Consider the following 125756-nt stretch of genomic DNA (forward strand, 5'->3'; position numbering starts at 1 on the left):
AGACTTTGAACAGTGCCTCTCCATCGCAGTAATGGCGATGTTCTGAGTAAAGTCCCACACCTCTCTCTCTCCTACGTCATCCCTGCGTCGGCTGATCTGTGCTTTCTGCCTCTGAGCTTCCTGTTCTCCTACTCTCAATGCACGCTGGATCCTGGGAGAAGGAGGGTCAGGAATGCTTTCTGAAGACACAGAGTCTGTCAGCTGTCTCTCCCCTGGTGCTGCTGCTTCTTCCTCCTGCTGCTCTCACAATATTTCCCAGCTTCTCCCCTCTGCAGCCTCTGAACTATGACCTTCTGCAAACCACTGTTGTAAATCTATACTGTCCTCCTCGGGAAGGTTCAGGAGGAGGGAAGGGGGTCTCCAGCATTCCTCTTGGGTCCAGTCCCGGACACCACCTGGAGCCTGTTGGAGAAAAGGTGGGATAGAAATGCCATTAGTAAAAGAGGGAACCCAGTTGAGAACCCAACCGCTGCATTTGAGTCCAGTTTCTGAGGCGTCGTCCAGGGCAGTTCCACCCAGAGGGCATTGCAACCTTCCCGTCGGATCCAGAGCAGGAAGTCCCATGGCCACATCCTGTCTGTGCCAAAGGGACGGTGGCTGGAGCTAGACATGAGCCCTGCTGCTCACCAAGCCACCCAAGCAGATATGGCTGGGTTGGGGTGAAGCTCTGGACTATGAAGTGGGGTTGGGAGGGACCCCCACTATTGCTCTGGCTCCAAATTACACGTCATACAAATGACTCACTTGTCATTCACAGTTATGACTTCATACACCTTGCATTAGTACCCACAGAACTTGGCAGAGGACCAAGGGGCTCCTTCCGATCTCTTGGAGACTTCTGGAGAGCCCAGATGGATGAGCAATTCTCAGCTGGCCCTGAAACAGGAAGAGGCCACGCCCTGGAAACTGGGAGCAGTGGGGGATTGTGTGAAAACTCCATGCAGAAGATCCTGGATGAGGAGGACACCCTTTGCTCAGCTGTGCAGAGCCAGCAGCTCAGGCAGTTCTGCTACCAGGAGGCCAAAGGACCCCGAGAGGTTTGCAGCCAATTCTACCACCTTGACCATCAGTGGCTGAAGCCAGAAAGGCACACAAAAGCTGAGATGCTGGACCTGGTGATCTTGGAGCAGTTCCTGGCTGTCCTTCCAGAAGAGATGGAGATCTGGGTGAGGGAATGCGGAGCGGAGACCACTTCCCAGGCGGTGGCCCTGGCCGAAGGTTTCCTCCTGAGTCAGGCAGAGGAGAGGAAGCAGGCAGAGCAGCAGGTGAGAGAGACTTTCCTCTGGATATTCCCAAGGGGCTCCAAAGAGGAAGGAGAATATTCCCAAATCATTTCCTAATGGCCCATCCTTTTTTGGAAAGCATCTAGGAACAGATATTATTATTATTTATGACACCCATGTGGCTGGGTGCCTTCCAGCACATATAAAAGCATAAGAAGACATCAGATGTCTTTTAAAAGTTATGCATTTTCTTATCTCCTTCTCACCTGATGGGAGGGCATTCCCCAGGGTGGGTGCCACTGTGGAGAAGGTCTTCTGCCTGGTTCCCTGTAACTTCACTTACCACAGTGAGGGAATCAGCAGAAGACCCTCCGAACTGGACCTCAGTTCATGGAGACGCTCCTTTGGGTATAGTGGGCCTTTGAGGCCGTTTAGGGCTTTAAGGTTCAGCACCAACACTTTGAATTGTGCTGGGAAACGTTCTGGGAGCCAGTGAAGATCCTTGAGGACCAATGTTTCATGGTCCTGGCAGCCAACCCCAGACACCAGTCTAGCAGAAGCAGGAAGCAGCTTTCACCTCTGTCCCCCGAAAGCGCTTGCCTCTGCCATTCCTTTTCTAACCCTTCTCCCCATTCTCTGTTTTGAATCCTTGTTGCTCTTTCAGAGGAAGGATCTTTTGGCAGAAATGGGTCTTGATTCTTCTGAGGCAGAGAAGACTCCGCTGGACGCCAGAGTGAGGCCTCTGGGTAAGGAGGAAAGAGTGTTTTCTCCCCCGTTTTGTCACATTCTCTTGGTTTTGAAACTAATCTCTGAGTTCTTTGCATCTTTTGGGGGAAGACACCTGGAGCCCAGAGCTCGGGGGGGGGGGAGATGTATTTTTGCACAACTATTATATGAAATGGGTTGTTGTTGTTGTTTAGTCGTTTAGTCGTGTCCGACTCTTCGTGACCCCATGGACCAGAGAACACTAGTGACCTCTGTCCTCCACTGCCTCCTGCAGTTTGGTCAAACTCATGCTGGTAACCTCGAAAACACTATCCAACCATCTCGTCCTCTGTCGTCCCCTTCTCCTTGTACCCTCCATCTTTCCCAACATCAGTGTCTTCTCCAGGGAGTCTTCTCTTCTCATGAGGTGGCCAAAGTACTGGAGCCTCAGCTTCAGGATCTGTCCTTCCAGTGAGCACTCAGGGCTGATTTCCTTAAGAATGGATGCGTTTGATCTTCTTGCAGTCCATGGGACTCTCAAGAGTCTTCTCCAGCACCAGAATTCAAAAGCATCAATTCTTCGGCGATCAGCCTTCTTTATGGTCCAGCTCTCACTTCCATACATCACTACTGGGAAAACCATGGCTTTAACTATACGGACCTTTGTTGTCAAGGTGACGTCTCTACTTCTCAAGATGCTATCTAGGCCTGTCATTGCCCTTCTCCCAAGAAGCAGGCGTCTTTTAATTTCGTGGCTGCTGTCACCATCTGCAGTGATCATGGAGCCCAAGAAAGTAAAATCTCTCACTGCCTCCATTTCTTCCCCTTCTATTTGCCAGGAGGTGATGGGACCAGTGGCCATGATCTTCGTTTTTTTGATGTTGAGCCTCAGACCATATTTTGCGCTCTCCTCTTTCACCCTCATTAAAAGGTTCTTTAATTCCTCCTCACTTTCTGCCATCAAGGTTGTGTCATCTGCATATCTGAGGTTGTTGATATTTCTTCTGGCAATCTTAATTCCAGCTTGGGATTCATCCAGCCCAGCCTTTCGCATGATGTATTCTGCATATAAATTAAATAAGCAGGGAGATAAAATACAGCCTTGCCGTACTCCTTTCCCAATTTTGAACCAAATGAAATGGGTACAAATGTCCAAATGTACTCAGCAGGGGAGACGTTTACGATAGTAATTTGATTAGTTTAAAATTACAGTTCATTAATGGCCTCATTATAACAATGCGAAATTACAATACAATTAGTAATACCAATCTTTAAGATATCAAATTATATAATATAGGTGCCCTCCCCCGCATGCTAAAACTGATGGTTTGATGATTTTCTTGATTTCTGCATTCCAAAATCTTATTATTTTCAATTACGCTCTGTAATGGTTCTAGGGGTTGCTCGTGCGTAAGTCGTCGCCACACCTGGCTAGGTTACCTGGGTGAACCTTTTCTTTTCTTTCTTTCTTTCTTTTTTTTTTTTTGCTTTCAACTCTTTATTGGCATTTCAGCAATTCAAAATCTCAAGCTTTGAACAATGGTTTAGAGGCAGTTCTTGCTTCAACCCATTCGCCCTCTGCTTTGCTATAAAATGCAGATCAAGCTCAACAGGTAGAAACCCCAAAGCCGGGTGGGTGGGAGAGAGAATCGCGCTATGTATAGCTTCATACCTTTGCAGAAAGATGGAAATTGCAAACACAGTATTTTACGGATGCAAATGAAACCCACCTTCTCCAACAATAATGAATGAGGATAGGAAGAAAGAGTAAAGAAACAGCCTTGCCATGTAAAACTCTAAACGAAGGAAGGATTCTGTTTTGCGGCACAGTCCTGAGGAGCGGGGCAAGGGGGAGCCTCCCACCACAAGCCTCAAACACCCTGACAGCACCTCAGCAGATGGCGTAACGGACCAGGCGCAAGCCACGGATCTCTCACAGTCTCTGGCAATGTCGCAAAATGGTCAGGATGCTGTGGAAACGCTTGTCTGCCTTGAGCTGTGTAAATTCTTCCACATCGGCCTCCACGATGAAGAAGTGGCCTTTTGTATTCTTTGTTTCCTCTTCCTTGAATCTGAAGAAGAGGTTCCTCACAGCGCCGGACATTGTCTTAGGGGACTGGTGCATGATCTTGTACTTGCTAACCACAGCCTTGTTGATTTCCTGAAGGACTGCATTGACTTGGTTGTACGTCAGGCGGCCTCGCATGTACGCAGGAATGCTTTCAAACTCCTCTTCCGTTAACAAGGCTGCTTGTTTGATGCATCTGGGCTCTTTCACTGGCTTCTTCCCACCGGCAACCTCAGCATCTTTGCACTGTGCTTCATCCTTCACCGTGATGCCCTGGGTGCTGCTTGGGATTCCTCTGGGCAGGTGAATAGGCATGTTTTCCTCAAGATGCTGAGCTTCATTGTAGTACCTCTCAATCGTTTCCTGGAGCTCCTTGAGTTGACTCTGCTGGTTCTCCTGATGGTTGACTTCTGTCTCCAGTTTATTGAGGATGTTGTTTAAAAGCGATACCTCATGAATTATCTTGCTAAGCACTGTCTTCAAAGATGGTTCCTGGTCTATTTTTCTCAGCTGAAGTGACTTTTTGATATTTGAAATCTTTGTGTTCATGTGAGAACATAAGTCGTTAAAATCTGAAGTCAAATTATATTTTTCGTCACTGAGCTCCAGAGGTGCCCCCTCCTTGCCCTCCATATCCAGGCCCGCAGCAGAGGTGAAGACCCTCCTTCCCGCAGCGCCGCTAGAGGCTCTCTCTGGGTGAACCTTTTCTGTCTGGACAGCCCTTCACTTCGTGGCTGTCTCAGTCGCTGGCAGAATCCGTCAGTGGGCGTTTCTTGAACTTCTTCCAGCAAAGAAGTTCTTTGACGCCTAGTCTCCTCCTACTCTCCCTGCGCGGAAGTCTTCTGCGCAGGGAGGGTGTGGGCAGCGGAGGACCCGTGCTCTCCCCGCTGGTCTCCGGCGAGGAGTCATGGAGCCTCCTCTCCGATTCCCCCATCTGCCCCCCTTCTCCACTGGTGCTATGCTGATTTCCTTCCCCAGCAGATGGGCTGCCTCTCTCCCTACTGGGACCCTCTCCGGCATCCCTCTGGAGCCTTCCCTCCGCCTCTGGCTCCGATGGCAGTTCCCTGACACCCTCCTGTCAAGATAAGAATCCTTTATACAAATAATATATAAAACTACAAGTGAGGCACTCCAGCGATATCCTTACTCTTCCCATGTGTGGCAATCTTCCTGTTCGTGATGTTTTTTTCCTGTCCTTGGAAAATATTTTATCTTTTCCTGGTTGTTGCTGTTCTCCACCATTCCTTGGGCGGAGCTAATATCCCCTTGTGGTTTCAGAAATTCTCCATTGCTCTGTCCTGTGCTTCGTTGTTTGGCAACTTTAACAGCAGCTGCAAAAATCACACTGTCCCAATAAATAATTAGTTTTCGCCATTTTTATTCTCTGCCTGGGAAAGAGAGGGATCGGTCAAACTGCAATTGACTCAGTAATTAGCCTTATCAGCTCCTACACAACTTTCAGATTCCTTACATCCCTCTGTCTGGCCTAAGATAAATGTGCATTTATCCAATTAGATTAAATTCCAAGTCCTTTTAGCATTAATCAGTTCAGTCTGTATATAATAAAGGACGGGGAAGAGTCAGCTCTAATTTTCCATCGTAAATATTTTGCAAAATAGAGCTTCCCTCCCTTTTTCCTTTTTGTTTTTACACACACAGTTCCATTTGATGTTATATTCCATATCTGCAATCCAGTTTCATCCCTGCTCACCTGTACATATATATTTTGAACTAGTATTCAATCGCAGGCTGCCAATTCATTAGTGTAGAGAATAAAGCTTTATATAAAGAATCTGTAGGCTCCCCTCCCCCACACCGTCTTTTGCACCAAATGAAGTCTTCTGTCAGATTCAAATCTTAAAGACCTTGCAGCTGGTTCAGTTCCGCAGTTTATGATCTCATCTCTTCCAGCAACGCCTGTACATTAGTCCAAATTGAGCTCTAATTGACAGGAGAACCTCTGCTTCTTAATGGCAGCGAAGGTGGGTTTTCGGCAGGCGAAGGGCTTTTGCACTCAGCGCCTCCCTGCCTCCCGCAATCCATGCCGGAGCCGGAACCTGGTACCAAGATGAACTGGGAGTGAAGCCCATTCCCCCCTGTCCCTGGGGGCAACTTGCAAGGAGAATTACCCTCAATCATCCTTGTTTTTCCTTTGCCAACGATCCTCCATTAAAGCAGAGCGGAACCGGAAGCTAGCAGGGGAGACTTGGACGAAGCCCCATCTGCACTTAGAGATGCACTGTTTCACCTCTGAGAGAAGCAGGCGCTCACGGTTTCCACTTACCTTTGTCTCTCCCAGCTGACGGAATGATGCCACCAAGACCTGCTCCTTCATCTTTTCATGGTGGTGGAGGGGCTGCAGCAGCTGTGGACCCAGATCAGGTAGGGAGAAGGAGCCTTGTGGGGAAGGAGCGCTGGGATGCAGACTGGCTGGACACAGTTGGATGCAGAGGAATGGTGGGAGGAGCCAGAGAAGAGGGAGCCGACTGGGAGGAGGAGGAGGAAGAGGAGGTGTCTGAAGCTGGAGAGGGAAGAGGGCTCAGGGAGCAGAGGGAGTCTGTGGCAGAGAGCAGCCCAGACTCCGAGGCAGAAGCTGCAGCAGGAGAGAGGGATGAGGAAGGCAGAGAGGGGTCTGGCCGCTGTAGAAAACAACAGAGACAAGTGAATGTTCTCTAAGAGGACAGCCTTTTTCCTTTTCTGTTAGGGTCCAGTGTGCTTTGAAGATGTGGCTGTCCATTTCACAGATGACGAGTGGGCGTTGCTGGATCCTGACCAGAGAGCTCTCCATAAGGAAGTCATGGAGGAGAATCGTGGGATCTTGGACTCTCTCGGTAAGGCTCCCTATTGGATCATCCTATCTGTTTTGTAATTCAAGACATCTCTCTATGTGACGAACCTCTGATATTTTGATGGGGCTCAACAGCGCCACCCACAGCACCTGGGATGTTAACACTCCCACAGCAAACCTTGCAGGGATGGCTATTGATTGTTTTCCCTGTGAATATTCTTCCTCCAGTTCTGTCATTTAAAACCATGATCAGGCTGTCTGAACTGCCCAGGCCTTCTTAAATGTAGGATTCAGAGTGATTTTTGACCAAAGAGTTGCTTGACAGATTCCACGACTGAACCTAACAAACTCCATCCCAAAACAGAGCCAGGCTTTTTGAATCTCAGGCAGTGAACCCTGTAGTAACAATAATGATAATTTTATTATTTTTACCCAACATCAAACATTAAAAACTTCCCAATACAGAGGTGCCTTCAGAAGTCCTCTAAAAGTTGCATCGTTATTTCCTTGACATCTGATGGGAGGGCGTTCCACAGGGTGACTTCCCCTATCGAGAAGGCCCCCCGCCTCGTCCTCTGTAACTTCTCACAAAAATGTAACATTTAAGTAAGGAAACTTTAATAATAATAATAATATTAATGCTGATATGACAAGTTTCTGCTGCATTCTGTGATGTCAAGAATTTATGAAAATTGGTTTAAGGTGATGCACATCATCATTAAATTATTAGCCACTAAAGAAATTGGCCATGTTTTAGATAATAATGAAAGCACATTTTATTTATGAAGATAGTACAGATGCATATTTAAATCTGAACAAAATGACGTTACCAGGTTAAGATGTACTTTTAAAAACTTGAGAGAGAAAACATCTAGTATTCAACTTGATTTGTATATAAAACTATACATAACAAAAGGAATAGTATAACATCTACATCCCTTCAGTTCTTTCTCTGTCACAAGCATTAATTAGCATTGTTTCATAATTTGGGGCTGCACTTCTTCCCGAGACTCTAATCCGTTTGCCTCTTAGTTTCAGGTGGTGATGAATTGGAAATGAAGAACAAGGGAGACCACAACGAAATCCACACAGTGGAGGAGCCATATCAGGATTCAGACTGTGGAGAGGGCTTCAGTCAGAGCTCCCATTCCACTTCCCATCAAAGAAATCCCCTTGAGAAGAAACCCTATCAGTGCTTGGAATGTGGAAAAAGCTTCACTTGGAAACAGAGTTTCGCTACCCATCAAAGAATTCATACAAAAGAGAAACCCTATCACTGCTTGGAGTGTGGAAAGAGCTTCAGTCAAAGCCACAACCTCACTTCCCATCGTAGAATTCATACAGGGGAGAAACCATATCACTGCGTGGAATGTGGAAAGAGCTTCAGTCAGAGGGCCAAGCTCACTTCCCATCGTAGAATTCATACAGGGGAGAAACCATATCACTGCGTGGAATGTGGAAAGAGCTTCACTTGGAAAAAGTGTTTCACTTCCCATCAAAGAATTCATACAGGGGAAAACCCCTATCAGTGCCTGGAATGTGGAAAGAGCTTCACCAGGAAAGAAAGTCTCACTGTCCATCAAAGAATTCATACAGGGGAGAAACCGTATCAGTGCTTGGAATGTGGAAAGAGCTTCACCTGGAAAATAAGTTTCACTTCCCATCAAAGAATTCATACAGGGGAAAACCCCTATCGGTGCCTGGAATGTGGAAAGAGCTTCGTTAACAGCGCCACACTCACTTACCATCAAAGAATTCATACAGGGGAGAAACCGTTTAAGTGCTTGGAATGTGGAAAGAGCTTCACCTGGAAAATAAGTTTGACTTCCCATCAAAGAATTCATACAGGGGAAAACCCCTATCGGTGCCTGGAATGTGGAAAGAGCTTCATTAACAGCGCCACACTCACTTACCATCAAAGAATTCATACAGGGGAAAACCGCTATCAGTGCTTGGAATGTGGAAAGAGCTTCAATCAGAGTGCCCATCTCGCTTCTCATCGTAGACTTCATACAGGGGAGAAACCATATCAGTGTGCGGAATGTGGAAAGAGCTTCATTAGAAAGCACAGTTTCACTTCCCATCAAAGAATTCATACAGGGGAGAAACCATATCAGTGCATGGAATGTGGAAAGAGCTTCAGTCAGAGGGCCAAGCTCACTTCCCATCAAAGGATTCATACAGGGGAGAAACCATATCAGTGTGCAGAATGTGGAAAGAGCTTCAAACAGAGTGCCCATCTCACTTCTCATCATAGACTTCATACAGGGGAGAAACCCTATCAGTGTGCGGAATGTGGAAAGAGCATCATTCCAAAGCACAGTTTCACTTCTCATCGTAGACTTCATACAGGGAAGAAAGCCTATCAGTGCATGGAGTGTGGAAAGAGCTTCATGAGAAAGAACAGTTTCATTTCTCATCAAAGAATTCATACAGGGGAGAAACCCTATCAGTGCTTGGAATGTGGAAAGAGCTTCAATCAGAGGGCCCATCTCACTTCTCATTGTAGACTTCATACAGGGGAGAAACCATATCAGTGTGCGGAATGTGGAAAGAGCTTCACCAGGAAAGAGAGTCTCACTGTCCATCAAAGAATTCATACAGGGGAGAAACCCTATCAGTGCTTGGAGTGTGGAAAGAGCTTCACCTGGAAAGAAAGTCTCATTGCCCATCAAAGAATTCATACAGGGGAGAAACCATATCAGTGCTTGGAATGTCGAAAGAGCTTCACCAGGAAAGTGTTACGATAATGAAGCAATGCTGCTGCAAAGTCCTAGCTTGAAAAGTAAACATGATGGGAATGTTGGGACTGCTGTGGGAACAGAGGGACTGTCATTTCACAGTGCGCAGCACCAGAATTACTTCAGAGTGTATTATGAGCTGTACAGGATGTACAGGAAGTTTTTGTTACAACACTGCTGGAGTTTGAAGAGAGCAGTCATGTTTTTTGTAACGCTCCAAAGACAGAAATAAAAGCATGTAAATACGTTTCTGTCTATCTCTTTCCCCTGCCTGGGGGAGGCAGGAAAGAGGGGTGTGTTCTTCTCATGTTTGAGAAGAATCGCCGATCGAGACCTTGCCTGCGCTTGCTGGGGAATGCAGCCAGGGAGGTCAACAGGGAATCAAGCCGGGTGCCTGGGACTGCTGCCAGCTTCTCATGAGAAGGGCTTGAATTTCCCAACAGAAAGAAAGTCTCACTTCCCATCAGAGAAATCTTACAGGGGAGAAGCCCTATCAGTGCCAAGAGTGTGATCGGAGGGATTTATGAAAGTCTGGTCTCATTTTTCAAGTTCTCTAAAAAAATACAGTTGGAGCTCTTAAAAGGACTTAGAACTGGCTGAAAAAGCTAAAATCAAGACAGACTTCGACAAGTTCGTTTCTCTTTGAAGGAAAAGGAGAATGTTAGCCGCTTTGAGACTCCTTAAAGGGAGTGAAAGGCCGGATATCAAATCCAAACTACTCCTCTTCTTCTTCTTGCAGGACCCCCTTTTCCTTCCTCTTTGCTCAGAGAGTCGGAAACAACTCTCTCTCAAGAGACCCTGGAGCCAAACGCTTGCAGAGTTTTCCTCTAGCTTCTGAAGCAAAGGGTGTACAGAAATCTGTTCCCCACGGAGGGAGAAGCTCGCCAGGCCCCCAAGGTCCCTGGATGAAGCAGCTCTGTGCCCTCACCACGCCCGGGGTGTTGGAAAAACGCCTGGGAAGGCCGCCACCTTCCCAAGACACCGAGACATCTCTCCGGTGGTCACCCTCTGGCTGTAAATCTTCCTCAGTCCCGAGAGACTGGTAATAAGCAACCCCTTCCTCCTGAGAGGAGCACACTCGTCTTCTGGCATCTCATTGCAGAAGAAAGAGACAATCAGTAGCTATAAACTACTTTATTCATTGTCTATACACAGAGAATCCACCAGCATGTCTGCTCTCTCTGAGCAGCAGAACAGAAGAGCGCACTTCACACAGAAGCGAAAGTAACTTTTCACAGTACTGAGACTGTGCTGAGACTTCCTGTCTCACACTCTCAGACACTCACATGATGTAAACAACCATTGAGCTGCTCTCTGAGCAGCTGGTGAGATAAAAATCCGCAGGGAAAGAGGACCAGCAAAAGGGTTAAGTGGCACCGAGCTGGCTTCCTAGAGAGGAATAAAGGGAGGAGGCTCCCCAGAGCACAAGCTCCGCCCCCATCTGGGCTTTTGTCTCTCTGCTCCGCAAGTGCTGCCTGGGGGCGCCTTCTGGGATCCGGTGAGTGGCCTTGGGGAGATGGGGGGTCCCAGGGCTGCAGGGGAGGGTCCCCCCCAAGAAGACCCCTCTGGGGCCCTGGCTCCTGAGAGAGAGAGAGAGATAGAAGGGAGCAGGGCGAGCTCCGCTTTGCAAGGGCTCAGGAGAACAGCCACGAGGGCCAGGGAGTCATGATGAGGGACCCCCAAAGTCATCTAGCCCACTCCCAGCCAGCCAGGAATCTTCTGCCCAGCCTGGGGCTTGAACCCAGGGCCCTGAGATCAAAGAGACTCGTGCTCTACCCACTGAGCTCTCCTGCCTTGTTCGGGTTCATTTCTGGAAGAGTCTGACAGAGAGAATGTGAGCTTGGTTTGTTCCACCTTACAAGGGTTAAAAGGAACTGAGCTACATTCCTAGAGAGGACAGGGAATAAGGGGGGGGGACGAGGTCCTCCCAAGCAAATGCCCCTTCCTCCTTCCCAGGATCCTCCCTGCAAGAGGGGTAGGGGGCTTTCATTTCCTCTGCAGGAGCTGCCTCAGTTTCCCTTCTGGCATCTGGTGAGTTTCCTCTCTTTTCTGCCCTAGGGTGCATTGGGGAGAAGTGGGGTGGGGGTGTCCCAGGGCTAAGAGGGAGGCTGCAAGTAACAAGAGGTCTGAAAGTCTTCCTTCGCATTCAAGAGACCGCTTGCTACAGTCACAGAAAATTGCTGATGTGTTAACCAAACTAAACCTGATGGATGCTAACCCTGTAGACACACCGATGACAACAGGTTATCAGGTAGATGATACTGAAGAAGCATTTTCTGACACTACACTGTACAGAAGTGTGCTAGGCAAACTAAACCTCATTGCTAGATGTTCAAGACCTGACACTGCAGTAAGCACAAATTTGCTAAGCAGACACATCAACAATCCTACTGTTAAGGACTGGAAAGCTCTGAAACGCATAGCACACTATTTGAATGGCACTATGCACTACAGACTGAGATTTAACAATCAAAAGTCAGGCGGTCTTGAGATATTTGCTGAAGCAAAACAGCAAGCTGGCTGGCAATCGCTTCCCAACTTGAACCCAAAGAATGTAGAATCATGAAGGCATACACAGCCTCTGGAAAGGTGATTCCACGCTGTTGCAACTCATGCCTTAGATTCTGCATTTCCATGAGGTGAGCACGTACATCTGCTCCATCAGCAAGTGCCATATCATGCAACTTGGCATAAAAGAACAAAGAAACGCCCACCTCTCTTCTTAAATGTGACTGTTGGAGACTGTCCCACATCTCTCTGGCTGAGGCCTTGTCACACAAAAGACACAACTCTTCAGGGGACACAATAAGCATCAGAGTTCCCCTTGCTTTGGAATCCTTAGCCTCCCATTCTCCGGTTACTGGAGCTGGGGGGGGGGGGCGTCTCATATCACATGAAACAGACCCGCTTTTCTTAGCAAAGCTTCTGCATACTGCACCCAGTCCTAATAATTCCCTTTTGAGAGCTTTGGAATTCCCATCGCAAATTGAAGAGCCTCTGTCACTCTTGCACTGGCCATCTGTATTCCAAAAGCACACTGCATGAGCCTTTTGCTTTCTGAGCTTCTGCTGCAGCCGATCAGAGCTTTTGGCTAAAAGTTCAAAGTCCACCCTTATTGCCATTAATTAGGGACTGGCAGGCTTCCTGGGGCTGGAGCACACACCTCTCATCAATCTTCTTGACACGCAGAGAAGATAACCTGCATTCTGTTCTTCTGCCGTTCTTCTAGGCCCAAAGCCAAAAATGTCGGGGAGACTTCCGGGTTAGCGCCATCGGCTAATGGCGGATTCCCTCCGAGCTCCGGAGGGAATCAGCTCCGCAGGATTGGGTCTTGACCGCTGCGGCGACGCGGGGATCCTCAAAAATCACAGGTGGTGAAGCCTGTGAACCTGGTGACTCGGCAGGCACCATTTGCGCCCCCCCGACCTGTGAAGGAGCCTTTTTAAAGGCTTCGGAGCGGGGGACGGAGTGAGCGGTGCGGTGCTGAGAGTCGACTGCTTCTCCTGTGGAGTGCAGCCGCATTGCCATGGTCGGAGAGCGCTGACTTCTTTTTGTGAACAATTGGACTTTAAAGCAACAACCCGTGAGTAGTACGGAAATCGGAAAGATTTTTTTTTTTTTAATTAGGCACGATCGGGGAAGGCGCAAACAGGAAGTCCGTCTCCCCGTCTTGTAAATAATTTAAAGCAAGGACCTGCTAACTAAGGTCGAGAGAACCCTTTCTTTTTTACTTGGTAAAAGACATTAATTTCACGATTTGGCAATATAAGTAATCTTACTGGAGGATAAAGAGCTAATCTTGGGAGCTGAAGTGCCACCCCCCCGGACCCGGGAGTGCTCCGTGAGAGAGCCTGCTGATGAGGTATTGAAGAGTTTGACAGCTGTCAAATTTAGCTGTCAAGACGGGAAAAGAGAACTTTGTTTCTGTTGTTTCTGCTGGCTATATTTGTTACAATTTGGTTACAATTTGTTGAAAACAAGGAAGAACTGTTACAAACTAACTTGATTTTTGGATTTGAATTGGAAGGAATATTAAGTTACCAAAATCCCTCTAGAGGGGGATTTGGGACATTACAAGAATGGCTGGAGGAGGGAAGATTCAGGCTGGGTTGGACAAAGTTTTTGTTCTCTTGGGAAAGTTACAAGGCCAAATTGATGTTTTGGCTACAAATGTTGCAACTCTGAACTTAACAGTAAATAACATCACTGAATTTGATAAGGATTTGACTCAGGAAGCCCACGCAGCTGGACAAAAAGAGAAACTTGAGAGCTTTGAGAGTATGGAGAAGGAGATATGTGTTGTTCCTGAGGAAAAGGAAGGAGGAGCTGTAACTTTGCAGATGATAAAGGTGAGCCAGAGGCCTGACATGATGGCTACAAAGGAAAATAAGAACTTGATGTCGAAAATCTGGCTTGAATTGGAGATTGAAGAATGGAGAGATCTCCTCATGTTGAGATCTGAAGACCCAAGGATTACAAATTTGCTTAAGGTGGAAGTTGGAGCTTTGGGGACATTTGGACTTGAAAGGAATAAGAAACATGATTCGGGCTCCACTTTTAAGTATGGAGGTCTGGCTGAAAGAAACATGGATTCCGTTGGGCCAGAGCTTCTCCGAGATCTGGTGTTTAATATTAAGGACTATAAAAAAAACCGGCAGAGAGGAATTGAGAGAGAATTAAGAGCCTCGGACGTGAGATCTCCAGGCTGATAGTAGACTAAGACTGATGGACATTTGTTGGGGATTGAAACCGGGAAGGGGGGGGTGGAGTTTGGGAATCCAAAGGGTGTATAATTACAATCTGTTTTATTTTTATTTTATTTTGTTATTTGTATGAAAATTGGGGAATTCGTGGAAGGGAAATTGGGTCGACGTTAGAAAAATGTTTTAAGAACGAGTATTGATGCATAAGTATTGTGTTTAAGTTTGGATAAGGCAAAATTGCTTTTTTAAAATGAACTAAATAGAAAAAGGTTAAAATTAGGGATAAGAACTTGCTGAACTAACATTTTGAATTGGAATATAAGAAGGGGAGGTGTGGGGAAGTCAGGGAAATATGTTATAGAAAAATAAGGATTGTGAACTTTATGTGTTTTTAAACCTTTTTGTTTTTCCTTTTTTGATTCTTTTTTAATGTATTAAAGTTGAAAATTTCAATAAATATCTTTTTTTTAAAAAAGCCAAAAATGTCGGAACCTGTGTTCGGCCAAGGTGATAAAGCTCATCCTCCTCCGGCCGAGTCCTCCGGAATCGCCTCCGACGTGATTGATGACCTGAGCCTCTGATAAGGCTCCAGGCACATCCCCCATTCAGCAGAGAACCAAAGCAGCACGCAGAAGTGATGAGATTTATCATAGCTACACCGCTATGCTTCAGTTCTTACTACGCAGACAGAAAAAAACATCCTCTCTCTGTGAAAGCAGAGAGCAACTGAACAACAAAGGAACAAGAAACCAGTACGTCACACTTTGGGGAAGGGTCACTGAGTCAGGAAGAAAAGGGCCTGCAAAGGAACCCTGATGGGATTGAGGAATCAGCCACATTCCTTAGCCCAGGTGGCAGCCAGATGGAAACATCTGGAGGCAGAAATAAAAACTTGGCCTCTGTGATAAACAAAGTCCTTCCATCTCGCAGTGCGCAGTTTGTGTTATGTACTGAAGTTCTCACCCTGGGCCAGCAGGGGGATACTGTAGATAGTTTTCACTCAGGTCCACATATGCAAATAAGGGATTGAAAGTGATGTTCAGTGATTGGATAGTTACAGAAAGTGGTTACCGTTGCATTGTAGTGGAGCTCTATATAAGCAGGCTGGCTGAACCCTTCAGCTCAGTTCTGTTCTGGCCTGTGAATAAACAAGAGCTGTTTGACGAATTACTGTGTCGTCTGATGTGTTCACCCACAACTTAACAGACCCATGGAACTCCCTCCCACAGGAGGAAGAGATGGCTTGAGAAGAGGATGAGGCCCATTCAGGGAGGAGCAGAGGGCTAGCGATGGCTCCAGGCCCCCCAGTTGGAGGCAGCCATGCTTCTGAAGGGGGAGAGAGTTGCCCTCAGAACAAAGACAGAAGTCTGCCTTAAGAATATGGGAATATAGTGCTTGAACTCCGAGTCTGGGCTGTGATTCAGACTCATCCATGCTGGCCCAGGTGAAATATACTCAGAGTCACAAAGTGATTTCATGCTCTTTATTCAGCTCATAGTGGTGAGGAGGAATGAATGAATGTCCCCTCAAAGTATCTGCTTTATATATATTATTTACACAATGGGCTGCACATGATTGGCTAATTCCAGAATTCTACTGTAAGCCAATCAGGTTGTGCATTCACTTCTATCTGGAGCATGATTGGGTAGTTCCTGCCAACCAATCATACTGCTGCATTGTTCTAGGACCAATCAGACTGCTGCATTCTGAATCCTATTGTTCTAGGACCAATCAGACTGCTGCCTTTTGGATCCTATTCCCCAGGCAAGCCCCTGGGGAAACCATAACTGAGTTTGTGACCTCTCTCCGCCAAGCCGCCCGGTTCTGCAACTTCTCAGAGCTGGAGAACATGCTTCGGGACCGCCTCGTCGGTGGCCTGAAGGATGAGAAGCTGCAACGACGCCTCTACGCTAAGAAGAACCTAACGTTCCAGGTCGCTCTGGAGGAGGCCCTGGCAACGGAAGCTGCCGAGAGGTCAACCAAGAGGCACGGCCGAGCCAGCCGTCCCAACTGAGGGTCCACCACGAAGACCTCACCAACGACTCAGGATCCAACAGGGAGGAGGTGCACTGAGTACAGCAGCGCACTCAAGCAGCCCACATACCACAGCTGCCTCGGCGAGAAGCAGGGAACTGCGCAAGCTGTGGAGAAAGTCACGAGAGGAGGACCTGCCGTTTCCACAACGCAGAGTGCAGGCAGTGCAGAAAATCGGGACACATCGCCCGGGTGTGTCGGGCTCAGCCCACCGGACGCCAGGCATCAGATGACCAATCCAAGAGCCCCAGGTTCCGGGGCCCAACGCACCAAGGCAACTCGACGGAGCTCACGGACTTCCAGGTATACCAGTTGCCCCACCCCAACGTAGAGAAAATTTATGTAGAGGTACAGATAGAGGGGGCCCCATGCCGCATGGAGCTTGACACGGGTTCAACTCTATCCATAATCTCGGCAAGGACCTTAAGGAAACTGTGTCCTACTGGGGGTCCCAAACTCAGGCCGGCTCCATTCACCCTCCGGGACTTCCAGAAACGTAAGGTCCCCACAATGGGTATGGGGACCTTCAGGGTGCAATACCGAGGGCGGACGCGGCAACTGGACTTGCTTGTGGTCAAGGGCCCCTACATTAGTTTACTGGGATTGCCATGGTTTGGACCACTGGGGCTAGCCGTCACCGGGGTGAACCACACTAACTTACAAGTGGACGTGGATGCCATATGCAAGGAATTTCCGGGGGTTTTCGATGGGAAATTGGGACAGTATACGGGCCCCCCCATTGCTCTACAGCTTGACCTCGCAGTACGACCGGTCAGGCTGTAGGCCCGCCGGGTCCCGTTCGCCCTGAAACCACGTATAGACGAGGAATTGGACCGGCTCGTGGAGCAAGGAGTGCTGGAACCGGTGCCTAATGCCCCCTGGGAAACCCCAATCGTCACACCCATCAAGCCTAATGGTTCGGTCCGCATCTGCGCAGACTACAAATGTACCATAAACAAGGCCCTCACGGCCCATGCATACCCAGTGCCAGTGGTCAGCCATGTCCTTGCCAACCTGGCTGGGTCGAAAATTTGTGGCAAGCTGGACTTGGCCCAAGCATATCAACAGCTGCCAGCAGATGAGGCCACAGCAGAGGCACAGACGATTGTGACGCACAGAGGAGCATTCAGGGTAAAGCGGCTGCAATTCGGTGTCAGCGTGGCACCAGGCATATTCCAGAATCTAATGGACTCTCTACTTAAAGGGATTCCTGGCGTCACCCCCTTCTTCGATGATGTGTTGATTGCCGGGCCCACACCAGAGGAGTTTGAGGACCGCCTCCGCACCGTTCTGCACCGTTTCCAGACGGCGGGTCTCAAGGTGAAGCGGGAAAAATGTCTACTAGGAGTGCCTCAGGTGGACTTTCTGGGATTTATGGTGGACGCAGAACGGGTCCACCCGACTGGGGACAAGGTACGGGCCATTTGTGATGCCCCAGCGCCCAAGAACAAGACTGAACTTCAGGCCTTCTTGGGACTATTGAACTTTTACCATTCCTTCCTTCCCCACAAGGCGGCGGTAGCGGAGCCCCTACACAGACTCCTGGACAAGTGGGCCCCTTGGGTGTGGGGCCAGCGCCAGGAGGCCGCATTCCAGGCAGTCAAGGACTTGCTTGTCTCAAACTCGGTCTTGGCACACTTCGACGAGAGGCTGCCGGTGGTGCTAGCATGCGATGCCTCGCCCTATGGAATTGGCGCTGTCCTGGGACACCAACTCCCGGATGGAAGAGAGGTACCGGTAGCATACTTTTCCCAGACACTCAACGCAACCAAGCGGAACTACTCGCAAATCGACAAGGAGGGTCTGGCAATCGTGGAGTAAAAAAATTCCATGATTTCTTGTACGGGCGGCCCTTCACCGTGGTGACTGACCACAAGCCGTTGCTTGGCTTGTTTGCCCCCGAAAAGCAGACCCCCCAAGTGCTGTCTCCTCGCGTCCTCAGGTGGTCAATTTTCCTTGCCAGCTACCAGTATGCACTGATTCACCGCCCTGGGAAGGCGATGGGCCATGCGGACGCCCTCAGCAGACTACCACTACCAGAAACAGGCCCCGACCCAGCACCTGCACAAGAGGTTATGAGCCTGGAGCTGTGTCCCAACCGCCCCATTCACAAGAAGTTGCACACCATTTGAAGAAAGATAGGGTCATCTCCCGGGTCCTGGACTGGGTGTGGAGGGGATGGCCCAGCAGCAGCCCCGGGCCAGAATTCGCCGGCTACACAACCCGCAAACATGAACTGTCGGCCCACAAGGGGTGCCTGTTATGGGGAAGCAGGGTCGTTGTTCCCCAGCCCCTCCGCAAAAGGGTCCTCACAGCCCTACACGAGACACACCCAGGGGTAGTAAGAATGAAGGCCCTTGCCAGGAGTTATGTGTGGTGGCCTGGCCGGGGATCGACGGAGAGATAGAGGCCTGGGTCAAACACTGCCAGACCTGCCAAGAATCCTGCCCAGATCCCCCAAGGGCCCCAGTCCAGTCCTGGGAGTCCGCCCGAGTACCATGGTCACGCCTGCATGTGGACTTCGCTGGCCCCTTTCAGGGGAAAACATTCTTCATAGTGGTGGACTCCTACACCAAATGGCTGGAAGTCGCACTGGTACCGTCCACTTCTACGTCCGCAGCCATCCGGGTACTACGCAGGCTGTTTGCAACCCATGGGCTCCCTGACACTCTCGTCTCAGACAATGGGACTGCATTCACGTCAGGAGAATTCCAAACCTTCACAGCGCAGAACGCCATCCGCCACATCCGTTCGGCGCCATTCCACCCTGCCACCAATGGCCAAGCAGAACGCATGGTGCGGACCACCAAGGACACCCTTCGCCGCATGACGCAAGGGGATTGGGAGTACCGCCTTGCCACATTCCTTCTAGCACAGCACAGCACCCCCAGCTCAACGACTGGCCGGAGCCCCGCTGAACTACTAATGGGTCGGCGCCTTGCAATCAGATTGGACCGCATTCACCCCGATAGAGCTCAGGATGAGGTAGTGGTGGGGGAAGGCAGGAACCCCCGGACCTTCGAGGCCCAGGACCCAGTGTACACAAAGAATTTTGGGGCAGGCCCTGCATGGGTACGCGCCACAGTCACCAGGGTCACTGGCCCTGTGTCGTACGAGGTGCTAACAGATGGGGGGCAATGCTGGCGCCGCCACTGCGACCAGATACGGCGACGATTCCCTGGAAAAAACCAGGAGGAGGAGGACAGATCAGAGGAGTCCCAAGGGAACAGTGGGGCAGTGAGGCCCATAGAGCAGCAGGGGCCAGCAGGAGAGGCAGAATCAGTAAATACAGAGAGGACCCGTGAAGCCGAAAGGACACCGGAACCAGAACCACGACTGAGTGAGCCGGTTGCGCCAGACCAAACAGCCCCATCACAGCCAGCATCCTTGGAACACGAGCCAGAACCTGAACCCCGGACCAGGGAACACCCCAGGCCGCAACGCACACGTAGGCCGCCGGCGTACCTTGAGGACTATGAATGCGACCTCCCGGGCAGGACTGGAACTTAGAGGGGAGGGGTGTTATGTACTGAGTTGAATAGGCTCCAAACTGCAGCAGTCTGATTGGTCCTAGAACAATAGGATTCAGAATGCAGCAGTCTGATTGGTCCTAGAACAATGCAGCAGTATGATTGGTTGGCAGGAACCACCCAATCATGCTCCAGATAGAAGTGAATCCACAACCTGATTGGCTTACAGTAGAATTCTGGAATTAGCCAATCATGTGCAGCCCATTGTGTAAATAATGTATATAAAGCAGATACTTTGAGGGGACTTTCATTCATTCCTCCTCACCACTATGAGCTGAATAAAGAGCATGAAATCACTTTGCGACTCTGAGTATATTTCCGACAGCCAATCAACTGACAGCATTCTGACCCTGCACTTGCATAGAAAGAATTGCAGGCTGATTGCATCAGCCAGTTGCATCAGCTAGCAGACTCAAGCCTGCAGACTTACTATCTCACACAGCATTCTGGGATCCCAACACTCCCCACCCGGCAACAACAGCACAGAGGGACAGAAGAAGGCATCCTTCCATGTGGCAAACGGGAATGTTTGTGCACAGGATTAGAAGAATGATTTGAAGAACAGCAGTTTCTTAATGCCCCTCATTAAAATACACAACGAACAATTCCATTAACACATCAAAATATGCATCCATAAAATGTGCAGGAAAAAAATCCAGTGAATACAGAACATCAATTAAGAGGCAGAAAACAACAAAGTGTAACAGTTCACCTTTTTCTTTTAGGGTCCAGTGTGCTTTGAAGATGTAGCTGTCCATTTCACAGACGTGGAATGGGCATTGCTGGATCCTGACCAGAGAGCCCTCCATAAGGAAGTCATGGAGGAGAATTGGGGGATCTCGGACGCTCTCAGTAAGGCTTAATATTATGCCTACCCCCCTCCAAGATGGCCCCCTTTTGCTCTTGAAGGGCTGGTCTGTCTGCAGCCCCCACCGCCTCCCATCAGGGCCCCTTCATGGGGGCAGAAGCAGAGGAAAGGCCTCAGGAAAGCAGCCATGGCTCTGGCCAGATGCACAGGAGGAGGAGGGGCGCTGACCGCTCTCCTTCCCCCTCAGACTCCATCCATCAGCAGCCCTCATCCCCTAATAGGGGCAGGGCCACCAGAGGTGCAAGGTGCTGAGCAGGGGGGAAGATCCTCCAGGGCAGATAAGACCCCCCCCCCAATATTTATTTCAGGCTCCTCTAAACTGCCCAGGCCTTCTTAAATGTATCTTCAAAGTGATTCAGGAAGTTGAAGTGGCTTCTGTCATCATCAGGGGAGAAACCCTATCAGTGCTTGAAATGTGGAAAGAGGTTCATTGAGAAGGCCAAACCCACAATCAATGAAAGAGTTCCCAGTGGGGGGCAATGATTTCAGTGCCAAGAGTGTGGAAAGAGCTTCAGTCACAGGGCCTGTCTTGCTTCCCATAAACAAGCAGGACACACACGCCTGTTTGTTGGCATCAGGCTGCAAGAAGCTCAGGGCGGCACCCGGACAACGTCCTTGCCGTGCGTCTTGATCTATCAGAAAAGAACATGGAGAAGTGGCAGGTTTGGGCAGCTAGGAGAATATCCTACACCCAAAGACACCCCATGTGGTTTAGCGGACGGACTAAGAGCCCTGGAGTGGGGAGACCTGGGCCCATTTGACCCCATGGCTAGGAGCTTTGGAGGGAGGTGGGGAAGATGGGGAGTGAGAGGAGCTGGTTCTGGGTGGAAAGATCCACTCTGAGGAAAAGATCACCAGCTAGAGAAAGGAGTCTCTGAGCCTAGTGGGAAGGACAGTGTGTGGAGTCCTGGGAGAGTAAATCAGGCCAGGAATGAACTGGGAGGCTGAGCCAGGAGAAGGAGGAGCTGGAAAGAGACCGGCTGCTGAGCTCTCATCCCAGTCAGGAGGGGAGAGATCCTTCTAGAAAGAGAAGACTCCCAAACCAGAGATCCCTTGGGTCTTTGGCTTGGAGTACCTCGGGAGTAGGGTAACTGGCAGAAAGTGCCACCTTGTTAAGAGCCAAAGTCTTAAGTGTGAAACAACTGAGAAAACCTTGAAGGGAAATAACATTGTAAACTGAGGTATCCTAAGTTTTATCCACTTGTGTCATAAACTTCCTTGTTAAATAAAATCGTTAATGTTTATTTGAAGAAATCCTGCCTGACACTCCCAATTAGTAAATTTTACCTCACGCAAATCCCCCACAAGATAATCTGAGGTAATTGGAGGGAATTTGTGGAAATTGTGTTTTGTGAGGTGGGTGCACTATATTTAAGAGAGAGAACGGGCCCAAGGCTGCCGGGGGGGGGGGGGAAGAGCCCTTGCGTCATCGCATATTAATTGGGGGCAGAGGTGGGATAGGAAGTTAAAACCCACACAGAAACGTACCCAGAGACACAGAACAACCAGTTTAATAAAGGAGTGAAGTTATTTGATTAAGAAGAGAAAAAAATCCTGTCAGAAAATGACCAGCAAGCGCCAAGCCAAGGAGACTCAGGATGACCCAGCTGCTGCGCCTGAGGAGAATCCTAATATATTGCGTTAGAGATGATGAGGCTAAGATTGGAATTGTCTAAGGTGGAAGCAGAGAAAGAAAGAGAAGAGGCCAGAATGGCAGCTGCCCTTCATCTAGCAGAGAGAGAGAGAGAGAGAGAGAGAGAGAGAGAGGGAGGGAGAGAGAGATGAGCCCAAGAAGAAAGAGACAGGCAGGCCAAGATGGCCCATGAGAAAGAGATGTTTCCTTTAAAAATGGAGGAGATTAAGGCGAGGGCAGAACTGCCGCAAGCAATGTTGGGGGTGGAGATTTTACCTCAGCAAATGTAAAGTATGTTGTAAGGGACTCAGGAGCAGAAGCACAGGGGAGAGAGGAAATGGAGAGCGAAGGGGAAGAATCTGAGGGGAGCGTAGGGGAGTATGACAGTGACCCGAGAGATTCCATGAGCTTCTCCAGCGAATCAGAAGATTCCCAGAAGGGGGCGCCGATGGTCAGGGCAAGGGGGGTCCCAGGGGGGACGCACCAGAAGCAGGGGGCCAGCGGGGACTCCCAAGGGAGCAGCGGAGGATCAGGACCAGCTCCCCCACCAGAGCGCAGTGGGGGGGAAGAGTCACATGAGTCAGGACCAGCCTTTCCTCCAGCGGGGAGAGAAGATGAGTCAGGGCTGACCACGCCCCCATCGGAAAGTGGGGAAACGGAGGGGAGGTCAGTTCCAGCTAGCCTCCCCGAAGGGGGGAGCAGTGACAGCAGCAGTGCAAAGGTCAGGAGGAAGGTTGCAGGCTGGGCGCGCACGCCAAGTTCAAATGTACAGGCACGCAGGACAACAGGAAACCCGGATTGGGAACCAGGTCCTAAAGCCCGCCGGAGGGAGGGGGAAGATTCAGGGGACTCAGCGTCAGAAGAGTCTAGGAAGGGCGAGACCCCGACGGACAGGCGGAACCAGAGGAGGAAAGAGCAGAGGAAGAGGTGGAGCAAGGCTAGAGTCTTAAACTGGTGTCTGGGGGGAGGAGATTCAGACGGAGCTTCAGCAGTCTAGAGTTTGAGACGTAGGGCTGCACGCTGCGGCTGTGGAAGTGAAACTGAACTTCAATAAAGACTTTTATACTTAACAACGAAGCGGCGTTGGTCCTTTGTGAGCTGGGACCTCGGGCAGCTCTGACATATGTACAGTGGTACCTCGGGTAACAGACGCTTCAGGTTACAGACTCCGCTAACCCAGAAATAGTACCTCGGGTTAAGAACTTTGCTTCAGGATGAGAACAGAAATCATGTTCCGGCGGCACATGAACAGTTTCAGGAGGCCCCAGAACAGTTTCAGGTTATAAATGGACCTCCAGAGCGAATTAAGTACTTAACCCGAGGTACCACTGTAAAAGGTGATGGTGTGCAGGCCTAATGGTCAAAGCTTCAAAATGCCAGTTTTCAAAATGAGGCAAGTCAAATATTTCGGTCCCGTCCCAAGGGGTGGAAATCTACAACCTGATTGGAGCAAGGCAAAGGTCCTTCAAGAGGGGCCTGGACCCTCCACAGAAAGAGAAAGAAGAGCTTTTCTGGGGGGACAGGGATATTGTCCTCCATTTATTCCTCCTTTTAGCCCCCATGCTGCTCCTTGACATGACTGGGAGAAGAAAGACCAGCCAGACAAGAGCATTTGGAGGGACCAGTGCCAGGCAGCGTTGGGACATTTAAAAACAGCCCTAGATCCGGGGTCAGCAAGCTTTTCCAGCCGGGGGCCAGGTCACCGTCCCTCAGACCTTGTGGGGGCCGGACTATATTTTTTTGGGGAAATGAATGAATTCCTATGCCCCACAAATAACCCAGAGATGCATTTTAAGTAAAAGGACACATTCTACTCATGTAAAAACACGCTGATCCCATTTATGAAATTGAGGTTTTGCTGAAATATAGACACAAAACAACATATGCTAAAACATAAGAAGTGTTGTGGTCAGATCACTTCCTGGTGCAACTAGACTAGAGGGCATTGCGTAGAAGCCCCCAAAGATGCGCCTGAATTTTGGGGTGTTTGGCACCTGCAAACCTATAACAATGTCACCAGAGGGGGAATAAAAGGCTTCCTAGGAAAACCCCCTTGGCTGCTCCTGTGTTGCTTCCAAGGCGACTTCGCTAACAGAGAAGAACATAGGATCTTGATGGCTGAAATACAGACACAAAGCAGCAGATGGGACAACACAGAATGGCCCCCCCAGCCATGTCTGGCAATGTCTCCCCCCTCCAGCCCCCCCGGGACCCCCTCTTGCTGGGACAGGGCTCTCTGCCCCGCAGGCCCCCCAGAGGCCCCCAAGAGAGACTCGCCCCCCCCCCGGAGAAGAGACACCCCGGGTCCCCCATCTGGCCCCCCCAAAGACCCCCCTCTCCCCCGCCCAGACGCCCCTTCGCAGCCCCAGGCAGAGAGACGGGCTCCTCCTCCCGGACACGGGTTCCCCCTTCACACGCACACGCGCCCAGTCCCGGGTTCTGGGTCCGGCTTCCTCCCTGCCCCCCCCCGAAGGGGAAGCTCTGCGCCTGCGCGACGCCCCGGGCTCCTCCGCAGGGAGAGAGAAGGGTTAAGGGGAGCCGAGCTGGCTTCCTAGAGAGGACAGGAAAGGAAGGCGGGCCGCTCCTCCTCCTCCTCCTCCCCTCTGACGTCCCTTCCGGGCAGAGCGGCCTCGCCTTCGCCTGCCGGGCTCTGGTGGGTCTCCTCTCGGGGGAAGCCTGGGGAACTCCCTGCCCCGGGAGGCGGGAAGGGGAGGGAAGAGAGGCTGGGGGTCCGGGAGGGAGCAGAGGGACCTCAGGCCCTGGCCAGGGAGGTGGGACTGGAAGACAGTGAGGAGGGAGAAGGACATTAGGAGGGACATAATTATGAGGGAGAAGGATATTAAGAGGGACATAATTATGAGGGAGAAGGACATTAAGAGGGACATAATTATGAGGGAGAAGGACATTAGGGGGGACATTATTATGAGGGAGAAGTGTATTAAGAGGGACATTATTATGAGGGAGAAGTGTATTAAGAGGGACATAATTATGAGGGAGAAGTATATTAAGAGGGACATTATTATGAGGGAGAAGTATATTAAGAGGGACATTATTATGAGGGAGAAGTATATTAAGAGGGACATTATTATGAGGGAGAAGTATATTAGGAGGGAAAGACCATGAAGGAGAAGTACAGTAATAACCCGGGAGGCGGGAAGAGAGGCTGGGGGTCCGGGAGGGAGCCAGAGGGACCTCAGGCCTTGGCCAGGGAGGTGGGCTGGAAGACAGTTAGGAGGGAGAAGGACATTAGGAGGGACATAATTGTGAGGGAGAAGGATATTAAGAGGGACATTATTATGAGGGAGAAGTATATTAAAAGGGACATGAGGGAGAAGTATATGAAGAGGGACATAATTATGAGGGAGAAGTATATTAAGAGGGACATAATTGTGAGGGAGAAGGATATTAAGAGGGACATGAGGGAGAAGTATATTAAGAGGGACATTATTATGAGGGAGAAGTATATTAAGAGGGACATAATTGTGAGGGAGACGTATATTAGGAGGGACATGAGGGAGAAGGACATTAGGAGGGACATGAGAGAGAATTATATTAAGAGGGACATAATTGTGAGGGAGAAGTATATTAAGAGGGACATGAGGGAGAAGTATATTAAGAGGGACATAATTATGAGGGAGAAGTGTATTAAGAGGGACATTATTATGAGGGAGAAGTATATTAAGAGGGACATAATTGTGAGGGAGAAGTATATTAAGAGGGACATAATTATGAGGGAGAAGTATATTAGGAGGGACATTATTATGAGGGAGAAGTACATTAGGAGGGACATAATTATGAAGGAAAAGTATATTAAGAGGGACATTATTATGAGGGAGAAGTATATTAAGAGGGAAATACCATGTAGCTTCCCTTCTCTCTCTATTACTAAATCTCCTTATGTCGGCCATTTTCCCTCCCTAATTCTTTATTTGATGGAAAGTCCAGTTTCTGAGGCGTCTTCCAGGGCAGTTCCACCCAGAGGGCCTTGCCACCGTCCCCTCGGATCCAGAGCAGGAAGTCCCCAAGGGATGGTGGCTGGAGCTAGACATGAGCCCTGCTGCTCCCCAAGCAGATATGGCTGGCTTGGGGCGAAGCTCTGGACTATGAAGTGGGGTTGGGAGGGACCCCCACTATTGCCCTGGCTCCAAATTACACTTCATACAAATGACTCACTTGTCATTCACAGTTATGACTTCTCCCTCCCCCTTTTCCCCCCATACAGCTTGGAGTCTGAGCTGTGGTGCAATCCAGCCCTGGTTCCTAGCAAGACTCAGCCACGCTTCCTCAGGAAACATTCTTCTCCTCTTCATCTTACAATAGAATAGTGTGTTTGATTCAGACGATTTTCTGCACCTCGCATTAGTACCCACAGAACTTGGCAGAGGACCAAGCGGCTCCTTCCAATCTCTTGGAGACTTCCGAAGAGCCCAGATGGAGGAGCAAGACTCAGCTGGCCCTGAAGCAGGAAGAGGTCATGCCAAGGAAACGGGGAGCAGTGGGGGATTCTGGGAAAACTCTGTGAAGAAGGAACTGGGTGAGGAGGACACCCTCTGCTCAGAGGTGCAGAGCCAGCAGTTGAGGCAGTTCTGCTGCCAGGAGGCCAAAGGACCCCGAGAGGTTTGCAGCCAACTCTACCACCTTGACCATCAGTGGCTGAAGCCAGAAAGGCACACGAAAGCTGAGATGTTGGACCTGGTGATCTTGGAGCAGTTCCTGGCTGTCCTTCCTCTGGAGATGGAGAACTGGGTGAGGGAATGCGGAGCGGAGACCACTTCCCAGGCGGTGGCCCTGGCCGAAGGTTTCCTCCTGAGTCAGGCAGAGGAGAGGAAGCAGGCAGAGCAGCAGGTGAGAGAGACTTTCCTCTGGATACTCCCAAGGGGCTCCAAAGAGGAAGGAGAGTATTCCCAAATCATTTCCTAATGGCCCATCCTTTTTTGGAAAGCATCTAGGAACAGATATTATTATTATTTATGACACCCATGTGGCTGGGTGCCTTCAAGCACATATAAAAGCATAAGAAGGCATCAGATGTCTTCTAAAAGTTATGCAGTTTTTTATCTCCTTCTCACCTGATGGGAGGGCATTCCCCAGGGTGGGTGCCACTGTGGAGAAGGTCTTCTGCCTGGTTCCCTGTAACTTCACTTACCACAGTGAGGGAATCAGCAGAAGACCCTCGGAACTGGACCTCAGTTCATGGGTATAGTGGACCTTTGAGGCCAACACTTTGAATTGTGCTGGGAAACGTTCTGGGAGCCAGTGAAGATCCTTGAGGACCAATGTTTCATGGTCCTGGCAGCCAACCCCAGACACCAGTCTAGCAGAAGCAGGAAGCAGCTTTCACCTCTGTCCCCCGAAAGCGCTTGCCTCTGCCATTCCTTCTCTAACCCTTCTCTCCATTCTCTGTTTTGAATCCTTGTTGCTCTTTCAGAGGAAGGATCTTTTGGCAGAAATGGGTCTTGATTCTTCTGAGGCAGAGAAGACTCCGCTGGACGCCAGAGTGAGGCCTCTGGGTAAGGAGGAAGGAGTGTTTTCTCCCCCGTTTTGTCACATTCTCTTGGTTTTGAAACTAATCTCTGAGTTCTTTGCATCTTTTGGGGGAAGACACCTGGAGCCCAGAGCTCGGGGTGGGGGGAGATGTATTTTTGCACAACTATTATATGAAATGGGTACAAATGTCCACATGTACTCAGCAGGGGAGACATTTACGATACTAATTTGATTAGTTTACAATCACAGTCCAATAATAGCCTACTTATAACAATGTGAAATTACAATACAATTACTAATACCAATCTTATACAAAATTATATAATATAGGCGGCCCCCTCATGCTAAAACCGATGGTTTGATGATTTTCTTGATTTCTCCATTCCAAAATCTTATTAATTTCAATTACACTCCTGTCAAGATAACAATCCTTTATACAACAACTGCAGTATTAATGACTTCCATTCGTATGGAAACATCAAATAATATATAAAACTACAAGTGAGGCACTCCAGTGATATCCTTACTCTTCCTGTGTGTGGCAATCTTTCTGTTCGTGATATTTCTTCCTGTCCTTGTAAAATGTTCTGTCTATCTTTTCCTGGTTGTTGCTGTTCTCCACCATTCCTTGGGCGGAGCAAATATCCCCTTGTGGTTTCAGAAATTCTCCATCACTCTGTCCTGTCCTTCGTTGTTTGGCAACTTTAACAGCAGCTGCAAAAATCACAGTCCAAATAAATAACCTCTTTTTGCCATTTTTCTTCTCCGCCTGGGAAAGAGAGGGATCTGTCAGAACTGCAAATGACTCAGTAATGAACCTTATCAGCTCCCTCACAACTTTCAGATTCCTTACATCCCTCTGTCTGGCCTAAGATAAATGCGCATTTATCCAATTAGATTAAATTCCAAGTCCCTTTAGCATTATTCAGTTCAGTCTGTATATAATAAAGGATGGGGAAGAGTCAGCTCTAATTTTCCATCATAAACATTTTGCAAAATAGAGCTTCCCTCCCTTTTTCCTTTTTGTTTTTACACACACAGTTCCATTTGATGTTATATTCCATATAGGCAATCCAGTTTCATCCCTGCTCACCTGTACATATATATTTTGAACTATTATTCAGTGGCGGACTGCCAATTCATTAGTGTAGAGAAGAAAACTTGATATAAAGAAGCCATAGGCTCCCCTCCCCCCACTCACTGTCTTTGGCAGCAAATGAAGTTTATTCTCAAATTCAAACCTTAAAGATCTTGCAGCTGGTTCAGTTCCGCAGTTTATGAGCTCATCTCTTCCAGCAACGCCTGTACATTAGTCCAAATTGAGCTCTGATTGACAGGAGAACCTCTGCTTCTTAATGGCAGCGAAGGAGGGTTTTCTCTTGTTGCCTCCATTAAGGCAGAGCGGAACCGGAAGCTAGCAGGGGAGACTTGGACAAGCCCCATCTGTACTGAGAGATGCACTGTTTCACCTCTGAGAGAAGCAGGCGCTCACGGTTTCCACTTACCTTTGTCTCTCCCAGGTGACGGAATGATGCCACCAAGACCTGCTCCTTCATCTTTTCATGGTGGTGGAGGGGAGGCAGCAGCTGTGGACCCAGATCAGGTAGGGGGAAGGAGCCTTGTGGGGAAGGAGCGCTGGGATGCAGACTGGCTGGACACAGTTGGATGCAGAGGAATGGTGGGAGGAGCCAGAGAAGAGGGAGCTGACTGGGAGGAGGAGGAGGAGGAGGAGGAGGTGTCTGAAGCTGGAGAGGGAAGAGGGCTGAGGGAGCAGAGGGAGTCTGTGGCAGAGAGCAGCCCAGACTCCGAGGCAGAAGCTGCAGCAGGAGAGAGGGATGAGGAAGGCAGAGAGGGGTCCGGCCGCTGTAGAAAACAACAGAGCCAAGTGAATGTTCTCTAAGAGGACAGCCTTTTCCCTGTTCTGTTAGGGTCCAGTGTGCTTTGAAGATGTGGCTGTCCATTTCACAGACGAGGAGTGGGCGTTGCTGGATCCTGACCAGAGAGCTCTCCATAAGGAAGTCATGGAGGAGAATCGTGGGATCTTGGACTCTCTCGGTAAGGCTCCCTATTGGATCATCCTATCTGTTTTGTAATTCAAGACATCTCTCTAGATGATGAACCTCTGATATTTCGATGGGGCTCAACAGCGCCACCCACAGCACCTGGGATGTTAACACTCCCACAGCAAACCTTGGATGGATGGCTATTGATTGTTTTCCCTGTGAAAACAATCTTCCTCCAGTTCTGTCGTTTAAAACCATGATCAGGCTGTCTGAACTGCCCATGCCTTCTTAAATGTAGGCTTCAGAGTGATTTGGGATGTTGAAGTAGCTTCAGTCAAGTTTCCTGCTTTTGTTCTTGCTTCTGTCTCTCTCTGGTTGACCAAAGAGTTGCTTGACAGATTCCACGACTGAACCGAACAAACTCCATCCCAGAAAAGAGTCAGGCCTTTTGAATCTCAGGCAGTGAACCCTGTAGTAACAATAATGATAATTTTATTATTTTTACCCAACATCAAACATTAAAAACTTCCCAATACAGAGGTTCCTTCAGAAGTCCTCTAAAAGTTGCATGGTTATTTCCTTGACATCTGATGGGAGGGCGTTCCACAGGGTGGCTTCCCCTACCGAGAAGGCCCCCCGCCTCGTCCCCTGTAACTTCTCACAAAAATGTAACATTTAAGTACAGTGGTACTTCGGGTTAAGAACTTAATTCGTTCCGGAGGTCTGTTCTTAACCTGAAACTGTTCTTCACCTGAAGCACCACTTTAGCTAATGGGGCCTACTGCTGCCGCTGCGCTGCCAGAGCACGATTTCTGTTCTCATCCTGAAGCAAAGTTCTTAATCTGAGGTACTATTTCTAGGTTAGCGGAGTCTGTAACCTGACGCGTATGTAACCTGCGGTACAACTGTAAGGAAACTTGAATAATAATAATAATACCGATATGACAAGTTTCTGCTGCATTCTGTGATGTTGAGAATTTAAGAAAACATCCAAATTGGTTTAAGGTGATGCACATCATAATTAAATGTTTAGCCACTAAAGAAATTTTAATTTGACAGCTGCTACACACATTTGTTCAATATATGAAAAGTGTTTTTCAGCACATAGAAGTGACGCGCAGCGTAAATTAATAATGCAGAGTTTTAAAGAATAAGAGCTTTACTGAGTTAAAATAAACTTCTTGATAAACAACATGGTTCCAAACAGGTTGACTGAGATTCCATACTGACTCTGCTCACAACTGAGGCAGACTGACTCTGACTGAAATCTTTCAGAGAACACACAGAGAAAATGGCTGCTAAGTCACATGTCAGAGTGACACAACAGTTAGCAGTTAGGCCTGAATAACTTTAGTAGGCCCAAATGATTGTGCAGTCCCAGCACTTCCCAGCCTGCTTTGCTGCTTCTGCTCTCATGTGTCTTTGTCACATGACAAGAAGTTCACGTTTGCCATTTTATTCCCCTACTCTTACATCGCCCACCACAAGGCAGCTGACTATGACCAAGTCAGTCCAGAGTCAATGTTCCCAAATATTTCTCCAGCTCTTAAAATTTGTTTAGATTTTTTACTGCATACTGAACAACTTAGCATATTGAATATATCTTAATTTTATTTTTTTATTTATTAAATATTTATTGGGATTTTCAAAAAACACAGAACAAACAAGAACAAAAAATAGACAAAACAAAAAAAAACACAAAAATACATAATATTCAAAACTAAACAACAATAAAAAATAGAAAAAACACATAAAGTTTCTGATACTTATTATTCTTAACCTTATTTCTCAGACCTCCTCACACCTCCCCTTCTTGTATTCCAATTTAAATTGTCAGTTCAGCAAGTCCTTAACTTATTTCTTTACCTTAACTTATACATTTGTTCTAACATACTATTGTTTTACTTTCCTTCTTTTTTCCCTTTCCTCAATTTATTTTTAACAATCTTATTTTCAATTAATTTAAAAAGAAAAAGCCAATTTTACCTTATTAAAAACACACATCAATACTTATACCCCATTAATTATTCTTAAACCTTTTTCCTAAAGTCAACCGACATTTCCCTTCCACGATTTACCCAATTTCCTTACCATTAACTAAATATAAAAAGCAAATTATCCTTATGTACCCTTTGGATTCCCAACCTCCACCCACCCTTTTCCCGGTTCCAGTCCCCAACCAATATCCATCAGTCTTTATGTTATTTATTTAGCCTGGAGATCTCACGTCTGAGGCCCTTATATCTCTCTCAGTTCCTTTCTGCCGGTCTCTTTGATGGTCCTTGATGTTAAGCCCCAAGTCTCGGAGGGGCTCCGGCCCAACAGAATCCATGTTGCTTCCAGCCAGTCCTCCATACTTAAAAGCAAAGCCTATGGGGTGCTCCAACTCTTGTTTCAAATTTCTTACAGATCCAAATGTCCCCAAAGCTCCAGCTTTCACCTTCAACCAATTTGTAATCCTCAGGTCTTCAGATCTCCTCCAGAGGAGATCTCTCCATTTTCCAGACTCCCATTCAGACCAGGCTTTCCACATCCAATTTTTATTGTCCTTTTTTATCATCATGTCAGGCCTCATGTTGTAACTCTCCTTTAACTCCTGCAAATCTCCTGCTCCTCCTTCATTTTCTTCAAAGACAACACATTGCTCCATCGTTTCTACACTTTCAGTTTCATTTATTTGTTCAGTTGAATAGGCTTCCTGTTTCAAGTCCTTATCAGGCTCAAAACTGTTGTTTACTGTCCAGTGTAGTAGTGATACCTTTGTAGACAAAGCATTGTATTCATCTTTCAAGTTTCCCAAGAGAACGAGTGCTCTGTCCAATTCTGCTTGGAATTTACATACTCCAGTCATTTTTGTAATGTAGTGTCCCTATTACCCCTCTAGGGGGATTTTAGTTCCTTAATGTTCCTTACAGCTCAAAACCAAAAGTCCAGTTATTTTGTATCAGCCCTCCTTGTTTTCAACAAAGTTGTATCAAATAAACCAGCAGAAACAGCAGAAACAATGTTCTCTTTTTCCAGCTGACAACTAGCTGACTAACAGCTCACTTGACAGCTGTCAAAATCTTCCATACAACAGGCTTTCTCATAGGACGTTCCCGGGTCTCGGGGGGGGGTGAAATTTCAGTCCCCAAAATTCTTTTTATCCTCCAGTAAATCTTCTTATAGTGTCAAAACCGTGAAGTCAAAATCTTTTCATTAAAAAACAAGAAGCAGATTCTTTCGACCTTAGCTGCCCGGTCCTTTGCTTTAAATTGTTTACAAAGAGGGGGGGGTGACTTCCTTTTTAGCCCCTTCCCGCTCGTTCCAAATCCAGAATTAAATTTTTTTAAAGTCCCAATCTCCGTATTACTCACAGGTTTATGTTTTGGAGTCCAATCGGTCTTGGAAGAAGTTGGCGCTCTCTGTTAATGGCTTGCGGCTTCACTCCGTAGGCGAGGGAGTACTCTCAGCACCACGCCTCACCCTGCCTCCGTTCCGAAGCTTTTAAAAGAGCTCCGTCGCGGATTGGGGGGGCGCAAATGGTGCCCGCCGAGTCTCTGTGTTCACAGGCATCCGCGCCTGTGATTTTAAGGGTCTCCGCTTCGCCACAGCGGGCAGACCCAGACGCTACGGAGCCGATTCCCTCCGGAGCTCGGAGGGAATCCGCCATTAAACAATGGCGCCAACCCGGAAGTCGAATATATCTTAATTTTAACAGGGAACTTTCCCGCATTGTAAACCAGACATTTTTACAGAACAAAAGGAACATTATAACATCTAAGTCCCTTCAGTTCTTCTCCTCTCCCAAGCATTAATGAGCATTGTTCCATAATTTGGGAGTGCACTTCTTCCTGAGACTCTAATCCATTTGCCTCTTAGTTTCAGGTGGTGATGAATTGGAAATGAAGAACAAGGGAGACCACAACGAAATCCACACAGTGGAGGAGCCATATCAGGATTCAGACTGTGGAGAGGGCTTCAGTCAGAGCTCCCATTCCACTTCCCATCAAAGAAATCCCCTTGAGAAGAAACCCTATCAGTGCTTGGAATGTGGAAAGAGCTTCACCTGGAAACAGAGTTTGGCTGCCCATCAAAGAATTCATACAAAAGAGAAACCCTATCACTGCTTGGAGTGTGGAAAGAGCTTCAGTCACAGCCACAATCTCACTTCCCATCGTAGAATTCATACAGGGGAGAAACCATATCACTGCGTGGAATGTGGAAAGAGCTTCAGTCAGGGCTCCCATCTCACTGCACATCAAAGGATTCATACAGGGGAGAAACCCTATCAGTGCTTGGAATGCGGAAAGAGCTTCAATCAGAGGGCTAAGCTCACTTCCCATCAAAGGATTCATACAGGGGAGAAACCCTATCAGTGCTTGGAATGTGGAAAGAGCTTCAATCAGAGGGCCAAGCTCACTTCCCATCAAAGGATTCATACAGGGGAGAAACCCTATCAGTGCTTGGAATGTGGAAAGAGCTTCACTCGGAGTGCCCATTTCACTTCCCATCAAAGGATTCATACAGGCGAGAAACCCTATCAGTGCTTGGAATGTGGAAAGAGCTTCAATCAGAGGGCCCATCTCACTTCCCATCATAGAATTCATACAGGGGAGAAACCCTATCAGTGCGTGGAATGTGGAAAGAGCTTCAGTCAAAAAAGCAGTTTCACTTCCCATCAAAGAATTCATACAGGGGAGAAACCGTATCACTGCTTAGAGTGTGGAAAGAGCTTCACCAGGAAAGAAAGTCTAACTGTCCATCAAAGAAATCATAAAGGGGAGAAACCGTATCAGTGCGCGGAATGTGGAAAGAGATTTACCTGGAAATTAGGTTTCACTTCCCATCAAAGAATTCATACAAAAGAGAAACCCTATCACTGCTTTGCGTGTGGAAAGAGCTTCAGTCACAGCTATACTCTCATTTCCCATTGTAGAATTCATACAAGGAATAAACCCTATCAGTGTGTGGAATGTGGAAAGAGCTTCAGCAAAAAAAGCAGTTTCACTTCCCATCGTAGAATTCATACAGGGGAAAAACCCTATCAGTGTGTGGAATGTGGAAAGAGCTTCAGCAAAAAAAGCAGTTTCACTTCCCATCGTAGAATTCATACAGGGGAAAAACCCTATCAGTGTGTGGAATGTGGAAAGAGCTTCTATCTGAGGGCCCATCTCACTTCCCATCAAAGGATCCATACAGGGGGGAAACCCTATCAGTGCTTGGAATGTGGAAAGAGCTTCAGTCAAAAAAGCAGTTTCACTTCCCATCAAAGAATTCATACAGGGGAAAAACCCTATCAGTGTGTGGAATGTGGAAAGAGCTTCAATCAGAGGGCCAAGCTCACTTCCCATCAAAGGATTCATACAGGGGAGAAACCCTATCAGTGCTTGGAATGTGGAAAGTGCTTCACCAGGAAAGAAAGTCTCACTGTCCATGAAAGAATTCATAAAGGGGAGAAACCATATCACTGCTTTGCGTGTGGAAAGAGCTTCAGTCACAGCTATAGTCTGACTTCCCATCGTAGAATTCATACAGGGGAGAAACCCTATCAGTGCATGGAATGTGGAAGGAGCTTCAGTCAGAGGGCCAAGCTCATTTCCCATCAAAGGATTCATACAGGGGAGAAACCGTATCAGTGCGTGGAATGTGGAAAGAGTTTCAGTCACAGCTACGATCTCACTTCCCATCAAAGAATTCATACAGGGGAGAAACCCTATCAGTGTGTGGAATGTGGAAAGAGCTTCAGTCAGAGGGCCAAGCTCATTTCCCATCAAAGAATTCATACAGGGGATAACCCTTATCAGTGCATGGAATGTGGAAAGAGTTTCCATCACAGCTACGATCTCACTTCCCATCAAAGAATTCATACAGGGGAGAAACCCTATCAGTGCTTGGAGTGTGGAAAGAGCTTCAGCTGGAAACAGAGTTTTGCTTTCCATAAAAAAGTCCATACAGGAGAGAAACCATATCAGTGCTTGGAATGTGGAAAGAGATTCATTAACAGCTCCACACTCACTTCCCATCAAAGAATTCATACAGGGGAGAAACCTTTCAAGTGCTTGGAATGTGGAAAGAGCTTCACCTGGAAAATAAGTTTCACTTCCCATCAAAGAATTCATACAGGAGAAAACCCCTTTCAGTGCCTGGAATGTGGAAAGAGCTTCACCAGGAAGGTAGGTCTCAATGCCCATCAAAAATTACACACAGCAGAGGAGTCAGATCAGTGTTAGGAATGTGGAAAGAGCTTCAGAGAAAAAGGAAATCTCATTTCATAAAAGAATACATACAGGATAGGAATCATATCAGTGCCAAGTGTGTGATTGGAAGGAGTTTTGAAAGTCTGGTCTCATTTTTAAAGCTCTTTAAAAAAAATGGACCTTTTAGAAAGACTGAGAGCTGGCTGAAAAAGCCAAAGTCAGGACACTTTTGGACAAGTTTGTTTCTTTTTGAAGGAAAATATTTCTTCTACTCTGAGCCCCTTAAGAGAATTGGATTCCTGCCAGTCAACCACTCTTACCTGGACATCTGATTTGCTATGTCTTCTTGGACACTTTCTTTCTTTTTTATGGTTCATCTCTTAAAGTAATTATTTGGTTTATTTGTTTAATTCGAATCTTAGTTTGAGAAATTGGATTTTATGTAAGACAGCTTATGTGTGTTGGGTATCAGGCTAGAAGGAAAAGGGAGAACAGGAAAAATGCAGGAAACAGAATCTGACTAAAGAGAATTTGGAGAAGCTATTAGCCGGAATTGATAGAAATAGTGAAATGGTGACAAATTTGACCACTAAAGCAGAGACACTGACAAAGAAAATAGAAGCACTAGATATCTCCATGAAACGAAGGGAGAAGTCTGAAAAGCTGGAAAAGAGGACAAAAAATGGAAATCAGAACAGGAGACGCTTAGGATTGATGTGAACGGTTTGGGTGGGAGATAAGAGGCAATTGCGGGCGCTTTGGCGGTTCTTGAGATGAGACAGAAAGCCCAGCCTCTGAGACAGAGAGGAGGGAGGAGAGGAGGATTTTAGCAAAGGTTTGAGCGGAGTGGCTGGGAGTGGAAGAGGAATTCATGGAGGAGGCGCCACCCTCCTCACAGCCGGGGGTGGTGGGGTTTTTGGCAGATAACCAATGTGAATAAATCCCCCCAGTGCCACGCCCTGGCTGGTCTTCCTGTCTTCAGAGGCTTCTCTCTCTGTGCCCCCACCCCGCCCCAATCAAAGTCCCAGCCAGCAGCTGCCCTCCAGGCCTTCCTTCGCCCATCTTGGGGCCTCAAGGCATGCGGGCAGAATTTGGTGGGGGGCCAGGCTGGGCTCAGAGGTCTGCTTTCCTCTCCTTCCACTGGGAAGCTTGTCTACTAACTAATGGATAAAGAGTTGTTTGGAAGACTAAGCCCTCTCTATCCCCCACCCTGTTTTGAAATAAAGCCTATTTAAGAACTGGGGACAAGGAGGAAGGAGAAGGTTATGTTCTAAGCTTGGATCCTAGAACAACAGGCAAGTAGGTTCCTAGAATGCAACAATTGATTGACTTGCAAGAAAAGACCAAGCAGGCTCCAGGAGGGAAGCAGAATCAGCCAGTCAGACTGGACTCGTTGTGTAAATAATGTATATAAAAGCCTGAGGTTTGGGGGGAAATTAAATCACTGTTTTACAAGCTTCAAAGAGCATGAAATCACTACAGGACTCTGAATATATTTCACTGGCGAGGAAGATGGGATCCTGCTGAGCTGTCTACCGCTCACCGCACACAGCTGCCACAGGCAGCACAGAATTGCACTGCGCATCCAGGCTACAGCTCCAGGACCCAAGGACCCAGAATGGCGACAGACAACCGCTTCATGCCGTTCAGCCCAGCCTCAGGAGACTGGGAAGAATACGCCACCCACTTCCAGTTCCTCCTGGAGGCAAAGGACGTCATGAGACACAGCCAAGAAGAGGGCAACCTTCTTCAGCATCTGTGGAGAAGAAACGTTTAAGATCGCCCGAGCCCTCCTCGCTCCCACAAATATTGTGACCATTCCCTATGACACGATAATAGAACGGCTGAAGGGGCACTTCTCGCAACAACCCTCAGGGGTAGCGTGTCGAAATGCCTTCTAGGCAAAGCTGCAGGTCTCGGGAGAAACCATAACCAGGAATGTGACCTCCCTCCGCCAGGCTGCCCAGCTCTGCAACTTCACAGAGCTGGAGAACATGCTCCATGACTGGCTCATGGGTGGCCTGAGGGACGAGAAGCTGCAGTGGTGCCTCTACGCCAAGAAGGACCTGACGCTCCAGGCTGCCCTAGAGGAGGCTGTAGCAACTGAAGCTGCTGAGAGGTCAGCGCAAGGATTCCAGTCAAACATGTCGTCCCAACCGAGGATCCACCTCGAGGACCTCACCGACGACTCAGAATCCGACCAGGAGGACGTGCACTGAGTGCAGCAGCGCACATAATCTGCACGCCCACCACGACAGCCTCGTCCGGAAGACGGGAAGTGCGCAACTTGCAGGGAGAGCCACGAGCAGAGGACTTGCCATTTCCGCAACGCAGAATGCCAACAATGCAGAAAAGTGGGACACATCGCCCGGGTGTGCCGTGCCTGCCCTGCCCGACACCTCGAACCAGATGGCCGACCCAAGAGTCCCAGGCCCCGTGGTCTGACACACCAAGGCAACTCGACGGAGATCACAGACTGTCGTGTATACCAGTTGCCTCATTCGAATGCGGACAAAATTTACATCGAGGCACAGATAGAGGCAGCCGCGTGCCGCCTGGAGCTTGATACAGGCTCAACCCTGTCCATAATCTTGGCATGGACATTAAGGAATTGTGTCCCAGTGGTGGCTCCAAGTTTGGCCAGCCCCATTCACCCTCCGGGAGACTTCCACAAACGCAAGGTCCCCACGATGGGGGTGGGCACCTTCAATGTACAATGTCGAGGGCGGAAGTGGCGGTTGGACTTGATCGTGGTCAAGGGGTGCTACGTTAGCTTACTGGGGTTGGCGTGATTTGGGCCACTGGGGCTAGCCATCACTGGGGTAAACTGCACCAGCTCCCACGTGGAAGTGGACGCCATGTGCAAAGAGTTTCCAGAGGTTTTCGATGGGGCATTGGGATGATATACTGCCCCCCCATTGGCCTACAACTAGACCCCGCCATACGACCCATCAGGTTCAAGGCCCACCAGGTCCCGTTCACCCTCAAATCCCCGCATTGACGAGGAATTAGACTGGCTTGTGGAGCAAGGAGTGCTCTAGCCCGTGCCTAATGCCCCCTGAGAAACCCCAATCATCACACCCGTCAAGCCCAATGGATCAGTCCACATCTGTGCAGACTACAAATGTACCATAAAGAAGGCCCTTACGGCTCATGCATACCTGGTGCCAATGGTCAGCCATGTCCTCGCCACCCTGGCAGGGTCTAAGAATTTTGGCAAGCTGGCCCTGGCCCAGGCCTATCAGCAGTTGTCACTGGACGAGGCCACTGCGGAGGCACAGACGATTGTAACGCACGGGGGTGCGTTCCGTGTCAAGTGACTGAAATTTAGTGTCCGCGTGGCCCCAGGCATATTCCAAAATCTAATGGACTCTCTCCTCAAAGGAATTCCCAGCGTCACCACCTTCTTCGATGATGTGTTGATCACCGGGGCCACGCTGGGGGTGTTTGGGGACACACTCTGCACCGTCCTGCACTGTTTCCAGATGGCCAACCTTAAGGTGAAGCAAGAAAAGTGTCTGCTAGGAGTTCAGCAGGTGGTTTTTCTAGGATTTACAGTAGATGTAGACAGAGTCCACCTGACCGGGGACAAGATGAGGGCTATTTGCAACGCCCCTGCACCTAAGGGTAAGGCGGAACTCCAAGCCTTCTTGGGACTATTGAACTTTTACCATGCCTTCTTACCCCACAAGGCAGCAGTAGCAGAGCCCCTAGACAGACTGTTAGATAAGCGGGCCCCGTGGGTGTGGGGGCAGTGCCATGAGGCTGCGTTCCAAGCAGTCAAAGATCTGCTCGTCTTGAAATCAGTCCTGGCACACTTTGACGAGAGGTTGCCGGTGGTGCTGGCATGCGACACCTCGCCCTATGGTGTCGGTGCAGTACTAAGGCACCAACTTCCAGATGGAAGAGAGGTGCCGGTGGCTTACTTTTCCCAGACCCTCTCCACAGCCGAGAGGAGCTATCCGCAAATAGACAAAGAGGGCCTGGCAATTGTGAACGGAGTAAAGAAATTTCACGATTTCTTGTATGGGCCCCCCTTTACCGTTGTGACCGACCACAAGTCGCTGCTTGGCCTATTCACACCCGAGAAGCAGACCCCTCAAATACTGTCACCCTGCGTTCTCAGGTGGTTGATTTTCCTCACCGGCTACCAGTATACACGGTCCACCAGCCTGGGAAGGTAATGGGCCACGCAGACACCCTCAGCAGACTGCCACTACTTGAGACCATCCCTGACACCACACCCGCACATGAGGTCATGAGCCTGGAACAGCTTCCTAACCGCCCCATTCAGGTGCTGGAAGTAGCACGCCACTCCATGAAGGACAGGGTCATCTCCCGGGTCCTGGACTGGGTGTGGTGGAGATGGCCCAGTAGCAACCCTGGGTCGGAATTTGCGGGCTATACAACCCGCAAACACAAGTGGTCAGCCCACAAGGGGTGCCTGTTACAGAGAAGCAGGGTGGTTGTTCCCCAGCCTCTGTGCCAAAAGGTCCTCACAGCCCTACATGAAAGAGCAGGAGGAGCGGGTAAGGGAGGCAGAACTAGGAAGTCCCGAAGTGACCAAGGCTGAGCAGCCACAGGAACCAGAACCACGACTGAGTGGACCAGCGGCGTCCAACCCAACGACCCCGTCACAGCCGGCAGCCCTGGAACAAGAGCCAGAACCAGGAACCCCTACTGAGAGACACCCAAGACCACAAGGCATACGTAGGTGAATGGCATACCTTAAACACTACGAATGCTAACCTCCTGGGCGCAACAGGAACGTAGAGGGGAGGGGGATTATGTACTAAGCTTGGATCCTAGAAGAAAAGGCTAGTAGGATCCTAGAATGCAACAACTGATTGGCCTGCAAGAAAAGACCAATCAGGCTCCAGGAGGGAAGCAGAATCAGCCAATCAGACGGGACTCATTGTGTAAATAATGTATATAAAAGCCTGAGGTTTGGGGGGCAATTAAATCACTGTTTTACAAGCTGCAATAAAGAGCATGAAATCACTACAGGACTCCTGAGTAGATTTCAGAGAATCTAATGCATCTTTGGTTGGGATTGTCCAGCAAGGAGATTGGAGATGGTTGCCAGTCAAAGGGTAGTTTAAGACGCAGGGGGGGAAAGACCTCCTTGTGAAAGGGGGGGCAGTTTTGGGAGACATTCCAGCTGTGGCATTGGCAGCCAGATGAGGAATCCTGGAAGAGGACACTCCAGGCTCATCTAGTCCAACCCCTGCAATTCAGGAACCCCGGTTCTTAGTCCCGCCAGCTCCCTTGAACTGGGCAACGCAGATGCCTGGAGCAGCGCCCGTTGGAGAGCAGCCTTGGGTCGCCTCTGGAGCTGGCTGGACCTTTTGGACGGCTGTTTCCATCCCCCCTGCCTTCTGCTGGCAGGCCCAGTTGGGAGTTGTAGTGCAAAGCCCATTGAGGGTGCCTGGTCCTGGAGGTGGTTTTCAAGTTGGAACTATGTTTTGACCCTTTGCCAAAAGGAGATGCCACAAAGTGTGTGTGTGTCGGGAGGGTGTCTTTTCAGTGCCAGGATACAAGGTGCTCTCTTGACCTGGGAGCCCAATCCCTCTCCCCCACCCCTAGAAAAGGGGGTCTTCCCCTCATCCTCTCCTTGCAGGACCCCCTTTTCCTTCCTCTTTGCAACTCTCTCTCAAGGGACCCTGGAGCCAAACACTTGCAGAGTTTTACTTCTCAAGCAAAGGGTGGGAAGGAATACATTCTTGTTGCTCTTGAGATGTACAGAAATCTCTTCTCCTGATTTTTAACACCGCAGGCCTGCTGTGATGGGTTTCCTTGTCCCCCTTGCCACTGAAAAATTCCATTTCACTGCCTCTTTGCCGATTGTTACGTTTAATTACTTCTTCTAAGGTAAAGATGTTATGCTGCATCTTTGAGACACTGCACTTACTGCTGCTTTTTTCTGTTCTGGGTCTGAATAAATCTTAATCTTATTGCTTTTTGTGTGGTCCTTTCCTGCTGCTTGATATACAAGGGACGCTTCTTTCCAGGTGCCAGAGACCTGGTTCTCCCCCTTGGCAGCCCCAGGCAGAGAGAGGGGCTCCTCCTCCGGGACACGGGTTCCCCCTTCCCACGCACACGCGCCCAGTCCGGCTTCTTCCCGGCCAGGCGCCCCCCTCCCAGGCCCCCCTCTTGCTGGGACACGGCTCTCTGCCCCCCCAGACCCGCCCAGGAGCCCCCAAGAGAGACACCCCCGGGCCCCCCACCTGGCACCCCCAAGACCCCCCTGGAAGGCTCCCCCGCCCAGACGCCCCAGGCCGAGAGAGGGGCTCCTCCTCCGGGACACGGGTTCCCCCTTCCCACGCACACGCGCCCAGTCCGGCTTCCTCCCGGCCAGGCGCCCCCCTCCCAGGCCCCCCTCTTGCTGGGACACGGCTCTCTGCCCCGCAGCCCCCCAGGAGCCCCCAAGAGAGACACCCCGGGCCCCCCACCTGGCCCCCCCAAGACCCCCCTGGAAGGCTCCCCCGCCCAGACGCCCCAGGCCGAGAGAGGGGCTCCTCCTCCGGGACACGGGTTCCCCCTTCCCACGCGCACGCGCCCAGTCCGGCTTCTTCCCGGCCAGGCGCCCCCCTCCCAGGCCCCCCTCTTGCTGGGACACGGCTCTCTGCCCCCCCAGACCCGCCCAGGAGCCCCCAAGAGAGACACCCCCGGGCTCCCCCAATACCCCCCTGAAAGGCTCCCGCCCAGACGCCCCTTGGCAGCCCCAGGCCGAGAGAGGGGCTCCTCCTCCGGGACACGGGTTCCCCCTTCCCACGCACACGCGCCCAGTCCGGCTTCCTCCCGGCCAGGCGCCCCCCTCCCAGGCCCCCCTCTTGCTGGGACACGGCTCTCTGCCCCCCCAGACCCGCCCAGGAGCCCCCAAGAGAGACACCCCCGGGCCCCCCACCTGGCCCCCCCAAGACCCCCCAGGAAGGCTCCCCGCTCCCCCGCCCAGACGCCCCAGGCCGAGAGAGGGGCTCCTCCTCCGGGACACGGGTTCCCCCTTCCCACGCACACGCGCCCAGTCCGGCTTCTTCCCGGCCAGGCGACCCCCTCCCAGGCCCCCCTCTTGCTGGGACACGGCTCTCTGCCCCCCCAGACCCGCCCAGGAGCCCCCAAGAGAGACACCGCCGGGCCCCCCACCTGGCACCCCCAAGACCCCCCTGGAAGGCTCCCCCGCCCAGACGCCCCTTGGCAGCCCCAGGCAGAGAGAGGGGCTCCTCCTCCGGGACAAGGGTTCCCCCTTCCCACGCACACGCGCCCAGTCCGGCTTCTTCCCGGCCAGGCGACCCCCTCCCAGGCCCCCCTCTTGCTGGGACACGGCTCTCTGCCCCCCCAGACCCGCCCAGGAGCCCCCAAGAGAGACACCCCCGGGCCCCCCACCTGGCACCCCCAAGACCCCCCTGGAAGGCTCCCCCGCCCAGACGCCCCTTGGCAGCCCCAGGCAGAGAGAGGGGCTCCTCCTCCGGGACACGGGTTCCCCCTTCCCACGCACACGCGCCCAGTCCGGCTTCTTCCCGGCCAGGCGACCCCCTCCCAGGCCCCCCTCTTGCTGGGACACGGCTCTCTGCCCCCCCAGACCCGCCCAGGAGCCCCCAAGAGAGACACCCCCGGGCCCCCCACCTGGCCCCTGGGCCCCCCCTGGAAGGCTCCCCGCTCCCCCGCCCAGACGCCCCAGGCCGAGAGAGGGGCTCCTCCTCCGGGACACGGGTTCCCCCTTCCCACGCACACGCGCCCACTCCGGCTTCTTCCCGGCCAGGCGCCCCCCTCCCAGGCCCCCCTCTTGCTGGGACACGGCTCTCTGCCCCCCCAGACCCGCCCAGGAGCCCCCAAGAGAGACACCGCCGGGCCCCCCACCTGGCACCCCCAAGACCCCCCTGGAAGGCTCCCCCGCCCAGACGCCCCTTGGCAGCCCCAGGCAGAGAGAGGGGCTCCTCCTCCGGGACACGGGTTCCCCCTTCCCACGCACACGCGCCCAGTCCGGCTTCTTCCCGGCCAGGCGACCCCCTCCCAGGCCCCCCTCTTGCTGGGACACGGCTCTCTGCCCCCCCAGACCCGCCCAGGAGCCCCCAAGAGAGACACCGCCGGGCCCCCCACCTGGCACCCCCAAGACCCCCCTGGAAGGCTCCCCCGCCCAGACGCCCCTTGGCAGCCCCAGGCAGAGAGAGGGGCTCCTCCTCCGGGACACGGGTTCCCCCTTCCCACGCACACGCGCCCAGTCCGGCTTCTTCCCGGCCAGGCGACCCCCTCCCAGGCCCCCCTCTTGCTGGGACACGGCTCTCTGCCCCCCCAGACCCGCCCAGGAGCCCCCAAGAGAGACACCGCCGGGCCCCCCACCTGGCACCCCCAAGACCCCCCTGGAAGGCTCCCCCGCCCAGACGCCCCTTGGCAGCCCCAGGCAGAGAGAGGGGCTCCTCCTCCGGGACACGGGTTCCCCCTTCCCACGCACACGCGCCCAGTCCGGCTTCTTCCCGGCCAGGCGACCCCCTCCCAGGCCCCCCTCTTGCTGGGACACGGCTCTCTGCCCCCCCAGACCCGCCCAGGAGCCCCCAAGAGAGACACCCCCGGGCCCCCCACCTGGCCCCTGGGCCCCCCCTGGAAGGCTCCCCGCTCCCCCGCCCAGACGCCCCAGGCCGAGAGAGGGGCTCCTCCTCCGGGACACGGGTTCCCCCTTCCCACGCACACGCGCCCACTCCGGCTTCTTCCCGGCCAGGCGCCCCCCTCCCAGGCCCCCCTCTTGCTGGGACACGGCTCTCTGCCCCCCCAGACCCGCCCAGGAGCCCCCAAGAGAGACACCGCCGGGCCCCCCACCTGGCACCCCCAAGACCCCCCTGGAAGGCTCCCCCGCCCAGACGCCCCTTGGCAGCCCCAGGCAGAGAGAGGGGCTCCTCCTCCGGGACACGGGTTCCCCCTTCCCACGCACACGCGCCCAGTCCGGCTTCTTCCCGGCCAGGCGACCCCCTCCCAGGCCCCCCTCTTGCTGGGACACGGCTCTCTGCCCCCCCAGACCCGCCCAGGAGCCCCCAAGAGAGACACCGCCGGGCCCCCCACCTGGCACCCCCAAGACCCCCCTGGAAGGCTCCCCCGCCCAGACGCCCCTTGGCAGCCCCAGGCAGAGAGAGGGGCTCCTCCTCCGGGACACGGGTTCCCCCTTCCCACGCACACGCGCCCAGTCCGGCTTCTTCCCGGCCAGGCGCCCCCCTCCCAGGCCCCCCTCTTGCTGGGACACGGCTCTCTGCCCCCCCAGACCCGCCCAGGAGCCCCCAAGAGAGACACCCCCGGGCCCCCCCAATACCCCCCTGAAAGGCTCCCGCCCAGACGCCCCTTGGCAGCCCCAGGCCGAGAGAGGGGCTCCTCCTCCGGGACACGGGTTCCCCCTTCCCACGCACACGCGCCCAGTCCGGCTTCTTCCCGGCCAGGCGACCCCCTCCCAGGCCCCCCTCTTGCTGGGACACGGCTCTCTGCCCCCCCAGACCCGCCCAGGAGCCCCCAAGAGAGACACCCCCGGGCCCCCCACCTGGCCCCCCCAAGACCCCCCTGGAAGGCTCTCCGCTCCCCCGCCCAGACGCCCCAGGCCGAGAGAGGGGCTCCTCCTCCGGGACACGGGTTCCCCCTTCCCACGCACACGCGCCCAGTCCGGCTTCTTCCCGGCCAGGCGCCCCCCTCCCAGGCCCCCCTCTTGCTGGGACACGGCTCTCTGCCCCCCAGGAGCCCCCTAGAGAGACACCCCCGGGCCCCCCACCTGGCCCCCCCAAGACCCCCCTGGAAGGCTCTCCGCTCCCCCGCCCAGACGCCCCAGGCCGAGAGAGGGGCTCCTCCTCCGGGACACGGGTTCCCCCTTCCCACGCACACGCGCCCAGTCCGGCTTCTTCCCGGCCAGGCGCCCCCCTCCCAGGCCCCCCTCTTGCTGGGACACGGCTCTCTGCCCCCCCAGACCCGCCCAGGAGCCCCCAAGAGAGACACCCCGGGCCCCCCACCTGGCCCCCCAAGACCCCCCTGGAAGGCTCCCCCGCCCAGACGCCCCAGGCCGAGAGAGGGGCTCCTCCTCCGGGACACGGGTTCCCCCTTCCCACGCACACGCGCCCAGTCCGGCTTCTTCCCGGCCAGGCGCCCCCCTCCCAGGCCCCCCTCTTGCTGGGACACGGCTCTCTGCCCCCCCAGGAGCCCCCAAGAGAGACACCCCCGGGCCCCCCACCTGGCCCCTGGGCCCCCCCTGGAAGGCTCCCCCGCCCAGACGCCCCTTGGCAGCCCCAGGCAGAGAGAGGGGCTCCTCCTCCGGGACACGGGTTCCCCCTTCCCACGCGCACGCGCCCAGTCCGGCTTCTTCCCGGCCAGGCACCCCCCTCCCAGGCCCCCCTCTTGCTGGGACACGGCTCTCTGCCCCCCCAGGAGCCCCCAAGAGAGACACCCCCGGGCCCCCCACCTGGCCCCTGGGCCCCCCCTGGAAGGCTCCCCGCTCCCCCGCCCCAGGCCGAGAGAGGGGCTCCTCCTCCGGGACACGGGTTCCCCCTTCCCACGCCCCTCCTCTCCCCCCTGGCGGGCCCAAGGGCGGCCTCTTCCCCTCCGAGGGAGCAGCTCTGCGCCTGCGCGACGCCCCGGACGGCTCCGCGGGAGAGAGAAGGGTTAAGGGGCGCCGAGCTGGCTTCCTAGAGAGGACAGGAAAGGAAGGAAGGAAGGCAGGCGGGCCGCTGCTCCCCCCTCCCCCTCTGACGTCCCTTCCGGCCTGGCCCTCGCCTGCCGGGCTCTGGTGGGTCTCCTCTGGGGAAGCCTGCGGAACTCCCTGCCCCGCGGCGCTGAGGTAAACTCCTGGCTCTCGGCGAGAGAGAGAGGCGGGGCGGAGCCTGCCAGGGGACCCGGGCAGGGCGGAGGGAGGGAGGGAGGGAGGGAGGGAGGGAGGGGGTGGGGGGCCCCCCTGCCGCCCAAGCTTCCCCGGGGGTCTCCGAGGGACTCTCGGCATCCTTCACAAACGACGCTTCTTTTCTCCCCCCTCATTTTCCTTCCTGGCAATAGATGTGGTTCATGTTTGAAAGGAGGTGGGCGAAAGTGGCGTCCAGTGCCCCGTATCTTTTGATCAAAGATAAAGCCAAGTAATCTAAATCAGCGCACAAACAGAAAGGAGGGTTATTCCTGCTTCTCTTTCCTTGGCATCTTGCAAGAACCTTAATTTTAACTTGACATTTTCCCTGCCATGAAAAATGAGATAAATATTTCGGCATCTCCCACCTTGACATATGCTTTAATTTCAGCACATAATTATTTTGAAACAACATAAACTGGTATTTGTCACAGTAACACACAAATATTTCCTTTTCTGTTTGAAACCCTGTTTCCGCCACCAAAACCTTCTGGTCTTCTCCTATCATATTCTTTGCTAACCTTTTCCTTTTCTGGTGATTAATTTAAAGCCTGCGAACATATCAGATGCAACACAGATGGAGCCTGTGTGTGTGTGTGTGTTGTTTCCTCTTGTTTTTTGAATAACTTTTTATTGGGTTTTATAAAGAAGGATCATAGGTATAATAAAGAATAGAATTAAATAAAGCAAGTCTTCTCATGCCATTTGTATATCACAAAAGCAGCATAATTAATTTGCCACATCAGGTTCATTATCAGTGGTCAGCGTATGACTTTTGGGTTAATGCATTGGTTTGAACGCGACCAAAAATAAAGGGGAAACAGAACAGAGCGAACAGAGAGCATTCCACATGGCAAAGCCCTTGTGGTTGTGCTTCGATTAAGGGTGAGTCATGGGCCTTTCTCCTCTTCCATTGCCAACTAAACAATATAAAGTCTTGCTCTGTTGATGAACTTAGGCCCAGAAATGAACTGGCAACCAATGCAGGTCTTTAAAACAGGAACTACATGTATTCCAAAGGATTTTCGTGGGTCTTCAGTGAGGAGGGGTAGATGCCACCTGTCAGGCTTCCGGGAATCCCATCCCTCCCCCAGTGGCCAGCCAAGAAGTAGACAACAAGAAGAGTTCCGGCCGAGTCCTTTATTCAATATTTACAGAGAGAGACTTTGAACAGCGCCTCTCCATTGCAGTAATGGCGTTGTTCTGAGTAAAGTCCCACCCCTCTCTCTCTCCTACGTCATCCCTGCGTCGGCTGATCTGTGCTTTCTGCCTCTGAGCTTCCTGTTCTCCTACTCTCAATGCACGCTGGATCCTGGGAGAAGGAGGGTCAGGAATGCTTTCTGAAGACACAGAGTCTGTCAGCTGTCTCTCCCCTGGTGCTGCTGCTTCCTCCTCCTGCTGTTCTCCCAATATTTCCCAGCTTCTCCCCTCTGCAGCCTCTGAACTATGACCTTCTGCAAACCACTGTTGTAAATCTATACTGTCCTCCTCGGGAAGGTTCAGGAGGAGGGAAGGGGGTCTCCAGCATTCCTCTTGGGTCCAGTCCCGGACACCACCTGGAGCCTGTTGGAGAAAAAGATGGGATAGAAATGCCATTAGTAAAACAAGGAATCCAGTTGAGAACCCAACCGCTGCATTTGGGTCCAGTTTCTGAGGCGTCTTCCAGGGCAGTTCCACCCAGAGGGCATTGCAACCTTCCCATCGGATCCAGAGCAGGAAGTCCCATGGCCACATCCTGTCTGTGCCAAAGGGACGGTGGCTGGAGCTAGACATGAGCCCTGCTGCTCACCAAGCCACCCAAGCAGATATGGCTGGGTTGGGGTGAAGCTCTGGACTATGAAGTGGGGTTGGGAGGGACCCCCACTATTGCCCTGGCTCCAAATTACACTTCATACAAATGACTCACTTGTCATTCACAGTTATGACTTCTTCCTCCTCCTCCTCTCCCTACACTTGCTCAGGGAACATTCTTCTTCTCTTCGCTGTGCTTTGATATTATAATAGAAGAATGTGTTTGATTCATAGGATTTGCTGCAGCTTGCATTACGACACACAGAACTTGGCAGAGGACCAAGGGGCTCCTTCCGATCTCTTGGAGACTTCCTGGGAGCCCAGATGGAGGAGCAAGACTCAGCTGGCCCTGAAGCAGGAAGAGGCCATGCCATGGAAACTGGGAACAGTGGGGAATTCTGGGAAAACTCTGTGAAGAAGGAACTGGGTGAGGAGGACACCCCTTGCTCAGAGGTGCAGAGCCAGCAGCTCAGTGAGTTCTTCTACCAGGAGGCCAAAGGACCCCGAGAGGTTTGCAGCCAACTCTACCACCTTTGCCGTCAATGGCTGAAGCCAGAAAGGCACACGAAAGCTGAGATGCTGGACCTGGTGATCTTGGAGCAGTTCCTGGCTGTCCTTCCTCTGGAGGTGGAGAGCTGGGTGAGGGAATGCGGAGCGGAGACCAGTTCCCAGGCAGTGGCCCTGGCCGAAGGTTTCCTCCTGAGTCAGGCAGAGGAGAGGAAGCAGGCAGAGCAGCAGGTGAGAGAGACTTTCCTCTGGATACTCCCAAGGGGCTCCAAAGAGGAAGGAGAGTATTCCCAAATCATTTCCTAATGGCCCATCCTTTTTTGGAAAGCATCTAGGAACAGATATTATTATTATTTATGACACCCATGTGGCTGGGTGCCTTCCAGCACATATAAAAGCATAAGAAGACATCAGATGTCTTCTAAAAGTTATGCAGTTTTTTATCTCCTTACCATCTGATGGGAGGGCATTCCCCAGGGTGGGTGCCACTGTGGAGAAGGTCTTCTGCCTGGTTCCCTGTAACTTCACTTACCACAGTGAGGGAATCAGCAGAAGACCCTCCGAACTGGACCTCAGTTCATGGAGATGCTCCTTTGGGTACAGTGGGCCTTTCAGGCCGTTTAGGGCTTTAAGGTTCAGCACCAACACTTTGAATTGTGCTGGGAAACGTTCTGGGAGCCAGTGAAGATCCTTGAGGACCAATGTTTCATGGTCCTGGCAGCCAACCCCAGACACCAGTCTAGCAGAAGCAGGAAGCAGCTTTCACCTCTGTCCCCCGAAAGCGCTTGCCTCTGCCATTCCTTCTCTAACCCTTCTCTCCATTCTCTGTTTTGAATCCTTGTTGCTCTTTCAGAGGAAGGATCTTTTGGCAGAAATGGGTCTTGATTCTTCTGAGGCAGAGAAGACTCCGCTGGACGCCAGAGTGAGGCCTCTGGGTAAGGAGGAAGGAGTGTTTTCTCCCCCGTTTTGTCACATTCTCTTGGTTTTGAAACTAATCTCTGAGTTCTTTACATCTTATGGGGGAAGACACCTGGAGCCCAGAGGGGGGGGGAGATGTATTTTTGCACAACTATTATATGAAATTGGTACAAATGTCCAAATGTACTCAGCTGGGAAGACTTTTACTGAAGCTGGTTCAATTCCACAGTTTATTATCTCTTCCAGCAATGCCTGTACATTAGTCCAAATTGAGCTCTGATTGACAGGAGAACCTCTGCTTCTTAATGGCTGCAAAGGAGGGTTTTCGGCAGGAGAAGGGCTTTTGCACTCAGTGCCTCCCTGCCTCCCGCAATCCATGCCGGAGCCGGAACCTGGTACCGAGACGAACTGGGAGTGAAGCCCGTTCCCCCCTGTCCCTGGGGGAAACTTGCAAGGAGAATTACCCTCAGTCATCCTTGTTTTTCCTTTGCCAACGATCTCCCGCTGCCTCCATTAAAGCAGAGCGGAACCGGAAGCTAGCAGGGGAGACTTTGACAAGCCCCATCTGTACTTGGAGATGCACTTACAGTTTCCCACTTACATTTTCTCTCCCAGGAGACGGAATGATGCCACCAAGACCTGCTCCCTCATCTTTTCATGGTGGTGGAGGGGAGGCAGCAGCTGTGGACCCAGATCAGGTAGGGGGAAGGAGCCTTGTGGGGAAGGAGCGCTGGGATGCAGACTGGCTGGACACAGTTGGATGCAGAGGAATGGTGGGAGGAGCCAGAGAAGAGGGAGCCGACTGGGAGGAGGAGGAGGAGGAGGTGTCTGAAGCTGGAGAGGGAAGAGGGCTCAGGGAGCAGAGGGAGTCTGTGGCAGAGAGCAGCCCAGACTCCGAGGCAGAAGCTGCAGCAGGAGAGAGGGATGAGGAAGGCAGAGAGGGGTCTGGCCGCTGTAGAAAACAACAGAGCCAAGTGAATGTTCTCTAAGAGGACAGCCTTTTTCCTGTTCTGTTAGGGTCCAGTGTGCTTTGAAGATGTGGCTGTCCATTTCACAGACGAGCAGTGGGCGTTGCTGGATCCTGACCAGAGAGCTCTGCATCAGGAGGTCATGGAGGAGAATCGTGGGATCTTGGACTCTCTTGGTAAGGCTCCCTATTGGATCATCCTATCTGTTTTGTAATTCAAGACATCTCTCTAGATGATGAACCTCTGATATTTCGATGGGGCTCAACAGCGCCACCCACAGCACCTGGGATGTTAACACTCCCACAGCAAACCTTGGATGGATGGCTATTGATTGTTTTCCCTGTGAATATTCTTCCTCCAGTTCTGTCATTTAAAACCATGATCAGGCTGTCTGAACTGCCCAGGCCTTCTTAAATGTAGGCTTCAGAGTGATTTGGGATGTTGAAGTAGCTTCAGTCAAGTTTCCTGCTTTTGTTCTTCCTTCTGGCTCTCTCTGGTTGACCAAAGAGTCGCTTGACATTGGAGATGGCACAGATTCCATGACTGAACCAAACAAACTCCATCCCAAAACAGAGCCAGGCTTTTTGAATCTCAGGCAGTGAACCCTGTAGTAACAATAATGATAATTTTATTATTTTTACCCTGCCCATCTGACTGGGTGGCCCCAGCCACTCTGGGCAACTTCCAACAAATATAAAAGCATAGTAAAACATCAAACATTAAAAACTTCCCAATACTGAGGTGCCTTCAGAAGTCCTCTAACAGTTGCATCGTTATTTCCTTGACATCTGATGAGAGGGCGTTCCACAGGGTGGGTGCCCCTACCGAGAAGGCCCCCTGCCTTGTCCCCTGTAATTTCTCCATGTTATGTAACATTTAAGTAAGGAAACTTGAATAATAATACTAATGCTGATATGACAAGTTTCTGCTGCAATCTGTGATGTCGATAATTTAAGAAAACATCCAAATTGGGGACCGGAGGTGGGCAGGTGTGGAGGACTCCCTGGTCCTGAATAGGGTAACTGTGCCCCTGAAGGACCAGGTGTGCAGCCTGGGAGTCATTTTGGATTTGCAGCTGTCCATGGAGGTACAGTTCAATTTGGTGTCCAGGGCAGCTCTCTCCCAGCTCCATCTGGTACGCAGGATGAGACCCTCCCTGCCTGCAGACTGTCTCGCCAGAGTGGTACATGTTCTAGTTATCTCCCGCTTGGACTATTGCAATGTGCTCTACGTGGGGCTTACTTTGAAGGTGACCTGGAAACTACCAACTAATCCAGAATGCAGCAGCTAAACTGGTGACTGGGGGTGGCCACTGACACCACATAACACTGGTCCTGAAAGACCTACATTGGCTCCCAGTACGTTTCCGAGCACAATTCAAAGTGTTGGTGCTGACTTTTAAAGCCCTAAACGGCCTTGGTCCAGTATCCCTGAAGGAGCATCTCCACCTCCATCGTTCTACCCAGACACTGAGGTCCAGCTCCGAGGGTCTTCTGGCAGTTCCCTCCCTGCAAGAAGTGAGGTTAGAGGGAACCAGGCAGAGGGCCTTCTCGGTGGTGGCACCTGCCCTGTGGAACACCCTCCCAGCAGATGTCAAAGAGAACAACTACCAGACTTTTAGACGACATCTGAAGGCAGCCCTCTTTAGGGAAGCTTTTAATATGTGAAGGCCTATTATATTTTAATATTTTGTTGGAAGCCGCCCAGAGTGACTGGGAAAACCCAACCAGATGGGTGGGGTATAAATAATAATTTTTTATTATTTATTAGCATATCGAATATATTTTAATTTTGAACAGGGAACTTTCCTTCATTGGCTACCATTTAAATAATAATAAAAGCACACTTTATTTATGAATATAGTACAGGTCCATATTTAAGTTTGAACAAAATGATGTTACCAAGTCAAGCTGTGCAGTTATCTTTTAAAAACTTAAGAGAGAAAACATCTAACATCTAACATCTTCCGGTTAGCGCCAGCGCTTAATGGCAGATTTCTCCCGGAGCTCCGGGAGAGATCTGCTTCGTGGGTTCGGGTCCTGCAGCCACGGCGGAGCGGGGACCCTCAAAAATCACAGGCGCGTAGCCTGTGAACTGGAGACTCGGCGGGCACCTTTGCGCCCCCCCGACGTTGTGAAATAGCCTTTTTAAAGGCTACGGAACAGCGGAGGGTGTGTGGAGCGGTGCTGAGAGTCGCTTTCACCCAGCCTGCGAAGCGAAGCCGCGTCGCCATTAGCGGAGAGCGCTGATTTCTTCCGGTGAATTTGGACTAAAAAGAACAACTTTCCGTGAGTAGGATTGAACTTTAAAATATAATTGGACGTTAAAATTAAAGAAATTGGGCACCGAGACGGATAAGCACTAAAAAGGAAGTCTGCTTTCCGTTCTGTAGCAAGATCAAAGCGAAAGGCACTCAAGCTGTAACTTTTTGACAGGAGAGTTGTGCGAACTAAGAAATCCACCACCAAGCAAAGAACTCCCTCCCCCGAAGGCAGGAGGGGGGGGGGAAGAAGATTTTAAAGTGTTTTCCTGCCTGTTTAAAAGAAATTGAACTGTTTACCGCTGCTCCTTTACCTGGGGATCGGACTGCCGGAGAAAAGGAACCGGCTAAGGACTGTCGCTACAAGAAGGTTAAAAAGTAACTGTAATATTGACTTTGGCTACTCTCAACTTGAAATACTTTACTTTGTTGCACAGTAAAGTTATTTGCAGGACACTATTGATCTGGATCTTTTAAAAAGAAAAAAGAATAATTGAAAGGGACTAGGAGGGCTTTTGTTTGTTTTTGGAAAGTGTGGGACCAACTTGAAGGCAAAGAATTGACTTTATGCCCTCTAGAGGACTTGTGAATAGTTTCAGCAACAAGTGGAGCTTAAAACTTGAGAATTTTTTTCTGACAGCTTAAGAGTGTGGGAATGACCTTGAGTGAAAGACTTCGTTATGGCAGATGGTAAAGAGAAAGAGGACTCACAAGAAACAACCTTGAGATCTGGTAGACAATACAAAGTCGATCTTTCTATGCAAAGAAGGGCTTCTGTATCAGGAGCCTCTGGAACTGCAGCTGTCTCAAAGGCAAAAGTGAAAATAATGTCTTCAGAAGAAGCATTTGCTAAGGTATTGGGGAAAATAAATGACTCTTTGGAGGAACTAAAAAAGCAAGGCGCAGAAACTAGAGTACAAGTTGCTGAAACAAATAAGAAAATTGAAGAAATCTCTGGGAAAATTGATTTAAATACAAAAAGTATAACTGACCTTGGGAACAAAGTGAACTCTAATGCAGAAGCAATTGGGAAACTACTGGAAGATTCATCTACAACACGAAAGATAGCTGAGGAAGCTAAAGAAATTGCAACTGCTGCCGAGGAAAAGTTTCCACCGGTGTACAGGAAACTAGATGAGTACGAGCTGGCACTCTCTATGCAGGATATGCAACGCAAGGAGAGGAACCTAAGGATCAGACTTGTGCCGGAAAAGGAAGGAGATAACTTGGTGGATTACTTGACAAAAGAATTCTCTGACTTTTGGAAGCAGGAGCTGGATAAGGAAGAATTTAAGATAGAGAGTGCATTTAGACTGGGAACAAGGCAGAGGAAGAACAGACCCAGAGATTGTTTAATAACTTTAAGGTCAAAGGAGGAGAGAGACAAAATACTGAACCTGCACTACCAAACAACCCTTCAAATTGAAGATTTTCATATTGAGATTTTTAAAGATATTCCCAAAAGTATTTTGGATGCAAGAGGTTTTTACAAGGACTTGGTGACACTGCTGAAAAGGAACTACATACCATTCAGGTGGGAGTTTCCCCAAGGCTTGTCTTTTAAATACAAGGGGAAGAATAAAGAAGAATAAAGACAGTGAGTGATAAAGACAAGTTCTTAGGAGAACACGAAGAAGACCTACAGAAAGAGACGTTTCCAGGACAAGGGCATCCTTCAAGCAAGGGACCATTAGACACGGATACGGAACCACCGACAAAAGAGGAACAACAACTGGGAGCTGTAGGAGGAAAGAGTAAATAACCCCATCATGGCTCTGCAACTTTTAACCTGGAATTGTAACGGTTTAAATATTCCCAGAAAAAGAAAAAATATATTTCATGCTTTAAAGAAAGACCAATTGGACTTGATTTGTTTACAAGAGACTCATGTGACAAGAGCACATAGAAAATTATTAATAAATAAAAGATTGGGACAAGAATTTATATCTTCAGACAGAGTAAAAAAGAGAGGAGTGGTGATCTATGCAAAGGAAAATTTGCAACCGAAACAAATTTTTAAAGATGACCAAGGAAGATATTTGGCAATAGAAATTCAATCTCAAGGAGAAAAGTTTTTGATAGTGGGAATCTATGCACCAAATGAAGGGAAAGCTGAATTCTTTAAGAAGTTGCATGAGACTTTGATGGACTACATGGATTACAATTTAATTATGATGGGTGACATGAATGGAGTAGTTTCAACAAATATGGACAAAGCACAAAGACAGGTAGTTACAAAAGACGGAAGACTACCAAAAACTTTCTTTGAAATGACTGACAATATGGACTTGATCGACATTTGGAGAACAAAACACCCATTAGAAAGAGAGGGAACCTTCTTTTCTGAAGCCAAAATGACATGGACACGGATTGACCAAATTTGGGTGACTAGCAGTATGGCGCCGAACATAAAGAAAGTGGAAATCTGCCCAAAAACCTTCTCCGACCATAACGCAGTAAAGATGGTGATGAAGCAAACAACAACTGGCTCCTTCAGATGGAGAATGAATGACACCTTATTTAGAGACGAGGAGATTTGTAAGAAGGCCCAAAAAACTTTGAAAGATTATTTTGAAATTAACTTAAGGACTAAAGTAGAAAAAAGAATAGTATGGGACGCAAGTAAAGCCGTGATGAGAGGGTTTTTGATACAACAAAATACATTAAAGAAAAGAAAGCAAAATGAGAGGAAAGAGAAAATCTTGGAAAAGATAAAAGAAGGGGAAAGGAAACTAAGATTGAAGCCAAAATCGCAAGAGATTTTAAGAGAAATTAAATTATATCAAACACAATACATGGAACTGATGAATCAAGAAATAGAATGGAAAATTAAACAAATGAGACAAAAGACTTTTGAATCTGCAGATAAATGTGGCAAGTTATTGGCTTGGCAAATAAAGAAGAGACAAAAACTCAACACGGTAACAAACATAGAAGTGGAAGGAAAGAACATATGTAACCCAGTGGAAATTAGGAACTGTTTTCAGAGCTACTTTAGACAACTGTACACACAAGGGCCGCAGAAAGAAATGGATATACAACAATTCCTCGAGAAAAATGGGCTGAAAAAGATTCCGCAGGAAAGTAAGACAATTTTGAACCAGGAGATATCAGCACAAGAAATAGAAGATGCCATTCAAAGTATGACGTTGGGCAAATCTCCTGGACCGGATGGACTGACTTCCAAATATTACAAAGTTTTGAAGGAAGGGTTGATACAACCTTTGAAGGAAGTCTGCAACGAGATTATGGAGGGGAGAAGGGCACCCGACACGTGGAGAGAGGCCTACATCACACTTATACCAAAGACAGAGACTGAAAAGACTCAACTTAAGAACTACCGACCCATCTCGTTACTAAATGTGGATTACAAAATCTTTGCTGATATTTTAGCAAAGAGATTGAAAAGAGTTTTGATGGAGGAGATTCATGGGGACCAAGCGGGCTTTCTCCCGAAAAGGCATTTGTCGGATAACGTAAGGAATATAATTGACATTTTGGAGAAGTTGGAAGTGAATATAAACACTAAGGCTGTTTTGATATTTGTGGACGCCGAGAAAGCCTTTGACAATATATCTTGGAGTTTTATGTTGAAGAACCTCCGGGGGATGGGGGTAGGCCAAGGGTTTGAAAACGGTATAGGTGCAATATACTCTGAACAGAAAGCAAAATTAATTGTAAATAATGTGGTTACAGAAGAGTTCAAGATTGAAAAAGGGACACGTCAGGGGTGCCCTATCTCCCCACTACTTTTTATATCGGTCTTGGAGGTTTTGCTTAATATGATTAGGAGGGACCAGTTGGTTAAAGGGATTCAGGTCGGAGCTAAACAATATAAACTGAGAGCATTTGCAGATGACCTAGTACTTACATTACAAGAGCCAGAAGCTAGTACGAAAAGAGTTTTGGAAATAATTCAAGAGTTTGGTCAAATGGCAGGATTTAAATTGAATAAGTTAAAGACTAAGGTATTGGAGAAAAACTTAACACAGGTTGAAAAAGAAAGGTTTCAGAACGAGACAGGGTTGACTGTGGTTAAAAAAGTGAAATATTTGGGTATAAATATGACAGCTAAGAATGTGAACCTATTTAAAGATAATTATGAAAAAACTTGGACAGAAGTGAAAAAAGATTTGGAGATTTGGTCAAACTTGAAGCTTTCCTTGTTAGGTCGAATTGCAGTTATAAAAATGAATGTATTGCCAAGAATGTTGTTTTTGTTCCAAGCATTACAAATAATGGATAAAATGGACTGTTTCAAGAAGTGGCAAAAAGATATATCTAAATTTGTCTGGCAGGGCAAGAAGCCCAGAATTAAATTTAAGATATTAACGGATTCAAAGGAAAGAGGGGGGTTTGCCCTGCCAGACTTTAAACTGTACTATGAAGCGGCAGCTTTCTGCTGGCTAAAAGATTGGCTGCTTCTTGAAAATACAGACATTTTGGATTTGGAAGGTTTTAACAATATTTTTGGGTGGCATGCATATTTGTGGTATGACAAGGTTAAAGCACATAAAAGTTTTAAAAACCATATTGTCAGAAAAGCACTATTAAATGTCTGGGTCAGATATAAAGATTTGTTGGAAAATAAAACTCCAAGGTGGCTATCGCCAATGGAAGCCAAGGCAGTTAAAAAGTTAAATATGGAGTCGAAGTGGCCAAGATATTGGGAAATTCTGGAAAAGGAAGGGGACAAACTGAGATTGCAGAGTTTTGAGAAATTAAAAGGGAAGGTGAGAGATTGGTTGCACTATCACCAAATAAATGAAGTGTTTAAATTGGACAGTAAAATTGGCTTCCAGGTGGAAAAATCAAAATTGGAGACTGAATTGTTAGAATCCAGTACTAAGAATTTGTCAAAAATGTACAATTTGCTGCTGAAATGGAATACACAAGATGAAACGGTGAAATCAACTATGATTAAATGGGCTCAGGACATTGGTCATAATATTTTGTTTGCTGATTGGGAAAAGTTGTGGACCACCGGGATGAAATTCACGGCATGTAATGCCTTAAGAGAAAATATTATGAAAATGATCTATAGGTGGTACATAACCCCAGTCAAGCTTGCAAAGATTTACCATTTGCCTGATAATAAATGTTGGAAATGTAAAGAAAAGGAAGGTACATTTTTTCACCTTTGGTGGACGTGCCCGAAGATTAAGGCATTCTGGGAAATGATCTATAATGAACTTAAAAAGGTATTTAAATATACCTTCCCTAAGAAACCAGAGGCCTTTCTCTTGGGTATTGTCGGCCAAGGGGTGTTAAAGACGGATATAACTTTCTTTATGTATGCTACAACAGCAGCTAGAATACTCATTGCAAAGTACTGGAAGACACAAGATCTACCCACACTGGAAGAATGGCAGATGAAGGTGATTGACTACATAGGCTTGGCAGAAATGACGAGCAGAATCCGAAACCAGGGAAGAGAAGCAGCGGAAGAAGAATGGAAAAAGTTCAAGGACTATCTAAAGAAATATTACAAAATGAATGATAGTTAGAATGATGTTGGACTGGAAAGTAAATGGTTACTATTAGCAATGGTTAAGACAAGGAGAATAAGGAAGATTAGCTTAAATTTAAAGTAAAATAAGGGAAGATTTGCTGAGTAATTGATTAGAATCTGGAATACAGAAAAGGGAGGCATGAGGAAGTCGGGGAAGAAAGGTATAAGAAATTAAGATATGAAATGGTACTTGTTTTTTGTTTTGTTTTTGTTTGTTTATGTATTTGTTGTATTTATGTTATGTTTGTGTGGTTATAAAAACTGTTTAATAAAAAATATTTAAAAAAAAAAAAAAGAGAGAGAAAACATCCAATATTCAACTTGATTTGTATATGAAACTACACATTTTTACAGAACAAAGGAACATTATAACATCTAACTCCCTTCAGTTTTTCCTGTTCAAAACATTAATGAGCATTGCTGCATAATTTGGGACTGCACTTCTTCCCAAGGCTCTAATATAATTCTTGTTTGTTTCAGGTGGTGATGAATTGGAAATGAAGAACAAGGGAGACCACAACAAAATCCACACAGTGGAGGAGCCATATCAGGTTTCAGACTGTGGAAAGAGCTTCAGTCAGAGCCCCCATTCCACTTCCCATCAAAGAAATCCCCTTGAGAAGAAACACTATCAGTGCTTGGAGTGTGGAAAGAGCTTCACCAGGAAAGAAAGTTTCACTTCCCATCAAAGAATTCATACAGGGGAGAAACCTTATCAGTGCTTGGAATGTGGAAAGAGCTTTAGTCAGTGCTCCCATCTCATTGCCCATCAAAGAATTCATACAGGGGAGAAACCCTATCAATGCTTAGAATGTGGAAAGAGCTTCAGTCGAAAGGACAGTTTCACTTGCCACCAAAGAATTCATACAGGGGAGAAACCCTATCAGTGCTTGGAATGTGGAAAAAGCTTCACCTGGAAAATAAGCTTCATTTCCCATAAAAGAATTCATACAGGAGAAAAACCCTATCAATGCTTGGAATGTGAGAAGAGCTTCAGTCGAAAGGACAATTTCACTTCCCATCAAAAAATCCATACAGGGGAGAAACCCTATCAGTGCTTGGAATGTGGAAAGAGCTTCACCAGGAAAGAAAGTTTCACGGTCCATCAAAGAATCCATACAGGGGAGAAACCTTATCAGTGCACGGAATGTGGAAAGAGCTTCAGTCACAGCTACCATCTCACTTCTCATCGTAGACTTCATACAGGGGAGAAACCATATCACTGTGCAGAATGTGGAAAGAGCTTCGTTCGAAAGGACAGTTTCACTTCCCATCAAAGAATTCATACAGGGGAGAAACCTTATCATTGCTTGGAATGTGGAAAGAGCTTCAGTGAAAGCTCCAGTCTCACTGCCCATCAAAAAATTCATACAGGGGAAAAACCCTATCAGTGCTTGGAATGTGGAAAGAGCTTCACTTGGAAAAAGTGTTTCACTTCCCATCAAAGAATTCATACAGGGGAGAAACCATATCAGTGCTTGGAGTGTGGAAAGAGCTTCAGGAATTGCTCAGATTGCAATTCTCATCGAAGAATTCATACAAGGGGGAAACCTTATCAGTGCTTGGAGTGTGGAAAGAGCTTCAGCTGGAAACAAAGTTTCGCTTCGCATAAAAAAATCCATACAGGGGAGAAACCATATCAGTGTGTGGAATGTGGAAAGGGATTCATTAATAATGCGAAACTCACTTCCCATCAAAGAATTCATACAGGGGAGAAACCCTATCAGTGCATGGAATGTGGAAAGAGCTTCACCTGGAAAATAAGCTTCACTTCCCATCAAAGAATTCATACAGGGGAAAACCCCTATCATTGTCTGGAATGTGGAAAGAGCTTTACCAGGAAAGAAAGTCTCACAGCCCATCACAAAATCCATACAGGGGAGAAACCATATCAGTGTGTGGAATGTGGAAAGAGCTTCAGTCAAAGCAACAATCTCATTTCCCATCAGAGAATTCACACAGGGTAGAAACCATTTTAGTGCCAAGAGTGTGATCGGAGAGATTTATGAAAGTCTGGTCTCATTTTTAAAGAAGAAGAGAAGAGAAGAGTTTGGATTTGATATCCCGCTTTATCACATCCCTAAGGAGTCTCAAAGCGGCTCACAATTTCCTTTCCCTTCCTCCCCCACAACAAACACTCTGTGAGGTGAGTGGGGCTGAGAGACTTCAGAGAAGTGTGACTGGCCCAAGGTCACCCAGCAGCTGCATGTGGAGGAGCGGAGACGCGAACCCGGTTCACCATATTATGAGTCTACCACTCTTAACCACACTGGCTTTTAAAGTTCTTCATAAAACAATTGGAGCTCTTAAAAGGACTTAGAGCTCACTGAAAAAGCCAAAATGGGAAAGGTTTGGACAAGTTTGTTTCTCTTTGAAGGAAAATATTTCTTCTACTCTGAGCCACTTAAAGAGAATTGGATTCCTGCAAGACAACCACTCTTATCTGGACACCTAAACTGCTATGTCCTCTTGAACACATTCTTTCTTTTTTCTGTTTTATGGTTCATCTCTTAAAGTAATTATTTGGTTTATTTGTTTAATTTGAATCTTAATTTGAGAAATTGGATTTTATGTTAAACAGCTGGTGTGTGTTGGATATCAGGCTGGAAGGAAGAGGGAGGGCTGGAAAAATGCAGGAAACAGGATTTCTTGGGAAAGAGTTATTCTGTGGCCTTGACAAACTGATAAGGTGCTGCTGGAAAATAGGCTGCTTTGAGAACAAGGGAGAGGGAGATTTTGAATATGGCAGTTCAAAAACAGTTTACACCAGGCCTGTGTTAAATTTGGAGAAGCTATTAGCCCGAATTGATAGAAATAGTGAAATAGTGACAAATTTGACCACTAAAGTAGAGACACTCACAAAGAAAACAGAAGCACTAGATGTCTCCATGAAAGGAAGGGAAGAGAAGTCTGAAAAGCTGGAAAAGGAGACCAAAAAATCAGAACAGGAGACGCTTAGGATTGCTGTGGACGGTTTGGGTGGGAGATAAGAGGCAATTGCGGGCGCTTTGGCGGTTCTTGAGATGAGACAGAAAGCCCAGCCTCTGAGACGGAGAGGAGGGAGGAGAGCAGGATTTTTTTAAAAATTATTTTTTATTAACCGGCCAATCATATCAAATTAAATCACATCACATAAATTCCGAATTACAAAGCCGAATTTTAAATTTTGTTGGGGGGACCCATATTTCAAGATCCGAAGGGGGATTCTGATCATCTTCTTGCTACTGCGTTAATGTCCAAATCAATCCAAATCAGTCCAAACAGAGTTCATAATTCTATCCAGTCTTATCTTGCTGTTTCCACATCACATCTTGTTCATATATTTTCTCTTTTTTCTTTATGATCTCTTCTGATAGTCTCCTTAAGCTGATAAACACCAATAATAATCCTGTGTGAATTTTTCCGTTCTTCCAATCCTCAAATCGAGATGGTTTCCATATATCATCACCTTCATAGATAACATTGCTCTTTCCATCATTAATCTCGCAAAACTGTCGCTCTTAAGACCCTCTGAGGAGTTTCACCCACAATATATAAACAGCTCTATTTCTCTCTTTCTCCTCCCAGACTCAAGACCTCCGACAGAACTTCCCAATATGGCGACGGCATTTTTAACTGCGTCATTCCTAAGCTCTTATACATTCCACGCTCTTCTTAAAACACGCTTTGGTTCGAAAGTTTATCTCCACACAGCCTTAAATCCACAGCTTAAGTCCTTAAAACGACATTTCTGACTCGTGAGGGGAGGGGATTCTTGTTTAATCACATAAGGAAAGAAAGGAAAGTTTTTTCCCCCTCCCCCATCAGTCATTTGCCATACCGTATCTTGGCGTATCTTCTCATGTTTTATTCTTGTCTTGTTTTATCAGAGATCTCTTCTGTTAGCAGTCTTTACTCCCCCTCCTTCTTTGAAATATGTGCATTCCTTCATCCAAATTGTTTCTTTTGAAGTTCTTGCAGCTAGTGGCGTGGATCAGGGACGGCGTCCAGGAGCGCCGGAATCCCACAGGAGGGCTTTGTGCCTAGTGCCCCCATCCCCACAAATTCGGGGGTGGTATAGGGCACAGCAGGCAAGGGCAGTCCCCCCCACCATCCGGGGGGGGTAGGGAGGCTAATTACTCCCATCATAGCCTCCAAATTACCTCGTGTGGGTCGGAGAGATGTTATTGTCAGCCATCTTCTGATGCGCCCCCTAGTGGCCCCCCGAGGAGAGCAGGATTTTAGCAAAGGTTTGAGCGGAGTGGCTGGGAGTGGAAGAGGAATTCATGGAGGAGGCGCCACTCTCCTCACAGCTGGGGGGGTGGCTTTTGGGTAGAAAACCAATGTGAATAAATCCCCCCAGTGCCACCCCCTGGCTGGTCTTCCTGTCTCCCTCTCCCTGTGCCCCCACCCTGCCCCAATCAAAGTCCCAGCCAGCAGCTGCCCCCCAGGCCTTCCTCCGCCCATCTTGGGGTCTCAAGGCATGCGGGCAGAATTTAGTGGGGGGCCAGGCTGGGCTCAGGGGTCTGCTTTCCTCTCCTTACACTGGGAAGCTTGTCTACGAACTAATGAAGGAGCGTCTCCACCTCCATCATTCTACCTGGATGCTGAGGTCCAGCACCGAGGTTCCCTCTGGAGGTTCCCACACTGCAAGAAGCCAAGTTACAGGGAACCAGGCAGAGGGCTTCTCAGTAGTGGCACCCGCCCTGTGGAACGCCCTCCCATCAGATGTCAAAGAAATAAACAACTACCAGACTTTTAGAAGACATCTGAAGGCAGCCCTGTTTAGGGAAACTTTTAATGTTAGATGCATTACTGTTATTTTAATATTTTGTTGGAAGCCGCCCAGAGTGTCTGGGGAAGCCCAGCCAGATGGGCAGGGTATAAATAATTTATTATTGTTATTATTATAATGGATAAAGGGTTGTTTGGAAGACTAAGCCATCTCTACCTCCCCCCCCCCCCGCCAATTTTAAAATAAAGCCTATTTAAGAATTGGGCACATGGAGGAAGCAGAATGCAATGCATTTTCAGTTGGGAGTGTCGAGCAAGGAGATTGGAGATGGTTGCCAGTCCAAGTGTCGCAGTCCAGTTCATGCGCGATCAAAGTCCCGGCTGGGGACGTCGGGACCGGGGGCAAGATGGCAGGGTGGGAGCAGGAACGGGAGTCTAGGAATCAGGAAGCCAAGGTTCCGAGGATCAAGAAGCAAGTAGTCAAGGAACCAAACGCAGCAAGGCAGGGAACGTGTTGCTGTGGCAAAGAGCCGAAGGGAAAATGCTGACCTTCTATCCCTTCCTGGCTCTTGCCACCAGGTGCAGCGAGTTACCAAGTGGTCTCACCTGTGAGGCCGCACCTTGCCTCTCCAGAACAAACTTAGGAAGGCCCCAGTCCTGCAGAGTCCTATTGGTCACAGGGCCTGGCTCCTGCATGCACACCTGACAAAGGGTAGTTTAAGACGCGGGGGGGGGGGGGAAGACCTTGTGAAAGGGGGGGCAGTTTTGGGAGAGATTCCAGCCGTGGCATTGGCAGATGAGGAATCCTGGAAGAGGACACTCCAGGCTCATCTAGTCCAACCCCTGCAATTCAGGAACCCCGGTTCTTAGTCCCACCAGCTCCCTTGAACTGGGCAACTCAGATGCCTGGAGCAGCGCCCGTTGGAGAGCAGCCTTGGGTCGCCTCTGGAGCTGGCCGGACCTTTTGGACGGCTGTTTCCACCCCCCCTGCCTTCTGCTGGCAGGCCCGGTTGGGAGTTGTAGTGCAAAGCCCATTGAGGGGAGGTGGTTTTCAAGTTGGAACTATGTTTTGACCCTTTGCCAAAAGGAGATGCCACAAAGTGTGTGTCGGGAGGGTGTCTTTTCAGTGCCAGGATACAAGGTGCTCTCTTGACCTGGAGCCCAATCCCTCTCCTCCACCCCTAGAAAAGGGGGTCATGCAGAACCCCCTTTTCCTTCCTCTTTGCTCAGAGAGTCGGAACCAACTCTCTCTCAAGGGACCCTGGAGCCAAACACTTGCAGAGTTTTACTTCTCAAGCAAAGGGTGGGAAGGAATACATTCTTGTTGCACTTGAGATGTACAGAAATCTCTTGTCCAGATTTTTAACACCGCAGGCCTGCTGTGATGGGTTTCCTTGTCCCCCTTGCCACTAAAAAAATCCAGTTAATAGACTCTTTGCCAATTGTTATGTTTAATTACTTTTTTTTTTTAAGGTAAAGATGTTACGCTACATCTTTGAGACACTGTACTTACTGCTGCTTTTTTCTATTCTGGATTTGAATAAAAATTAATCTGTGGACTAACGTTCTTGCTTTTTGTGTGGTCTTTTCCTGCTGCTTGATATACAACGGACTCTTATTTATTTAGTTGTTCATGGCTTATATGCTCATGGAACATTTGATATTTATTGCTGAAATATAGACACAAAACAACATATGCTAAAACATAAGAAGTGTTGTGGTCAGATCACTTCCTGGTGCAACTAGACTAGAGGGCATTGCGTAGAAGCCCCCAAAGATGCGCCTGAATTTTGGGGTGTTTGGCACCTGCAAACCTATAACAATGTCACCAGAGGGGGAATAAAAGGCTTCCTAGGAAAACCCCCTTGGCTGCTCCTGTGTTGCTTCCAAGGCGACTTCACCAAGAACATACATTTATTGCTGAAATACAGACACAAAGCAGCAGATGGGACAACACAGAATGGCCCCCCCAGCCATGTCTGGCAATGTCTCCCCCCTCCAGCCCCCCCGGGACCCCCTCTTGCTGGGACAGGGCTCTCTGCCCCGCAGGCCCCCCAGAGGCCCCCAAGAGAGACTCGCCCCCCCCCCGGAGAAGAGACACCCCGGGTCCCCCATGTGGCCCCCCCAAAGACCCCCCTCTCCCCCGCCCAGACGCCCCTTCGCAGCCCCAGGCAGAGAATCATAGAATCATAGAATCATAGAATCATAGAGTTGGAAGAGACCACAAGGGCCATCGAGTCCAACCCCCTGCCAAGCAGGAAACACCATCAGAGCACTCCTGACATATGGTTGTCAAGCCTCTGCTTAAAGACCTCCAAAGAAGGAGACTCCACCACACTCCTTGGCAGCAAATTCCACTGTCGAACAGCTCTTACTGTCAGGAAGTTCTTCCTAATGTTTAGGTGGAATCTTCTTTCTTGTAGTTTGGATCCATTGCTCCGTGTCCGCTTCTCTGGAGCAGCAGAAAACAACCTTTCTCCCTCCTCTATGTGACATCCTTTTATATATTTGAACATGGCTATCATATCACCCCTTAACCTCCTCTTCTCCAGGCTAAACATGCCCAGCTCCCTTAGCCGTTCCTCATAAGGCATCGTTTCCAGGCCTTTGACCATTTTGGTTGCCCTCCTCTGGACACGTTCCAGTTTGTCAATGTCCTTCTTGAACTGTGGTGCCCAGAACTGGACACAGTACTCCAGGTGAGGTCTGACCAGAGCAGAATACAGTGGCACTATTACTTCCCTTGATCTAGATGCTATACTCCTATTGATGCAGCCCAGAATTGCATTGGCTTTTTTAGCTGCCGCGTCACACTGTTGGCTCATGTCAAGTTTGTGGTCAACCAAGACTCCTAGATCCTTTTCACATGTAGTGCTCTCAAGCCAGGTGTCACCCATCTTGTATTTGTGCCTCTCATTTTTTTTGCCCAAGTGCAATACTTTACATTTCTCCCTGTTAAAATTCATCTTGTTTGTTTTGGCCCAGTTCTCTAATCTGTCAAGGTCGTTTTGAAGTGTGTTCCTGTCCTCTGGGGTGTTAGCCACCCCTCCCAGTTTGGTGTCATCTGCAAATTTGATCAGGATGCCCTTGAGTCCATCATCCAAGTCGTTGATAAAGATGTTGAATAAGACCGGGCCCAAGACAGAACCCTGTGGCACCCCACTAGTCACTCTTCTCCAGGATGAAGAGGAACCATTGATGAGCACCCTTTGGGTTCGGTCAGTCAGCCAGTTACAAATCCACTGAGTGGTAGCATAGTCAAGACCGCATTTTACCAGCTTCTTTACAAGAATATCATGGGGCACCTTGTCAAATGCCTTGCTGAAATCAAGATAGGCTACATCCACTGCGTTCCCTTCATCTACCAGGCTTGTAATTCTGTCAAAAAACGAGATCAGGTTAGTCTGACATGACTTATTTTTCAGAAATCCATGCTGACTATTGGTGATCACAGCATTCCTTTCCAGGTGCTCACAGACTGTTTGCTTAATGATCTGCTCCAGAATCTTCCCTGGTATTGATGTCAGACTGACTGGGCGGTAATTATTTGGGTCCTCTCTTTTCCCCTTTTTGAAAATAGGGACAACATTTGCCCTCCTCCAGTCTGCCGGGACTTCGCCTGTTCTCCAGGAATTCTCAAAGATGACTGCCAGTGGTTCTGAAATCACATCTGCCAGTTCTTTTAATACTCTTGGATGCAGTTCATCTGGCCCTGGAGACTTGAATACATCTAGACTAGCCAAGTATTCTTGTACTATCTCCTTAGTTATTCTGGGCTGTGTTTCCTCTGCTGAATCATTTGCTCCAAATTCTTCAGGTCGGGCATTGTTTTCTTTATCGGAGAAGACTGAGGCAAAGAAGAGAGACGGGCTCCTCCTCCCGGACACGGGTTCCCCCTTCACACGCACACGCGCCCAGTCCCGGGTTCTGCGTCCGGCTTCCTCCCTGCCCTCCCCCCCCCGAAGGGGAAGCTCTGCGCCTGCGCGACGCCCCGGGCTCCTCCGCAGGGAGAGAGAAGGGTTAAGGGGAGCCGAGCTGGCTTCCTAGAGAGGACAGGAAAGGAAGGCGAGCCGCTCCTCCCCCCTCTGACGTCCCTTCCGGGCAGAGCGGCCTCGCCTTCGCCTGCCGGGCTCTGGTGGGTCTCCTCTCAGGGGAAGCCTGGGGAACTCCCTGCCCCGGGAGGCGGGAAAAGAGGCTGGGGGTCCGGGAGGGAGCAGAGGGACCTCAGGCCCTGGCCAGGGAGGTGGGACTGGAAGACAGTGAGGAGGGAGAAGGACGTTAGGAGGGACATAATTATGAGGGAGAAGGACATTAGGAGGGACATAATTGTGAGGGAGAAGGACATTAACAGGGACATGAGGGAGAAGTGTATTAAGAGGGACATAATTATGAGGGAGAAGTGTATTAAGAGGGACATTATTATGAGGGAGAAGTATATTAAGAGGGACATAATTGTGAGGGAGAAGTATATTAAGAGGGACATAATTATGAGGGAGAAGTATATTAGGAGGGACATAATTATGAGGGAGAAGGACATTAGGAGGGACATAATTATGAGGGAGAAGGACATTAGGAGGGACATGAGGGAGAAGTGTATTAAGAGGGACATAATTGTGAGGGAGAAGTGTATTAGGATGGACATAATTGTGAGGGAGAAGTGTGTTAAGAGGGACATGAGGGAGAAGGACGTTCGGAGGGACATTATTGTGAGGGAGAAGTATATTAAGAGGGACATTATTATGAGGGAGAAGTATATTAAGAGGGACATTATTATGAGGGAGAAGTGTATTAAGAGGGACATTATTATGAGGGAGAAGTGTATTAAGAGGGACATTATTATGAGGGAGAAGTGTATTAAGAGGGACATTATTATGAGGGAGAAGTGTATTAAGAGGGACATTATTATGAGGGAGAAGTATATTAAGAGGGACATAATTGTGAGGGAGAAGTGTATTAAGAGGGACATAATTGTGAGGGAGAAGTATATTAGGAGGGAAATAGCATGAAGCTTCCCTTCTCTATTCATAAATCTCTGTATGTCGGCCATTTTCCCTCCCTAATTCTTTATTTGACTGAAAGTCCAGTTTCTGAGGCGTCTTCCAGGGCAGTTCCACCCAGAGGGCCTTGCCACCGTCCCCTCGGATCCAGAGCAGGAAGTCCCGAAGGGACGGTGGCTGGAGCTAGACATGGGCCCTGATGCTCACCAAGCCACCCAAGCAGATATGGCTGGCTTGGGGCGAAGCTCTGGACTATGAAGTGGGGTGGGGAGGGACCCCCACTGTTTCCTTGGCTTCAGATTACACTCACTTGTCATTCACAGTTATGACTTCTCCCTCCCCCTTTTCCCCCCATACAGCTTGGAGTCTGAGCTGTGGTGCAATCCAGCCCTGGTTCCTAGCAAGACTCAGCCACGCTTCCTCAGGAAACATTCTTCTCCTCTTCATCTTACAATAGAATAGTGTGTTTGATTCAGACGATTTTCTGCACCTCGCATTAGTACCCACAGAACTTGGCAGAGGACCAAGGGGCTCCTTCCAATCTCTTGGAGACTTCCGAAGAGCCCAGATGGAGGAGCAAGACTCAGCTGGCCCTGAAGCAGGAAGAGGCCATGCCATGGAAACTGGGAACAGTGGGGAATTCTGGGAAAACTCTGTGAAGAAGGAACTGGGTGAGGAGGACACCCTTTGCTCAGAGGTGCAGAGCCAGGAGCTCAGTCAGTTCTGCTACCAGGAGGCCAAAGGACCCCGAGAGGTTTGCAGCCAACTCTACCACCTTGACCATCAGTGGCTGAAGCCAGAAAGGCACACGAAAGCTCAGATGTTGGACCTGGTGATCTTGGAGCAGTTCCTGGCTGTCCTTCCTCTGGAGATGGAGAACTGGGTGAGGGAATGCGGAGCGGAGACCACTTCCCAGGCGGTGGCCCTGGCCGAAGGTTTCCTCCTGAGTCAAGCAGAGGAGAGGAAGCAGGCAGAGCAGCAGGTGAGAGAGACTTTCCTCTGGATACTCCCCAGGGGCTCCAAAGAGGAGGGAGAGTATTCCCAAATCAATTCCTAATGGCCCATCCTTTTTTGGAAAGCTGCTGCTGCTGCTGCTGCTTCTTCTTCTTCTTCTTCTTCTTCTTCTTCTTCTTCTTCTTCTTCTTCTTCTTATTATTATTATTATTATTTATTATTATTTATGACACTCATGTGGCTGGGTGCCTTCCAGCACATATAAAAGCATAAGAAGACATCAGGTGTCTTCTAAAAGTTATGCAGTTTTTTATCTCCTTCTCACCTGATGGGAGGACATTCCCCAGGGTGGGGCCACTGTGGAGAAGGTCTTCTGCCTGGTTCCCTGTAACTTCACTTACCACAGTGAGGGAATCAGCAGAAGACCCTCCGAACTGGACCTCAGTTCATGGAGACGCTCCTTTGGCTATACTGGGCCTTTCAGGCCGTTTAGGGCTTTAAGGTTCAGCACCAACACTTTGAATTGTGCTGGGAAACGTTCTGGGAGCCAGTGAAGATCCTTGAGAACCAATGTTTCATGGTCCTGGCAGCCAACCCCAGACACCAGTCTAGCAGAAGCAGGAAGCAGCTTTCACCTCTGTCCCCCGAAAGCGCTTGCCTCTGCCATTCCTTCTCTAACCCTTCTCCCCATTCTCTGTTTTGAATCCTTGTTGCTCTTTCAGAGGAAGGATCTTTTGGCAGAAATGGGTCTTGATTCTTCTGAGGCAGAGAAGACTCCGCTGGACGCCAGAGTGAGGCCTCTGGGTAAGGAGGAAGGAGTGTTTTCTCCCCCGTTCTGTCACATTCTCTTGGTTTCAAAACTAATCTGTGATTTCTTTGCATCTTTTGGGGGAAGACACCTGGAGCCCAGAGGGGGAGAGATGTATTTTTGCACAACTAATATATGAAATGGGTACAAATGTCCAAATGTACTCAGCAGGGGAGACATTTACTGCAGCTGGTTCAATTCCACAGTTTATTATCTCTTCCAGCAACGCCTGTACATTAGTCCAAATTGAGCTCTAATTGACAGGAGAACCTCTGCTTCTTAATGGCGGCGAAGGAGAGTTTTCGGCAGGCGAAGGGCTTTTGCACTCAGCGCCTCCCTGCCTCCCGCAATCCATGCCGGAGCCGGAACCTGGTACCAAGATGAACTGGGAGTGAAGCCCATTCCCCCCTGTCCCTGGGGGCAACTTGCAAGGAGAATTACCCTCAGTCATCCTTGTTTTTCCTTTGCCAACAATCTCCCGCTGCCTCCATTAAGGCAGAGTGGAACCGGAAGCTAGCAGGGGAGACTTGGACAAGCCCCATCTGCACTTAGAGATGCACTGTTTCACCTCTGAGAGAAGCAGGCGCTCACGGTTTCCACTTACCTTTGTCTCTCCCAGGAGACGGAATGATGCCACCAAGACCTGCTCCTTCATCTTTTCATGGTGGTGGAGGGGAGGCAGCAGCTGTGGACCCAGATCAGGTAGGGGGAAGGAGCCTTGTGGGGAAGGAGCGCTGGGATGCAGACTGGCTGGACACAGTTGGATGCAGAGGAATGGTGGGAGGAGCCAGAGAAGAGGGAGCCGACTGGGAGGAGGAGGAGGAGGAGGAGGTGTCTGAAGCTGGAGAGGGAAGAGGGCTCAGGGAGCAGAGGGAGTCTGTGGCAGAGAGCAGCCCAGACTCCGAGGCAGAAGCTGCAGCAGGAGAGAGGGATGAGGAAGGCAGAGAGGGGTCTGGCCGCTGTAGAAAACAACAGAGCCAAGTGAATGTTCTCTAAGAGGACAGCCTTTTCCCTGTTCTGTTAGGGTCCAGTGTGCTTTGAAGATGTGGCTGTCCATTTCACAGACGAGGAGTGGGCGTTGCTGGATCCTGACCAGAGAGCTCTCCATAAGGAAGTCATGGAGGAGAATCGTGGGATCTTGGACTCTCTCGGTAAGGCTCCCTATTGGATCATCCTATCTGTTTTGTAATTCAAGACATCTCTCTATATGATGAACCTCTGATATTTCGATGGGGCTCAACAGCGCCACCCACAGCACCTGGGATGTTAACACTCCCACAGCAAACCTTGGAGGGATGGCTATTGATTGTTTTCCCTGTGAATATTCTTCTTTCAGTTCTGCCGTTTAAAACCATGATCAGGCTGTCTGAACTGCCCAGGCCTTCTTAAATGTAGGATTCAGAGTGATTTTTGACCAAAGAGTTGCTTGACAGATTCCACGACTGAACCAAACAAACTCCATCCCAGAAAAGAGCCAGGCTTTTTGAATCTCAGGCAGTGAACCCTGTAGTAACAATAATGATAATTTTATTATTTTCACCCTGCCCATCTGACTGGGTGGCCCCAGCCACTCTGGGCAACTTCCAACAAATAGAAAAACATAATAAAACATCAAACATTAAAAACTTCCCAATACAGAGGTGCCTTCAGAAGTCCTCTAAAAGTTGCATAGTTATTTCCTTGACATCTGATGGGAGGGCGTTCCACAGGGTGGGTGCCCCTACCGAGAAGGCCCCCTGCCTCGTCCCCTGTAACTTCTCACAATAATGTAACATTTAAGTACAGTGGTACTTCGGGTTAAGAACTTAATTCGTTCTGGATGTCCGCTCTTAAAATTTGTTTAGATTTATTACTGCATATTGTACAACTTAGCATATTGAATACAATGGTTCCTCGGGTTAAGTACTTAATTCATTCCTGAGGTCCGTTCTTAACCTGAAATTGTTTTGAACCTGAAGCACCACTTTGGCTAATGGGGTCTCCTGCTGCCGCTGCGCCGCCGGGGCATGATTTCTGTTCTTATCCTGAAGCAAAGTTCTTAAACTGAAGCATTCTTTCTGAGTTAGCAGAGTCTGTAACCTGAAGTGTATGTAACCTGAAGCGCATGTAACCCAAGGTACCAGTGTATATCTTCATTTTGGACAGGGAACTTTCCCGCTTTGGCCACCTTTTAAATAATAATAAAAGCACATTTTATTTATAAAGATAGTACAGATCCATATTTAAATTTAAACAAAATGATGTTACCAGTACAGTAAGCTGTACTTTTAAAAACTAGAGAGAGAAAACATCTAATATTCAACTTGATTTGTATACGAAACTAGACAATTTTACAGAACAAAAGGAACATTATAACATCTAAATCACTTCAGTTCTTCCTCTGTCCCAAACATTAATTAGCATTGTTCCGTAATTTGGGACTGCACTTCTTCCTGAGACTCTAATCCGTTTGCCTCTTAGTTTCAGGTGGTGATGAATTGGAAATGAAGAACAAGGGAGACCACAACGAAATCCACACAGTAGAGGATCCATATCAGGATTCAGACTGTGGAGAGAGCTTCAGGCAGAGCTCCCATTCCACTTCCCATCAAATAAATCCCCTTGAGAAGAAACACTATCAGTGCTTGGAGTGTGGAAAGAGCTTCACTCGGAGTGCACATCTCACATCCCATCGTAGAATTCATACAGGGGAGAAACCATATCACTGCTTGGAGTGTGGAAAGAGCTTCAGTCACAGCCACGATCTTACTTCCCATCGTAGAATTCATACAGGAGAGAAACCCTATCAGTGCTTTGAATGTGGAAAAAGCTTCAGTCAGAGGGCCCATCTCACGACCCATCAAAGGATTCATACAGGGGAGAAACCCTTTCAGTGCGTGGAATGTGGGAAAAGCTTCAGTCAGGGCTCCAATCTCACTGCCCACCATAGAATTCATACAGGGGAGAAACCATATCACTGCTGGGAGTGTGGAAAGAGCTTCAGTCAAAGCCACAATCTCACTTGCCATCGTAAAATTCATACAGGGGAGAAACCATATCACTGCTTCAGTCACAGCCATGATCTCACTTCCCATCGTAGAATTCATACAGGGGAAAAACGCTATCAGTGCGTGGAATGTGGAAAGAGATTCAGAAATTGCTCAGATCTCACTTCCCATCAAAGAATTCATACAGGGGAGAAACCCTATCAGTGCTTGGAGTGTGGAAAGAGATTCAGCTGGAAACAGAGCTTTGTTTTCCATAAAAAAATACATACAGGGAAGAAACCCTATCAGTGCTTGGAATGTGGAAAGAGCTTCAGTCAAAACCGCAGTTTCACTTCCCATCTAAGAATTCATACAGGGGAGAAACCCTATCAGTGTCTGGAATGTGGAAAGAGCTTCACCAGGAAAGAAAGTCTCACAGCCCATCACAAAATCCATACAGGGGAGAAACCCTATCAGTGCCTGGAATGTGGAAAGAGCTTCAGTCAAAGCAACAATCTCATTTCCCATCAGAGAATTCACACAGGGTAGAAACTATTTCAGTGCCAAGAGTGTGATCGGAGGGATTTACGAAAGTCTGGTCTCATTTTTAAAGTTCTTAACACAATTGGAGCTCTTAAAAGGACTTTGAGCTCCCTGAAAAAGCTAAAATCAAGACAGGTTTGGACAAGTTTGTTTCTCTTTGAAGGAAAATATTTCTTCTACTCTGAGCCACTTAAAGAGAATTGGATTCCTGCAAGACAACCACTCTTATCTGGACACCTCAATTGCTATGTCCTCTTGGGCACATTCTTTTTTTCTTTTTTATGATTCCTCTTTTAAAGTAATTATTTGGTTTATTTGTTTAATTCGAATCTTAATTTGAGAAATTGGATTTTATGTTAAACAGCTGGTGTGTGTTGGGGATCAGGCTGGAAGGAAGAGGGAGGGCTGGAAAAATGCAGGAAACAGGATCTCTTGGGAAAGAGTTATTCTGTGACCTTGACAAACTGATAAGGTGCTGCTGGAAAATAGGCTGCTTTGAGAACAAGGGAGAGGGAGATTTTGAATATGGCAGTTCTAAAACAGTTTACACCAGGCCTGAGTAGATGATCTTCACAGCAAGACCCAGGGGACAGGTCCCCATCTGAATTGGTGGAACTTTTGCTGACTTAAAAAAGACCTGACTGAAGAGATGAAGGACAATTTGGAGAAGCTATTAGCCCGAATCGATAGAAATAGTGAAATAGTGACAAATTTGACCACTAAAGTAGAGACACTGACAAAGAAAACAGAAGCACTAGATGTCTCCATGAAAGGAAGGGAAGGGAAGTCTGAAAAGCTGGAAAAGGAGACCAAAAAATCAGAACAGGAGACGCTTAGGATTGCTGTGGACGGTTTGGGTGGGAGATAAGAGGCAATTGCGGGCGCTTTGGCGGTTCTTGAGATGAGACAGAAAGCCCAGCCTCTGAGACGGAGAGGAGGGAGGAGAGCAGGATTTTTTTTAAAAAAATATTTTTTATTAACCGGCCAATCATATCAAATTAAATCACATCACATAAATTCCAAATTACAAAGCCGAATTTTAAATTTTGTTGGGGGGACCCATATTTCAAGATCCGAAGGGGGATTCTGATCATCTTCTTGCTACTGCGTTAATGTCCAAATCAGTCCAAACAGAGTTCATAATTCTATCCAGTCTTATCTTGCTGTTTCCACATCACATCTTGTTCATATTTTTTCTCTTTTTTTATGATCTCTTCTGATAGTCTCCTTAGGCTGATAAACACCAATAATAATCCTGTGTGAATTTTTCCGTTCTTCCAATCCTCAAATCGAGATGGTTTCCATATATCATCACCTGACAAAGGGAAACAGTTATTCTGTGACCTTGACAAACTGATAAGGTGCTGCTGGAAAATAGGGAGAGGGAGATTTTGAATATGGCAGTTCAGAAACAGTTTACACCATGCCTGTGTTAAATTTGGAGACCCTATTAGCCCGAATTGATGAAAATAATGAAATGGAGACAAATTTGACCACTAAAGCAGAGACACTGACAAAACAGAAGCACTAGATGTCTCCATGAAAGGAAGGAAGGTGAAGTCTGAAAAGCTGGAAAAGAAGACAAAAAATGGAAATCAGAACAGGAGACGCTTAGGATTGATGTGGACGGTTTGGGTGGGAGATAAGAGGCAATTGCGGGCGCTTTGGCGGTTCTTGAGATGAGACAGAAAGCCCAGCCTCTGAGACGGAGAGGAGAGCAGGATATTAGCAAAGGTTTGAGCGGAGTGGCTGGGAGTGGAAGAGGAATTCATGGAGGAGGCGCCACTCTCCTCACAGCCGGGGGTGGTGGCTTTTGGGTAGAAAACCAATGTGAATAAATCCCCCCAGTGAAACCCCCTGGCCGGTCTTCCTATATTCAGAGTCTTCTTTCCCTGTGCCCCCACCCCACCCCAATCAAAGTCCCAGCTAGCAGCTGCCCTCCAGGCCTTCCTTCGCCCATCTTGGATGCAAGCAGTCATGTTTTTCCTTTGTTCTGACCAACGTTGAATAAAGCTGTAAATATGCTCTCCTGGGTGAATCTTCTGTTGTGGAAACTCTGCGAGAAGGGCGTGCATGAGTCTTGGAATGCGTCTGAGGCTCGTGTCGCTAATTGACTGATGCTGTTCCAACGGGAGACCGGAGATCGTCTGGAGACGACATGGAGGCCTGGTGCCTCTGTCTCCCTGGCAGGATCCCAACAGAATCAGCCAATCAGACGGGACTTGTCGTGTATATAATGTATATAAAAGCCTGAGGCAATTTATATACATATATATATATATATATATATATATATATATACGGGGGGGCAATTAAATCACTGTTTTACAAACTGCAATAAAGAGCATCAAATCACTACAGGACTCTGAATATATTTCACTGGCGACGAAGGTGGGATCCTGCTGAGCTGTCTGCCGCGAACCGCACACAGCCGCCACAGGCAGCACAGCATTGCACTGTTGCACATCCAGGCTACAGCTCCAGGACCCAAGGACCCAGAATGGTGACAGGCAACCGCTTCATGCCGTTCAGCCCAGCCTCAGGAGACTGGGAAGGATACGCCACCCGCTTCTAGTTCCTCCTGGAGGCAAAGGACGTCATGAGACACAGCCAAGAAGAGGGCAACCTTCTTCAGCATCTGTGGAGAAGAAACTTTCAAGATCGCCCGAGCCCTCCTCGCTCCCACAAATATTGCGACCGTTCCCTATGACACGATAATAGAACGGCTGAAGGGGCACTTCTCGCAACAACCCTCGGGGGTAGCGTAAGCGGCAGGTCTCCAGAGAAACCATAACCAGGAATGTGACCTCCCTCCGCCAGGCTGCCTGGCTCTGCAACTTCACAGAGCTGGAGAACATGCTCCATGACTGGCTCATGGGCGGCCTGAGGGACAAGAAGCTGCAGTGGCACCTCTACGCCAAGAAGGACCTGACGTTCCAGGCTGCCCTAGAGGAGGCTGTAGCAACTGAAGCTGCTGAGAGGTCAGCGCAAGGATTCCAGTCAAACATGTCGTCCCAACCGAGGATCCACCTCGAGGACCTCACCGACGACTCAGAATCCGACCAGGAGGACGTGCACTGAGTGCAGCAGCGCACATAATCTGCACGCCCACCACGACAGCCTCGTCCGGAAGACGGGAAGTGCGCAAGTTGCGGGGAGAGCCACGAGCAGAGGACTTGCCATTTCCGCAACGCAGAATGCTGACAATGCAGAAAAGTGGGACACATCGCCCGGGTGTGCCGTGCCTGCCCTGCCCGACGCCTTGAACCAGATGGCCGACCCAAGAGTCCCAGGCCCCGTGGTCTGACACACCAAGGCAACTCGACGAAGACCACAGACTGTCAGGTATACCAGTTGCCTCATTCGAATGCGGAAAAAATTTACATCCAGGCACAGATAGAGGCAGCCCTGTACCGCCTTGAGCTTGATACAGGCTCAACCCTGTCCATAATTTTGGCATGGACATTAAGGAAATTGTGTCCCAGTGGCGGCTCCAAGTTAGGCCAGCTCCATTCACCCTCCGGGAGACTTCCACAAATGCAAGGTCCCCACGATGGGGGTGGGAACCTTCAATGTACAATATCGAGGGTGGAAGTGGCCTTTGGACTTGATCGTGGTCGAGTGGCGCTACATTAGCTTACTGGGGTTGGTGTGGTTTGGGCCACTGGGGCTAACCATCACCGGGGTGAACTGCACCAGCTCCCACGTGGACGTGGACGCCATGTGCAAAGGGTTTCCTGAGGTTTTCGATGCCCCCCCCCCGTTGGCCTACAACTAGAACCCGCCATACAACCCATCAGGTTCAAGGCCCACCAGGTCCTGTTCGCCCTCAAAACCCTGTGTTGATGAGGAATTAGACTGCCTCGTGGAGCAAGGAGTGCTCTAGCTGGTGCCTAATGCCCCCGATAAACCCCAATCATCACACCTGTCAAGCCCAATGGCTCAGTCTGCATCTGTGTAGACTACAAATGTACCATAAAGAAGGTCCTTACAGCTCATGCATACCCGGTGCCAATGGTCAGCCATGTCCTCAATGTCAGTATATGGAAACATCACCGCTGCAGACAGCCAGATTGTTGACATCACATGATGTGCCTATCTGTGGGAAAGAAGAATTTCCCAGGACGTTCACAGGCTGGATAAGTCTCTGTGAAGAGTGTAATTTGAAACCTTCCGTTTGCGCATGCTCAGGAAGTTTGTCAGATGTGCTGGAAGAACTGAACTGAAAGGACGTGTTTTTCTCTAGTGCTGTAATGTCAGAAATAAACACCATGTAAATAGATTTCTGACTTATTTTCTTTCCCCTGCGGAAGCAGGAGGGAGGGGGTTGTGCATTTTACCCACGCTTGGGAAAATGTCGCCTATCAAAATCTCCCTGGTCTGTCTGGATGTCAGCCAGAGGAGGTTACCGGTATGCAAGCTCCGAGGACAGTGAGAGGGGCCAGCCTCTCTGGAGGGGGCTTGCAAACCAACACTCGCTACCCTGGCGGGATCTAAGAGTCCACCTGAGCGGGGACAAGGTGAGGACTATTTGCGACGCCCCTGCACCTAAGGGTAAGGCAGAACTCCAAGCCTTCTTGGGACTATTGAACTTCCGGATGATTCCTGGGGGGGGACTGCAAGGAGGGCTGGACAGAGGAATGCCAAGGGGATAGCAGAAGGGTGAGGCCCATAGAGCAGGAGGAGCGGGTAAGGGAGGCAGAACTAGGAAGTCCAGAAGTGACCGAGGCCGAGCAGCCACAGGAACCAGAACCACAACCGAGTGGACCAGCGGCGTCCAACCCAACGACCCCGTCACAGCCGGCAGCCCTGGAACAAGAGCCAGAACCAGGAACCCCTACTGAGAGACACCCAAGACCACAAGGCATACGTAGGTGACTGGCGTACCTTAAACACTACGAATGCTAACCTCCTGGGCGCAACGTGAACCCCAATCTGACGGGACTCATTGTGTAAATAATGTATATAAAAGCCTGAGGTTTGGGGGGCAATTAAATCACTGTTTTACAAGCTGCAATAAAGAGTATGAAGTCACTACAGGACTCCTGAGTAGATTTCAGAGAATCTAATGCACCTTTGGTTGGGATTGTCCAGCAAGGAGATTGGAGATGGTTGCCAGTCAAAGGGTAGTTTAAGACGCAGGGGGGGAAAGACCTCCTTGTGAAAGGGGGGGCAGTTTTGGGAGACATTCCAGCCGTGGCATTGGGAGCCAGAAGAGGAATCCTGGAAGAGGACACTCCAGGCTCATCTAGTCCAACCCCTGCAATTCAGGAACCCCGGTTCTTAGTCCCGCCAGCTCCCTTGAGCTGGGCAACTCAGATGCCTGGAGCAGCGCCCGTTGGAGAGCAGCCTTGGGTCGCCTCTGGAGCTGGCTGGACCTTTTGGGCGGCTGTTTCCATCCCCCCTGCCTTCTGCTGGCAGGCCCAGTTGGGAGTTGTAGTGCAAAGCCCATTGAGGGTGCCTGGTCCTGGAGGTGGTTTTCAAGTTGGAACTATGTTTTGACCCTTTGCCAAAAGGAGATGCCACAAAGTGTGTGTGTGTCGGGAGGGTGTCTTTTCAGTGCCAGGATACAAGGTGCTCTCTTGACCTGGGAGCCCAATCCCTCTCCCCCACCCCTAGAAAAGGGGGTCATGCAGGACCCCCTTTTCCTTCCTCTTTGCTCAGAGAGTCGGAACCAACTCTCTCTCAAGGGACCCTGGAGCCAAACACTTGCAGAGTTTTACTTCTCAAGCAAAGGGTGGGAAGGAATACATTCTTCTTGCTCTTGAGATGTACAGAAATCTCTTCTCCTGATTTTTAACACCGCAGGCCTGCTGTGATGGGTTTCCTTGTCCCCCTTGCCACTGAAAAATTCCATTTCACTGCCTCTTTGCCGATTGTTACGTTTAATTACTTCTTCTAAGGTAAAGATGTTACGCTGCATCTTTGAGACACTGCACTTACTGCTGCTTTTTTCTGTTCTGGGTCTGAATAAAAATTAATCTTATTGCTTTTTGTGTGGTCTTTTCCTGTTGCTTGATATACAAGGGACGCTTCTTTCTTTAGTTGTCCGTGGCATTTCCATCCAGGTGCCAGAGACCTGGTTCTCCCCCTTGGCAGCCCCAGGCCGAGAGAGGGGCTCCTCCTCCGGGACACGGGTTCCCCCTTCCCACGCACACGCGCCCAGTCCGGCTTCTTCCCGGCCAGGCGCCCCCCTCCCAGGCCCCCCTCTTGCTGGGACACGGCTCTCTGCCCCCCCAGACCCGCCCAGGAGCCCCCAAGAGAGACACCGCCGGGCCCCCCACCTGGCCCCCCCAAGACCCCCCTGGAAGGCTCCCCGCCCAGACGCCCCTTGGCAGCCCCAGGCCGAGAGAGGGGCTCCTCCTCCGGGACACGGGTTCCCCCTTCCCACGCACACGCGCCCAGTCCGGCTTCTTCCCGGCCAGGCGCCCCCCTCCCAGGCCCCCCTCTTGCTGGGACACGGCTCTCTGCCCCCCAGGAGCCCCCTAGAGAGACACCCCCGGGCCCCCCACCTGGCCCCCCCAAGACCCCCCTGGAAGGCTCTCCGCTCCCCCGCCCAGACGCCCCAGGCCGAGAGAGGGGCTCCTCCTCCGGGACACGGGTTCCCCCTTCCCACGCACACGCGCCCAGTCCGGCTTCTTCCCGGCCAGGCGCCCCCCTCCCAGGCCCCCCTCTTGCTGGGACACGGCTCTCTGCCCCCCCAGACCCGCCCAGGAGCCCCCAAGAGAGACACCCCCGGGCCCCCCATAGACCCCCCTGGAAGGCTCCCCCGCCCAGACGCCCCTTGGCAGCCCCAGGCCGAGAGAGGGGCTCCTCCTCCGGGACACGGGTTCCCCCTTCCCACGCACACGCGCCCACTCCGGCTTCTTCCCGGCCAGGCGCCCCCCGGGCAGGCCCCCCTCTTGCTGGGACACGGCTCTCTGCCCCCCCAGACCCGCCCAGGAGCCCCCAAGAGAGACACCCCCGGGCCCCCCACCTGGCCCCTGGGCCCCCCCTGGAAGGCTCCCCGCTCCCCCGCCCCAGGCCGAGAGAGGGGCTCCTCCTCCGGGACACGGGTTCCCCCTTCCCACGCACACGCGCCCAGTCCGGCTTCTTCCCGGCCAGGCGCCCCCCGGGCAGGCCCCCCTCTTGCTGGGACACGGCTCTCTGCCCCCCCAGACCCGCCCAGGAGCCCCCAAGAGAGACACCCCCGGGCCCCCCACCTGGCCCCTGGGCCCCCCCTGGAAGGCTCCCCGCTCCCCCGCCCCAGGCCGAGAGAGGGGCTCCTCCTCCGGGACACGGGTTCCCCCTTCCCACGCACACGCGCCCAGTCCGGCTTCTTCCCGGCCAGGCGCCCCCCGGGCAGGCCCCCCTCTTGCTGGGACACGGCTCTCTGCCCCCCCAGACCCGCCCAGGAGCCCCCAAGAGAGACACCCCCGGGCCCCCCACCTGCCCCCCCAAGACCCCCCTGGAAGGCTCCCCGCTCCCCCGCCCCAGGCCGAGAGAGGGGCTCCTCCTCCGGGACACGGGTTCCCCCTTCCCACGCACACGCGCCCAGTCCGGCTTCTTCCCGGCCAGGCGCCCCCCGGGCAGGCCCCCCTCTTGCTGGGACACGGCTCTCTGCCCCCCCAGACCCACCCAGGAGCCCCCAAGAGAGACACCCCCGGGCCCCCCACCTGGCCCCTGGGCCCCCCCTGGAAGGCTCCCCGCTCCCCCGCCCCAGGCCGAGAGAGGGGCTCCTCCTCCGGGACACGGGTTCCCCCTTCCCACGCGCACGCGCCCAGTCCGGCTTCTTCCCGGCCAGGCACCCCCCTCCCAGGCCCCCCTCTTGCTGGGACACGGCTCTCTGCCCCCCCAGGAGCCCCCAAGAGAGACACCCCCGGGCCCCCCACCTGGCCCCTGGGCCCCCCCTGGAAGGCTCCCCGCTCCCCCGCCCCAGGCCGAGAGAGGGGCTCCTCCTCCGGGACACGGGTTCCCCCTTCCCACGCACACGCGCCCAGTCCGGCTTCTTCCCGGCCAGGCACCCCCCTCCCAGGCCCCCCTCTTGCTGGGACACGGCTCTCTGCCCCCCCAGGAGCCCCCAAGAGAGACACCCCCGGGCCCCCCACCTGGCCCCCCCAAGACCCCCCTGGAAGGCTCTCCGCTCCCCCGCCCAGACGCCCCAGGCCGAGAGAGGGGCTCCTCCTCCGGGACACGGGTTCCCCCTTCCCACGCACACGCGCCCAGTCCGGCTTCTTCCCGGCCAGGCGCCCCCCTCCCAGGCCCCCCTCTTGCTGGGACACGGCTCTCTGCCCCCCAGGAGCCCCCTAGAGAGACACCCCCGGGCCCCCCACCTGGCCCCCCAAGACCCCCCTGGAAGGCTCCCCCGCCCAGACGCCCCTTGGCAGCCCCAGGCAGAGAGAGGGGCTCCTCCTCCGGGACACGGGTTCCCCCTTCCCACGCGCACGCGCCCAGTCCGGCTTCTTCCCGGCCAGGCACCCCCCTCCCAGGCCCCCCTCTTGCTGGGACACGGCTCTCTGCCCCCCCAGGAGCCCCCAAGAGAGACACCCCCGGGCCCCCCACCTGGCCCCTGGGCCCCCCCTGGAAGGCTCCCCGCTCCCCCGCCCCAGGCCGAGAGAGGGGCTCCTCCTCCGGGACACGGGTTCCCCCTTCCCACGCCCCTCCTCTCCCCCCTGGCGGGCCCAAGGGCGGCCTCTTCCCCTCCGAGGGAGCAGCTCTGCGCCTGCGCGACGCCCCGGACGGCTCCGCGGGAGAGAGAAGGGTTAAGGGGCGCCGAGCTGGCTTCCTAGAGAGGACAGGAAAGGAAGGAAGGAAGGCAGGCGGGCCGCTGCTCCCCCCTCCCCCTCTGACGTCCCTTCCGGCCTGGCCCTCGCCTGCCGGGCTCTGGTGGGTCTCCTCTGGGGAAGCCTGCGGAACTCCCTGCCCCGCGGCGCTGAGGTAAACTCCTGGCTCTCGGCGAGAGAGAGAGGCGGGGCGGAGCCTGCCAGGGGACCCGGGCAGGGCGGAGGGAGGGAGGGAGGGAGGGAGGGAGGGAGGGAGGGGGTGGGGGGCCCCCCTGCCGCCCAAGCTTCCCCGGGGGTCTCCGAGGGACTCTCGGCATCCTTCACAAACGACGCTTCTTTTCTCCCCCCTCATTTTCCTTCCTGGCAATAGATGTGGTTCATGTTTGAAAGGAGGTGGGCGAAAGTGGCGTCCAGTGCCCCGTATCTTTTGATCAAAGATAAAGCCAAGTAATCTAAATCAGCGCACAAACAGAAAGGAGGGTTATTCCTGCTTCTCTTTCCTTGGCATCTTGCAAGAACCTTAATTTTAACTTGACATTTTCCCTGCCATGAAAAATGAGATAAATATTTCGGCATCTCCCACCTTGACATATGCTTTAATTTCAGCACATAATTATTTTGAAACAACATAAACTGGTATTTGTCACAGTAACACACAAATATTTCCTTTTCTGTTTGAAACCCTGTTTCCGCCACCAAAACCTTCTGGTCTTCTCCTATCATATTCTTTGCTAACCTTTTCCTTTTCTGGTGATTAATTTAAAGCCTGCGAACATATCAGATGCAACACAGATGGAGCCTGTGTGTGTGTGTGTGTTGTTTCCTCTTGTTTTTTGAATAACTTTTTATTGGGTTTTATAAAGAAGGATCATAGGTATAATAAAGAATAGAATTAAATAAAGCAAGTCTTCTCATGCCATTTGTATATCACAAAAGCAGCATAATTAATTTGCCACATCAGGTTCATTATCAGTGGTCAGCGTATGACTTTTGGGTTAATGCATTGGTTTGAACGCGACCAAAAATAAAGGGGAAACAGAACAGAGCGAACAGAGAGCATTCCACATGGCAAAGCCCTTGTGGTTGTGCTTCGATTAAGGGTGAGTCATGGGCCTTTCTCCTCTTCCATTGCCAACTAAACAATAATATAAAGTCTTGCTCTGTTGATGAACTTAGGCCCAGAAATGAACTGGCAACCAATGCAGGTCTTTAAAACAGGAACTACATGTATTCCAAAGGATTTTCGTGGGTCTTCAGTGAGGAGGGGTAGATGCCACCTGTCAGGCTTCCGGGAATCCCATCCCTCCCCCAGTGGCCAGCCAAGAAGTAGACAACAAGAAGAGTTCCGGCCGAGTCCTTTATTCAATATTTACAGAGAGAGACTTTGAACAGCGCCTCTCCATTGCAGTAATGGCTTTGTTCTGAGTAAAGTCCCACCCCTCTCTCTCTCCTACGTCATCCCTGCGTCGGCTGATCTGTGCTTTCTGCCTCTGAGCTTCCTGTTCTCCTACTCTCAATGCACGCTGGATCCTGGGAGAAGGAGGGTCAGGAATGCTTTCTGAAGACACAGAGTCTGTCAGCTGTCTCTCCCCTGGTGCTGCTGCTTCCTCCTCCTGCTGTTCTCCCAATATTTCCCAGCTTCTCCCCTCTGCAGCCTCTGAACTATGACCTTCTGCAAACCACTGTTGTAAATCTATACTGTCCTCCTCGGGAAGGTTCAGGAGGAGGGAAGGGGGTCTCCAGCATTCCTCTTGGGTCCAGTCCCGGACACCACCTGGAGCCTGTTGGAGAAAAAGATGGGATAGAAATGCCATTAGTAAAACAAGGAATCCAGTTGAGAACCCAACCGCTGCATTTGGGTCCAGTTTCTGAGGCGTCTTCCAGGGCAGTTTCACCCAGAGGGCATTGCAACCTTCCCATCGGATCCAGAGCAGGAAGTCCCATGGCCACATCCTGTCTGTGCCAAAGGGACGGTGGCTGGAGCTAGACATGAGCCCTGCTGCTCACCAAGCCACCCAAGCAGATATGGCTGGGTTGGGGTGAAGCTCTGGACTATGAAGTGGGGTTGGGAGGGACCCCCACTATTGCCCTGGCTCCAAATTACACTTCATACAAATGACTCACTTGTCATTCACAGTTATGACTTCTTCCTCCTCCTCCTCTCCCTACACTTGCTCAGGGAACATTCTTCTTCTCTTGGCTGTGCTTTGATATTATAATAGAAGAATGTGTTTGATTCATAGGATTTGCTGCAGCTTGCATTAGGACACACAGAACTTGGCAGAGGACCAAGGGGCTCCTTCCGATCTCTTGGAGACTTCCGGAGAGCCCAGATGGAGGAGCAAGACTCAGCTGGCCCTGAAGCAGGAAGAGGCCACGCCCAGGAAACGGGGAGTAGTGGGGGATTCTGGGAAAACTCCGTGCAGAAGATCCTGGGTGAGGAGGACACCCCTTCCTCAGCTGTACAGAGCCAGCAGCTCAGTCAGTTCTGCTACCAGGAGGCCAAAGGACCCCGAGAGGTTTGCAGCCAACTCTACCACCTTTGCCGTCAATGGCTGAAGCCAGAAAGGCACACGAAAGCTGAGATGCTGGACCTGGTGATCTTGGAGCAGTTCCTGGCTGTCCTTCCTCTGGAGATGGAGAACTGGGTGAGGGAATGCGGAGCGGAGACCAGTTCCCAGGCAGTGGCCCTGGCCGAAGGTTTCCTCCTGAGTCAGGCAGAGGAGAGGAAGCAGGCAGAGCAGCAGGTGAGAGAGACTTTCCTCTGGATACTCCCAAGGGTCTCCAAAGAGGAAGGAGAGTATTCCGAAATCATTTCCTAATGACCCATCCTTTTTTGGAAAGCATCTAGGAACAGATATTATTATTATTTATGACACCCATGTGGCTGGGTGCCTACCAGCACATATAAAAGCATAAGAAGACATCAGATGTCTTCTAAAAGTTATGCAGTTTTTTATCTCCTTCTCACCTGATGGGAGGGCATTCCCCAGGGTGGGGCCACTGTGGAGAAGGTCTTCTGCCTGGTTCCCTGTAACCTCAGTTCATGAAGACGCTCCTTTGGGTATAGTGGGCTGTCAGGGAACTGCCATCGGAGAAGCAGGAGGTGAAAGGGCTCACAGAGGCTGAGAGAGACTATTCAGCTGGGGAGGGGACCAGCAGGGGGAGAGGTGGAGGAGTTCCAAGGGAAAGTGAGCTGGAGGGAGGGCTCAGAGACACTTCCAGCGAAAATAGTGGGGAGGTTTCAGGACCTCCCATAGGGACACCTACTCCTCGCCGGAAACTGTCACGCCGAGAATCCAGAAGACGCGTTTCCGTTAAGGAACTTTTATGCTGGAAGAAGTTCCGTAAACGCCCACTGTCCGATTCTACGAGCGACTGATGGAGCCATGCTTAAGGAGCTCCGTCACAGACAGAGGTTTGTGGTTAGCCAAACTCTGAGGGACTAGGATTTTACGCACAAGCAGCTCACCATCCCATCACAGCAATCGGACAGTCTCTGAAAGCAGCTTGTGCAGAGAGGCATCATGAGCAACCCAGCCGGAGCCGGGGGAGCAGGAGGAGCTGGAGAGGGTCCAAGCCTGGAAGAAAGGTACAGGGTGTTGGAAGTCCAGCTAGCGCTGCAAACGGCGAGGCTAGAGGAAAGGAGGGCGCAGGATGCAGAAAAGGCAAAAGGCGCTACACTAGCAAGAAAGATGCCAGGATTGGTGTAGAAGTTTGGGGGGGACCCCAGGAACTATCAAGCCTTTAGGACAGAGATGCAGTATGCTCTCGAGCTGCAGTTTGACGACTTTCCCGACGAGGCATCGCGAGTGGCGTTTGTGGTTGGCCATCTCGAAGGGGGGGCGAGAGACTGGGTTAGACCCCTGATGGCAGGGAATAGTGAAATGCTGAAGGACACGAGGAAGTTTTTTCGTGCCATGGATTTGATGTTTTCCAGCGAGATTGAACAGGGACTGGTGCGCAGACAGTTGATGGCTTGTAAACAGGGGAGCCGATCGGTTCGTGAGTACTGGACTGAGTTTACAATGCTGATACATAAATTGGGGTGGGACCTATCGGCGGAACCCATTCAAATGCTTTTTGAAGAGGGGCTTTCTTCGGCGGTGAAAGACGAACTTTCCCGGGCGCCCAGGGCGGAGTCTATGGACCAGCTGACCAAATCAGCGCTGACCATTGGAGCGCGCCAGGAGGCGAGAGCCTTGGAGAAGCGGGAAGGGAAAGGAGAGCGTTGGAGGGATTTCCGCATTCCAGAGATTCCGGAGCCAAATTTCCCGCCAGGAGAGCCGATGGAAATTGGAACAGCACGCGTGCGCGCAGTTTCAAATCCCAGTGAAGGGAGGAAGAAGGAGGGGAAGAGCACCAAGAAATGTTACTCTGCCAGCAGCCAGGTCACTTTGCCAGAGTCTGCCCGCAAAGAAAGGAATGGCAAGGGATGGCGGGAGCTGTTGGGGGGAAGGAGGAGGGAGTCCAGGAGCCAGTAAAAGCCAACGCCTGGCTGCCACCGTCAGGGCACAGCAGCCAGGCCAAGGAGCAGTAAAAGTGCCCACACCGGAACCTCCAAGACCAGCCCTAGTAATAGAGGTGTTGCTAGAGCTGGCAAACGGATACCCACTAAAGACAAAGGCGCTGTTGGACTCAGGCAGCTCCTGTAATTTTATGAGTAAGGAGTTTGCAGCTGAACACCAGATACAGATACTCCCTTTAAGTAACCCCCTGCAGGTGACCACGATCGATGGGAGGGAGCTGTTGGGAGGAGAAGTTAGCCTACAGACCGTCCCAATGGTTATGAGGGTGGCCAGGCACACCGAAAGGATAGCGTTCAATGTGGCCACCCTGGGAGGGGCTCCCGTTATTTTGGGAATGAGCTGGCTAGCGTTGCATGATCCGCTAGTGGGCTGGCATCAGAGAGTGGTCTCCTTTGGGTCAGCACATTGCCTGGAACACTGCAGAGAGGGAAAGGTGCCGGAAGAGGCAAAAGCCTTTCTAGCAGGGACGGAAGTGGCGGACAAAGGGAAGGTGCCCAAACAATACGCTGACCTTAGCAAGGTCTTCAGCGAAAGGGAAGAAGATAAACTACCACCGCATAGAGCCTTTGACTGCCAAATTAACCTGGTCCCTGGAGCCCAGCTCCCCGTGGGCAAGCTGTACGCCATGTCAGACAGGGAAATGCAGGAGTTAAGGGAGTTTATTGATAAAAACCTGAAGAGGGGCTTCATCAGAGAGTCCAGAGCGGTGGGGGGGGGAGCCCAGTGTTTTTTGTAGACAAAAAAAACACGGATAAACCCAGGCTTGTAGTGGACTACCGGGCCCTAAATGCAGTGTCAGAACCAGTGACTTTCCCCATGCCCAGAATTGATGACATTTTGACCAGGGTGAGGAAGGGAAAGATATTCACGAAACTGGACCTGAGAGGGGCATACAACCTGATACGAATAAGGAAAGGGGATGAATGGAAAACCACCATGTTCACCCCTTTGGGGGCTTTTGAATATTTAGTTATGCCCTTCGGATTGCAATCAGGCTCAGCATGTTTTCAATCGTTCATGAACCACGTCCTGGGACCTCTGCTCTACAAGAATTGCGTGGCCTTCCTCGATGACGTGTTGATATATTCAGAGAATGAGGAGCAGCATGTAAAGGATGTCAGGGAAGTGCTGAGCCAACTGCAAGCAAACCAGCTGTGGGTGAAAGTGGAGAAGTGTCAGTTTCACACCAAGGAGGTGGAATTCCTGGGGTACCGCTTATCAGACAAGGGATTAGCCATGGATCCAGGCAAGGTCCAGGCGGTGCTGGAATGGAAGACACCGAAAACGAAAAAGGATGTGCAAAGGTTCTTAGGGTTTGGGAACTTTTACCGTAAATTCATCAAGAACTTTGCCCACTTAACGGCTCCCATCACGGACTGTCTCAGCAGCAAGAAGAAATTCGTTTGGACGGCGGAGGCGGAGCAAGCATTTGAGGAATTGAAAAGGGCATTCGCTTCGGAAGAACAGCTCCTGCATGTGGATTTACAAAAACCCATGAGAGTGGAAACTGATGCCTCAGACCGGGCGGTGGGGGCGGTGCTGCTTCAGCCGGGGAAGAATAAGTCGGAGTGGAGACCGTGTGCCTTCTTTTCGCGTAAGCTGAACAAATCCGAGAGGAACTACACCGTATATGACCGAGAACTACTCGCCATTCACGAAGCGTTCCGGAGATGGAGACATTTACTAATTGGCGCACAGCATAAGGTGCAAGTGTGTACGGACCACAAGAATTTGGAGTATTGGAGAACGGCACGAGTGCTCAACCAACGACAAGTGAGGTGGGCCCAGGAGTTCTCCAAATTCCATTTTGAAATTTGCTATGTGCCAGGTCCAGAAAACATCAGAGCGGACGCTCTCTCGCACAAACCTGAATATTTGGAGGGGGAGGGAGCGCCTGAAGAGAGACATATCATCCCAGAGGACCGCTGGGTGTGTGGGGCGGCATTGGTGGGGCAAAGGGAACTGGTAGAGGGAACGGAGAATGATGAATACGCCCAGAATAAGCTCAGAGGTTTAAGGAGAGAGGGAGAAGACCCCGGAGGTTTTGAAGAAAGAAACGGGGCATTGTATTACAAAGGGGCACTATATATACCCGAAGGGGAATTGAGGGGGAGAGTACTCAAACAGCTGCACGACAACCCCACAGCGGGGCATTTTGGGCAACACAAGACCATGTGGTTGGTGACCAGGGAATTTTGGTGGCCCAAGGTGAGGGAGGATGTACGGGAGTATGTAAGAGGGTGTGACCAATGCCAGAGAGCCAAAGGAGAAAGGCGGGCGCCAGCGGGGTTATTAGAACCGTTACCCACACCAGAACGACCGTGGGAGGCGGTATCGATAGATTTTATGACTGATCTGCCTAAATCCCAGGGGAAAACCGCCATACTGGTCGTAGTAGACCTGTTAACTAAGATGGGTCACTTTGTAGCTTGCTCACATGCAGTCACGGCGGAAGAGACAGCGAAATTGTTTGTAGAACATATTTTTAGGCTGCATGGCGCCCCCTTGAGGGTGGTCTCCGACAGAGGGAAACAGTTCACGTCCAGATTCTGGAGGAAACTTATGAGCTTGCTGCACGTAGAGGTCAACTTTTCGACTGCCAGGCACCCTGAGACCAATGGGCAGGCGGAGAGAGCAAACGGTATTCTCCAACAATACCTGAGGTGTTATGTCAATGACAGAGAGAACGATTGGGTCGAAAAGTTGGCGCTAGCAGAATTTGCCTACAATAATGCGGAGAATGTGTCCACCGGGATGAGCCCCTTTTTGGCTAATTATGGGTGCCACCCCAGGGCGTTTCCAGGGGGAGGAGGGGAGAGATGGAGTGTCCCGGCCGCCGAACATTTTGTAGAAGAAATGGAAGCGATCCATCGTCAACTCCAACTCAACTTAGAAAGGGCCAAAGAAGAATATAAGAGGCAGGCAGACAAGAGCAGAAGGGAAGGTGAAACCATCAGGGTAGGGAGTCAGGTCTGGCTGTCAACCCAAGGGTTGCCGTTCAAGGGGGGTTGCAAGAAATTGAGACCCAAAAGATTGGGACCATTTGAGGTCATCCAACAGGTCAACCCAGTGGCTTTCAGACTCCGGTTACCGAACCACATGAAACTGCACCCAGTATTCCACAGGTCATTACTGTCACCATATAGGGGGGAAGGTGAAGGGGTATCCACACGGGGGCCAGTCTTAGAAGAAAGGGAAAGCAGCAACCATGTGGCGGAGATCATCGACTCCAGGTGGAAGGGTAATCAGGTGGAGTATTTGGTCGCGTGGGAAGGGGAACCGGAGTCGGAAAACACCTGGGTGACGGCAGAGGAGGTCAGTGACGAGATCTTGATCGAAACGTTCCACCAAAGGTTCCCCAGGAAACCTCAGCCAGTAGCGAGGTTCCGGAGGGAGTACTTTGGCACCACCGACGATGAGGAGGAACTGGAAGGATTCAGGGAATCGGAGTTGGAAGAAGGAACAGACTCCGATGAGGAGGAGTACTTGGAAACCGGAAACAGCAACAGGTGGAGGGAAGTGTTCGAAACTTCGGAAGATGAGGGAGGTTCTTTCAGGGGTTTTGCTCCCTCGCCTCCCGCAGAGGAGGGGAGGGAAGGGGGTGAAGGGGGCCCTGGAGGGGAGGTGGATGTCAGGGAACTGCCATCGGAGAAGCAGGAGGTGAAAGGGCTCACAGAGGCTGAGAGAGACTATTCAGCTGGGGAGGGGACCAGCAGGGGGAGAGGTGGAGGAGTTCCAAGGGAAAGTGAGCTGGAGGGAGGGCTCAGAGACACTTCCAGCGAAAATAGTGGGGAGGTTTCAGGACCTCCCATAGGGACACCTACTCCTCGCCGGAAACTGTCACGCCGAGAGTCCAGAAGACGCGTTTCCGTTAAGGAACTTTTATGCTGGAAGAAGTTCCGTAAACGCCCACTGTCTGATTCTACGAGCGACTGATGGAGCCATGCTTAAGGAGCTCCGTCACAGACAGAGGTTTGTGGACTTAGCCAAACTCTGAGGGACTAGGATTTTACGCACAAGCAGCTCACCATCCCATCACATGGGCCTTTCAGGCCAAAACTTTGAATTGTGCTGGGAAACGTTCTGGGAGCCAGTGAAGATCGTTGAGGACCAATGTTTCATGGTCCTGGCAGCCAACCCCAGACACCAGTCTAGCAGAAGCAGGAAGCAGCTTTCACCTCTGTCCCCCGAAAGCGCTTGCCTCTGCCATTCCTTTTCTAACCCTTCTCCCCATTCTCTGTTTTGAATCCTTGTTGCTCTTTCAGAGGAAGGATCTTTTGGCAGAAATGGGTCTTGATTCTTCTGAGGCAGAGAAGACTCCGCTGGACGCCAGAGTGAGGCCTCTGGGTAAGGAGGAAGGAGTGTTTACTCCCCCGTTTTGTCACGTTCTCTTGGTTTTGAAACTAATCTGTGATTTCTTTACATCTTATGGGGGAAGACACCTGGAGCTCAGGGGGGGGGAGATGTATTTTTGCACAACTATTATATGAAATTGGTACAAATGTCCAAATGTACTCAGCTGGGAAGACTTTTACTGCAGCTGGTTCAATTCCACAGTTTATTATCTCTTCCAGCAATGCCTGTACATTAGTCCAAATTGAGCTCTGATTGACAGGAGAACCTCTGCTTCTTAATGGCTGCAAAGGAGGGTTTTCGGCAGGCGAAGGGCTTTTGCACTCAGCGCCTCCCTGCCTCCCGCAATCCATGCCGGAGCCGGAGCCGGAGCCTGGTACTGAGACGAACTGGGAGTGAAGCCCGTTCCCCCCTGTCCCTGGGGGAAACTTGCAAGGAGAATTACCCTCAGTCATCCTTGTTTTTCATTTGCCAACGATCTCCCGCTGCCTCCATTAAAGCAGAGTGGAACCGGAAGCTAGCAGGGGAGACTTGGACAAGCCCCATCTGTACTTAGAGATGCACTTACAGTTTCCCACTTACATTTTCTCTCCCAGGTGGCGGAATGATGCCACCAAGACCTGCTCCCTCATCTTTTCATGGTGGTGGAGGGGAGGCAGCAGCTGTGGACCCAGATCAGGTAGGGGGAAGGAGCCTTGTGGGGAAGGAGCGCTGGGATGCAGACTGGCTGGACACAGTTGGATGCAGAGGAATGGTGGGAGGAGCCAGAGAAGAGGGAGCCGACTGGGAGGAGGAGGAGGAGGAGGTGTCTGAAGCTGGAGAGGGAAGAGGGCTCAGGGAGCAGAGGGAGTCTGTGGCAGAGAGCAGCCCAGACTCCGAGGCAGAAGCTGCAGCAGGAGAGAGGGATGAGGAAGGCAGAGAGGGGTCTGGCCGCTGTAGAAAACAACAGAGCCAAGTGAATGTTCTCTAAGAGGACAGCCTTTTCCCTGTTCTGTTAGGGTCCAGTGTGCTTTGAAGATGTGGCTGTCCATTTCACAGACGAGCAGTGGGCGTTGCTGGATCCTGACCAGAGAGCTCTGCATCAGGAGGTCATGGAGGAGAATCGTGGGATCTTGGACTCTCTTGGTAAGGCTCCCTATTGGATCATCCTATCTGTTTTGTAATTCAAGACATCTCTCTAGATGATGAACCTCTGATATTTCGATGAGGCTCAACAGCGCCACCCACAACACCTGGGATGTTAACAGTCCCACAGCAAACCTTGGAGGGATGGCTATTGATTGTTTTCCCTGTGAATATTCTTCTTTCAGTTCTGCTGTTTAAAACCATGATCAGGCTGTCTGAACTGCCCAGGCCTTCTTAAATGTAGGATTCAGAGTGATTTGGGATGTTGAAGTAGCTTCAGTCAAGTTTCCTGCTTTTGTTCTTCCTTCTGGCTCTCTCTGGTTGACCAAAGAGTCGCTTGACATTGGAGATGGCACAGATTCCACGACTGAACCAAACAAACTCCATCCCAAAACAGAGCCAGGCTTTTTGAATCTCAGGCAGTGAACCCTGTAGTAACAATAATGATAATTTTATTATTTTTACCCTGCCCATCTGACTGGGTGGCCCCAGCCACTCTGGGCAACTTCCAACAAATATAAAAGCATAGTAAAACATCAAACATTAAAAACTTCCCAATACTGAGGTGCCTTCAGAAGTCCTCTAAAAGTTGCATGGTTATTTCCTTGACATCTGATGAGAGGGCGTTCCACAGGGTGGGTGCCCCTACCGAGAAGGCCCCCTGCCTTGTCCCCTGTAATTTCTCCATGTCATGTAACATTTAAGTAAGGAAACTTGAATAATAATACTAATGCTGATATGACAAGTTTCTGCTGCAATCTGTGATGTCGATAATTTAAGAAAACATCCAAATTGGGGACCGGAGGTGGGCAGGTGTGGAGGACTCCCTGGTCCTGAATAGGGTAACTGTGCCCCTGAAGGACCAGGTGCGCAGCCTGGGAGTCATTTTGGATTTGCAGCTGTCCATGGAGGTACAGTTCAATTTGGTGTCCAGGGCAGCTCTCTCCCAGCTCCATCTGGTACGCAGGATGAGACCCTCCCTGTCTGCAGACTGTCTTGCCAGAGTGGTACATGTTCTAGTTATCTCCCGCTTGGACTATTGCAATGTGCTCTACGTGGGGCTTACTTTGAAGGTGACCTGGAAACTACCAACTAATCCAGAATGCAGCAGCTAAACTGGTGACTGGGGGTGGCCACTGACACCACATAACACTGGTCCTGAAAGACCTACATTGGCTCCCAGTACAATTCGGAGCACAATTCAAAGTGTTGGTGCTGACTTTTAAAGCCCTAAACGGCCTTGGTCCAGTATCCCTGAAGGAGCATCTCCACCTCCATCGTTCTACCCAGACACTGAGGTCCAGCTCCGAGGGTCTTCTGGCAGTTCCCTCCCTGCAAGAAGTGAGGTTAGAGGGAACTAGGCAGAGGGCCTTCTCGGTGGTGGCACCTGCCCTGTGGAACACCCTCCCAGCAGATGTCAAAGAGAACAACTACCAGACTTTTAGACGACATCTGAAGGCAGCCCTCTTTAGGGAAGCTTTTAATATGTGAAGGCCTATTATATTTTAATATTTTGTTGGAAGCCGCCCAGAGTGACTGGGAAAACCCAACCAGATGGGTGGGGTATAAATAATAATTTTTTATTATTTATTAGCATATAGAATATATTTTAATTTTGAACAGGGAACTTTCCTTCATTGGTTACCATTTAAATAATAATAAAAGCACACTTTATTTATGAATATAGTACAGGTCCATATTTAAGTTTGAACAAAATGATGTTACCAAGTCAAGCTGTACAGTTATCTTTTAAAAACTTAAGAGAGAAAACATCCAATATTCAACTTGATTTGTATATGAAACTACACATTTTTACAGAACAAAGGAACATTATAACATCTAACTCCCTTCAGTTTTTCCCGTTCAAAACATTAATGAGCATTGCTGCATAATTTGGGACTGCACTTCTTCCCAAGGCTCTAATATAATTCTTGTTTGTTTCAGGTGGTGATGAATCGGAAATGAAGAACAAGGGAGACCACAACAAAATCCACACAGTGGAGGAGCCATATCAGGTTTCAGACTGTGGAAAGAGCTTCAGTCAGAGCCCCCATTCCACTTCCCATCAAAGAAATCCCCTTGAGAAGAAACACTATCAGTGCTTGGAGTGTGGAAAGAGCTTCACCAGGAAAGAAAGTTTCACTTCCCATCAAAGAATTCATACAGGGGAGAAACCCTATCAGTGCTTGGAATGTGGAAAGAGCTTTAGTCAGTGCTCCAATCTCATTGCCCATCAAAGAATTCATACAGGGGAGAAACCCTATCAATGCTTAGAATGTGGAAAGAGCTTCAGTCGAAAGGACAGTTTCACTTACCACCAAAGAATTCATACAGGGGAGAAACCCTATCAGTGCTTGGAATGTGGAAAAAGCTTCACCTGGAAAATAAGCTTCATTTCCCATAAAAAAATTCATACAGGAGAAAAACCCTATCAATGCTTGGAATGTGAGAAGAGCTTCAGTCGAAAGCACCATTTCACTTCCCATCAAAAAATCCATACAGGGGAGAAACCCTATCAGTGCTTGGAGTGTGGAAAGAGCTTCAGGAATTGCTCAGATTGCAATTCTCATCGAAGAATTCATACAAGGGGGAAACCTTATCAGTGCTTGGAGTGTGGAAAGAGCTTCAGCTGGAAACAAAGTTTCGCTTCGCATAAAAAAATCCATACAGGGGAGAAACCATATCAGTGTGTGGAATGTGGAAAGGGATTCATTAATAATGCGAAACTCACTTCCCATCAAAGAATTCATACAGGGGAGAAACCCTATCAGTGCGTGGAATGTGGAAAGAGCTTTACTTGGAAAGAAAGTCTCACTTCCCATCAAAGAGTTCATACAGGGGAGAAACCCTATCAGTGCTTGGAATGTGGAAAGAGCTTTACCAGGAAAGAAAGTCTCACAGCCCATCACAAAATCCATACAGGGGAGAAACCATATCAGTGTGTGGAATGTGGAAAGGGATTCATTAATAATTCGAAACTCACTTCCCATCAAAGAATTCATACAGGGGAGAAACCCTATCAGTGCGTGGAATGTGGAAAGAGCTTCACCTGGAAAATAAGCTTCACTTCCCATCAAAGAATTCATACAGGGGAAAACCCCTATCATTGTCTGGAATGTGGAAAGAGCTTTACCAGGAAAGAAAGTCTCACAGCCCATCACAAAATCCATACAGGGGAGAAACCATATCAGTGTGTGGAATGTGGAAAGAGCTTCAGTCAAAGCAACAATCTCATTTCCCATCAGAGAATTCACACAGGGTAGAAACCATTTTAGTGCCAAGAGTGTGATCAGAGAGATTTATGAAAGTCTGGTCTCATTTTTAAAGAAGAAGAGAAGAGAAGAGTTTGGATTTGATATCCCGCTTTATCACATCCCTAAGGAGTCTCAAAGCGGCTCACAATTTCCTTTCCCTTCCTCCCCCACAACAAACACTCTGTGAGGTGAGTGGGGCTGAGAGACTTCAGAGAAGTGTGACTGGCCCAAGGTCACCCAGCAGCTGCAGGTGGAGGAGCAGAGACAGGAACCCGGTTCACCATATTATGAGTCTACCGCTCTTAACCACACTGGCTTTTAAAGTTCTTTATAAAACAATTGGAGCTCTTAAAAGGACTTAGAGCTCACTGAAAAAGCCAAAATAGGACAGGTTTGGACAAGTTTGTTTCTCTTTGAAGGAAAATATTTCTTCTACTCTGAGCCACTTAAAGAGAATTGAATTCCTGCAAGACAACCACTCTTATCTGGACACCTAAACTGCTATGTCCTCTTGAACACATTCTTTTTTTCTTTTTTATGATTCCTCTTTTAAAGTAATTATTTGGTTTATTTGTTTAATTTGAATCTTAATTTGAGAAATTGGATTTTATGTTAAACAGCTGGTGTGTGTTGGGGATCAGGCTGGAAGGAAGAGGGAGGGCTGGAAAAATGCAGGAAACAGGATCTCTTGGGAAAGAGTTATTCTGTGACCTTGACAAACTGATAAGGTGCTGCTGGAAAACAGGGAGAGGGAGATTTTGAATATGGCAGTTCAGAAACAGTTTACACCAGGCCTGTGTTAAATTTGGAGACCCTATTAGCCCGAATTGATAAAAATAATGAAATGGAAACAAATTTGACCACTAAAGTAGAGACACTGACAAAGGAAACAGAAGCACTAGATGTCTCCATGAAAGGAAGGGAGGTGAAGTCTGAAAAGCTGGAAAAGAAGACAAAAAATGGAAATCAGAACAGGAGACGCTTAGGATTGATGTGGACGGTTTGGGTGGGAGATAAGAGGCAATTGCGGGCGCTTTGGCGGTTCTTGAGATGAGACAGAAAGCCCAGCCTCTGAGACGGAGAGGAGGGAGGAGAGCAGGATTTTAGCAAAGGTTTGAGCGGAGTGGCTGGGAGTGGAAGAGGAATTCATGGAGGAGGCGCCACTCTCCTCACAGCCGGGGGTGGTGGCTTTTGGGTAGAAAACCAATGTGAATAAATCCCCCCAGTGAAACCCCCTGGCCGGTCTTCCTATATTCAGAGTCTTCTTTCCCTGTGCCCCCACCCCACCCCAATCAAAGTCCCAGCTAGCAGCTGCCCTCCAGGCCTTCCTTCGCCCATCTTGGATGCAAGCAGTCATGTTTTTCCTTTGTTCTGACCAACGTTGAATAAAGCTGTAAATATGCTCTCCTGGGTGAATCTTCTGTTGTGGAAACTCTGCGAGAAGGGCGTGCATGAGTCTTGGAATGCGTCTGAGGCTCGTGTCGCTAATTGACTGATGCTGTTCCAACGGGAGACCGGAGATCGTCTGGAGACGACATGGAGGCCTGGTGCCTCTGTCTCCCTGGCAGGATCCCAACAGAATCAGCCAATCAGACGGGACTTGTCGTGTATATAATGTATATAAAAGCCTGAGGCAATTTATATACATACATACATATATATATATATATATATATATATATATATATATATATATGGGGGGGCAATTAAATCACTGTTTTACAAACTGCAATAAAGAGCATCAAATCACTACAGGACTCTGAATATATTTCACTGGCGACGAAGGTGGGATCCTGCTGAGCTGTCTGCCGCGAACCGCACACAGCCGCCACAGGCAGCACAGCATTGCACTGTTGCACATCCAGGCTACAGCTCCAGGACCCAAGGACCCAGAATGGTGACAGACAACCCCTTCATGCCGTTCAGCCCAGCCTCAGGAGACTGGGAAGGATACGCCACCCGCTTCTAGTTCCTCCTGGAGGCAAAGGACGTCATGAGACACAGCCAAGAAGAGGGCAACCTTCTTCAGCATCTGTGGAGAAGAAACTTTCAAGATCGCCCGAGCCCTCCTCGCTCCCACAAATATTGCGACGATACTAGAACGGCTGAACGGGCACTTAGAATCATAGAATCATAGAATCATAGAATCATAGAGTTGGAAGAGACCACAAGGGCCATCGAGTCCAACCCCCTGCCAAGCAGGAAACACCATCAGAGCACTCCTGACATATGGTTGTCAAGCCTCTGCTTAAAGACTTCCAAAGAAGAAGACTCCACCACACTCCTTGGCAGCAAATTCCACTGTCGAACAGCTCTTACTGTCAGGAAGTTCTTCCTAATGTTTAGGTGGAATCTTCTTTCTTGTAGTTTGGATCCATTGCTCCGTGTCCGCTTCTCTGGAGCAGCAGAAAACAACCTTTCTCCCTCCTCTATGTGACATCCTTTTATATATTTGAACATGGCTATCATATCACCCCTTAACCTCCTCTTCTCCAGGCTAAACATGCCCAGCTCCCTTAGCCGTTCCTCATAAGGCATCGTTTCCAGGCCTTTGACCATTTTGGTTGCCCTCCTCTGGACACGTTCCAGTTTGTCAATGTCCTTCTTGAACTGTGGTGCCCAGAACTGGACACAGTACTCCAGGTGAGGTCTGACCAGAGCAGAATACAGTGGCACTATTACTTCCCTTGATCTAGATGCTATACTCCTATTGATGCAGCCCAGAATTGCATTGGCTTTTTTAGCTGCCGCGTCACACTGTTGGCTCATGTCAAGTTTGTGGTCAACCAAGACTCCTAGATCCTTTTCACATGTAGTGCTCTCAAGCCAGGTGTCACCCATCTTGTATTTGTGCCTCTCATTTTTTTTTGCCCAAGTGCAATACTTTACATTTCTCCCTGTTAAAATTCATCTTGTTTGTTTTGGCCCAGTACTCTAATCTGTCAAGGTCGTTTTGAAGTGTGTTCCTGTCCTCTGGGGTGTTAGCCACCCCTCCCAGTTTGGTGTCATCTGCAAATTTGATCAGGATGCCCTTGAGTCCATCATCCAAGTCGTTGATAAAGATGTTGAATAAGACCGGGCCCAAGACAGAACCCTGTGGCACCCCACTAGTCACTCTTCTCCAGGATGAAGAGGAACCATTGATGAGCACCCTTTGGGTTCGGTCAGTCAGCCAGTTACAAATCCACTGAGTGGTAGCATAGTCAAGACCGCATTTTACCAGCTTCTTTACAAGAATATCATGGGGCACCTTGTCAAATGCCTTGCTGAAATCAAGGTAGGCTACATCCACTGCGTTCCCTTCATCTACCAGGCTTGTAATTCTGTCAAAAAACGAGATCAGGTTAGTCTGACATGACTTATTTTTCAGAAATCCATGCTGACTATTGGTGATCACAGCATTCCTTTCCAGGTGCTCACAGACTGTTTGCTTAATGATCTGCTCCAGAATCTTCCCTGGTATTGATGTCAGACTGACTGGGCGGTAATTATTTGGGTCCTCTCTTTTCCCCTTTTTGAAAATAGGGACAACATTTGCCCTCCTCCAGTCTGCCGGGACTTCGCCTGTTCTCCAGGAATTCTCAAAGATGACTGCCAGTGGTTCTGAAATCACATCTGCCAGTTCTTTTAATACTCTTGGATGCAGTTCATCTGGCCCTGGAGACTTGAATACATCTAGACTAGCCAAGTATTCTTGTACTATCTCCTTAGTTATTCTGGGCTGTGTTTCCTCTGCTGAATCATTTGCTCCAAATTCTTCAGGTCGGGCATTGTTTTCTTTATCGGAGAAGACTGAGGCAAAGAAGGCATTGAGGAGTTCAGCCCTTTCTGTGTCCCCTGTTTGCATTTCACCATCTTCTCCTCTGAGTGACCCCACTGTTTCTTTGTTCTTCCTTTTGCTACGAACATACCCATAAAAGCCTTTTTTGTTGCTTTTAACCTCTCTAGCAAGCCTGAGTTCATTCTGTGCTTTAGCTTTTCTGACTTTGTGTCTACACGTGCTGGCTATTTGTTTGAATTCCTCTTTGGTGGTTTCCCCCCTTTTCCATTTTTTGTACACATCCTTTTTTAATCTTAACTCAGTTAAAAGTTCTTTAGATAGCCACCCTGGCTTCTTTAGGCACCTTCCATGTTTCCGTCTCATTGGTATTGCCTGAAGTTGTGCTTTTACTATCTCCCTCTTAACAAACTCCCAGCCATCATGAACTCCCTTTCCTTTTAGTATTACTGTCCATGGGATCTCACCCAGCACTTCCCTAAGTTTTATGAAGTCGGCTTTCTTAAAGTCGAGAAATTGAGTCCTAGTATGCTTGGCTGCTCCTTTCCGCTGTATAGTAAACTTCAGAAGAGCATGATCACTCGCGCCTAATGATCCTTCCACTTCTACCCCACTAACCAGGTCATCAACATTGGTTAGGACCAGATCTAAAATGGCTGTTCCTCTTGTAGCTTCTCCCACTTTCTGGACAATGAAGTTGTCTGCAAGGCCAGTGAGGAATCTGTTTGACCTTATGCTCTTGGCTGAGTTTGACATCCAACAAATATCCGGGTAATTGAAGTCCCCCATTACTACTATCTCCCTTCCTTTTGCATGCTTGGCCATCTGTTCCAGGAAGGCATCATCTATGTCCTCCGTTTGGCTTGGGGATCTATAGTAAACTCCCACAATGAGGTCACTGTTATTCTTCTCTCCCTTAATTTTGACCCAAATGCTCTCACTTTGGCTTTGAGGTTCTAAATCTTGGATCTCTTCACAGGTATACACATCCCTGACATATAACGCCACTCCTCCTCCTTTCTTGTCTGGTCTGTTTCTCTGAAATAGATTGTATCCCTCCATTATTACATTCCAATCGTGGGACTTATCCCACCAGGTTTCAGTGATGCCTATTATGTCATATTTAGTTTGCTGTACCAAGAGCTCAAGCTCATCTTGTTTATTTCCCATACTTTGCGCATTAGTGTACAGACATTGAAGTCCATTAATCATTCCCCCGTGTCTCTTATTTAAGGATTTTTTCCTCCCACCACTAGGTCTGCGTGCTGTTTGCTCCATTCGGTCTATGACATTTGGATGATCATCTTCATCAATTGATAGACTCCTACCTTCAGGAGCACTGTCTCCCTCCCCCACATTAGTCAGTTTAAAGCCCTCCTTCTCGCAACAACCCTCGGGGGTAGCGTGTCGAAATGCCTTCTAGGCAAAGCGGCAGGTCTCTGGAGAAACCATAACCGGGAATGTGACCTCCCTCCGCCAGGCTGCCCGGCTCTGCAACGTCACAGAGCTGGAGAACATGCTCGGCGACAGCCTCGTGGGCGCCCTGAGGGACAAGAAGCTGCAGTGGTGCCTCTACGCCAAGAAGGACCTGACGCTCCAGGCTGCCCTAGAGGAGGCTGTAGCAACTGAAGCTGCCGAGAGGTCAGTGCAAGGATTCCAGTCAAACATGTCGTCCCAACCGAGGATCCACCTCGAGGACCTCACCGACGACTCAGAATCCGACCAGGAGGACGTGCACTGAGTGCAGCAGCGCACATAAGCTGCACGCCCACCACGACAGCCTCGTCCGGAAGACGGGAAGTGCGCAACTTGCAGGGAGAGCCACGAGCAGAGGACTTGCCATTTCCGCAACGCAGAATGCTGACAATGCAGAAAAGTGGGACACATCGCCCGGGTGTGCCGTGCCTGCCCTGCCCGACGCCTTGAACCAGATGGCCGACCCAAGAGTCCCAGGCCCCGTGGTCTGACACACCAAGGCAACTCGACGAAGACCACAGACTGTCAGGTATACCAGTTGCCTCATTCGAATGCGGAAAAAATTTACATCCAGGCACAGATAGAGGCAGCCCTGTACCGCCTTGAGCTTGATACAGGCTCAACCCTGTCCATAATTTTGGCATGGACATTAAGGAAATTGTGTCCCAGTGGCGGCTCCAAGTTAGGCCAGCTCCATTCACCCTCCGGGAGACTTCCACAAATGCAAGGTCCCCACGATGGGGGTGGGAACCTTCAATGTACAATATCGAGGGTGGAAGTGGCCTTTGGACTTGATCGTGGTCAAAGGGCGCTACATTAGCTTACTGGGGTTGGTGTGGTTTGGGCCACTGGGGCTAACCATCACCGGGGTGAACTGCACCAGCTCCCACGTGGACGTGGACGCCATGTGCAAAGGGTTTCCTGAGGTTTTCGATGCCCCCCCCCCCGTTGGCCTACAACTAGAACCCGCCATACAACCCATCAGGTTCAAGGCCCACCAGGTCCTGTTCGCCCTCAAAACCCTGCGTTGATGAGGAATTAGACTGCCTCGTGGAGCAAGGAGTGCTCTAGCTGGTGCCTAATGCCCCCGATAAACCCCAATCATCACACCTGTCAAGCCCAATGGCTCAGTCTGCATCTGTGTAGACTACAAATGTACCATAAAGAAGGTCCTTACAGCTCATGCATACCCGGTGCCAATGGTCAGCCATGTCCTCAATGTCAGTATATGGAAACATCACCGCTGCAGACAGCCAGATTGTTGACATCACATGATGTGCCTATCTGTGGGAAAGAAGAATTTCCCAGGACGTTCACAGGCTGGATAAGTCTCTGTGAAGAGTGTAATTTGAAACCTTCCGTTTGCGCATGCTCAGGAAGTTTGTCAGACGTGCTGGAAGAACTGAACTGAAAGTACGTTGTCAGCGCTGCCCAAGGTCCCAGCTCACAGAAGACCAACGCTGCTTCGTTCTTTAGTATAAAAGTCTTTATTGAAGTTCAGTTTCACTTCCGCACACGCAGCGTGCAACGCTACGTCTCTAACCTTAGACCGCCGAAGCTCCGTCTGAATCTCCTCCCCCCTGACACCAGTTTAAGATTCTAGCCTTGCTCCACCTCTTCCTCTGTTCCTTCCTCCTCTGGGTCCGCCTGCTCGTCGGGGTCTCACCCTTCCTAGACTATTCTGACGCTGAGTCCCCTGACTCTTCCCCCTCCCTCCTTCGGGCTTTAGGACCTGGCTCCCAATCCGGGTTTTCTGCTGTCCCGCGTTCCTGCACATTTGAACTTGGCGTGCGCGCGCAGCCTCCCACTTTCCTTCTGACCGTTACACTTGTGTCACTGCTACCTCCTTCGGGGAGACTAGCTGGACCTGACCTCCCCTCCGTTTCCCCACTTTCCGATGGGGGCGTGGTCAGCCCTGACTCATCTTCTCTCCCCGCTGGAGGAGAGGCTGGTCCTGACTCATGTGACTCTTCCCCCCCACTGCGCTCTGGTGGGGGAGCTGGTCCTGATCCTCCGCTGCTCCCTTGGGAGTCCCCGCTGGCCCCTTGCTTCTGGTGCGTCCCCCCTGGGACCCCCCTTGTCCTTACCATGGGCGCCCCCTTCTGGGAATCTTCTGACTCGCTGGAGCTCATGGAATCTCTCGGGTCACTGTCATACTCCCCTACGCTCCCCTCGGATTCCTCTCCTCTGCTCTCTATTTGCTCTCTCCCCTGTGCTTCTGCTCCTGAGCCTCTGACAGACGTGTTTTTCTCTAGTGCTGTAATGTCAGAAATAAACACCATGTAAATAGATTTCTGACTTATTTTCTTTCCCCTGCGGAAGCAGGAGGGAGGGGTTGTGCATTTTACCCACGCTTGGGAAAATGTCGCCTATCAAAATCTCCCTGGTCTGTCTGGATGTCAGCCAGAGGAGGTTACCGGTATGCAAGCTCCGAAGACAGTGAGAGGGGCCAGCCTCTATGGAGGGGGCTTGCAAACCAACACTCGCTACCCTGGCGGGTTCTAAGAGTCCAGCTGAGCGGGGACAAGGTGAGGACTATTTGCGACGCCCCTGCACCTAAGGGTAAGGCAGAACTCCAAGCCTTCTTGGGACTATTGAACTTCCGGATGATTCCTGGGGGGGAACTGCAAGGAGGGCTGGACAGAGGAATGCCAAGGGGATAGCAGAAGGGTGAGGCCCATAGAGCAGGAGGAGCGGGTAAGGGAGGCAGAACTAGGAAGTCCAGAAGTGACCGAGGCCGAGCAGCCACAGGAACCAGAACCACAACCGAGTGGACCAGCGGCGTCCAACCCAACGACCCCGTCACAGCCGGCAGCCCTGGAACAAGAGCCAGAACCAGGAACCCCTACTGAGAGACACCCAAGACCACAAGGCATACGTAGCTGACCGGCATACTTCAACGAGTAGGAATGCTAACCTTCTGGGCACAGCGGGAACGTAGAGGGGAGGGGGCTTATGTACTAAGCTTGGAGCCTAGAACAATAGGCAAGTAGGATCCTAAAATGCAACAACTGATTGGCCTGCAGGAAAAGACCAATCAGGCTCCTGGAGGGAAGCAGAATCAGCCAATCAGATGGGACTAATTGTGTAAATATTGTATATAAAAGCCTGAGGTTTGGGGGGCAATTAAATCACTGTTTTACAAGCTGCAATAAAGAGCATGAAGTCACTACAGGACTCCTGAGTAGATTTCAGAGAATCTAATGCATCTTTGGTTGGGATTGTCCAGCAAGGAGATTGGAGATGGTTGCCAGTCAAAGGGTAGTTTAAGACGCAGGCGGGGAAAGACCTCCTTGTGAAAGGGGGGGCAGTTTTGGGAGACATTCCAGCCGTGGCATTGGCAGCCAGATGAGGAATCCTGGAAGAGGACACTCCAGGCTCATCTAGTCCAACCCCTGCAATTCAGGAACTCCAAAAGGAGATGCCACAAAGTGTGTGTCGGGAGGGTGTCTTTTCAGTGCCAGGATACAAGGTGCTCTCTTGACCTGGAGCCCAATCCCTCTCCTCCACCCCTAGAAAAGGGGGTCATGCAGGACTCCCTTTTCCTTCCTCTTTGCTCAGAGAGTCGGAACCAACTCTCTCTCAAGGGACCCTGGAGCCAAACACTTGCAGAGTTTTACTTCTCAAGCAAAGGGTGGGAAGGAATACATTCTTCTTGCTCTTGAGATGTACAGAAATCTGTTCCCCGCGGAGGGAGAAGCTCGCCAGGCCCCCAAAGTCCCCCGATGGAGCAGCTCTGCGCCTGCGCCATGCCTGGGGCTCCTCCGCAGGGAGAGAGGGACCAGCAAAAGGGTTAAGGGGCACCAAGCTGGCTTCCTAGAGAGGAATAAAGGGAGGAGGCTCCCCAAAGCAAAAGCTCCGTCCCCATCAGGGCTTTTGTCTCTCTGCTCCACAAGTGCTGCCTGGGGGTGCCTTCTGGGATCCGGTGAGTGGCCTTGGGGAGATGGGGGGTCCCAGGGCTGCAGGGGAGGGTCCCCCCAAGAAGACCCCTCTGGGGCCCTGGCTCCTGAGAGAGAGAAGGGAGCAGGGCGAGCTCCGCTTTGCAAGGGCTCAGAAGAACAGCCATGAGGGCCAGGGAGTCATGATGGGGATCCGTGGGGATTCTGCTCAGCTCCTGCAAGGGGATCCCCCAGCCAGGGCTAAGAGGTTCTGCCCCCCTTCCTCTCTGCAAAGCCAGGGAGGCTGCAAGTAGCAGGAGGTCTGCAAGAGCCAGTGTGGTGTAGTGGTCAAAAGCGGTGGACTCGTAATCTGGTGAACCGGGTTCGTGTCTCCGCTCCTCTACATGCAGCTGCTGGGTGACCTTGGGCCAGTCACACTTCTCTGAAGTCTCTCAGCCCCACTCACCTCACAGAGTGTTTGTTGTGGGGAGGAAGGGAAAGGAGAATGTTAGCCGCTTTGAGACTCCTTAAAGGGAGTGAAAGGTGGGATATCAAATCCAAACTCCTCCTCCTCCTCTACTTCTTCTTCTTCTTCTTCTTCTCCTTCTCCTTCCTTCACATTCAAGAGGCCGCTTGCTCCTTTGGGGAGGGGTCACTGAGTCAGGAAGAAAAGGGCCTGCAAAGGAACCCTGATGGGGTTGAGGAATCAGCCACGTTCCTTAGCCCAGGTGGCAGCCAGATGGAAACATCTGGAGGCAGAAATAAAAACTTGGCCTCTGTGCTAAACAAAGTCCTTCCATCTCGCAGTGCAGTTAGACCCATGGAACTCCCTGCCACAGGAGGAAGAGATGGCTTGAGAAGAGGATGAGGCCCATTCAGGGAGGAGCAGAGGGCTAGCGATGGCTCCAGGCCCCCCAGTTGGAGGCAGCCATGCTTCTGAAGGGGGAGAGAGTTGCCCTCAGAACAAATACAGAAGTCTGTCTTCAGAATATGGGAATATGGTGCTTGAACTCCGAGTCTGGGCTGTGATTCAGACTCATCCATGCTGGCCCAGGGAACATTTCTCTTCTCCTGACTGTGTATCAATCTTGTAGTAGAAGAATGCATTTGCTTTACAGGATTCTCTGGCACCTCTCAGTAGGACAGGCAGAACTTGGCAGAAGACCTAGGGACTCCTTCCGATCTCCTGGGAACAGAGATGGATGAGCAAGACTCAGCTGGCCCTGAAGCAGGAAGAGGCCTTGCAACCCAACATGGGAGCAGTGGGGGATTCTGGGAAAACTCCATGCAGAAGATTCTGGGTGAGGAGGACACCCCTTGCTCAGAGGTGCAGAGCCAGCAGCTCAGTCAGTTCTGCTACCAGGAGGCCAAAGGACCCCAAGAGGTTTGCAGCCGACTCTAGAAGAGGAGGGAGAGTATCCCCCAATTCTCTACTAATTTGCCCATCCTTTTTTGGAAAGCATCCGAGGAATGATATTGGATAGCCCTAAATTGTTTGCGTCTGCTCCTCCTTTTCTAATCCTCCCCACTCTCTCTTGAATCCTTGTTGCTCTTTCAGGGGAAGGATCTGTTAGCAGAAATGGGTCCGGATTCCTCTGAGATAGAAAAGACTCCCTTGCACTCCAGAGAGAGGCCTCTGGGTAAGGAGGAAGGAGTTTTTTCTCTCTTTCATCACATTTTGTGGATTTTGAAACTGATCCGTGATTTCTTTTCATCTTATTGGAGAATTCACAGAGGACCAAGAGCCCAGAGAAAGGGAGATGTGTCCTTGCACTCTAGTATGTCAAATGGGTACAAACGTCCACATTTAGGTGGCAACTCCTACTTGTTTGAAGGCGCACCTGTAGTTTTCCTTCTGAGTGAAGCATGCGCTCTTGGCTTCCCACTTACCTTCTTCTCTCGCAGGAGACGGAACGAGGCCAGCAAGACCTGCTTGTCCATCTTTTCTTGGTGGTGGAGGGGAAGCTGCCCCTGTGGACCCAGAGCAGGTAGGAGGAAGAGGCCATGTGGGGAGAGAGGATGTCATGGACTGGTGGACACAGAGGAATGGTGGGAGGAACCGCCAAGGAAGGAGGGTTGTAGGCTCAAATAGGCTTCTAAGCAGTTCACACACCATACCAAAGAGTGGCCAGGATTCACCCCATCAGTCCCACAATGGGGAAATCTTTGCGGCGCTTTAAGCACATTATTCTGACCCACATCATTCTGACCCTGCACTTGCATAGAAAGTATTGCAGGCCGATTGCATCAGCCAGTTGCATCAGCTAGCAGACTCAAGCCTGCAGACTTACTATCTCACACAGCATTCTGGGATCCCAACACTCCCCACCCGGCAAGAACAGCACAGAGGGACAGAAGAAGGGATCCTTCCATGTGGCAAACGGGAATGTTTGTGCACAGGATTTGAAGAATGATTTGAAGAACACCAGTTTCTTAATGCCCCTCATTAAAATACACAATGAATAATTCCATTAACACATCAAAATATGCATCCATAAAATGTGCAGAAAAAAAATCCAGTGAATACAGAACATCAATTAAGAGGCAGAAAACAACAAAGTGTAACAGTTCACCTTTTTCTTTTAGGGTCCAGTGTGCTTTGAAGATGTAGCCTTCCATTTCACAGATGTGGAATGGGCATTGCTGGATCCTGACCAGAGAGCCCTCCATAAGGAAGCCATGGAGGAGAATCGGGGGATTTCGGACTCTCTCAGTAAGGCTTAATATTATGCCTACCCCCCTCCAAGATGGGCCCCTTTTGCTCTTGAAGGGCTGGCCTGTCTGCAGCCCCCACCAGGGAACCTTCATGGGGGCAGAAGCAGAGGAAAGGCCTCAGGAAAGCAGCCATGGCTCTGGCCAGATGCACAGGAGGAGGAGGAGTGCTGACCCAAATTATGATTTATTCCTTCAATGCCTCCTTCACGTCATGACTGGTCTAAGTCCTTTCAGGACGTCCTTGGCATCAAAATGAAAGCCTATTTGGTGCCCGGAGAGCCTGGCGAGGAAAAGGCCCGCCAGGGGGGTGTCCTTGCAGAGCCTCTCCTCCTCTGGGCCTTTCCTGCTCCTTCTGGGGTGTTTGGTTTTTAGCCACGAGAAAGCTTGCTCTTCTTGTCTCCTCTTCCCCCCTCAGTGACTGTACAGCTCTGCTGCAGTCCCTTCCCAGATACAGAGAGTGATCTGGGGTGTCGCAGAATCCTAGAACTGGAGAATTCTGCAGGTCTGCCCAGAACTCATTGCACTGAGTTCAAGGAAACTTCTTCCCTGGTAGTTCCTCTGGGGATCTCCGTTCGACCGAGCTGATAAAGCTCATCTTCCGGAATCGCCTCCACGTGATTGATGACCTGAGCCTCTGATAAGGCTCCAGGCACATTCCCCATTCAGCAGAGTTTCCAGCACAGGGAAGAGACGAGAGGTTTGGGCTACATTGCTAGGAGTTTTATTATCTAGCTACGCAGGCAGAAAAATACATCCTCTCTCTGTGAGAGCAGAGAGCAACTGAACAACAAAGGAACAGGAAACCACTAACATCCCATCCGTCTCCCGTGAGACTTCCAACAGTATGGAATGTGTGGAATGTAAACAGAGTCTTGTGACTCCAAAGCACTGCTCAGTGGCAAACAGAAATGGCAAGCATTTTTTCCTCACTTACAGGAACATTGGGAAGACAAGCTGGCCTTGTTGTGAGCCAGGTGTCCTAGAGAGAGAGTGGGGAAAAGGGAGGTCCCACTCTGAAAGGCCCATGGAATCATAGGGAGGCTGGGGAGGAGAACAGGAGTGGCTTCCGAGGGCCATGATGCGCTGGGGCAGGGCAGGGACAAATGCAGAGGGGCACTGCCTGCCAATCCAATTCCCCGAAATTCATCACCCATCCTGAGACCCTCAGAAGAAGATTCAGGAGGGGCCTGGGCCCCTGACCAGCTACGTGGCTGGATGGTTCTTTCCACCATTCAAGAGGCGAGTCCCTCCATCCAACCAGGGAGGGTGTTGCTTTACTTGCCAACAAACAGGACACACACGCCTGTTTGTTGCCATCAGGCTGCAATAAGCTCAGGGGAAGTGGATGGTTGGGGCACCTAGGAGAATATCCTACACTGCATCTAGGAGAATATCCTACGCTGCATCAAGGATTCCCTGCCTGAGCTGCTTCAGGTCGTGGCGGATGTTCTCCTGGAGACACCTAGCTTGGTTGTCCTAGGGGATTTTAGCATCCATGCTGACATGACCTTACAAGGGGCCGCTCGGGACTTCGTGGAAAGCATGGCCTCCATGGGGCTGTCCCTGAATAAGTCTGGCCCAACCCATAGCCGCGGACATGCCTTGGACCTGGTGTTTACCTCTATGGATGCTGGTGATCTGACACTAAGTAAAAGCGAAACGAAAGAAGTGCCATGGTCAGATCACTTCCTGGTGCAATTGGACTTCTCTGTGACCCTTCCCCTCTGCAGGGAGGTAGGACTGATTTGGATGGTCCGCCCCCGCCACTTAATGGATCCAAATAGTTTCCAGAGAGTGGTAGGGGATGCTTTACCCCATGTTGATGGCCTTTCAGCTGATTCCCTGGTGGCCCACTGGAATGTGGAGTTAACCAGGGCTATTGACTGTTTGGCTCCAAAGCGCCCTCTCCGATTGCATGGAGCCCGGACAGCCCCGTGGTTTTCCACGGATCTGAGGGCAATGAAACAATTGTTGAGACGGCTAGAGCGCCGGTGGTGGATGACCCATTCCGAATCTGACTGGATACAGGTTAGAGCTCAATGTTGAGCCTACCAAGGGGTGATAGCGACGGCGAAGAAGACTTTCTTTGCCGCCTCTATTGCATCTGCAGAAAGAAGAAGAAGAAGAAGAAGAAGAAGAAGAAGAAGAAGAAGAAGAAGAAGAGGAGTTTGGATTTGATATCCCGCCTTTCACTTCCTTTAAGGAGTCTCAAAGCAGCTAACATTCTCCTTTCCCTTCCTCCCCCACAACAAACACTCTGTGAGGTGAGTGGGGCTGAGAGACTTCAAAGAAGTGTGTCTAGCCCAAGGTCACCCATGTTGGAAACTGCCCCCCTCGGGAAAGGCTGGCTCCTCTTCCCAGGTTTGTCGGGGCCCGTTGCCGGTAACCTACCCTGGCTGGCATCCTGGCAGACCAGGGAGATCTGAATAGGCGACACCTCCCTGATGAAAGATGCACACCCCCTTCCCCCTTGCATAGCAGCAGGAGAAAGAAAACAGTCAGAAAGTGGTCTATTTCATCTCTATTTTATTCCTGACTGTACACTGTACAAAAACATGTCTGCTCACTCAGAATCCTCCGAGCAACTGAAAAAGTCCTCCTGGACACAAACAACAGGAAGGTCTCATATTACACAGAGTACATAACCCTGAGAATCGCCTGGAACATCCTGTCCCACGCTTAGACCCATCATGTGATGTAAACATCGAACTGCTTGTTCGCAGCTGCGTAGTACTCATATCATAACAACCCAGCAGCTGCATGTGGAGGAGCGGAGACGCGAACCCGGTTCCCCAGATTACGAGACTACCGCTCTTAACTGAGCCATTCCCGGGGGGTCCGGCACGCTTCCTCTGCGCGGCTCTGATTTCCCCAGGGACCTCCGACTCCAGCAGAACGTAAACACAGCGGAACAGAAGCAGGGTCGCCGTGTGTGCGTAATAACTCAGGCTGAACGCAGGCTGTCTCCTTATCTTAGTTTTAAGTCTTTATTCCCTTAGCAAAACACAACAGTTATAAATCTCCTGGTGACAGAGCACACATCTTAGCTGCTCTTTCGCAACGGAGCAAAACACACACTGACTGAGACACAGAAAACACTCCCCTCAGTATTCTAAAACCACGCCTCAGAATGTGAGACATCACTCAGAACTTCTTAACCCTGTGAGTTCTGAGCCTCTCTCCACATTAACCACTACACCACACTGCCTCTCAAACAGCAGCAGGAGACTTTTTCAGGTGGTTTACAATTTAGCGGAACCACCTGCGACATCGGGGCCCACATGATCTCCTGCAATGATTTTGCAGTTTTTTGCAGATAGTCACTCAGATTCGAGAAGAGGTAGACTCCACCGTGGGAGCAGGGCCGGGGCAGGAGAGTGCTAGAGCCGTGTCTAGTCAAATTGCGTGGGATCAATTCCAATCAGTTACCTCCGAGGATGTGGACAGGCTGCTTGGACAAGTGAAACCAGTCACCTGTCTCCTGGATCCTTGCCCATCCTGGCTTATAAAAGCTAGCCGGGAAGGACTGGGCGATGGGCTTCGTGGGGTGGTGAATGCTTCCCTCCGTGAGGGAGCCTTCCCAGACCCGCTGAAAGAGGCGGTTATTAAACCGCCGCTGAAAGAGGCGGTTATTCATTGTTCCGCAAGGGACAATGACAATAAAGATATTGTATCGTATCGTAAAAACCATCTTTAGATGCGGCCACGATGGCCAACTATCGCCCAGTCTCAAATCTTCCATTCTTGGGCAAGGTGATTGAGCGAGTGGTTGCTGAACAACTCCAGGCACGCCTGGAAGAAGCGGACCATTTGGATCCCTTCCAATCAGGATTCAGGCCTCATCAGACTGAAACTGCCTTGGTCGCACTGGTTGATGATCTCCGGCGGGCTAGGGACAAAGGTGAGAGCTGTTTCCTAATTCTGCTGGATCTCTCAGTGGCTTTTGACACCATCGACCATAACATCCTTCTGGAGCGTCTTGAGGGGCTGGGAGCTGGGGGCACTGTCATACAGTGGTTCCGCTCCTTCCTCCTGGGCCGTGTTCAGAAAGTGGGGGGGGGGGTGAGTTTTCAGACCCCTGGGCTCTCACTTGTGGGGTGCCTCAGGGTTCTGTCCTCTCCCCCATGCTTTTCAACATTTACATGCAGCCGCTGGGAGACATCATCAGGGGGTTTGGGCTGGGTGTTCATCAGTATGCGAATGATATCCAGCTCTACCTCTCTTTTAAATCAGAACCAGTGAGGGCGGTGAAGGTCCTGTGTGAGTGTCTGGAGGCGGTTGGAGGATGGATGGCGGCTAACAGATTGAGATTGAATCCTGACAAGACAGAAGTACTGTTTTTGGGGGACAGGAGGCGGGCCGGTGTGGAGGACTCCCTGGTCCTGAATGGGGCAACTGTGCCCCTGAAGGACCGGGTGCGCAGCCTGGGAGTCATTTTGGACTCACAGCTGTCCATGGAGGCACAAGTCAAATCTGTGTCCAGGGCAGCTGTTTACCAGCTCCATCTGGTACGCAGGATGAGACCCTATCTGCCTGCAGACTGCCTCGCCAGAGTGGTGCATGCTCTGGTTATCTCCTGCTTGGACTACTGCAATGTGCTCTATGTGGGGCTACCTTTGTTTTGTTTTTTTTAAATAAATTTTTATTAATTTTCCAACACATATTAAAAGACAATACAAAACAATACATAAACAAACAAACATATAAACACGTATAATTTCTTAACCTTCTTTTCCTTAAGCCTTCTTTCAGCGACTTCCCCATACCTCCTTTTTCTGCATCCCTGTTTTAAATCTTTCCAGCAACCCCTAATTTTAATTACTTATAACACTTCCTTTAAATCCTTTTTCTCATGTCCAATTGTTTATCGCTGCAATTCTATTTTGCATTACTCATAACATTTTAACACTCATTAATTTTACAACAGTTCTTAAGGTAAACTTTAAATTTCTTCCAATCTTCTTCCACCGTCTCTTTCCCTTGGTCACGGATTCTGCCGGTCATCTCCGCCAGTCCCATGTAGTCAATCACCTTCGTCTGCCATTCTTCCAGTGTGGGTAGTTCTTGTGTCTTCCAGTACTTTGCTAAAAGTACTCTTGCTGCTGTTGTCGCATACATAAAAAACGTCCTATCTTTCTTTGACACCAATTGGCCTACCATGCCCAGGAGAAAGGCTTCTGGTTTCTTCACAAAAGTGCATTTAAGCACCTTTTTCATTTCATTATAAATCCTTTCCCAGAAAGCCTTAATCTTTGGGCACGTCCACCAAAGGTGATAAAATGTACCTTCAGTTTCATTACATTTCCAGCATTTGTTATTGGGCAAATGATAAATTTTTGCAAGCTTGACTGGGGTCATGTACCACCTATAAATCATTTTCATAATATTCTCTCTTAGGGCATTACATGCCGTAAACTTTGTACCGGTGGTCCATAACTGTTCCCAGTCAGCAAACATAATGTCATGACCAATGTCCTGTGCCCATTTAATCATAGCTGATTTAACCATCTCGTCCTGTGTGTTCCATTTCAACAGCAAGTTATACATTCTTGACAAGTTCTTAGTACTGGGTTCCAGAAGCTCTGTTTCTAATTTCGACCTCTCCACCTGAAAGCCAATTTTCCTGTCCTGTTTAAAAACTTCATTTATCTGGTAATAATGAAGCCAGTCTCTTACTTTAGACTTCAATTTCTCATAACTCTGCAATTTAACTTTTCCCTCCTCATGCTCTATAATTTCCCAATATTTCGGCCATTTGGATTCCATATTTAATTTTTTCACTTCCTTAGCTTCCATCGGTGACAACCACCTGGGGGTTTTATTTTCCAGCAAATCTTTGTACCTAATCCATACATTGTATAGGGCTTTTCTAACAATATGGTTTTTAAAACCTTGGTGGATTTTAACCTTGTCATACCATATATATATGCATGCCAGCCAAATCTATTATTGAACCCTTCCAAATCCAAAATATCTGTATTTTCAAGAAGCAGCCAATTTTTCAGCCAGCAAAAAGCCGCTGATTCATAGTACAGTTTTAAGTCCGGCAGGGCAAACCCCCCTCTTTCTTTTGCATCAGTTAATATCTTAAATCTTATTCTGGGCTTTTTGCCCTGCCAGACAAATCTAGATATATCTTTTTGCCACCTCTTGAAACAATCCATTTTGTCCACAATCTGCAATGTTTGAAACAAAAATAACATTCTCGGCAAAACATTCATCTTGATAACAGCAATTCGGCCTAACAAGGAAAGTCTCAAACTTGACCATATTTCTAAGTCTTTTTTCACTTCTGCCCAGCATTTCTCATAGTTATCTTTAAATAAATTCACATTCTTTGATGTCAAATTTATCCCCAGGTATTTCACCTTCTTTGCTACCGATAAACCAGTATCACTCTGGAATTTCTCTCTTTCTGCAACTGTTAAATTTTTATCCAATACTTTCGTTTTCTGTTTGTTCAGCTTAAAGCCTGCTACTTGACCAAATCCTTGTATTAACTCTAAAACTCTTCTCGTACTAGTGTCTGGCTCTTGTAAAGTTAAAACTAGGTCATCTGCAAATGCTCTCAGTATGTGGGGCTACCTTTGAAGGTGACCTGGAAACTACAACTAATCCAGAATGTGGCAGCCAGACTGGTGAGTGGGAGCGGCCACCGAGACCATATAACACCAGTCTTGAAAGACCTACATTGGCTCCCAGTACGTTTCCGAGCACAATTCAGAGTGTTGGTGCTGACCTTGAAAGCCCTAAATGGCCTCAGCCCAGTGTACCTGAAGGAGCGTCTCCACCCCCATCATTCTACCCGGACACTGAGGTCCAGCGCCGAGGGCCTTCTGGCTGAGGGCCTTCTCAGTGGTAGAACACCCTCCCAGCAGATGTCAAAGAGAACAACAACTACCAGACTTTTAGAAGACATCTGAAGGCGGCCCTTCAGTTTAGGGAAGCTTTAAATATTTGAAGTATTACAGTATTTTAATATTTTTTTGGAAGCCGCCCAGAGTGGCTGGGGAGGCCCAGCCAGATGGGCGGGGGTATAAATAATAAATTATTATTATTATTATTATTATTATTATTATTATTATTATTACACCCAAAGACACCCCATGTGGTCTAGCGGACAGACTAAGAGCCCTGGAGTGGGGAGACCTGGGCCCATTTGACCCCATGGCTAGGAGCTTTGGAGGGAGGTGGGAAAGATGGGGAGTGAGAGGAGCTGGTTCTGGGTGGAAAGATCCACTCTGAGGAAAAGATCACCAGCTAGAGAAAGGAGTCTCTGAGCCTAGTGGGAAGGACAGTGTGTGGTGTCCTGGGAGAGTAAATCAGGCCAGGAATGAACTGGGAGGCTGAGCCAGGAGAAGGAGGAGCTGGAAAGAGACCGGCTGCTGAGCTCTCATCCCAGTCAGGAGGGGAGAGATCCTTCTAGAAAGAGAAGACTCCCAAACCAGAGATCCCTTGGGTCTTTGGCTTGGAGTACCTCGGGAGTAGGGTAACTGGCAGAAAGTGCCACCTTGTTAAGAACCAAAGTCTTAAGTGTGAAACAACTGATTAGTAAGTTTTACCTCACGCGAAGAACAAATCGTGAAGCTGAGGCTCCAATACTTTGGCCACCTCATGAGAAGAGAAGACTCCCTGGAGAAGACCCTGATGTTGGGAAAGATGGAGGGCACAAGGAGAAGGGGACGACAGAGGACGAGATGGTTGGACAGTGTTCTCAAGCTACCAGCATGAGTTTGACCAAACTGCGGGAGGCAGTGGAAGACAGGATGGCCTGGCGTGCTCTGGTCCAGGGGGTCACAAAGAGGCGGACACGACTAAATGACTAAATGACGACGACCTCACGCGAGTTCGCCACAAGATAATCTGAGGTAGCTGGAGGGCATTTGTGGAAATTGTGTTCTGTGAGGTGGGTGCACTATATTTAGGAGAGAGAACGGGCCCAAGGCTGCCGGGGGGGGGGGAAGAGCCCTTGCGTCATCGCATATTAATTGGGGGCAGAGGTGGGATAGGAAGTTAAAACCCACACAGAAACGTACCCAGAGACACAGAACAACCAGTTTAATAAAGGAGTGAAGTTTGATTAAAAAGAGAAAAAAATCCTGTCAGAAAATGACCAGCAAGCGCCAAGCCAAGGAGACTCAGGATGACCCAGCTGCTGCGCCTGAGGAGAATCCTAATATATTGAGTTAGAGATGATGAGGCTAAGATTGGAATTGTCTAAGGTGGAAGCAGAGAAAGAAAGAGAAGAGGCCAGAATGGCAGCTGCCCTTCATCTAGCAGAGAGAGAGAGAGAGAGAGAGAGAGAGAGAGAGAGAGAGAGAGAGAGAGAGAGAGAGATGAGCCCAAGAAGAAAGAGACAGGCAGGCCAAGATGGCCCATGAGAAAGAGATGTTTCCTTTAAAAATGGAGGAGATTAAGGCGAGGGCAGAACTGCCGCAAGCAATGTTGGGGGTGGAGATTTTACCTCAGCAAATGTAAAGTATGTACAGTGGTACCTCAGGTTACAGACGCTTCAGGTTACAGACTCCGCTAACCCAGAAATAGTACCTCGGGTTCAGAACTTTGCTTCAGGATGAGAACAGAAATCATGTTCCGGCGGCACATGAACAGTTTCAGGAGGCCCCAGAACAGTTTCAGGTTACGAACGGACTTCCAGAGCGAATTAAGTACTTAACCCGAGGTACCACTGTAAAAGGTGATGGTGTGCAGGCCTAATGGTCAAAGCTTAAAAAGGCCAGTTTTCAAAATGAGGCAAGTCAAATATTTCGGTCCCGTCCCAAGGGGTGGAAATCTACAACCTGATTGGAGCAAGGCAAAGGTCCTTCAAGAGGGGCCTGGACCCTCCACAGAAAGAGAAAGAAGAGCTTTTCTGGGGGGAGTGGGGTATTGTCCTCCATTTATTCCTCCTTTTAGCCCCCATGCTGCTCCTTGACATGACTGGGAGAAGAAAGACCAGCCAGACAAGAGCATTTGGAGGGACCAGTGCCAGGCAGCGTTGGGACATTTAAAAACAGCCCTAGATCCGGGGTCAGCAAGCTTTTCCACACGGGGGCCGGTCCACCGTCCCTCAGACCATGTGGGGGGCTGGACTATATTTTTTTGGGGGGGGATGAACGAATTCCTATGCCCCACAAATAACCCAGAGATGCATTTTAAGTAACAGGACACATTCTGCTCATGTAAAAACACGCTGATTCCCGAACCATCCGGGGGCCGGATTGAGAAGGCGATTGGGCCACATCCGGTCCCCGGGCCTTAGGTTGCCTCCCCTGGCCTAGATGGACCTTGGGGTCCCTAACAACTTTAGGATTCTGTTCTTCATTTTGGAAGGCGGACAAGGAGCAAGAGCAACCTGCCTTCACAAGGAAGAGGACGGAGTCTTCATCTCCTTGGTTGCCCTTCTCTGGGAGGATGGGCAGATTGTGAGGAGCAAAAACGAGGACGCGATGATGACTCTCACTTTCAATACTCCTACTATAGGTAGGCTAGAGAAGCTGTGAGATGTTTTGCTGAGGGGGGCTGGAGAAGAGAAGAGGAAAGCAAGTCTTCCACCCCCACTTATGTCTCCTCCAGAACGTCTGGCCAGAGACATTTTGACAAAAAAAATCCACCTGGACAGAAATTTTACCCCTGAAAAAGAGGACGTGTCCTGAGAAAAGAGGACACATGGCAACCCTTCTTCTCTGGCGTCCCTCCTAGCTGAGTAAGACTGTCTTCCCTAAACACGGTTTCAACCATGAGGCCCTCAGTGACTGTGGGGGCCAATTCTGGATCCAGGCGTCCTTCCTTGCCTGGTTGAAGGAGCTGTGAAGACACGCTGATTCCAGAGGATGAGGAGCGTCAAACACACCGTTTCATCCACACGGGTCTGGCCCCCGGTGTTGGCAACCCAAGTCCAAATCCAATTCCAACATTTATGAAATTGAGGTATTTTACGGGGCTTGGGCACCCACAAACTTATAACAATGTCACCAGAGGGGGAATAAAAGGCTTCCTAGGAAAACCCCCTTGGCTGCTCCTGTGTTGCTTCCAAGGCGACTTCGCTAACAGAGAAGAACATAGGATCTTGATGGCTGAAATACAGACACAAAGCAGCAGATGGGACAACACAGATGCCCCCCCCCCCGAAGCGGAATACATACATTTGTATCCAATGTCTATGAAGCATGTCTCCCCACTCCACCTGCTCTTTCTGCCCCCCTCCCAGCCCCCTGGGACCCCCTCTTCAAAATGTTACAACGATATAGCAACGCATGAAAACATCAAAACATCCGAAATGCAGAGGAGGAAAAGGGCATCTGTATTCCATTTTGTAATTTCCTCTATGACTCTAGGTTCTCTTGGGGACCATCCTTAAAAGTAGCATCTTTCCGCTCTTGGCTGCTGAGGCTTCTCTAGCTGTGACTGAATTCCACCTGAGAATACCTTTTGCATGTGGCAAATTTTCCTCATAAGGAAGCTGCTTCAGCCCTGAACAATTTGCTTGTCCTTTCAGTTAGCCAACTTTATGGTATAAATCCAAAGGTATTTGCATTGTATAAACTACAAGGTATAAACTTCTTATGTTAAGGTATAAACTTCTTATGGACAGCCAAAGGGCAACTGTTAGTAACCGTGTGCACTGTTACTGGAATTTTTATAATGTTTTTTGGGGGGAAGTTGTTTCCAGTGAAACAGGACGCTGCACCCCCAGACCACCCCACAAACCACCATTCAGTTTTGAATTGGAAATTTAAGAAAAAGGAGAGCACCTTTTACCACATGTGGTGGAATTATAAAAAGATAAAGACTTATGGGAAATGATATATAATGAATTTTAAAAAAAAATGTTTAAAATAACTTTTGTCAAAAGACCACAAGCCTTTCTCTTGGGGATTTTAGGTGCAGACATACCAAAGGAATTGAGAAGACAACTCACGTACGCAACTACAGCTGCAAGGATGCTGTTTGCCCAGCGATGGAAAGGAAAGGAGATTCTGACAAAAGCAGACTGGCAGATGAAACTACTGGAATATGTAGAGATGGCAAGGCTGACAGGGAAAATCAGAAACCAGGAGGATGAAAACTTCAGTGGGGAATGGGACAAATACAGACTGTACTTAAAAGAACACAGTAATCACTCGAGGTCTTTGGCAGGTCTCAGTAACTCCTGCAATGTTACAAAGACTTTGGACATTTTGGAGGACTAGAGCTATATAATATGCAGTTTCTTAGATACACAAAGGACCATGGAGGGGAGGAGGGAAGATTGGGAAGAATCTTGTTTGAGTTCAAAATTTAAATGTGTTAAATGTGAGATTTATTGTGTAAAACCAATAAAAATTATTTAAACAATTTTTTTTTGTAAATATCCTCATAAAAACCCACCAACCCAGCAGTTTGAAAGTGAGTAGATAAATAGGTACCACTGTGATGGGAAGGTCAACAGTGTTTCCATGCACTCTGGCTTCCGTCATGGTGTCCCGTTGCACCAGAAGCGGTTTAGTCCTGCTGGCCACATGACCTGGAAAGCTGCGTTATGAGAATTATAAGGTCTAAGATATAAAATAAATGTTCATAAATGTACCAGGCAAACACATACATACACCTATAAACCACCACAGTATCAGTACGGGAAAAGTCCTGAAACTATTTTGTCTCTCCCCAACTGACTTCAAATGTTTCTCTGCAAGAACAAAGGAAATGAGAAAACCTCCCCCTTGTCTCTGTGCTCACAAATCCTGTCTTGAGGGGTACCTGTGTCTGAATAGGGTGAGCCTGTGACCTGGATTCAGGAACTGAGTATTTACCATCACAAAAGAATCGCCAGACGGCCCAAGTGATGCAATCCGTGGTCATTTTTGAGGTACCCTGGCAGACAGGATTTTTGCTGTAGTCAGCCTCTTCTGTGATGTATGTATGATGTATCGGGGGGTGGTCGTGGGCTCCAGGCTGGGCAATTTCAAATGCCTATATAAGGGCTTGTGCACCATTGTTTGGGGTCCCTCCTGCATGTGGCAGTGAGCGCCCTGTTGCCACAGTTAATAAAGATGAGGCTTACTAGCTGCTTTGCTTCTCAATATTCTCTGGTTGGCCTCTGTTATTTTCTCTTACCGATAGGGAACCTACAAAAGGACTTTATATGGGCTCTTGGGTACTCCATAAGGGAAAAAGAGCAGTTTTTTCTTACAACAGCTGTCTGTGGACAAACGCCAGCTCCCTTGGCCTGAAAGAGGGATGAGCGCTGCAACCCCATAGTCGCCTTGGACTGGACTTAAACGTCCAGGGGTCCTTTACCTTTTTACCTTACATAGTACTCACCTTCCCTTATGCAGCAAAACCTTCATATAAAATCAGCCCTATGTCAGATCGACACCATTCCAACTTCATTTTACTCAGGGAACAAATGGCTCCCAAAGGGGGAATTTGGGAAACAAGACAGCCATAATCCTGGAAACCTGAGATCTTGTACTCAGCAGCCTCTTGAACAAGAGATAATCACCTGCCAGACAGGTAGTCGTCCCATGGACAATCGCAGACCATCCAGGAATGGAGTAGGTCCTGGTCAGGGCAAAGAAGTGTGATTACCTGGCAGGGAAACCCAGGAACTTGTAGATATTTCCTTTGCGTCACTTGATGGGTGCGAGGTGGAGGGTAAGGGAGGGATGAACTGGATTCTGCCAAGAAAACACCTCCCTGTTTGTGACATATGCATGATGTATCTAAGATGTATGAATGATGCTTCACCCAAGGTGTTTATAGGAAAAGGGATTAAAGAACAAGCATCCCTTTGTTTGGGGCTGCTTCCTGCTTCTTCCATGCGGTGGGTGGAAGTCCTGTTGCAACGTATTTTAAATAAAGATCAGGCCTACAGGCTGCTGTTTTGCTCCTGTATTCCTGGCTGGTGTCTTTGCTTGACAATCCGTGAGGGGACGCTCATCAGAGTTGCAGATGACACCAAACTAGGAGGGGTAGCTAATGTCACAGAAGACAGAATCAGGATTCAACATGAGCTTAACAGATTGGAGACCTGGGCACAAGCTAACAAAAGGAGTTTCAACAGGGAAATACGTAAAGTTCTGTACTTGGGCAGGAAGAGGCAGGTGCACAAATATAAGATGGGCACCTCAAAGGACATCTAGTCCAACCCCCTGCAGTGCAGGAATCTCAACTCAATGAGAGCTGGCCATCCAACTTCTGCTTAAAAACCTCCTAGGAAGAAGAGGCCACCACCTTCTGACGGAGTCTCTTCCACTGTTGAACTGTTCTTACTGTCAAAGAGATCTTTCTGAATTTTAATCGGAATCTCCATTCCTGTTATCTTGAAGCCGTTGGTTCGGATCCCACCCTCCAGAGCAGGAGAAAAGAAGGAGCCCCACCAATTTGCAGCTTGGAAGCACTGGAAGAGGAAGCACTGTGAACCTCTCTACGCATGATGTGAACCACCCTGGCATCCTCAGATCAAGGGCACTGCACAAATTTAACAGCTATAGAAATAATAAATAAAGTATCTGAATTGCTTGTGTGGTAAAAAATTACTTCTACGCCAGGAGTTTGTTACCCAGGTGAAGGAACACCTGAAATATAAACACAGGACCAAGGGAATGAGACCAAACTCAGAGTCCTGCAGGGACCCAGTTTATTCAAACTATTACAATCGGACAGCCTTGCTATCCAGTTCTTCAACAGAAGGGCTAGTTCAAAAAGGCTTCCAGGAGGCACATTAGAAGAAAGCTTATATACACAGCACACAAAGACTCATAAAATGCCACAACACTCTTCCACTTGAATCAAGAAAGGTCACAGGTCATAGGACGCGTGGCTTAATGTGAATATTGACTCCTCTGAAATTACCTTGGGGTGTCCCAGAGTGCCCAGGTCATTTGGGTCTCATATGTTGCCCCTTCATGGATCACTGCCTTGCTGTGGTGAAGGGGCTTGAATAACTCAGAGAAGCTAAGGTCTATGCCGTGCAGGTCACAGTGGAGAGTTTTGGCCAAATGTGATCCACCTGGAGCAGGAACCAGCAAGCCACTCCAGTATCCCTGCCATTCGGGGGTGCCCCCGCAGGGTTACTGGAACCCTTACCCACACCGGGAAAGCCCTGGGAGGTGGTGTCCATTGATTTTATGACAGATGTGCCCAAGTCAAGGGGGAAGACAGCAGTCATGGTAGTAGCTGATCTACTGACAAAAATGTGCCATTTCGTAGCTTGCTCACATGCAGCAGCGGCAGAGGAGACAGCCAGGCTGTTTGTGGATCACATTTTTAGACTGCATGGGGATCCCTTGAGGGTAATCTCGGATCGTGGGAAACAATTTACTTCCCGGTTCTGGAGGAAGCTCATGAGCTTGCTACAGGTCGAGGTGAGTTTCTCGACGGCGAGGCACCCAGAGACCAACGGACAAGCAGAAAGAGCGAACGGTATACTCCAGCAATACCTACACTGCTACGTCAGTGAGAGACAGAACGACTGGGTAGAGAAATTAGCTTTGGCTGAATTTGCGTACAATAACGCTGAACATGTGTCCACGGGAATGAGCCCTTTCATGGCAAATTATGGGTGTCACCTCAGGGCCTTCCCGGGGAGAGGGGAGGAAGGATGGAGTGTACCTGCGGCTGAGCAATTTGTGGAGGAAATGGAGGCCTTGCACCAGCAACTCAGGATGAACTTGGAGTGGGCCAAGGAAGTTTACAAGAGGCAGGCGGACAGGCACCGTCGGGAGGGGGAGGCCATACGGGTGGGAGACCGGGTGTGGTTGTCAACCCAAGGGTTACCCCTAAAGGGAGGGTGCAAGAAGTTGCAGCCGAGGTGGCTGGGGCCTTTTGAGGTAATACAGCAGGTGAACCCAGTGGCATTCAAACTCAAGTTGCCTGACAGCATGAAGATACATCCGGTGTTCCCTAGGTCCCTACTTTCACCGTACAGGGAGGGGCGGGAATTTCCAGGGCGGGAGGGAGGAGTCACCACCCACCCGCGGGTAGAGGAGAGGGAACACTGTAACCAAGCCACGGAAATACTCGATTCGAGGTGGCGAGGTCGCCAGGTGGAGTACTTGGTAGCTTGGGAGGGAGAACCCAGGTCGGAAAACACGTGGGTCCCCACTGAATCAATCAATGATGGTGGAAGAATTCCACAGTTTGTTCCCAGATAAGCCAAAACCACTAGCTAGATTCTGGGAGGAAGAATTTGGACCCACAGACAACAAAGGGGACTTTGTGGGGTTTCCTGCCTCCGAAGAGGAGGGAGGGGAGGTGTCCGAGGGAGAAGAATCAGACTGGGAGGTTCAACCTGCGGGAAGAGATCCGAGCGGATGGGAGGCTGGTTTTGAATCCTCAGAGGATGATGACAGCTCCTTCAGGGGATTCCCCGCATCGTTGGCCGAGGAGAGAGAGGAGGTTGTATCAGAAAATCGTGCTGGGGGTGGAGGGGGTCCTGGGGAGGAGGTGGATGTCAGGGAACTGCCATCAGTGCCGGAGGGAGAGAGCAAAAGCCAGAGGGACTCCAGAGAGCGTCCCGGGATTGGGAGCAGCAGCTCATCTTCTGGGGAAGAGAATCAGCGTAGCACCAGTGGAGAAGGGGGGCAGATGGGGGAAGCGGCGAGGCGGTCCCATGACTCCTTGCCGGGGACCAGCGGGGAGAGTAAGGGTCCTCCACTGCCTACGCCCTCCTTGCGCAGAAGGCTTCCGCGCAGGGAGAGTAGGAGAAGACTAGGCGTCAAAGAGCTTCTTTGCTGGAAGAAGTTCAAGAAACGCCCACTGACGGATTCTGCCAGCGATTGAGACAGCCATGGGTGAGTGGCTGTCCGGACAGAAAAGGTTCACTCAGGCAACCCAGCCGGGTGTGGCGTCGGTTTACGCACGAGCAACCCCTAGAACCATTACAATATGGATATATGGAATAGGTTAAAACTTACATGGTCCGGAAGGATGGCGGCAATTAAGATGAACATCTTACCAAAGATGTTGTTCTTGTTTCAAACCATTCCGGTAATTAGGGGATCCTCAATTTTTAAGGAATGGCAAAAAAGTCTTTCAAAATTTATATGGCAAGCAAAGAGGCCGAGAATTAAGTTTCAAATCTTAACAGACAGGAGAGAAAGAGGGGGCTTTGCCGTGCCAAACTTGAGATTATATTATGAGGCATCCAGCCTGTGTTGGCTTAAAGAATGGATTACTCTGGAGAACTTGGATTTGTTAGATCTGGAAGGCTTCAATAATAGATATGGTTGGCATGCTTACTTGTGGCTCAACAAAGGAAAGGTTCATAAAGGATTTTCCAACCATATTTTCAGAGGCGCATTGCTTGAAATTTGGGGGGGAAATAATAAACTTTTAGAAAAAAATACTCCTTGGTGGTTATCTCCGACAGATATCTTAACAATAAAAAAGTGAACATGGAAGCGAAAAGGTTAACGTATGAAGACATATTGATTAAAGCGGAAAAAGGTTGGAAGATTAAACCATATGACGAACTGAAAGATAGATTGACAGGTTGGCTGCAATACCATCAGATAAATGCACTTTGGAATGAGGATAAAAAATTGGGGATGAACGAGAAAAAATCGAGATATCAGATAGAAGTGTTAGAAGGGAAAACTAAACTCTTAGCCAAGATGTATAATCTGTTGTTAGAATGGGACACAAAAGAGGAATTGGTAAAGGAGGTAATGATAAAATGGGCCATGGACATTGGACACAACATAGAGTATGACAAGTGGGAGAGGTTATGGAACAGAGGAATGAAATTTACAGTATGTGTCACGTTAAGAGAAAATTTGGAGAAAATGATGTATCATTGGTACATCACACCGGTAAAATTGGACAAAATGTATAAAAGAGGAAATAAAATGTGTTGGAGATGTAAGCAGAAGGAAGGCGATTTTTACCATACGTGGTGGGCGTGTGACAAAATTAAAAAAATTTGGGAGCTCATATATAATGAACTAAAAAAAATATTTAGGTACACCTTCTTAAAAAGACCAGAGGCATTCCTCTTAGGAATAATCGGTGATGAAATTAAAAGAGAAGACCAGAATTTATTTCAGTATGCGACAACGGCAGCTAGGATATTGATAGTTCAAAATGGGAAATTAACAGAGACCCCCACAATTATGGATTGGCAAACAAAATTATTTGAATATGCAGAATTAGCAAGAATGACAAACAAAATTGGACATCAAAAAGAAACAAAGTTTATTGAAGAATGGAGTAAATTTGTGAAGTACATTGAAAGTAACTGTAACAAATTAAAAACTACAGTAGGCCTAACATAAACCTTGTTATGCGTAAATCATAGATTTAGAAACTGCAGAAGAAAAGATGTAAGAAAACCGTAACAGGATAGGAGGGAGGTCAAAACGTGTGTTAACGTTGTGTAAATAAGTGGATGATACTTAAAATTGATGAATAAGAGTGTTGTTTGTTTGTTTGCTTGCTTTTGTTTTTGTTTTTGTTTTTGTTTTGCCTGTTTACTTTTCCTTCATTGTATGCCTTTTGTTTTTTTGTGGAAATTTCAATAAAAAGCAAAAAAAAAAAAAAAAAGGAATGCTAAAGTAGGGAGTCAAGAGATAAAAGGAACAACTGGCAAGTTTAGCCCTGGAGTTCAAAACGAAGCAGGGCAAAGGCTAATAGAGTTCTGTCAAGAGAACAAGCTGGTCATCACAAACACTCTTTTCCAACAACACAAGAGACGACTCTACACATGGACATCACCAGATGGGCAGCATCGAAATCAGATTGATTATATCCTCTGCAGCCAAAGATGGAGAAGCTCTATACAGTCAGCAAAAACAAGACCTGGAGCTGACTGTGGCTTCTTATAGCAAAATTCAAGCTTAAACTGAAGAAAGTAGGAAAAACCACTGGGCCGGTAAGATACAATCTAAATCAAATCTCTTATGAATACACAGTGGAAGTGAGGAACAGGTTTAAGGATTTAGATTTGCTGGACAGAGTGCCTGAAGAACTATGGATGGAGGCTCGTAACATTGTACAGGAGGCAGCAACGAAAACCATCCCAATGAAAAGGAAATGCAAGAAAGCAAAGTGGCTGTCCAACGAGGTCTTACAAATAGTGGGGGAGAGAAGGCAAGCAAAATGCGAGGGACATAGTGAAAGATACAGGAAATTGAATGCAGATTTCCAAAAAAT

General features: G+C 49.6%; 4 protein-coding genes, 1 long non-coding RNA gene and 1 pseudogene across 10 annotated transcripts; 4 read left to right on the forward strand and 2 right to left on the reverse strand.

Annotated features, from left to right (window-relative positions):
- Window positions 1-810: 810 nt before the first annotated feature.
- Window positions 811-11076, forward strand: LOC128420155 (zinc finger protein 420-like). Of its 3 annotated transcripts, XM_053401665.1 has the most exons (7): window positions 816-1265; window positions 1888-1969; window positions 6296-6378; window positions 6701-6827; window positions 7817-8652; window positions 8737-9518; window positions 9968-11076. In XM_053401665.1, exons 1-7 carry the CDS (start codon window positions 852-854, stop codon window positions 10050-10052), a joined length of 2409 nt encoding a protein of 802 aa, XP_053257640.1. In that variant the 5' UTR covers window positions 816-851; the 3' UTR covers window positions 10053-11076. The 3 variants fall into 3 exon arrangements, with proteins under 3 accessions (XP_053257639.1, XP_053257640.1, XP_053257638.1); XM_053401664.1 differs by having other exon boundaries at window positions 811-1265; window positions 7823-9518; XM_053401663.1 differs by having other exon boundaries at window positions 819-1265; window positions 7817-9518.
- LOC128420181 (spindle and kinetochore-associated protein 1-like) lies at window positions 3634-4682 on the reverse strand. Its single transcript, XM_053401719.1, has one exon. It carries the CDS (start codon window positions 4627-4629, stop codon window positions 3862-3864), a length of 768 nt encoding a protein of 255 aa, XP_053257694.1. The 5' UTR covers window positions 4630-4682; the 3' UTR covers window positions 3634-3861.
- A 13539-nt stretch (window positions 11077-24615) lies between the features above and the next one.
- LOC128420162 (zinc finger protein 883-like) lies at window positions 24616-61042 on the forward strand. The gene is made up of 6 exons (XM_053401676.1): window positions 24616-24946; window positions 48843-49346; window positions 49969-50050; window positions 50649-50731; window positions 51051-51177; window positions 59254-61042. The coding sequence occupies exons 2-6, from the start codon at window positions 48933-48935 to the stop codon at window positions 60738-60740; spliced, it is 2193 nt and encodes a 730-aa protein (XP_053257651.1). The 5' UTR covers window positions 24616-24946; window positions 48843-48932; the 3' UTR covers window positions 60741-61042.
- Window positions 26532-61302, forward strand: LOC128420148 (zinc finger protein 420-like). Of its 4 annotated transcripts, XR_008331987.1 has the most exons (7): window positions 26536-27138; window positions 27722-27803; window positions 29301-29383; window positions 29709-29835; window positions 33645-33831; window positions 34252-36179; window positions 61123-61302. XR_008331987.1 is itself a non-coding variant. In XM_053401638.1 (5 exons), exons 1-5 carry the CDS (start codon window positions 26725-26727, stop codon window positions 35993-35995), a joined length of 3057 nt encoding a protein of 1018 aa, XP_053257613.1. In that variant the 5' UTR covers window positions 26537-26724; the 3' UTR covers window positions 35996-36361. The 4 variants fall into 4 exon arrangements, 1 of the variants encoding a protein (XP_053257613.1); XR_008331986.1 differs by having other exon boundaries at window positions 26532-27138; window positions 33651-36179; XR_008331984.1 differs by having other exon boundaries at window positions 26537-27138; window positions 33645-36179.
- A 7188-nt stretch (window positions 61303-68490) lies between these two features.
- LOC128418856 (zinc finger protein 721-like) lies at window positions 68491-96796 on the forward strand (annotated as a pseudogene).
- On the reverse strand, window positions 74019-75593 carry LOC128420193 (uncharacterized). Its single transcript, XR_008331994.1, has 2 exons — window positions 75099-75593; window positions 74019-74209 (listed from the first exon to the last, which is right to left on the reverse strand). It is a non-coding gene; the product is annotated as an uncharacterized LOC128420193 (long non-coding RNA).
- Window positions 96797-125756: the final 28960 nt, after the last annotated feature.

This window comes from Podarcis raffonei, chromosome 8 (assembly GCF_027172205.1).
Source record: "Podarcis raffonei isolate rPodRaf1 chromosome 8, rPodRaf1.pri, whole genome shotgun sequence".
NCBI lineage: Eukaryota > Metazoa > Chordata > Lepidosauria > Squamata > Lacertidae > Podarcis > Podarcis raffonei.

What these genes read in the sequence shown, in the direction of transcription:
- LOC128420155 (XM_053401663.1), top strand. Translation starts at nt 852, where the DNA reads ATGGATGAGCAATTCTCAGCTGGCCCTGAAACAGGAAGAGGCCACGCC. An exon ending in CAGCTGTGGACCCAGATCAG is followed by an intron (nt 6,379 to 6,700) that starts GTAGGGAGAAGG and finishes CTTTTCTGTTAG; the next exon opens with GGTCCAGTGTGCTTTGAAGA. An exon ending in TGTCGAAAGAGCTTCACCAG is followed by an intron (nt 9,519 to 9,967) that starts GAAAGTGTTACG and finishes AATTTCCCAACA; the next exon opens with GAAAGAAAGTCTCACTTCCC.
- LOC128420181 (XM_053401719.1), bottom strand. Translation starts at nt 4,629, where the DNA reads ATGGAGGGCAAGGAGGGGGCACCTCTGGAGCTCAGTGACGAAAAATAT.
- LOC128420148 (XM_053401638.1), top strand. Translation starts at nt 26,725, where the DNA reads ATGGAGGAGCAAGACTCAGCTGGCCCTGAAGCAGGAAGAGGTCATGCC. An exon ending in GGAAGCAGGCAGAGCAGCAG is followed by an intron (nt 27,139 to 27,721) that starts GTGAGAGAGACT and finishes TTGCTCTTTCAG; the next exon opens with AGGAAGGATCTTTTGGCAGA. An exon ending in CAGCTGTGGACCCAGATCAG is followed by an intron (nt 29,384 to 29,708) that starts GTAGGGGGAAGG and finishes CTGTTCTGTTAG; the next exon opens with GGTCCAGTGTGCTTTGAAGA.
- LOC128420162 (XM_053401676.1), top strand. Translation starts at nt 48,933, where the DNA reads ATGGAGGAGCAAGACTCAGCTGGCCCTGAAGCAGGAAGAGGCCATGCC. An exon ending in CGCCAGAGTGAGGCCTCTGG is followed by an intron (nt 50,051 to 50,648) that starts GTAAGGAGGAAG and finishes TTTCTCTCCCAG; the next exon opens with GAGACGGAATGATGCCACCA. An exon ending in TGGGATCTTGGACTCTCTTG is followed by an intron (nt 51,178 to 59,253) that starts GTAAGGCTCCCT and finishes TGTTTGTTTCAG; the next exon opens with GTGGTGATGAATTGGAAATG.